We start from the raw sequence: 121,896 nt of genomic DNA, 5'->3' as shown, positions 1-121,896 counted from the left end.
TTCCCCAGATGCAAAATAGACGCTCACCAGTTGCTCTCTTAGGAGGATGGAAAAAGCTAATCCCTCTAAATTATGTAAACCAAACAGAGAGTGAAGGCTTAAAGCCTCAGCATTTATTTTTAAGAAGCAAAGCATAAACCACACTACTGCTTTCACGTCTGCCTTCTAATTTTTTTTTTGCCTTTGAATGATATGCATTACAACTATTTTAAGATCTGCTCCTGAGTGCCTGCAGCTGGCACAGCTGGGAGGGAATAGTAGGTGCTGATTTCTCCTCAGGACTGTCACCCTGCCCCCTGAACACTTATCGTGCTCTCGTAGAGAGACTTGGATCATGGAAGATCTTTTCCAATCCAACTTTTATTTAATTTTGCATCAAGAAAGACAGTGAGGGGAGAGCTTTTTATGTTACTCGTCTCTCATTCAGATCTGGGCTGGAACAGAAACAGAGGAGGAACATCCACTGAACTGTAAGTGTTTTCCAGCTCTGGTTCACAGCTGTTACTAATGTATCTTTACATTACTGGATAGTTTAATAAACAAGGAAGTAAGAGTTGTCTGGTGAATTTGGTCCTATCAATTCAGAACATGATCCCTGGCTCTGACACTGGCCTCTTAGAGGGACAGATGTAATTACACGGTTCGTTTTCCCCATTTGCAAATTGAAATAACAGTGCTTTCCTTTGCCACAAGCCATGTTGGGATGCAGGGAGGAAGAGCGTCCTGTAAAAAGTTGGTGCTACTGGAAAGCAGGCTGGTGAGGCAGCAACGTTACGGTCGCTTTGCTGTTATATTTGTCAGGACAGGGAGAGACTGTCTGGCTCTGTACAGAGTTACACAGGGCGGTACTGGTGAGCAGCACTAAGTAAAGAAGAGGGAGGGAAAGAGAGTACTTGAGATGTTAAATTAAACTGTGGAGCAGACTTGGCCGGGCCCGGTAGCAAGTCGAAAGTTATGCATGTGAACAACTGCCATTGTCCCGCATAATTAAAGGCTGCGTTACCGTCAAACACGCCGAATTACAGGGCTGCGCTCGTTCCTCTCGGAGGCCACGCCGGGCGCCCGGTAACGCTCGCAGGAATCCGCAGCGAGCGGCCGGCGCCACCTCGCCCTCCCACCCGCCGGCCCCAGCGGAGCCGCGCCGGGCACCCTCCGCGCCGGGGCGGGCGTGCTGCGCCCGGCGGCCCGCAGGGGGCGCCGCAGTGCCGTGCCGGGCGGCGGCGGCGGCGGCGGGCGCTGCGGGAGCCGCCGCCGGGCGGGCGGAGGGGCGGGCGGCCTCTCCGCATTGTGCGGCCGCTGCCGCCGGCGGGAGCGCGGGCGCGCCCGGGGCCGGGCCGCGCCTCCCTCGCTGAGCGCCGCGGCGCAGCCCGGGCACGGCCGTGCGCGGTCCCTCGGCGCCGCTCGCAAGGAGGTGAGCGCCGGGCGGGCGGCGCGGAGCTGTGCGCGCCCGCGGGGCTTCTCCGCGGGTGCGGGGAGAAGTGAGGAGCAGGGGGCGGGAGGGCGTGGGGAGGAGCGCGAGTGGGGAGATGCGGCGCGGGGGACGCGGTGCCCGCTGCGTGCGGAGCCGCGGGCGCGGAGCCGGGCGTGCCGGGCAGCGGAGGTGCCTGCAGCCGCGGGAGCCGCCCTGCGCCGGGCGGGCGGCACTCGCCGGCACCCGGCCGGGGAGCAGAGCCCACCCGAAGTTACGGGGCAGGCGGTGATGAATCAGTATCTACCTAGAAACGTAAAACAGACCTGCCGGCGGGGCTCGGAGCGCCCGGCGGCGGGGAGCGGCGCCGGCGGAGCGGCGGGTCGCACCGCAGGGGCTCGCCGGCGGCCGGTCGCGCAGCCCGAGGGCGCTGGGTTAGGTACCGGCAGGCGAGCGGGAGCCGTCGTGGGAGGGAAATACCGGCGTCCCCCTCCCACCCACCCCGCTGGGTGATACAGCTCCTGAAATCTCTGCGTTTCTAACTGTTCATGCAAAGTGAGCGTGGTCTGGTATTTACTCTTAGGCAAAATGAATCAGAAGCATAAAGACGTCAGAGATGAATTGGGACCCTTCTCTGTGTAAGGTGTCTGCTCTTTCTTTGTACAAGCTTTTCTTTTATAGGCAAAAGCCTCAGGCTTTTATTTCAAGAAACATGGTTGAAAGGCATTTTGCTGTAGAGTGGGTAATATTAACATAGAGCTTCCTACATCACTGTTAGAATTTGTGGCTAAAGCGGACGCTTCAGCCCAACAGCAAACCTTCATAACAGGTTGCATTCGCAAGTAAAGTTCTACCCTGTTTTAAAGGGAGGCTGAATTTTTGATGTTTTAGTCAGGGCTGAGGATCATCATCATCATCGTCACAGTTGCCATTTTTTCACCCAAGATCTTAAAGGATTCTACAATGACAGGTACTGTTACATTTTTTTTACTGTCCAGGTTAGAGAAATCAAGGAGATGAAGTGTCAGGTGACTTGCTCAAGGTCATGCAGCAAAGCTGTGAATATAGATAATTCCCATGTGGCCTGTTAAAAGTGTATTACCAGAAACTCTGGCATCCTTTTTCTAACCCCATGTGTTGCCGAATGTTTATGTATGAGCTGAGGCAGCTTAAACAAGGAGCACTAAAGAACTTCTGGGTACTGATTTGTTTAGCAGAGTGGGCAAGGTACAAGTGCTTAGAGATTTTTAAGCAACTGCAGCTGAGTAACTGAAACCTTTCTGGAACCGGAGGGCTTGAGGGAAGATCAGCTATCTGCAGGCCCTATTAGTGAGTGCTTGTGGCTTTTAAATACATTCTACAAAAACTGATTCATTGGAGTTGAGGCAAATACAGTAAATATAAGCGATTGCAGCTGAAAGAGAAAGAAAGAATAAGGAACCTTGTGAGGCAGGTACTTTGGGTTGCTAAGTACCTTTTGTGATATTACAGTGCCAGTGTGAAACAAACAGCGAGAGCTAGAAAGCTGAAGGTAGGTTTTGTACAAACAGTGCCAAATGTGTCAGTGGTATTACTGCAATGTTTAAAGCGGGAGCGTAGTGTCAATTGTCATGCCTGTTTAAAAAAGAAAAAAGGGGGAGGTTGAGGAAGAGCCTGGCTCCTTGCAGCTCCATCCTCGTGGTGTTCTTCCCCAGGCTCTGCATTGACGTCACAATGACACGGTGAAGCCGAAGACAGGAGCTGGGAACGGTTCTTCTGCTTCACTTTTGATAATCGAGTGAATTTGTCGCCACTCTGTTCCTTCCAGCATGGCTAAGAGCGCAGAAGTGAAGCTGGCGATCTTTGGTCGAGCTGGCGTGGGCAAGTCAGGTATGTTTGCTGTCTGATTTTTTTCTTCTGCTTGTCATCAGGTAACTTTCTGCTCCCTTTGCAGACAAACTCTTTGTACAAAAAGACAGCTGTGACCTTATTCTTGTCAGGGAGGTCAGGATCAGGCCAGGAGTTCTCTCTCTCTCTTACTTTCCACACTATTTTCTCCAGAATAAAAGTACTTTTATCGCTTTAAAAAACACAACAACAACAAAAAAAACAAACTTCCCACCCCAACTCAATCCCACTTCTCACGAAGTGAGTGGCAAGATTGCTCTTTTCCATTGGAACAGAATTAGTATTTAATTTGTCTCTTCATAGCTTGTGCTAGATGAAGGTATTTATATTATGTTCCCTATCTCCTAAGATCAGATCCTCTGTTAAATATTGGATGACTTCTGTAATAGCTGTAATTCTGGTTGATTTCAGTGGGAAATTTTCGACTCAGCAACTCAAAGAATTTTTATTCTCAGTGCTCTCTTGGATTTACATATTTACCAGGAAACCAAGAAAATATGATGTGTAAAGTTTGCATTTGGAAAGATCTTTTGAGAAATAAACATAGTCTGGTGAGTTCATATAGTAGAAACACAAGGGGGAGGCATAAATGTTAAAAATCCATTTCTACAGACAGCCTTTGCTTTGGTGAGACAAGGAGCATAACGCAAGGGTCGCAAGCTCTCTCGGGTAGTTTGCTGGTGTTGCATTAACTTGACAGCTCCAGGACCACTCTAACATGTCCTTGGCACCACAGGGATGAGGAAATAAGGAGACTGAGTCTAATCATGCTCCTGTGCCAGTCTGGGAATTGTAAAATACTGTTTATTTTGGAGAAATCTGCACAAGAGAAGCCACGAGGTAGGACGTACCTGTAAGAGCATTAGGCAAGACTCTCAGCTGCTGTCAACCAGCTCCGGTTCCCCAAAGTAACTTTTATATTAGAAGTGCCAAGGTATTGGCCCATAAACTGCTATTATAGTTTCGTTAACTTTGGAACAGGTTGTTTACAAAAGCGTGTTTAGCCAGAAGGTATTCTACCAGAACGCTATCAGTGAAGTACCTCTGTCAGCCTTCAGGAGAAAAGGCGTACGTGAGGCAGAGGTTGTTAGAGATTATACCACTTATACAAAGACAATGCAGATTAAATTCTACCTTTTTGAATAAAATACCTGAGGGGATGCGGATAATATAGTGGGATAAGTTTAAACTGTTCCTTCTCTCCTGCTGCGCTCACCCCCGCCCCTCTTTTGTATTTGTATTTCACTGGACCCTCCAAGTTTTGCGAGTACCTTCAGTGGTTCTCCTTTTGGTATATGTCTTACATTTGGTCAAGGGTTTCTGTGGTTGTTCAGTCTTTCGGCTGGATTAAAAATAATGCAAGAGGATGTTGAAGTATTTGCAGGAGACTCCCCTCGCTCCGATATTCTGAGCCATTTGAGAGCATATATTTTTATAAAAATAGAAAAACGACCAGTTGAATGCTCAGTTAAAATGCCTCACCAGTATAGGATCAACAAGAGCCTTTTTAACCTGTTGTATCCTTTTTGTAGACTTCACTGTACTAGGATTTTATGGTAAAAATGTTGTCCTGTAGTCCTGGAAGTGGGTGGGAGATCACTTTTAATGAAAAGCCAATAAAAACATCCTAGTCTTTCAGAGTCCTCCTCCTCTCCTTTTCTTTATTTCCCTTTGAAATGCAAGGAAATATTACATAAAATATGACTAAGGTCCCCTCTTTTTGGTTGTGACCACGCCTGTGAATCTGTGTGGAAATGAAGGCGCAAATAAGTGGCAGCACAACAGGGTGAATTTAAGTGGGTGGAGAGACTACAGAGCGCTATCAGCCACCTCGACAGAGCAGCAGCTGTGCCTCCCAGAATCTCCAGCTTGGTTATGAAAACCCCTCTTGTACGTTCCCATAAAAGGATCCAGTTGCAACAGCTCAGCCAACTCCAGAGAAATAAGCGTGTGTGCCTGCGGGGGGTGTCTGAAAATACCTATTTGCCTGTATCCAACAGTAGGAGCTGTGGAAGTGCTGTTGCACCTTCGCTAAAAGCAGAGCGGGGCACAACGTAGTCTTCAGATAGCTGGGTTTGGCGGATAAGCACCCTGCTAAATTAGTGTTGATAGTGTCTCTTTTTAGTAATGTAATTCCCTATCCCTGTGACCAGCTTGTAATAAGTTGTTGAGACAGGATCCTGTGGCCATAGGTTACTAGCGTAGGCTTGGCCAGACAGCTGAAAGATAAGACTCTAGAAGCAAGAATGCAAGGCAGAATGCTGGAGTACACTAGATATGTCTGATGAAAAGGAGACATTGGGTGATAAATAAGGCCACTGTAATTGCCAGGAAGTCATGCCAAAATATGGTCACTGGCTTGCTTTCTTGGCTCATCTTCATTTGCTGAGGAAGAGCCAGGCATTAGGTTCTTAATCTGTAAGTGGCTTCACCACCTGACAGCATCTGTGGAGTTACAGACACATATTGTAATATCCTGGAGAAGCTCCTCTTCCAGTTCCTGACCGGGACTTTGGATCAGTGAGTCAAAGCAGCTATGAAGAAAGAAGTGTTGTTCTTCGGGACATGTGGAGAATTAAAGCTGTCCCTCATGCACCATGAAAGTCAATAAAATTGTTACCGTTACTGAGAGCTGAGGAAGATCCTAATCTCATCGTTAATACTAGACATCTGTTTAATGGGGTGCAAGATTACTTGTTCTACTAAGTAGTCCCTTCCAATTAATCCAAGCCTCTACCAAACATGAGGTGGGAAACCAGAACACTGTTCACAAGTCAGAATAGCGATAGCATCTCAAAAGAGAGTTAAAGCCAGGGAAGACAAAACTTTTCTCCACTTTCTTGCTGCTTATCGAGTTTCTGTGGCTCAAAGGTTTAAAAACCAAACAAGGGGTAATAGCAAGTCTGAGTGTCAGCTTTTTACTGTTCTCCTTCCTTGCCTTGTCTCCTCCCACCTGCTGGAGAAGGCCAGCAGAATTGCTAATCAACTCACCTGTCCTGTTTTGGTTTTTTACTTAATGTAGACCTAAACCTTTCAAATAGAAAAGGAGGAGCAAACCAACTCAGAAAGGGGCACGTAAGAGTGCTCTAGTAAGGCACTTAGTTCAGAATTACCCTGAGTAGTAAATGACTGGTCAGCTCATCCGGGCAAGCTCATCAGGTATGAGCATCCCAACCTGCTCTCGTACAGTGGACTGGGTGCTCCTCTCTTCACCCAGTTCTTATTGTATAAAAGTTGCATAAACATTGCTTTAAACTAGCTGAAAAAAACCAGCTGAGGAGCTCTGCCTGAGCCAAGGAGCACTTTGCTACTGCTTCACTTGGGAAGAAGAGGAGACGCTCTGTGGGTGGGAAGGGACGTTGCTAAGCCCTGCTATAGATAACAGGGCTGCACCTCCTAACTTGGGCTAGAGTCAAGTGGCACTGAGGAGGAGAGAGAGCTTTTAAAGTCTTTTTCTTTATGTCCAAGGGGAGCTTGGAGGGAGCGGAGAATTAAAGTTAGAGTGAATTGCTGAAACATTGCTGTTTAAATTGTTCTTCTGCTGAATCCTACAGCTTCATTCCTATGGTAACAAAAGTTAGAATTTCCTAAATAGCTCCTTTTAAAAATACAGTAGTAACAATTAGTAAAGACTTAAAGGCCTTGTTCTTCCATGTCATCACAAGGTACAGTACGTGCCCAGAAAGCTAAAGAGGAGTGAAAATGTATGAACCAGGAGGAAAAAAGAAGGGCGTGTATTGGATAGCACTGCATGGCTGATGCTTTTCCAACTCATAATTCAGTTGACTATGAATGCTCAAAATACCTCTGCTTAGGAGCCTTTGTATTTTGGCCAAAAAAGAGAAAATGTCCAGCTGCGGCATGTGCTATCCAACTTGCCTTTTAGCTGTGTGTGTGCCAGGCTGCATACTCCAAGTTTCTGCATTAGCATGTATGGTGCGCCCAGCCATGGGCAGATGCAGTTCTCATCTGTCTGGACGGGCCATGCAGCTGCAGCTGTGGTACGTGACACGGAAGTGTATGTGGTTTCTGCTGGTGCTTAAGTGACAGGGAAAATGCTAAAGCTCCCACAGGCTCCCCCCAGTAAATACGTGTCTGCTTCTAGGCAGCTATGCAAATCATTTTCTTAGGCAATCAGGTACATGAGACACAGGGCTGTTGTCACCTTTTGATCCAGCGATAGCTCAGATGCTTGCTTTTGGGCAAGAGGGTGATTGATAAAGTGGCATCAGTAAATATCATCCTGCAAGGAGCCTGTCCCATCTCAGAAATGAAGATCTCATCAACTTAAGTCATTTTAGTGTCAGTTGGGAAAGTCCTGTGTAGACATAGATTTGTATCTATTGGCTTACACCATTTTCCCCGTCTAACCCAGGATGGGGAACATACTTGGGAGAAAGATATCTGGATTGGAAAGTTCCTACAGAACAAATTCAAGCAACAGCCAAGCCAGAGAGGCCTACAATCAATCTGTGTTTTGTTTTCATTATTTGGGGATATATCTGAAATACACTACCAAGGATCACTGCCCAACTGCAGGGTCTGGGCATGTGGGGAATAGAACTGAATTCAGCACCCCCCCATCCCCAGCCCCCTTCAAAAAAAAACCCCGCACGGCTTACTGGGAAAGAAGCCCATTTCAAAGTGATTTTCTACTTCACAAATCCCTGCTCATATGTTTTCCCCCACTAGTTTCATTTCAGGGACTTTTGGGGAGGAAACATGAGTTATTAAGGAGTGATTAGTCATCAAGCTCACAGCTCTGCTAGTAAGGCAGGGAAAGCTACCACAAAAGCTTCAAAGTCCATGCTATACCAACTGATGTATCTACAGAGGATTACTGTAATAAGGTGCCTCTGAAATCCAGAAATGTGGGTGGAAGGAGACTCTGTGGATTTTCTGTTGTGTTGTGGGTTGTTTTTTTTGTTTTGTTTTACACTGGTGGAGTAGATCAGTTTTGGTTTTTTTTTTTTCTTTGTTCTTAAGAATGGCAATGACAACCAGATGCTTAAGCAATTATTCAGTGATCAAGTTTAACACCCACTGTATTAATTGTCCCCTAATATTTTGCTGTTACTCATTAAACAATCCCACTTTTTTGCATCCTCTGGTTTTATACTTTTCAACCATGGCAGCAGGGCTGGAACCAGATGATCTTTAAGGTCCCTTCCAACCCAAACCATTCTATGATTCTATGTATGTGCATACATACTAGTAGAAATGTAACAATAATTAGGTCACTCTGGGTGAGGTGTTGTGGCCATTTCTCCCCCAGCAAGCATGCAAATATGTCCCTCTGGAGCAGGTAATATTGCAAGCAAGCAGTTGTATTAACATGACCTTTCCATACTTCTGTCCAGTGGATGGCACTGATGCATACAAGGATGGTGAGCCATGGGTTAATGGATCAGTGAAATAAGTTGCTGTCACCCATGAATGTGTGGCCCTGAGAGTCCTTGCCATGCTCACAAGAAGAGGGGCTGCTGTTGTAGTGGCCCCAACACAGGCAGTTTTGGGGCCAGGCAGGGTGTACATTAACCAAGCGCAGGGCCCTGCTGGGATCAGCAGTAACCTGTGGGCACCCCCAGCATGCTGCTTGAAAAAGCCCTGCTGGCGTTACCACTCAGATACAAGCTTTTAGTCAGCAGCTGTGCGACAACTAGTCTTTCTTGGACTTTCTCAAAACTACAGTTGTTGATTCTTGTTATGGTAAAACTGAAGAGAGGGAACACCAAGAACTTGGGCTAGACACAGAAGCATTTCCCCTGAGTGCCACGATGGTCTGCTTGTATCTGTTACCTCCTCCCTTCCCGCTGCTTATTTGCCTGTCCATGGTTCACTATAGTCTTGCCTTTGGTATATGCCTTGGGCATTCGTGCTCTGCTTGACATTCGATCTTCCTTCTGGCTAACCATGGAATAATAAAACACAGAATTTCTCTAACCAAATGCCAACATTGTTCATTCAAGCATAGCTGCCTTCCCTGTTCCATCTCATTTAACTACATCTGACACTGGCTCTACCTGCGTCCCCTCTGAGCAGCTGGTGGCAGCTGTTAGAGTTAAGACTAGTCCTGCTGTTCTTTGTTTCTGTTTAGGTTGGGCTAAATATAGCCTGCTGTTTGATTACAGGGGAAGGAATGCCAGGATTCAAGATTTATGTGTGCAGCACAGCTTTTTCTCTAGACCTGTGCTCAGCCACCCCCTGCAACGCTTGCTTTGATAAGATAGCCATCCTGTCCACTTCTGTCTCCTGTAGTCATTGCGAAAGACAACTGCAAAGCTTCCTGGTGGAGTCCCAGGAATCCTTTGCCTGCTTACCATGAAGCCTTGCACTTACTGCTTCCTCCCATCTCCATTTCTCATCTCCAACTCCTTCGTTACTCTTTGCCCACACTGTCAGTGCATCATTAAGGGCTCAGTGCACAAGATCCAGATGAGTTGACCTGGCAGCAGTGATGTGGCAAAGAACAGCCACTCTGAAGTGATGCCTGCTGTCCTGGAAACCATTCCCTGGCTTGGACTTTGAGGATGCTCCAAGCTTTGAGTGCTGCAGACAGTCGTTGTGTGAAGCCAGCTTCATGCAGGTTAAAAAAGGAAGCAGTGTATATCTTTACATAGCTAGCTTTGGTCATAGAAGTGGGTAAATTCACCTATTTTGACTTCATAGCAGAGCAGGAGAAACAAGTTATGTCTGTACTTCCCAGGCAAACTTTCTTTTTCTGCATTTATCTTTGCACCACCATTGCGCCTTTTACATTTACAGCACCCAAAAATAAATATGTAAGTATATGAAAAACTAACACCGCCTTAAAGTAGGAGGATGAACAAAACGCTTTAGGCTTCAGCTGAGCTGTGGTTACAGGGCTGTCATTAGCTGCTGTTGACTGAAGGTGTTTGTACCCTCTCACTGCACGCCTGGCAGGCACTCCCAACACTGTGGTTGAGCAGGAGAGTGGAAGAATTGCTGTAAGATAGCAGTGGGCAAGGAAACTACAACATCCTCATCCATATGCTGCTTTTATTCCAAGTCCATATTTGCTCAGCATTACTGACAGTCTTTTATTATACACGCTGCTGCAGAGGTAGAGTTGCAACTTTGGGAGAAGGCACCCCTCGGCTTTCCTTCCCTTTCCACAAGCAGTTTGCAGGGCTCTGCTGTGAACGGTCCCCTGTTGCCGCTCTACTGGTTATGGGACTCCCACCTCACCAGCTCTGAACCTTGCCTGCTGTTTGAACTAGCATTTCTTTCCATTCACCTCAGATTAAACCAGCTCCCCTGATTTCATTGACTCCTACCTCTTCCCGGAGTCAGAAAAATGACTGAGAAGGGCGGTGCATCCGTTTCTATTGCCTTTTCATAATTCTGGATGGGAAAAGTACTTTTTATGGTTGTTTCCCACCAGGTAGAGCATTCACACTGCTGGAGTTAGTCTGCAGCTGTTACAGTTTCTAATGGATTTGCCATGTAGGTGTTGGGAAATGCCATATATTATGGTAGTGACGCTGTAGATAACTCATATTCTATGCATACGGTATGAAAAGATGAATGGCAAGAGAAGCATGAAGCCCTGGGGAAGGAAGTAGTAGATATATTAAACATATGTGTGGCTTTAAAATGCCATAGAAATTGGCTGGAGTCTCCAGCTGCCTTTCCAGAAATGTTAGACAGTAGTCTGCGCACAGGAAAATGAGAGAGTATGTTGAAAACATCAAGCCTGGTTTTGAAAGCATGTGAAGCTCCTGACATTCACAGGTTGTTTTGATGCTGCTGCTCAGGGGTCAGCAGAGAGGAAGCTGCAGACAAGCAAGAGCAGAGGCCTGGGGCAACGATGCGGGAACTGTTTAGATAAGTGGCTTGAAAAGTTTTCAAGCTGGAAGGATGCAACTGGAGAGTGCACAGGATATACTCTCCCAGGGAGGGAATTTCTTTAGCACTTGAACAGCACTCTAGCTTTCCAAAGGGCTGTGGGAACAAGGGCCACCACCATGACCCTCCTCCAAGGCACACCACTATGACTATCCTCAAGTGACCAATATGCAAACTGAGGCAAAGGAAGGAGGAGACGGATAGTCTCAAATCACCAAAGGAACTGTGACTCAGGCATCGCCAAAGCTTCTTTCCATGATTTCTCCTCTGGGCCAGAGCTGCAAGGTTCAGCCTGTAGATGACTCCCAGGCAGGTAATAGTCACGCAGCATCTGAGCCTCAAGCCCTACAGGCCCTGTGGGATCCTTATGACCCTTTGTGGCTCATCCACTGCCATTAATTATTGACAGCAAAATAAAGCTTTGAAATAGCATTTATTTTCATTAAAAACATATTTGGAAATCCTATCTTTCACTACTTACCCAGGAGGACTTAATTTCATTTTGACCCACAGGACCACAAGCATAAAAGGAGCTTGTCTTTACCTGCTTTCTCCCTTTCATGCAGCTATATTTGCCATCCAACTCTGAGTATAACTATAATATAATCTGTCACAGATTTGCACAACCCTAGAGGGCTGCTTTTGTCAGTGGCTTATCTCTGTGCCTGCCATGGGAAACAAAAATCCTACTCCCCACAACAGCAGAAGCCAGTTACACAAAGCTGTTGACCATGATCTTTTCCTGACCCACCCAGCAATTGACCTGTGCCCTTGAGGAGCTTTACAAGTGAGAACTTCAAGTCTGACATTCAGACCAGGGAAGTGCAAGAAAGAATGTAGAAGCCAAAAAATCAAGAGTGGACTATTTATTTCTTCACTGAAATAGGGCTGCAGAATAAATAGAAATATATTGGAGAGTCACCACAGAAGAATGCAGTATTAGACCCATGGGGAGCAGGAAAAAAAACAAACAAACAAAAATCCCCAAACCCCACACTCTGCAAAACAGGGGGCATGGGATTATGAGTGCCAAAACAAACACCTTGTGTTAACCAGCCTCAGTGGCAGAATCTGTGACGCCAAGCACTACTGCTTAACCCAACTGCATGCTTGTGGTTACATATGCTGGAGCTGGTTCTGCTCCAGGCCAAATTTCAACATGAAATAATTTAATAGTGATCCACAGCAGGAGTTTGTCCCATAAGTCCATGTCTGCCAGACCTATTACCAGGCAAAGTTTCAGGAAATTTATCTCCAATTAAGAAAAGGTGGCCTTTATCTACAGGGGAGCATGGCAGGTCACAGGAGATTATAGAAGAGAAGTGGAGAGGAATATCAGCATCCTTACTTATGTATTTATTTAGCAAGATGTCCTTCAGTGATGTGTGGTCTTTTACCCATTCTGGCAGTGGGTGCCTGCTTACCCCAGCTGAGCATCTGGTCAAACAAGCCTCTTTACAAAGCCAGGAGCGTGAAGAGGGCTGCCCACCTCCTGCTGCCGTGCTGTGCCCACACAACCACCTTTCCCCTTGCTGCAAGAAAGAGCTGAGGAAATTGCTTTGTTCCTGACCACAGCCGATAAATTCACTAAAGCAGGATTGAGAGCTCTTGTAATTCATATCCTAGCAAGTGCAACTGCAGCTTGTATCCACTCCTCCTATTTATTTATGCTTACCTTGCTGATCAAATGACAAAAACTGGGAGCACAGCAATTTTGCCATAAAGATGCACAACCCTGAAAGCCAAACACCTGCTGCTGAAGAGCTGCAGGCAGAAAGGTTGAAGGCAACAAGAGACAACTTCATCCAGCGCCCAGCTACTGTATTCTAATCATCAAATATTCACATACTGTGTCCTATTGATGACTTTGTGACTAAAGAGACATGCTTGGTCATAGAGCTGTGAATAATCTAGCTAGAGGCTAGCAAACATAGGTTGGCCATGGGTGGAAAACAATTGAGCAGAAGGAAACCACTATTGAGATTTGATAAGTGAAAAATGTAAACCAAAATTCTCCCTGTTAAGTGTTAATGGATGAAAGATTTATTAATGAGCTGTACTGGTAAGATATGAAAAGTAAATGATGCAAAAGCAATCCAAGCTCATTTTTTTTGCTTGAAGGGAAGTGACTAACCCAACTGGATGGTTCAGATGCATTTGGAGTGAGAGGCAGACCTCTCCTGGAAGCACCAGCTGACCACCCTTCTTGTATAACTGATATTGTCTCACTAAAATAAAAGCAAGCACTGTCTGAGGCAAGCAATCAAGATCTTGCCTTTAATTAATCTTCAGTGCCCCATGGTAATCTCAAATAAGTATATCTCACACAAGAATATTCTTTAGTTAGCGTTTAGTGTAATTAAACCAGTCTTTCTCACCACCACCCACCATGCATCCTAATATCACTTTGGTAATTTCTTGGGGATTTTCATTTGCAGTTTCTGACCTGGCATCTAAAACTATCAAGCCCCTCTCATGAAAACAAACTACCTCTATTTTAAACATACTCAGTATGACTGTTTTCTTCATTAATTTTCTATTTAGGATCTAGCATGAAAGAGGCACCTGAGCTTTGACTGAGCACCACTATGGTGGAAACTAGTAGAAATTCACATAGTGCTCAGTGTATGTTGGAAGATGTTTGGGAGCCTGTACTACAAGAAATACTAGTTTGGACAAGTCTTATGTATAGCTCTGCAGACTTCTAGGGCTCCAAGGAAGAGATCATGCACCGTTTCCACTCTTTCCTGCTTGAAAAGGCAGGCACATTGGATTCTGAGCTAAGAAAGGAGCTTTGCCTGTTCTGTTTTCCTAGTCCACCTCTGCAGAATAAGCCACCAAATTATATAGGAATTTCATTCTCCTATTTTATATTCATGCCACAACCTCAGTAAAGTTACCTGTTTCCTGAGCAGTTATAGCACCTATTATGTATATGGATTGGTAAAATCATGGGCAGTTACTGATGTGCATGGTACAATAAGCATCAGCTCTGCAGCAGACTAGCTTGGCATCTCTTTGAAGATGAGACAAGAGACAGACCATAGAAAATACCATAGAAAAAGACCACAGAAAAGACCATAGGAAAAAACCATAGAGCAATTTAAGTTTTTGCACCTTACAGGTATGAAAAGTATCATAATTTGCCTGCAGGAGGCCTCTAGACCCAACTGAACAAAGCATTAGTATCATTAGGACTAATCTCATGTTCAATATCATACATCATCTTGCCTCACATTAGGTCTGTATCTAAAAGACTTTTTAATCACCTAAAGTAATTTTGCCTGGATCATTTTATAGCATTTCTTCAATTGCCAAATGTTTACTGAATGGTACTTTCTAGTAAGCTGTGAAAATTTTAATACCATCAAGTTTGAGGAACTTTGTTACACATGCGATTGCTGCAAGTAGTACTTTTTGTTCCCAGTGCTGCAGCACAAGACAGGGACTGGCTGCAAATAGAAGCAGAGGACTCAACAGAAAAGAATGACCTTCACAGCCAAGTTAAAACAGTACATTGCCACCTTAGATCCTACGTCTAGTTTCTGCACAGGAGGTAGCCAACGTTCATGTTGTTCAAAAAGGCAGGGAAAATACAATGACCAACAGCAGGAGTTTGAACAGGGCTTAGAGGAAACATGTTCGTGATTAAAACACCTTGCAGCTTGATTGTGTGCTGTCATTTTCCATTTTCTGTTCATTCCCATTAATACCATTGCTCTTGGTGAAGGTTAAAATGCTTTTGTGTTTTGTGGATAGCAAGACATAGCGGATGGAAAAAAAGTCCTTAGTTTCAAGTGTGGGCAGACCGACATCATCATGTGTTAAAAGTACTAAATCATTGTGCAATTCCAGGACTTCTGTTTGCTTTAATAGGTGACTCTTAAGAAGTCGGGCCTCTACACTCCTGTGACATTCTAAAGGCATATTTCATATGACATTTCAGAACACTTTAAACCTGCTGATTGCAAAAGTGCTCTCAGATCCCAAACTGTGCTGCTCAGAAAAAAAGTTTCCATGGCAGTCACAAACACAGGATGCTCGGTGTGCCTCCCAGAGTACTAACCCAGTGGGAGCAGTTTTGCACATGGGTGTCTTTTGTAAGGCATAATCCGGTTGCACCTCTACAGTTTCCAAAGAGTCTTAGGGATGGTCTTAATGATGTCACTCTTGTATTTGGAGAACAAGATGAACATGGTGTGGGTTTTTTTTAGTCTTAATATTGACCTCTAGAAAAATTTATCTGCCTGAAGCTTAGAGTACAGAATGACATTGTCTAGCTCCCTGTTGGACTGCAAGCCTTCTGAGGAGCAAAGCCAGTGTCCAAGTAAAAGCAGTGGTACATGACCCAAGAGATCCAAGTTTGATTCCTATAAGCAAAATGCCTCAGCTGCTGGCTTTCAGCTATTAAAAAAAAACCAACAAAAACTAAAACCAACCAAAAAACCCCAAACCAAAAACCTAAACCCCACACTCAAAAAACCCGTCAAACAGGCTGGGAGAAGTTCATGAATTCATGGAGCTGCTAGGTCACTGTGAGAGTGAGGACTGTCTCTTGAATAATGCCTAATGATTGTTCTGCCTTCAGTTTGTCCCTGTACCTCTCACATGAGGGCTAGCCAGTACTGAAAAAGCCTTATGGGTTGCGACATCTTTTAGCACAGCACAGGCGTGTGCAGCGAAGGCAGTGATGCTAATGTGGTAACTCCTCATATCACTCAAGGACTTTAGTGAAGTACTGGAACATGATCAAGGAATTTTGTTACCTCAGCACAACATCATAGCTACTGCTTCTAAAAAAAAAATCATACCATTCTGAAGCTTTCTGGCACACAAATGAAGTAAAATAAGTGGTATTTAACTGCCTTACTGTAGGAGGACTTATGCCATCTGCATCTCCAGAAGCCAAGTCACAGCAGCTCCTTCAACTCGTACATTTGAAAGAGAATATTGTTCCCTAAATATTGTCATGCAGGTAGCGCACTTGCTACCATACTTCAATATTAAATGATCCTGGGGAAATTTTGAATGGCAGCAACATGAGAGGCATGTATGGACTCTCTGCTCTTAGGGAGTCAGTGCAGGGTTCTCTAGCAGTAGTCACAGCAGTGCAGAACTTGTCCAATTGTAGGGGTAACTCATGAACCTCCTAGGATTTTATTCCCCAGTAAATAATTTCCCCAGTGACAAGCATTTTCTGTCCTTCATTGCAAGGGAGTCAGTGTAGATGACTGCATTGACCCTTTCTTACTTGAAAAAATACAGTCTTGTTGACCATGATTATATTAAATTACAAATTTTTCCCTGGTGCTTAGTTGCCTTCCCCACCTCCTAAACTAAGTCACTTCTATAGTCACAATCCTCTCCTCTAGGCCTCTTGAACTTCCCTTTTTCTTAGTAGAGTTTGTATTCTATATATCTGATTATTCCTACATACCATCTAACCGCATGGAGCCCCATCTTCATTTTATAAGACAAATGATTTTCATAATACAGTTATGGAATCTCTTAATAGTATTTAAGAAAAAAATATGCAACTTTCTGTTAAATAAAACAAGTACATGTAACTTTATAGCACAAAATTGAAAGCATTAGCTGAGTCAATGTTTGGACTATGCTATGGGGGTGTTGAGAAGTAACTTGCAAATTTTATGCATTTGAACTCATTAAAATGAACAGCACAATTTATGCAGCTGTGACTTATTTGCAAGAATAGGGATTAACAGGAGCATGTGGAATAGCAGAATACAGATGCAATTTCTTCTGTAAATTCACATTGAGATCAGAACAAAGATGCAGAGCTTTCTGCTGACTCTTCTAACATTAATATTTTTACCTCTGACCAGGGTGTAAGATTTGAAAACACACTGGCAAAGAAACTAAGAGCTTGTATAGAGGAGATCCTGCACATATGGGGCAGTGGGGCGGAATCTAGACACAGACAGTTTTAGAAAGAAAATCCAAGTTAACACTCTCGGATGATGAAGAGGCAAAGTCACAGAAAGGTGACCTTTAGTTACAACTCTTCAAAACTAGATTGAAATTTCACTGGATTATTTGCAAAGCTGAAGAACATTAGTTATGGGAAATTAAAGATTATTAGTTAAATTAATTCAAGATTCCACAAAACACTAGACTAAATAACCTTGTACAGTGCCCTGAACAAATGCTGTGTCCCTCACAGACAGAAGGAGGTTGATATATAGGTAAGATTTGATTTCAGTCTGAATTGCAGCTTGTTGGTGCCACTACTTCTGCACTGTTTTCTCATCCTTAGAGGTGATAATCTGCTAGGGAGGTCCCAGTTTAAAGGAGGTCCTCCTGATTCAGAGACAGCTCTAGGAGATGTGAAAAGCAAAAAGCAGAGGTTTCAAAACACTCACTGGGGAAAGGGTGAGAAGGTAGATGTTTTGGTTTGTTTTTTTTTTTTAAATCTCTTGATTAGGAGCAGGTTTCCTCAGCCTTAACCACTACAGGGACTTGAACAGAACTGATCCAGGAGAATCTGCAGTGATTTACAGCAAGACTCCCCCTCCCCCGCCCCCGAAAAAATACTGATTTGGGTCTCTTCTGAATTGCCATTATTACTTAGCTTCCATAGCAATATCTCCACAATTAAAGAGTATTGACAGACATCTGGAGATCAATCCAAAGTCTGTGGAAATCAATGATAAAGCATGCATTTACTTCTGTGGGCTTTGGAGCAGATCCATGGAGGGCAGGGTCAGTTGTTCCATGAATTGTGTCCCACTATGGCACTTCCCAGGGAGGAAAGCAGGAGTTTGGGGCATCCCCACACCCAGTACTAGCACACCGTCTCAGAAAGTAGTATAATGAATTCGAAGACAAAAATACCATTTAAAAGCAAGCATTGTAAAGGGCAAAAGACCCCAGGAGAAGCACGGCATGCTATTTCCTCAATCATAGGTGCTGCGTTGTTTTGCATTCGGAATTTGGAGCACTTCCTACAAATTGTCTAAAAGCTCATCATCTGAAAAATTAACAGTTCAAACTTCTTTTCCATCCCTGCCTTGTAACAGACTGCAAATAGTGCAGCACTAACAGACCCTTGCAGTAGCACATAGTTCATGTACTGGGGACAGGCACTGAGCAAAGGACGTGAATTAACTGACACCAAGCTGGTAGCTGTGCCAGGAGTCCAACCCAGACCTCTCCAGTTCAATCTAAACCCTGATTCATTGGACCAAGGACTCTTCCTGGTGTTTGCATGGTTTGAACTGCCGCTATCAGCATGTTAGATTTTTTTTCAGTCACACAAATGCAGACTTAGTGCAACCTACTAGCTTCATCTCCTAGATACAGGCATCTAGTGGAGTGCTTATTGTCACAGGACAACAAGGACATGTCCACAGTTACAGCGTTTTTCTGTTCAACAGCGATGTGATACTTCTAGATGAACCTGGCTCGGACAGTGGTGAGAAAAAAAAAAAAAGGTGGTTTGAGAGCATTGGCAATTAAAATATTGAGGAGACAATGCTAGTTATTAGCATACAAAGCATCAGTCTCACAATTTCAGTAAGAGGAACTATTTAGCTGTGCTGCCTCAAAATGCCAAGTTCTGTAAGCGAAATCAATGTGGCTCCTGCATTTCTTGCTCTGACAAGGATGGGACTCATCAGTTTTCAGACTGACAGGTGGAGCTGGAAGCAACACTATTTAGGGTAGCCTTAAATAGTAATAGGGTAGTACCAGATCCCCTCTAAGTTTCTCAGGACATTGCTTAGATTTAGCTATTCCAGCTGGATATTTCCGTGCTGGGTGTCTGCTTTGGGTTGCTTTCTCCCCTGAAGATATCTGCAGAAGTAATACAGTCATTTCTAAGAACAAGGTTAGGAAAAAAAAAAATGTGTTGTGTCTGTGTTAAAAAAAATATTCTCACAGCCACTTTATATAGGTATTCCACTATCATCATTGCCCAGAGCAGGAACTCAAAATATGACAGAGTGGGGTTAGCATGTCAGCAATGCATGCTTTTTGCTATGCTCATGAAAGTATACTTATGTTTGGTAGCAAGCCAATGCCTCTGGAAGTCCTAAGTTGTGTTTGAGCTGTGAGTTAAGTTTTCCTTGCAAGTTTATCCTTATGGAAAAATATTCCGGCTCTGGATACAGCGCCATCTTTCTTTTCAAGGATCCATTTAAGGAAAAAAGTGGGCATGCTGGCATTATGGCCTTTTCCTTTTTCCTGGCACAGAGGCACTATGAAGAAGTAGTGAAGTGCATGAGAGACAAATCCAAAGAAAGGAAAAGCAAACAGTAATTTAGGATTAAGATTGCCTTTCTATTAGTTTATCTGAAACATATTTGTCTCAGGAAAGCAGTTCTGGAAGCTAAAAATGTAGCTCCCAGCCTCAGAGATCAGCGGCAAAATTTCGGTCGCTTTACCTCATCTGGCATTTAAGTCTCTGCATGTCAGCACAAGCATTTGTCTCTTCTGTGCTTGGGCTTCGATGGAGCTTTTTACACTATCTTTTTTACACCCAGTGCAACTAGAAATAAAGAATGAATCAGTCTCACCCACTTAAAGATGCTTCCCTACTGGGCAGGGTCACAAGACGTCAGCAAAGGGAGATCTCTCTCCCGCTACTGCCTGTGTGCTAGTTAGACTAAGGCTAAGCAGAGGTCACCCATCTCAAGGGCCATTAGGCCAGCCAGCACCTCTCACCAGCACAAATAAGAAACCAAAGCACAGGGCTGAGGTTGACCTCACTGGTTCAGGAGAAAATGTTAGTTAACTACCATAGATATAAACAAACACATAGGGGGATGGATATACATGCATACGCACAAATACATATCTCTCCGAGTATCTTTTAGCAGCTGGGGTTTGTGGCCTCATATTCACTGTCTTGAATAGCCCAGGCAGAGCCTGCAATCCTGCAAAACAAGTTCCAGTTTTCAAACTGCACAAGGGTTATATGGGCTATTTATGAATCTAAGAAACTGAAGCACTGCTAAAAGAGAAAAGCCTACCTTCATAAGACCTCTTCTCAAACATAGGCCTCTAAGGGAACATCAGGGTATCTTTTATTTTTTTATTTTGTCTCATGTCCTAGATAGAAGCCATTCCAGAGTAGTTATTTTTCCACCCATTTCAATTGAGAGGTCAGTTTCTTGTAGCCTCTGAGTGATTTCCCCACCCCCCACCCCGCCAGTGGCTTTTTTAGTGCAGGGCTGGAATGCAATGTTCAAGTGAGAGCAGCAAGCAGCTTGAGAGGCAGTTTTAATACCCTGAGTATAGACCATGCAGCAGCACCAGCAGGCCCAGACACCATTGTCAGTGCATTAAATTAATTCTAGGTCTTCATCTTAATTCTAGGTCTTCATTTTAGCTAGATGCCCCTAAGACTCTAAAAAGTGACAGATAATCCAAATAATGCCTTCCTCAAAATTTAGCACTCACACAGCAGCAAGAAGTTTTTGTTTAGCCTAAGATTCCAGTTTAGGCTACCTCAAGTGATGACTGCATGGCACTTTGTGCACTGGCATTTACATCAGCTGAGCAGCACACTGTTATTTAGCTTTGATGGAATTTTATAGCCTGCTTTACTGCAGCAAGAGCAGCAATGCGATGGATCTTTTAAATAAATCTCATGTGATGGATTTGCTGGCGCCTTATTTAGACTAGGGGTGAAAACTATCCCACCCTCAAAGCTCAACACGTTTACCACCAACACAGGCACCATTTGACACCATTAGTGCAATTTTGACTAGGAAATTTATATAGAAAAAATACATATACTGCGTGGGGACACATCACAGATGAGCATTAAGTGCATGCAGTGAACAACTCAATACTGAATATAAGCTCATTTTGGTATTAACTAGCTTAAGTCAAAGCCCTACTACACAACTAGATGGGTCGTCTCTTCTGCTGTGTGTGGTTTCACTGAAATGCAACAGTTGAAATGAGTGTTCTGGGGTTCATCCACTGCTGAAACAAGCTGTGGGGAAAATAATTCATTTAAGGGTAACTTCAATTTCATGTTCACTCAGAAGATGAGTTTAACCCATTTTCTTTTTAAAGCAGCTTCCTCTCCCCTTCCGCCAGTTCCCTCCACTCTCTGCTTTCTGCTTCTGTGCTGCAATACCAAAGGAAGCCGTTTGAATGGTATTTTTTCACCTTGTCCGAAATTGCCATGAGGAAAATCTGTTGTCCCAGTGAGAATTTTGCAGACCTGTGGAAAATCAAATAATTTTTGGACAAACCCCTGAACTTCTGGGAGTTTATCCAGATTTGGACTTTGTTTGTGCATTACTCAGGGAAAACCAGAAAAAAGGCATGGGTTGGGTCTGCAGTTCTTGATCCAATATGCCATGATATCTTAATTAAACTGTACCTTTGTTTGCTTAAGCCCTTAAGTATGTGGAACCGAAAACTTAGCTAAGACCTATTTATAGGGTAGCGTCACTGGTCTATGCAAGTGTTAAGTTAATCATTCTGACTGTTGCCTAGTCTATCTGCTATGCAACGCAAAACTCCTCGCCAGCACTTGTCTCTGTATGTGGGAGTTTAAGGGTCTGAAATACCCTGTCTCTTGCCTAGGCTTTGTACACATTGATACAAAGGAGGTTTTTCGCTGGATTTCCACTGCCTCCCCCTTACCACCTCTTTTTTTTTTCCACTCCCTCCAAGATATCCCTTGCTGAAGGGCAGTAGAAAGGGGGTCTTACAGCTCTGCTGCCTTTCTTGGGGACATGTGCTTCCACACTGGATGCCTTTGTGTCAGCCTTTTTCTGCTCAAAGCTTTGCTCAAAGCTTTCTGAAACTTGTATTGATTCAGTGTTTCCACTGTGACTTGCAGGGGCATGAAACCAGTATTTATATTAACCTGAGGCATATTAATTTTGCATCTATAATGAGCGATAAAAATCTGATCTTTAGCAAAGATACAGGAGCTGTCTGCAGATCCAGAATGTCACATTATCTTTTGATATTTGGAGAATCAGTTGCACAGGCCCAGGAACTAAGCACGTGAGAGCCTGAATCCTGAATTGTATTATATCCTTCACTAATAGTCAGGGTGCCTTCATATCCATGTGAGAATTTCCAAATCCTGGGCTTTTTAAACATGTTATGACATGCCATCACCAAAAGAGTTACAAAAATACCTTGAAAAAAATATTTTTTATGGAAGTTTTCCCTCAACATATTCCTGTATTTTTATATAAGAAAAGATACAGGTGATTTGACAAGAGCTTGAACCTTTTTGAGCAGTGGGCTTAAAATCTATTTAGAAAGGAAAAGAGTTAATTGTTTTATTAGTTTGATGTAGACTATTTAGCAATTTCCTTCCTATGATATAGGAAGAGAGCATCTCCCTGCATTTTTGCACCTCCCAGAGTATCACAGTCTGACTTGCAGTGTCATTCCTACCAGTTTGCATGAATGTTCAAGGGTACTTTCAGTGAATTTTAACTGCTAAAGAGAACAGTTTAAATATGACTACAAGTACAAGGATTGTGTTTACATGCACATAGCAAATGAATGACAGTTCTAAAGTCCAAGTGTGTCTACACCAGTAGTTAATTAGCAGCCAGAAAAAATACATACATTTCAATATTTAACCTTGAAGTCAAGTTGGTGTAAAGCTCTGAAGTAACGTCACATTAAAATATTATCCACAAATTCTGTCTTGAAATGAACCACAGTGAGCTGTAGTTGACAGCAGGAGACTTTGGTCCTAATTTTCTAGCATCTGTTCTTAATTCTGCTGCAATTTTAATATAACCTTGAGAAAACTTCTGTTGTTCTGGGATTCCTTGCTCACCATCGTATGCTGAGATACAAGTAGGAGGCTTTATTAATCTTGGAGAAATGCTTAAAGTCCTTGAATAGAAGAAGCTATGCAAGTGCAGGATGACAAAGAGAAAATTCCCTGGGGAGAGAGTAAGAGAAGGGGCAGGTGGAGGGGAGTTCCTGCACTCCTGTAATGCGTAGTTCTGCAAGTGCTTCTGCAGCATAGGTAGCTCTCAGAAGGCTGGCTAGAGTCAAAAAGATGCTCATTTGTGGCTGAATTAAGCTTTGCAGTCAAGGTGGATAGGAGAGGATGAGAAATTAAGGGGATGTAACAGCAGCTTTACAATGAGATGCTGGAAAAAATGGGACTCCAGTTAGAATGCAAAAGGTAGAGGGAAGATATGATCAAGGTTTACACATCATTAAAATGGCAGGTAAAATGAACACAGAGTTCATTGAATACTACAGTATGAGGCCACTTGATGAAACTAGTATAAGACTGGCTTAAAACAGATACAAGCAAGTATTTCTTTAGAGAATGGGTAGTGAAATCCTGAAACTAGCTGCTAGAGTTTTAAAACACAGGCAGCATCAGCAAGTTCAAAAAGGATTTATACAAGTTCATGGATAACAGATCTACAAACAGATTTTGAAAGCAGAAGGCAGGGATGTGCCCTGTAACATCCTTAATACAGCAATTCTCAAGGAGAGGAGTGGACCACAGAAAGCAACCAGGCTTGCATGCTCTCCCAAAACAGTATCTCCTGTTGCCACTGTCAGAGACTAAGCACTTGGCTAAGATAGACTGCTGGCCTGACCCAGGAGGGCATTTCCTATGCTCCTGTGCTACAGGGAACAAATCACAAAGTCAGCACAGTAACTTTACGTGCTGGTGTTTTTCTTGTACGATGATGCCCTTTCCTTATTAACTCCAGACTTCCAAATAACATCAGATCAGGACTAACCACTTTCCTGAACATATGCTACTACTGCCTCCCCAAGAAAGAAGGTGTCATTTTTTTTAAAATTCACATTTTCAATTAACTGCTATTAAGATTCTTTTTATTTGCTTTCTGGTGTGAGGTTTCAGAACACACCTGCTTAACATTTTCAAGCTTTTCTGCATAACCAGGGTGGCTGAACACACATCTCCATGGGCTTTCAAACAAAGCTGAGATTCTCAGAGTGTCTGCTGCCATCCATGAGGACTGCAGTAAAGGTAGTAAATGTCAAAAAAATTGTGGTAAAGTCATAAAAGATGGCAATACTTTTGTGACTAAACAAGACTGCAGCTGGCTGCCAGCCATCTAGATGATTTTATATGCGTTCAGCTTCCACAAATCAAAAAGACTTCTGGAATTAATCTATTTCAAAGGTCTGCATCAAAGAAAAACAACCATTACAAGTGGCACTTGACGTCCCAGCACAGGTATTAAAAAAAAAAAAAAAAGGGCACTAAAAGTCTGTTTTCCTGGCAGAGGACCCCTTTCACCACAGTCATAGCAGTATGGGGTGGTTTTTCTTGAGGCTGAACAGATGAATTGTGTCTTAAAGTCTATCAGCTGGAAACTTCTGCAGCAAAGGTTGACCACAAACTGATGCTGGTGAACCAGAGAGCAAAATCTGTCCAGGTACATTTCAGCTTAATGTGATTCTTAAGTTGTTGGCTTATGTTTTATTCTGCTTCTGCCTGGCTCCTTTCTTTTGCAAGAGCACTTTATCTGGAAGGCACTGTTCTGGCTTTCTGGGCCATATGATAGGTAGCCATCCATAGAGTGTCCTTTTCACTTGGCAGCAGGAATAGACAGCCCTCATAAGAGAAGTGATAATAAACACACACATGCTTATTCAGAAGTCTAACAAAATTTCGAGCTAGAGCTATCCAAAGTGTTGGGTTTTTTTTTTGTTGGTTGGGTTTTTTTGTGGTTTGTTATTGTTTTTTTAAACAGTCACCCAGATTCCTAGGAGTAATTTCTAAAGCATAAAAAAAAACACCCCTAATCTGACTGTAGCCAAGCAGAGGAAGAGTTAGACCTGTCTCACTGTAAACAAATACTTTACCTGTACCGCTGCACTTTAAAATGTCCTTATCAAAACCCCTGTAGGACCAGAGTATTCTTCAGAAGAGATCTACCAACCTGAACATGCAGCCTTGATATCATAACTCCGTCAGTTAAGAGGACTACACGTTAAGTCATTAAAGCAAGAAGGTGCGCAGCCTACTTGTACCCAAGCACAGGGTGGCTTATTTTGAGGAGTGGAGCTGTAAGATATGTTCTTTCCCTATGTCCCCGGGTGCCATAAGGAGCACAGGTAGCCAGGGAGTTATCTGGACATCCAGTGTGCGCACTGATGCAGTTTCTGAGTTATGATGCTTTATGTAGAGCAATCCTAATTTTAATGTGAGAAGTCCCGTATCTACTAATGAGAGCTGCAGACTAGGAAATAGAAGCCTGAGGGCTATTGATAATAGTTTGCTCCTTGTGTGGTCTTGACAAGTCACTTAATTGTTTGCTACCTCAACTTCTCCCAGCCCCTGAAGAATATAGTACCTTTTTATTTCCTCCTGCTTCTTTCATTATGGTAAGAACCAGCAAGCCCCAGCAGAGATTAGAGGACTCTCTCTACTATTTGCTATAAGGCAAACAAAAAAGATGTGCAAAAATCAACTGATGTTTGTATACTGATGAGTGCCTTGTTTGCAGTGCACCATATGGATGCAAAGTTTTCGTCTGGCATATTTCTACAAGCAGATGCCTGAAGGAGCAACTGCTCATCTGAAGTTTTTACTAGAGGAACCTCCCATTTCGTTTACGCCACAACCTCCTCCTCCTCCTCTTTCTCCTCCTTCTCTAACATATGGAAGTTAAATGTAGTTATGACTCAAGGGAGTGTTTGTCCTTAAAATTAAAGAGCTTTCCCTGAATGCACTTTCTGTGAGGAGTTTTCTTTGTCGCCTTTCTTACAAACCATTTCCCTAGCTTGTGTGCTTCTATAGATTTTATTTTATATGTCAGCAGAAAGCCATTGGCTTGTACTAATGTTATGGGCCACTGATTTTGGAGACAGGTTTGCCATCTCACGTGGCTTCAAAACCAAATCAAGGCTCAGATATCAGCCCAATAGAATGGTTTGGTTCTCCCACTTTGTATCTGCAAGGAACTTTGCTTTTTCAAGTGCAACACAATGTTCGGTGAGGGTTACATGAATAATTGTGGGGCAGGCATTAATTTCACACCATGGTTTATTAGCTGCTGTGTGACAGCAGCCATATGTTTGCATGTTCTTACCCAGAGGAAGATGCAAGGTAGCCTTAAAGGGGGGTGAACTTCCTTCTTTATTTGGGAAAGACAATGTACACAGCAGTTAGTGCAAGGAAAGTGGGATGATGTATTGCCTATCCAAATTTGCCTGGCCCTAATTTGTTTGGGTTCCTCATGTCTTAGGATGTAGTTGTCATTAACGCATAGATGTCTTACTCTGAAAGCTAGTGACTTGAATTCAAGTCTCCCATCTGTCACAGATTTCTTGTAGAACCTTAGGTCAGTCACTTCGCCTCTAACATGATTATTAGAATATATCTTTATTTCAACAAAGTTTGGGGAGGATAAATACTTTCAGACCTTTAAGTAGTTGAATATCACTGCAGTGGGAGGCTCCACATGTAAGCATGTCAGCTTGGGTTATAATTGTGTGAAAATGGTTTGAAGGAAATAAAAGATATATCAGCATATACCATATAGAACAGAGTGTATTTAGGGTTGCTGAGAAAATTAATGTACTGGGAGAAAAGGTAGATGAGATTTCTTCTACTGCTGTCTGCCTCCTTGGCCTCCAAATTAGTTTTTCCTCAATGTATTTTAATGTCAAAATAATTATCTTGTATTAAAAAAAAGAATCTTTCTGCAGTGCTCCCTAAAGAGTTAGGCTTAGCTTTAAATGCCCTGTCCCCTCCCTAATTCTATTTGCCATGCACACAGGGCACCTTTGTTTTTACTTAAATTTTTTTTCCCCCAGTTGTTTTGTTGACCACTTCCAGATATCACACAAGCCACCAGCAATTCAGAAACCACAGGCTGAGAAACATTATTGTAGAGGCTACTGCAATATCAGAAAAATGTCTGTAGGGCAGAATATAGGGAAAGCTCCTGATTCCTAGGGGAGACAAAGCCAACGATCAGAATATTTTTAGCTAAGGAAGTTGTTTCTTCACCTGTACCTTCACCATCTTGTCCAAACATCTCTGGTGGTATCCTCAAAGTCAAGTTTCCTGTCCATTCACCAGACACCTTATGGGCACCCAGCAGAGCATGTTCTCCACAATGAATCTTGAAGACACTAGGATTCAAGGAGCCTTCAACTTTGGGTGCTCTTGCTTGGGGCAACCAGAGTCCACTACTCAGATGCCTTCACGATGTCCTACAAAACATACCCCAGTGCTGCTGCATTTCTTCCCACCTCACTGTTGAGGCATTTTTTTCCCCCCCAAAAAAAGCTTCCTAGGCACACAAGCCCATACATGGCTAGGGCATACTGGCCTGAGGTACCTTTCACTGCAGCACATTCAAAGAACAATCTAGTGAAACACCACAAGCACAACCAGAAAAAACTACTGGGACTTATGCTGCTAGGAAGTCCATGCAGTTCAGAGGATGGGACCTTGGTGCTTTCAAAGACAACTGTTTCTAGAAGAGAAAGTGCTGTTACTGGGGCTCTGGATGAATAATTCCCACACAGAATATTTCTGTAGCCTCAGCTGTATATGGCATATCTGTGTTCCCAACTTAAGCATGTTGGTGTTGAAGAGCAGATCAGCATCCCTGGATCCCTGTGCAAACAGTCTGGATACTATACAGCCTACTATAGCGACAAAAATTTGTACTGCTAAAGCAGTAATTTGCACTACAGTTTTAGCAAGACAAAATGCCAGTAATGGCAGTAGCGCCAATTGGTACTGCCTTGGAGCAGAGGGTTGGCACATTCGGTACCTGACCCAGGAATACGCCAGGACCTTTCGAAAAGTGCAAGCACGTTGGCTTCTGATAGAAGTAGAACATTCTGCTCTTTATGTGGTGAGGGACAGGCTCACACGCTTGCTTTAAAAAGACTGGAGGTTAGAAAATGTTTCATATTGGAATGTAGGAGACTCAGCAAGTTGGTTTAAAGAAAATGTTTTTCCTCTCAGTCCATTTTAAACTCTCTTCCTATGTTTTTCCCATTGGCACTGAAGCACTCATCTGAAATAGCTCTCCCCTGTAGAAGCTTCTGTCCCAGAGAATGATGTGGTCGAGAGAACATTTTCATGCAATATCCCAGTGGTACTTATTAGCCCTTAGATGTATACCTGGTGCCTTTTTTCCTATGGCAACAAAGTGGGTTGAAACATTAAGCCTGCCTGTGACCATCAGGGTGCACTGACAATTAAGAATGCCTCCTTTCAAGAACCAAAGTTATAGACAGAAAACTAGTCAGAAGCCACTACAAAGCAAGGAGCTAAGCAAAAAGCATCCCTACTTTTACTGTAAGCGTGAAGATTTACTAGTAACAAATACTATATATACACACCCTGCTCCACATAATTATTTAGTCAGGACAGCTTAAGCCAGATGACATAATTAAATCTCCTGTGCAGGTCAAAGGACCTTCCCCCAGTATAACTGCCTGCATGCATAATGGCTTTGCCGCTATAGGTATGTCAGGGAAGATGTGCAGAATTTGTTCTCCTAATGGACAAAGATGAGCAAGCACAACCTTAGAAGTACATTAAAGCTAATTCATATTCAGCACATTGCAATGACAGCCAGCTCCGAGATGAGCACATCCTGCAAAGAACTGTGCAGGCATTCCCAGAAGACGAAGAAATTACTCTGGAATAAGAAGGGACAGTGTTAACTTGGAGTTATTTTAGAATATTTTTCTGTACAACTGTCCTGATTTTAAACCTAGTCTTTTACGATTTAGTCAAATTCCTTTCCAGGTATTTGCCCTTGCTCAAAGTACAGCTCCAAGAGCTCGAGCTGTATATCTTTCATTTCCTACATCAGGGATCCAGAAATAAAACATAAGCTTACAATACTGCTTGCGTGGTATCAAATGACTTGTCTATATGTGGAACTGTCAAAGTGAAGTTTTGCATCCTGGTTTATAAGCCACCATGATCATATTCCCTGTTTGGAGGGGCTTTGATGCCTTATGCAATTTTTCTTACAGGTTTTGCATCAAGATTTGCAGGGGTGGTTCAAGGTAATGAGACAAAGTTTTCTTTAGCTAGAGCTCAGGACTATGGAATTACACTTCATTATCACTTCAGATAACGTCACCAAGACTGTCAAGATTGGCACTGAGTTGTTTAGAGACTGAACGCAGTAAAAGAGACAGTTTCTTAGCTGAACCTGGTGACAGATAGTACTGTATCAGAAGCAAGGCAAAGTGACATTAATCGTTCAGACTTTCTGACACCAACTTGCATCTTGTACTATTCTTCAGGTCTTCCCTTATCTAGCATAGGTCTGATTGAACCTATATACAGCACACCAAGTGCCTTTCTGGGACAGGCTTTGTGTCTTTAGGGAATTCATGTGCTGCTAAACTCAAAAGGTTGTCCATATTTTCTAGACAGCATATGATGTTTACATGCATGGGGTTTTGCTGGCTGCCGGATCAAAATCCAGTACCAGCAGCTAACAGCTAGTTACTAGATCACATAGTAGGATACACTGGTATGCAAGGGAAGTAGGATTATCAGATCCTGAAAAAAAACTTTCTGATTTGTTGTGTATCCCATAGAAACAGCATAACATTTTTCTTGGAGAAGGGCCACTCACAAATGAGTCAAGCCAAAAGTCTAGAAAAACAACAAAAAACCCTACTGACTAGTTCAGGCCCAAATACTAAACCTTCAGCACAGAACATTTTCTACCTAGGAAGGTTTCTCAGTGCTTTCCATTGACTGCAGCCAGGCAGCACCGCTGTTTTCATGGCATCAAATCATTCACGTCCCTTTAAAAAGCACTTTTTCCTAGGATCTGCATGTTCCTTGGTCAGAAAAGCAGAAGAGGCCTATCTGTGGTAAGGGCGGGCTGCATCTCTTCACCTGAGAACCCCCTCGCATGCTTTCCCTCACTGTCATTGCTCTCCTCAGCCTCCTCTTCAGTTCCTATCTTCAGCCCTTTTCCCAGCTCCCCTACTATTGGGGTTACCACTGACACTAATGAAAGTCACATCAAGCTAGGCACAAGCAATGCAAAGACAGGTAGGATGCAACTGGTTACCCACTCCTGCATATTTCACTTTCCGCTCATCATTTTCCTGTCTCCCTTTTCTCTGCTCTGGTTGGAAATCCCTGTTCTCCCACCCTCACCCTCTCACTTTCTAAGTCTGCATTGCTCTGCTGGCCACTTCCCAGCGCTGGGTCTGGCACACAGAGGATCAGATGGCCCAGCCTGGTTAGCCCCAGAGAGGGGGACAAAAGCATTGCCTTGGTATGTTAGCGTTGCATCCCAGATGCCAGGGTGAAGCGTAGGCCAAAAATCTAGTTCTTTGCATTGTGGGTCCCAGGATGAATCTGCTTATTTAAGTGTGTTTTGCCACACAGCTTTGGCCACATGATGATTTCTGGACAAGTCCTTTCTCAAAGCAAAGAGCCCTATAGGGGAAACACTGTCACAGAGCACTTTGAGTCTGCAGCAGATCCATAGCACATGGAGGCACACCTGATCTCTAGGCTAGGAAATAACGTGGACTCAAGTACTCTGTCCACTGTGCTCTGGAGATATCTAGAGTTTGCACCCAAAAGCAGACTGGCATCTAAACAGCATGGGCAGGCAGCAAGCCTGCCAGGCCAATGCTCCATGGATAGTGCAGACACAGCATGGGATGGAACAGCAGAGCACCTGAAATCACCAGCAATGATCCTTACTCATGAGGCAGGAGCTTAGCTGAACTCCAGTCTTTTCAGGGCTGGGGACTGGATGAAAGTTGTGAGAACTTTTTCAAGCTGGGGTGTTGAGCAAAGAAGTGTTCAAACTTTCCTGCTCTGGAGGTGCCTGTTTGACAGGCTCGATGGCATTCAGTGTTCATTTTTGTTCCTGCATTCATCATCCAATGCTGCCCGTGGCAGCAGCTTGAGACCCAAATGGCTCACATGCTGCCAAGGGTAGGACTGAGAAAGGGAAGGAGGATGCTGCAGGGCAAAAGACAACCCCTCCCTGAGCTTCCTACCACCATAGCTCCTATCATGGCAGTGTGCTGTGCTACCCCTGCAAGCAGGGGGTGGTCCTGCACTCAGCCCTTGATGGACCTTATAGGACCCACCTGTAGGCAGGGTCAGGCCTATTTCCCATCAGCTGGGACAAACTAAGTTTAAAAAAAAACCCAAAATAATCAAGGCAATGCAAAAAAAGAGAAGCTGCTGAGGGCACATGTGCTCATAAAGACACACCACAATGAATTAGGATCATATGGGAAAGTCTCCTCAATCATCCCAAGGGTTATTTGACTGCCATATGGAGAGATCAGCTCTTATTTGCATTAACCTAAGTTGTATGGCTGGAGCTGAATATAACTAGTAAGTTAGATCACATCTGAGTTTTCCCATTAAGTGATGAGGGTGCACCTTGATGTAGATTGGATTCTCAGCTTCTGCTCCAAAGCATGTAGGAAAGGCATTAGGAAACAACTGATAAAAGGAGGCTATTTGGAGCCTTGGGTATGGTTAAAATAAAGTAGGAGCAAAGCTAGATAAATAAGAGAAAATGCCTGGCTTACATGGTGGGAGGAGCCTTTGAAGTGGGGTTGCAAAAAGTCTCTAAAGGTCTGACCCCATGCTGTTCAAACAGGCATTCACATCAGGCTTGTCTACCTTAATATAGAAGGATGGGTACAAGTGCTTCCCATCAGGGATCAGACAGGGAGGTCTGGCTGCCAGCCTCCATACATGGCCTTACAGGGCACTTGCGCCTCCGAGTTGCTCTTCCATCACCAGACAAGAGGCATCTGCTGAATCTAACATTTCTGGCCTGAATATAGGTATGGTTTGCACATGGGGAAGTAGTCCATGTATAGTCCTATTACAAAAGTGACACTTTCTTTGTAAAAGCCATTTTTCAAGAGCAGGTTTTCATTAAGTTGAGTTGAAATGGATTCCTTTGCTTCAGTTAGACTAACTCCATAAGAAGAAACACTTTTAGCCCAGGAGTTGATCATGAGTGTCTAAATTAACAAAGAGCATTTTATTCTCTGGAAGTGTTTCACATTCACATATATTTTGTTCTCAAGGACAAGCAAATCTTAACATTTACTGCAAGTTTAAAGCCCAAAACATTCAACCCCTGCAACACCACCCACTCCAGCTCCACACCAAAAAAAACAAACAAACAACCCCTCCAGGTAATCAAAATCATTGTACTAAGAAAAGGAGAACCACAGCAGCTAAAGCACCTGAACTTCCTTAGTCACATTCTTGAGCAGAGACTGCTAATTAAAAAACAAAGTTGATGATAACAGTACTTTTATATCTTATCACATCAGAAGGATAGATGCATACACAACTGTTCACAGATATGGGCTTGGAGCCTCACCAGTCACAGTTTGGGATTTAAAGTCACAGTCCACAAGATAAAATGGGGGACGCAAGTAATCCAATGTTAGTATTTGAAAGGGATAGGATTGAATTAAAGCTTTAGACTAGATTTTCCATACTTAAAGCATCTTATCCCAAGGCTTGTACACCACAGCTTTCTGCAAGTCATTAGCAAGAAACTACAGTTCCAGGCTTAGAAATACACAAATGATCCAAAGTCCTCTTTTAAACTCAACAATAACAGCAGTATCTTAGTTCCTCAAGTGGGCAACCAGTGGGCATTCACAGTCCTGCCCACTCCCATTTCAAGCTCCTGCACCCAGGAAACAACTCCCTAGCAGAAAGCAACAGCAGTAGATTTTAGAGCTCCACAAAAGATCTGGTATTTTCAGTGCACCCTGTTTCCAACTCCACACAATTACAGAATTTGACCATAAAGTGATTTTCTTATTTAAATAAGTCATGGTTCATTTTTGCCTCTGTTTAAAATCTTATGCAAGATGAAATGTTAAAACTGACAAGCTTGAAATGAAATATCAGAACATTCCTTGACCTTGTCAACACCATTTGCTCCTTACTTTTGTGCAATGAAAATATTTTTTTTTAAAAAAAAATCAGCATATTCCCATGGAACTTGTTGATTTCCATGAATTGGTATTTTCCAGGAGGAGAAAAAAAAAAATGTTAGCTGGAAATTTTTTAAGCAGCTCTCTACACAAGAAATGCAAAGCAGAAAGATTGCCCCAGCCAATTTGAAATCCCCAAAGGCTTCTTTGTTGCTCCTTTAACTCTGGCCAGAAGATAGAGCCTTCCCTGAATTCCCTCCTGCAGGTTTATATAATGGAAAATAGTTCTCGCTGCTTCTTTGGTTGCTTTTCGCTATCATAACTGTATATATGTATTACATTAATGGAACTGATGTAAATGAGGGGAAGACATAAAAATGCCTATTGCATATCCAGGCATGAAATCATTATTTGCTGCAGGAAAAACACTAAAATAGTTTTTGTTGCTACAGCAACAAGCACTGCACATAGCAAGATTATTTTTTTATATGCAGGTACACAGATAAGTAAACGTATATACATAAAGGTCATACTAACACATTTAAAAAGGAAGTTGCAAATAAAGCAGGTGGTTAGAGCAAGCACAGTATCTGAGAGTATGACAGATGAATACCCAGACAGCAACAAGTTTGAATTCCCACAAAACATTGTTATATTTACTAGCCACATCCTTCTAGTGTAAAAACTCAGACTCTCGGATTTGGCATTTTTCATAGAATCACACCCCCAGACAGTTACTGATTTCTTACCTGTGTAGCATGACTTCTTCCCAGATTTCTGACCCTGCATCCCCATGGTGGTAGCTGTAATGTACCTCCATTTCCAGCCAAAGCAGAAGTCCACCCTTTTAGGGGTGAATCAGGCCCCAGACAAGGGCTACATGGCAGGTCTCCTGCTAGCAGAGCTCCACAGTCCTTACCCTGCCCTGGGCAGGTAGCTGCTTCTACTTCAGGCACCTGACCAGATGCTTCATTCCTTGTCCTTACAAACCAAAAGTTTTGTCCCTTGTTGAGGAAGCAAAGTGGCAGTAGGATTTATTTAGCTCTCCCAGAAGTTTAGAGAAATGGAAGCACTAGACAGGGGCCACAGCTCCTCAGCAATCGTATAGTCCTCTAGGTTCTTTCGTCATACTTCGTACTTCATCTCCAGATACTGAATTACTTTAAGTTTCTTCCTAGGACCTGCACCACACTAATTTCTGAGCAGTTTTTCCACTTGCTAAAGAAGATACCCTCCAAGCTTAGACTAACCTAAGGAACCCAGGGCTTGCAATTTAAAGGGAGTGCTGCAATCAGCTGATCTCCATCACCTGGTCCCCTGTTTTCCCTCAGCCACAGACTGCATTTTCCATCAGGGCTTTGTCCCAAGCTGCTCCCAACCATCTCTGGTGGAGAGGGTAATGGAGAAACAGCTGCCCTGGGGCCAGCTAGTGCAAGTGACAGGGCAGATACAGTGACAGAGTTTTCAGCACGGGCTCTGCAAGCTCCTTGGCAACTCTCTTCACTTGACAGGTTACTCTGAAGTGAAGCTGATGGAGAGAGAAGACACTGTGCTAATAAGCATGCATCACACTTCTCGATCCAAGCCTGTTGAAACAGATAGGAAGTAAATACCAGCATATCTGAGTATGGAACAATTTGGGAGAGACCATTAGCAGTACAGATAATTTTGACATATGCAACAGTGGACTGTTTGGTTCCAGCTACTGAAATTGAGAATAATATACCTGAGTGGTCAGCCAGAGCCTGGAGTACATTCCTACATCCTGTGAAAAACAGCATGCCAAGTAGTTGCTATGGTGCTGAAATACAGTTTTACAGCTGGGATTTAATTTCTCACTCTTCATGAGGAAAATTATTTATCTAAACATATATTTTCAAAATTACAAGCAATGATCTATGAGTAAAAGCTGAGTTTTGATGATTTACAGCTACATTTGATACTGGCCTTGCTAATGACGTGATGTTTTTGTTTGTGTAATCTATGAGTTATCCAGCAAAACCACAATCTTTCAGCTGCTAGTAGCTGAAGGAGAGTTTATCAGGGAGAGTTTATCAAGTGGTGCCCTTCAACAGAGTAAAGAGGAATCCTTTCTGCTTGTGCAGAAACTCTGTGCAAGTTATCTCAGGACATGGGCACTATCAGCCTATTACGCAGTATTTCCAATGGGCTGCAGATTGGAGAAGTAGGTTATATATTGAAAACTTGCCAGTATTCTGCTTCAGTTTTTCATAGATCTTCATGGTTTCATCTGTCCTGTTTTTCATTTTTGCAGATAGACTTAATTGGCTTGCAGCGTATAGGTTAGATACTACTGCAGCACACATGAAAACAGGTCTGCTTGAGAGAATCTATGCAGAGATGTCACATACCATATGGGCCATGGATTTAAAAAAAAAAAAAGAGAGAAAGGAAGGAGAAGGAAAAAGAGAAATGGTAGAACATTTCCAAGATGAAGATGAAGTAGTCTTCCCATCTCTACTTTGCCTTTGTTTTACTGGATTTGATATTTGGGAATACAGCCTTGTACAAAGGGTCAGCAAATAGCCCCTGTTATGTTTATATCCTATATGATTATACTAGGAATTGTGGTGAACTGAGGCCTTAAAATGCTTCACTGCATATAAGCAAATTTCACCTTTTGAAATGCCAAGGAAGGAGATGGCTTATAAACCTCAGAGAGAGACTGTTTCTTCAAAAGTAAAGAAATAAAAGGGAACCGTTTTGTAACTAATCTTATTATAAAACTATTCTCGTGTAAGAGATTTTGCTGTTAAAAAAGTATCTCAAACTGTTTCATATAACTTGGTCAGAAAGGAATACAAAAAATCTATTTAAATTGTATTTATTTATCAAAAGTTTCAGAACATCCTAAAAAATAGTTTGGAAGTATTGCAAGAATACACTTTCTAATGAGATTTGTGGGGCTCTTTGCTTCTGCTTAAACTGGAGCATAAAGGGGGAAAAAAAAAAAAAGCACAACAAAGTTTAAGCAGGGTTTACTGAGCCTGAAATAGGTTTGGCTTGAGATGGGAATGTAGTTTTGTTTCATCTGTATAGTCGTGTTAATTTACACATTTTTATGAGCAACATTTGTCCCTGCTATATGTCCATTGTGCAGAATACCAATTAGGTGTATCATGGGTACATTTCCCTGTGTATTTTGTTACTGTATTTTATTGGAGGGTATTTTGTAAATGTTAGCACATTTGACATAGCTTTACATGATTCCTTTATTACTGAGGAAGTAATAAACAATGTTTAGCAAAGCAGATGGTGCAGTCAGGTGTATATTCCTTTAAGAATAAATCACAGTGTACCACAATGCGTTTGCTGCTACTGGTATTCAGAAGTGAGCTAGGAAAAGAGCCTAGAAACTTGTCACCTTTAGCCACTTGGAATAACTTAGAGATGTTTTTTACATAAATGTCACATCTTAGTATAAAGAGGTCATTGCTTCTGCATTATCTAGTGAATATCTGTTTAAACAAACACTGTTATCCTTTAAAGCTTGTTTCAGTAGGGCTGGGGACTGAAACCACCAAGCTAACTTGTAAGTGTAAATCTGATTTAAAGCTCTGGAAATGTCAAAGCAAAATACATTGTGTTTGAGAAGAGTTCAGATCTCTCTTTCTAATTGCCATCTGAAGTTGGAAAGTAAATAATGACTGAGACTGGTATTGAAGCTTTGATTCATATAAATCTAAACTGAACGTACAAACCCCATTTCAGCAGTTCCACACCTGTAATTGAGTAAAAACAAATCCAGCTGAAGCTGCAGGAATAATAGTAAATAATAGTAAAACTAAATTTGAACATGGCTAACAACTCTTTTCTTGTGCAAAACAAGTAGTATTATGTGACCTTGTTAAAAGAGCGATCAAGAACTTTTATTATTTCCCAGCTTTAAAAAAAAAAAAAAGTGGGTTTTGGACAGCTGATGGATTTGGCTCAGAAAATGTGTGCTAAAGAGATGAGAAGATTCTGGATGTTAAAAATTGTAAGTTTAGTGAAGGAATGAAACCTCAGTTACATGCTCAGATTCCTTTACTAGCAGCAGGAGACTGTATTAAAGAATGATATTTGAAAGTAACTAGCAAGTCTTAAGAGAACCTGTGCATGGAGTAGTCCTGGGCAAAAAGCATAGTCCTTTGGGAACAAAGATACAGTAGAAGTCCCTGATCCTAGCCAACTTGCTGTATTTTGTGAGTAGGAAGGGATCAGAGAAATGCATAATTTTAGGTAGTGATTTGAATTCCACAGGTTGTTGAATGAATCTTTCCTAAGCAGGGTTGCGTTAATACTAGAGATGGTGCTATACGACTGGACTTGGGTTGCTTAGAATGGTAATTTGTGGATTTATGTGGAATTTGGAATTGCTATTGCTCAAAAAAAAGTGAAAGAGCATGGTACAAAATTAAAAAAACATAGAAGTTATAGTAGAATCATAGTGTAGCAGGTTTTTCTGGATGTGCAAGGGCATTGCAATGTAATGATTATTATCGAGACAGTATCTTAAATGTGCTTTGTGTTTACTGTTCTAATCTCAACGTAACTTACTGTCGTCCATTATTTTATACACTGTAATTCCATCTCTAAGAATTTGGGAGGTATGACTTTAATTGCATAAGAAACACAAGTCCAATAGCGATGGGAAAAACAATAAGGGGAGGTACTTCTGAAAATGTGTGAACTGTCAGAAGAAAAGATGTGGAATGAGAAAATATCATGTGAATCCAAATGTCCCATTTTACTGTTGTCTTCATCATCCTGGTTTCCTAAGGAAACGGCATTTTTTTTTCCCTCATGCTGTCTTGCTCTGTCTTGCCATCTGTCTCTTATTTTAATCATTTGCTGACCAAACTCCACCCAAATTTGACAAATAGTTATCTGAAGCATATTATGTTCCAATAATGCACGTAAAGCCCCAGTTGAGGAAATGGTTGCATTGTAAACTCACCTCTTTAGATATCTGAGCTTAATCTTGGGACCCACATCTGAAAAAAACCCTGGACTCCATTCGTGTCCTTCCTCCCAGACTTAGTCGCTTCCATAGTTGTAGTGGTTCTGTTCTCAGCACACCGGAATGGATTGTGTTAGGTGCTATACAAACACCTAACCCTAACCGTAAGTGCAAGAAGAGCACAAGAGCAAAGTTGATCATGAAAGGACTCACATAGCAGAAGAATGCCTAGAAAATAGTTCCAGAGTAAAACACATGTATCTAGACATACAAACATGCAAAACAAAGCACTGGCCTGGATAAAAGATAGCTCTGATAGCATCCTGGACTGCACACCAACGAGCCTTTTGTATTTGGGTCCCATGACATTCATTGGGCCCATTTGTGGTTAATCTGCTGTTAATCTGAGTTGTCTTGTTCTTCTTCCACACAGCTCAGTCTGTTGACTGTAGGAGAAATGGCACATTGAAGATCTTTACCCATGGCCTCATGGAGTGATTGTGTCCCATCACTGTCAGATCCCTCACTGTTTCAGCATACGCCTTCCTGGCGCTCCAACCTGGCTCTGCCCTCACTCACCATTTTAATTTGGGGTTCGTGATGATCACATATACTCTAGGGTTTTGATGTCACGTTACTGTGGATTCACATGGCATAGCTGTTCTACTGTCTTTATGCAGCATAGCTGCAGATGGACAGGCAGAGGGTTTCACTTTTCCCTAGCGTACAACCAAACAGCTCAAAACCAGCCAGTTTCTCCTTAACTGTCATGCCATTCAGTGGCCATTACAGACCACATCAAAGAGAACTAGAAAGCCATAAATGGGAAGTCAGAAGGAAATACTTATAAATAAGAATGTTTCTGAGGTAAGCAAGCTTATTACAAACTTATTACTTATTATCACAAGATTTAATAAGGCAAGAGGAGGTGTTGCTTGCTATTCCCACATTGATTCATTTTGGTAATAGAAGCAGTGACAAAGAGCACTCTAAGTGCGCTTAGAGTCCTGGTGTAAAGGAGAAGTCTAAGTGCAGTTCTTTGTCACTTCTTATATTCCCAAAATGAATCAAAGCGAGAATTAGAAGACTTCATTTGAAATTATTTTCAAGTGCTGAATTCAGCTGCAGCTCAAATACTGAATTCATGTGCCAAAGCAGATGCCTCTGTTGCAGATACTGTAGTTAATTATTCATAGTCCACAAACTGCAATGAAAACAGACCTGGAGATGCAAAAGTCATATTATGCTTCTAAGTCAAATTCACCAGCACTGAGTAAGCAGGTGCAGCCCCACTAATTTGAGAAAGAAGTTCTGCCAGGCCACCAGCAAAATTAGATTTTTGTTTAGCGTGCAGATGGCTGGAGGTTTTGGAAGAAATGGATGTGGTTGATTTGCTTTTCATAGCAGTTCTAATGTAGTGTGCAGCTATATGCCATGTATTTACTACAACTTTTACTTTACTACAGCTGTTCTTCTATCTGGAAGTGAATGTTTCCAAGCCATGGTAACAGATGATATACAGACAGCATGTTTCACTCATTCCCAAAATGCTATAAATGGCAAGAGCCTAGGATGCTGAAGTTCTCCGTACCCTGCAAGATGAATGCCATTGCGCAATATCAAGCTCCTGAGAAAGCACTATAGTCCTTTCTGCAGGATAAATGAACTATTTAGTCTCTAAATCCCTGTGGGGCACAGCTGGAGCACAACAGGGATGTGGAGCTCTGCTTTCAGCATGGTTCTGCATTTTCTCCTAGCGTTGGTGCTGCTCATATCCCCAAGGGCTAACTGACCAGGCAGAAACTACTTTTTGTGGCTCACACTAGCCAGACTAGCTACTGTTTTTTAACATGCCCCCTCCATTAAAGACATTGAAGCTGGGGGGAGAGAGATAGGAGATTGTTTGCCAACTGTTAGCATAGTTAGGGATGTTAGTATTTTGCCAGGAAAATGTTTCCCTTTTGGCACGTTTGCCACTCAGAGCAAGTCGTTTTGCTTACTCCTGAAATGCAGCCTTCTTAGGGGAAAAGAGCAGATTCTGTTTCATAGCACAAAGTAGCATTACATGACTTTTCTGGACAGAAAATGAAGGGCTCCTACAGCCATCCCAGCTTCCAGAGTGGAGGCTGGCAGAATGGAGGTGCCTGAGTGTGCCAGAAATAACACGGCTCCTCTCTCCTGCGAGGGTGGCCATCTGTCCTGCTCTCCCCACACTGCCTTGGAACCGCACTGTGATCTTTGGCAACCTCCCGCTTTCAGCCTTCTCATTTGCAAAATGGGGGCTTACAATGTTTCCTCCACCTCCAAGGCCTGCTACAAAGCTCTAAGATGGAAGATGCTAGAGAGGTCTAAAAATACCATGGCTGTTAAAATTTGGAGAGTATTTGGATCGGAAAAGCCAGTGAGAGGCATTTGGGATATATCCAAAATCTAACAAGGCGCATTCATTTCCAGTTAGACTTTGTCATGTGAGTGGCAATGAATCAATGAGAGGAGACCTTCTATTTCACATGTGCTCTAGAAAGACACTCGATTATTGTTTGTAATACAACTAAGTGTTGGATAATACTCCAAATAGGACTTCTTTGTACTTTGGTGCCTCTGGCAATGGTGTTAAGCGCATAAATATTGCAGTTCTGCATTGAAAAGTAATTCTGCTTAATAGAGAATTTAGATGGTTCAATATTTGGTATTATTCTGACAAGAGATGTATTTTAAAATTCTCTATAAAAAGAAAAAGCCATGGGACTAGGACTCTGGAGCAGACATCTTGGCTCTCTTCCCCACAGGCAGTGCAATGCCAAGAGTCCTAAGAAACCCAGCCTTTGTGCTGACTGATCCCAAAGCTTCCTGGGTTGTGAAGGAAAACTGTCAAAAGCAAACCATCTCTTCAAAATGTTTCAATTTTGACAAATAAGCAAATGCTAGTGGAAAAAGAGAAAAAAAAAAAAAACAACAAACCAACCCTGCTGGAATTTTTCTCAGCAGTGCTAGTAAACATTAAAGTGCAATGACTCCAGCTAAGCAAACAGGAAAGCATACCCCGCTGTCTAACTGTGCAATCTGGCTGTGGCAAAATAAAGACTAGATTAAAGGTATGTTGGACCACTGCAACCAAGAGAGTTCTGGATCTCTGAATAACATCAGGTAATGAAACACAGAAAGATAGTGCCTCTTTATGAACTTAACTCTATTTTGGCATGCAGGTAGTCAAGGCTGATTTTGTGATGAAGCCGTCCAGAAGCATACTGGAACCTGCTCTTGGCCAAAATAAATAAGTAATGACTTCAGGAAAATACACATCTGTTCCCTCTGTTTGATTGGCAAAAACATCACTGGCATTCCAGTGCCTCCCGAATTTACAAAATTAGCCGTTAGGGTAATTATGGTTGTCGTCTTTGTAAAGGGCTTTGAGTTTTGCGCAGGTACTGCTCTATACATAAAGTACAAAATAGTATTATTTCAGCACAGTTGCTGGGATACCATTATATTGCGCATTATGGGAGTACTCATGTTAGTGATATTGCTAAGAGGGGGTGTGAGGAAAACCAGAAATATCTTCCCCACCCACCCTTCTTATTCAGTGCAATGGTAATTACTGTTCCCGCTTTCTAAACTTTGTAAACATCCCAGCTGGCTGTGAAGAGGGCAGCTTTCCTGCAATAGCCACACACCCTCCCTCCCTGAAGGACCATGAACACAAGCCGCGGTCCCTTGGCTGTTCTGGAGCCCGGCAGTACAGCTCCTCACATGCTCAGTATTCAGCACGTCCCAAGTCACTTGCTGAATTAGGCCCCAGTAATGATGTTAAGCAATGATTTACCTCTCTCTGTGGCTAAAACACCCATGTGTGGCATGTGTGTGGCATCCCATCCCATTCCCTGGGCATTTTGCAAACAAGTCGCCATCTAAGTCCACAGTGATTAAAAGCATTAAGTTTGCTGTAGCTGCCTAATCTATATTTCTCTGCTTTCCATTTTGTTCTTTCTTTTGGGATTCGTGTTTGAAGAGCTATGACTCACTCTACTTGGGCTCCTGCTGCTTGAAATTAAAATAGGAGAGCTCCTCCCTCTACCCCGTTCCCCCCTTTCCTAATATGTTGCTTTCTGAAGCCATACAGCACCTTATAAATGTTTCACCAGAAGGGAGCTGCCAGAGCATTCCCATCTGTCACATTAACACAGCCAGATTGGAAGTATTTTTAAAAATGTAAGATATCATATGGAGGGAGGGAATGAATAAGGAACTGCATACATGACCAGGAGAAGCAGAGTTAATGGGAGACTGTGATGTACCGCCACTTCGGGCTTGAGAATCTGGACCCACCTTGAAACATCCTTCAACACCCTTTACACATGACAAGCAACCACCACGCTCTGCCTGCACCGTTGGTGCTTAGCACAACTGCAAATTTGGCCCTTGCCATCTTGCTCCAGTCTCTTATAAATTGAGCTGCCTTTACTAGAAGCGAAAAATAGGGTGCCTTACAATCGCCAGAGCTTGAGTAGGAATGCTTGAAAATTATCTCTGCCTACGTTTTCAAAGAGGGGAAGATTATAAGGTAACATAACAATAAGTATTGCCTCCTATGTCTTACCAGGTATTCATAACAGTTAACCAATTATACAGGCTTTCATTTGAGCTGAACTCCTACCTCACCAAAATCACTGTGTTTTGCCATTGCTTTGGGCATGGCTGTGCTGGGATCTCAACCTTGGGCATGGCTACTCCATGCAAAACAGTAAGTTCAGATCTCACCAAGTGAGCACTGAATGGGATTGCTCAGGAAAGAGAAGTGAAACAGCCAGCTGGGATGTATGCATGCTTGGAGTAAGTAACCTTGCCTGCTAGCAAGGCTGGTTGTTTTGGGCTCTGTGGCTATGCCTGTACTGCTATACAATGTAGACCTAAAGAGCGGTTCTTGGCCCTGAGACTTGGTGGCACTGAAGACCTCGGAGCTAACTCCATTTGAAGCAGATTCGTCTTGGAGGGAGCTAGCTAGTGCAGTCCAAGACAAAGCCAGGGCAACCTGATGGGTGAACAATGTGAATGACCAAGAGATATTGCCCAGTCTTGCTTTCTGCCCCATGCCATTCAGCATTATATACTTGTGCTGTGTGGACTTAGCAGTTCATTCAGTCCTGTGGGCTTCTTCCACACTGGGGCTGTCCTGAGCAGGAGCCCTTGGTGGCCGGCGTGCACCTTACTGGCTTGTGGAATTGAAGTGAATGAATCTACATCACAGTGCGTGATATTAAAGCTGTAAACCAGAGTCAGTAAAAGGTTGTAATCAGTGCAGAAAACCCCCATTTTTTTCCTAGGATTGCTTTGGTTCTGAGATGGAAGCACAGATAGTCAGTACGTCTTTGTTTTTCTCAGCTCCCTTGAGTAGGAGGAGGGCAGAAAAAGTGTTATATTGCAGCTTTCCAGGAACTTGCTTAATTCTGTCTCATTCCATGTCCCATCCAGCAGCTCTGTCATCACGCAATATGCTTTTCAGCTTGCATTTTAGCCAGTGCCCACCTCGCACACTGCTGACATGCAGTTCTCACTGGAGCTGAACACATATGTTATTATGAGCCAACCGTACTTCAGGCCAATTTGCAAGAACACACCTGGACAGAAATGGATGGCTTGAAAGCCTGAATCCTGATTTGGTTTCCACCTGTTATGCAAATGCTCTGTTGCACTGGGGTCTATCTGTCAGTTTGTCCTCTGCAAAGTAGTGATAACCTTACAATAGCAATCCAGATTTTCAAAAGAGCTCAGCCTCCCACTCTGACAGCCAGACTTTACAAGGAAATCACCTCCCATTTAGACACCAAAACGTAATATTCATATGTAGAAAAAAGTTTAGCATACTGGATGCTCAGCTTCTTACACAATCTGGGCAGCAGGCACTCCTGTGAGGGTTGTTGGGAACTTTGGAAAACTTGTTGCTTATTTAAGAACCTAAACGAGAACTCAGCTTTTCTGAAAATCTGGCTCCAATTTAGGTGTTGAGCACTCAAAAATTTGAGTCTGAGCTCTCTGGAAAATATGGCATCTAACAAAGGAGTGCTGTGAGGATGAATTAATTAACGTAAGATCCTGGGGTAACAGTGATGACAGTACTAGTAAACTTTGTAAAGAAGTGAGGAATAGCTTCATGTGTTGCAATTTCTGGGAAAATACCTAGTAGGCAAGACATGATGACCTGCTGTGGGTCTGCCACAACACAAGGAGAACCACAGTAGGTTCTCCCATAGCTGAATTCTGCCACTGGTAGAATGGGTACTGTTGCCAGTGACAGATGTGATACTATTGGCACACAACTTTAGAAGTTTTAAAATATTAAAGTATTGGCTTTTAGTGAAGTGGAGAAACACCTAGTAAATCCTTAATACTGACTTCTTAACCAAGAAGCGCAAAGAGTATTTGAAAGCTGTTGCTCTGTTGCTACTAGTTTCACCAGAATATTTGTTGTCAGGTGGACTTGGATTTTCCAGATGACACTAATATCCCTGCAGGAAACGGGAGGGAGATCTTGAGATGAAGCAATGTCTTTGAAACTGCTGAGAGACAAGTTTTGTAAAAGATTTATGTAAATACGATAATTGTGTGTTTTTCTTTTGAACAGTTACTCTATATATAAGGAAGAGAAGTGCATCTAGAAGATGCCTGTTGCTTGTTCTGCATGTCCACTGGTGTAATGCTTGCTTAGTGAAAAGTGCCTATGGCTGTCAAGGGTCTTCACTCATCCCCTCAGAGACAGGCATATAACCCTATTTTGGGGGAGGTTTTTCTAATGAGAAATTGTAAGCATCTTACTTCTAATGTAGTTCTTTCATTTCCTGATAGTTTCTCAAACACAGCTGAAGAATAAGGCTAGATCTGGCACATTCTCACTATAGTAGTCACATCTTCAGCAGAAGCTGAGAGTGCTGTAGCTGGGGGCTAGCAATATTTCACTCATAGCTTCATGTTCCAAGGACCATCTATCTCTTTGTTTTGTAGTGAGCTAAGCAGCAATGATCTAACAAATACATAATTCTAATGAGTTCGGCAGAGCTGCTCCATTTCATATCAGCAGAGAGACTGGTCAAGTAAATAATCTTTTTGCAGATACACTAGTTATTTGTACACACGTATATACAGGCACAGCATAGCACTCCAAGGGCAGTGGAAACCCGCAGGTTTGGTATTTTTGCCTTTTCTTAACTATCTTGCCTCTTTTCTCAACATTTCTTTTACAAGCTAAAGCTTTCTCTTTTGCCCTTGTGATACTTAACTTTCACCCTTGCTTCTGCTGATTTAAAAAAAAAAAGAAAAAAAGAAGTACTGGGAAAATGAAATTATTTCTGGAATGTGTCAGCAACAAGTAGAATCTCTTGGGATCGCCTTTGACATACAGGAACAATAAGTTTTAGAGAGGAAATTGGTTTCCCCACGGCTGATGGTTTTCCTGGATTGGCTTACCCCACTCCCACAGTGTTGAAGCTATTGAACGCTCAATTAGTATTCCCCAACGTGTCAAAACGAATTGAACCAACTCCAGAAATTCTTCACTGCAGTTCATGTATCATTTCTCAGGCTTTGAGAGAAGGACCTACTGTTTCATTGTGTGCAGCAAACAAATTCTCCCCTTCTCAACCCTGTGCTACTTTGCTTTTTTTACTTGGTTCAAGGGCACCTGCAAAAATAAACAGGAATGGCAAGTTATTGCTTCCAGAATATGTGGAACACCTCAGCTAACTAGCTTATAAATAGCCAGACAGATGGATATAATGACTGTAGTATCTTGAAGTATTTGGAGTTGGTTTTGTTTTGCTTTGGGCAGCTGCTATATTACACTGTGTGATTCTGACAACGCTAATGGATTCCCAAAGTGCAGATGGCAGGCTACATTTTGAGCTACAGGCCAAAATCATACTGCCAAGCCCAAAGACTCAAAAATCATAACCTAGATTTCACCCTAAAAAATCAGGAATTTCTTCAGAAGCCAGTGGAACTGGGTTTGTAAATTAAAAAAAAAAAAAAGGTTGCTTGTATTTCATATTTATATTTTTGAGTCTTTGTAGTGTGTTTGGCTATATTTTTATCTCATCTTCATAACCAAGAGTCATAAATTTCTTGCTTAGTAATAAAAATGGAGACCATAGTGTGACTCCAATAGCCAAAGCTCCAAGAAAAATGCTGATTTTCACTGGAAATGACAAAATGGCAGAAGTTAGAAATTAACTCCTCAGACACAAGAGATTTCCAAGGACGACCCATTGTGGTTCATCCCAGTGCAAATTCTGAGAAAGCTGCATCTCAGCTTGAATCACTCACTAAGGTACACAAGTGTAATAGGCTTTCCAAATCTTGTTTGCATTAACTTCCTTAGATTTGCTTACTATAATCATTCCTGACCCAGTCTTTGTTAGTGGTGATGGCTTCCTTTGTGTTGGCCAGGCTTATGTTTGTGGGCAGAAGAAGCAGATGGAAATAAAAATAAGACATAGCTAAGCTGGGTGCTAGACAAGACTGAATGCATCACTCACCAAGGTGCTCCGAAGAATGAAAAAGCAGAAGTTATTTGAACTTGAAACCTCAAATCACAGTTGGATTTTAATCTGAGTAGCAAAGAAATTTCTGAGAGCTTGCTATTTTGTTCTGAAACAAGTGAGCTTTAGTACTTTGGTGCTTTGCAGTGAGATCAAGGCCTGTTTTTCAATGACTGAGACACTTAGCCCTGAGTAAGTCATAAAGAGCAGCTGTTCCCAGTTCAGTCAGAAACTCGTTATAAGAAAACTGCATGCACAGGGAAGTGTCAAAGAGGACCTGCCTGGAAAATGATTCAGGAAAAGAACTGAACAGAGAAGAGAGGCAGTGGCAGAGAGACAATGGGTCAATTTGCAAGTATTCTTTATTAGCCCCTGACCTCTGACAGGCACACTGCAGTTTATTAATTGGTAATTTTGATGATGGGATGGAGAATATGCTTATGATACTAAGTTGGGATGGACAAGAAGTGTGTCAGAGAACAGAATAAGAATTCAAAATGATCATGGTGAGTTGGGAGAAGTGGTGTAAGATGACCATTCTTTTAAGAAAAAGACGATTTCTATTTAGAAAAAGGTGGTGGTACAACCAAGAGAAGTGGAAAGCATGGCACAGAGGTTGAAGGAATTAATGATGTGAACACAGCCTGGGGGATGTCTGGCTGGGTATCACTTTATCCAGCAAGGATTTGAAGGTTATAATGAATCAGAAGCTATGACCATGAGTCAATCAATCAGCCTGAGGCAAACAGGGAAAATATTATACCAGTATGTTTAAACTAGCGTATCATCTGTAAGAATGGTGAAATAATCACTCCACTCTACTTGGAGCTGCTTAAGACCAAGAGAGCAACGAGTAGCATTCTCCAGTATTTAAAATGTAGTTGTGGGTACAACAAAAGCAATGGCCTTAAATTTGCAGTGAGGAAGGTTCAGTTAGACTTTAAGGACAAACATCTAACAGCAAGGATGACGGACCCCTGGAACAGATTGCTGTGGGAAGGTTGAAGAATCACAGAAGGCTTTTACCCACAAGATAAACATCCGTTAAGAATAGATATAGTTGAACTTTCACAGGGTGGATTTGGTGACCTCAGGGTCCTTATTTTCAATGATTTGTTAATAAAGCCTATATAAAACAGGAAGAGCTCCATACAATACCATCACCATTTCTTCAATGCTCTGGGCAAAAATGAGCAACCAGAGACAGTGCCTCCTTTTTGGTACTTACTAATTCTGATGCTGGCAACAGCAGCTGTTCAGCGCGTAAGGCAGTTTGCAGCAGAAGCAGTACAAGGGCGAGTGGAGAAGCGAGATGAGGCTGTTGAGCCAGGCTGCACGATGCGTTGCAGCTTCAGAGCCACTTGCTGTCACAGGATGCTCGGCAACAAGGTAATGGTCATGTCACTGCCCACCACTCCCTTCCTTCCAGCATGGATGACAGTGCAGCTTGGGCCATAAAAGGTCACATAAACAAAAGCATTCAGAGCTCAGCTCCTTCGAGCTTTGCAGCACACACAAGGATGCAGCTGTCAGGCCCAGAGAATTTATGAAAGCCCCTTCGTGCCTCACCTTCCCTTTATTTATCCCTGAATGGCATAAAGGACTGCTACAGGAAAGTACCTTGTCCATGTTTGGGCTTCTAGCAGGATTCTTATTTGACATCTGTGAGAGAAATCTAATGTCCTACCTGCCTCACTTCCTCCTGGAGCCTGTTGTAGAAGCTAAAATGGCTACCTAGAGCTTCAGTACTTACATACTGCAGACCTTATTCTCACTTGGCTCCTTATAAAATATTATGCATGAAGAAAATACTTCGAAAATACAGTGGAGCAAGCCAAGAGAAAGAGATAATGAGGGTCAAAAATAGATCCCTTTCAGGCAGGGAGGGTGTACAACCCCGAAACTATTTTCATTTTAGTTTTCAGCTTTCCGTCTAAGAGTGAGAGAAAGTTCTGGGAGAGTGGGAGAGTGAGTGCTTTGACAGGCACACAAAGACTTGTTCGCTGGCAGAAAAAATATTACTGGGTTTGCTACTATATCAAGAGCTTTACTACATTGACTTCAGCACATACACAGTGTTTCCCAAAGTCATGTCTGTCTTCTGAAATTTCCCCATCTCTTATTTCCATTTTGAAACTATGTAGTCAATAAATAAAACATTAGATAGGCTGCTAAACAGAACTAGGCATCAAATCAAAGAAGAGGAATGGGTGAAGAAAGTAGTGTCAAATAAGGGAAGATTGTGACTAAGGAGGCTTAGAAACTTCTATTTGAAATAATGTTCAAAGCATTTTCTCAGCATCAAGCTAAGAAACCCAGGACAGACAGATTGTTCAGTTGCATGTACTGCCTTTTCTGTTTTTATTGCCATCCTATGGGCTTATTTTCATAGGATAAAATCTGTTCATTCAGCTAGCAGAGACACAGGTCTAGCAAACAGAAGACAAAAGAAGCACAAAGCATTTGCACAAGGCACGGAGGAAGAGAGTGTTTCTCTGTACCTGTACTGAGGATGCTATTTCGAAGGAGCCCTCCATAGAGCTTTGCCCTGGAGAGAGGTTGGTTCTTCCTGGCATTGCAGCCTCAGTCCAGCTGTGGGCTGAGCTTGCTAGTCCAGGCCAGGGTCACGTTTCAGTACATACCAAACTGTGCATACATGAACAGTGTCTCTGAAGTCATGTTAATGTAAGCAGTAAGGCTGCTTTCTGGAGAGCCAAGTGGCAAGTCTGGGAAGAGATGCTCAGTGAAGGGCTGCTCTGTTGGATGGGGAGGTGAAACTCGGCTGTGAAGACAGGCCAGAGCCAGTTTTCATTTACCCAAAGCTGGTATCAGGATACCACAACCTAGACTCCCAACCAGCTACATTGTGGGTACTCAAGTTTGTCACCATGTACAATAATTACGTTTCCAACGTATATCCCCTCTATCGCAGCTCCCCGCAGATAGGCTCCATTCAGTTTAGCTAAGCAACTAGAAAAAAGAAGGTCATGTAAACCAGAGCATCTGAAATAATCGAGTATGCAACAGATTATTTGTAATCTCACAGCAATGAAATTAACTTTCCACAAATAAGTCCGTAACAAGCCTGTATTATTTTATTAAGGCATGGCAACAATCTAACTAAATATAAATTAAGTGCAAATTTGGGGAGTTTAATTGAAGGGATTACCCAAAATCTTTAGCTGAATCATCATCAACTACCATCTCTGTTTTCTCCTAACAGCTGCACTATCATCTGTGCAGAGTTTAAACAATATGCCATTAAGGGTACTTGAACACATGCTTCCCTTCAAACCTCTTAGTAGATCCACCACATCAACCTTAGTGTTGTATATGTGCTCAAAGATGTTGCTGACTTGCAGCCACAATCCTGACTAGGCACCCAACACGTTCAGTTGCTGTCAACAGCATGAGCTTTCATGTATGCGTCAGAAGAGAAAACAGCACCAGATTTTTCTCTCCAAGATGCGTTTAGCACTGGGGACAGCTGCTCAGCCTGTGATGTCCTACCCAGAGTGTACATCCAGTGCAAGAGCTTTTGCAGCCAGCGGCCATGTGCAGCCACAGCTAACACGTGTCAGTGACGGGAGGTCCTTCTCCACATCTTATTCCCTGCCCTGGAAACCCTGGCCTCCCTCCCATGTCTGGTGTTTTAGGCTCACCACAGGGGGTTTTGTCAGGGGCCTGGGTGGAAGCAGTGTGCTGGAGAGGCGGCAAGGGTGGCAGGCTGAGTCAGAGCTCAGGGCTGCTAGAGATTGCTACAGATGACGGCAGCTAAACTCATCTCAAGGGGGAGGGTTGGAGTGGGATTTCAGCTTGCACATTGATTGCTGTTGGTTTTGCGGCCAGCTCATGCTGATGAAGTGTAAAAGTTGCCAAGGGTCCCTGTGGGCTGTTTTGGCAGCTACAAACCCATGGTGCATAGAGGTGCGTTGCCCATGCCCTTTTCCTTCTACATTGTAGACCATTTGCTGGGGAACTTTCTGGAGCTGTTTAGGTTGAACTTGGGTCTGAGTAGGCAAGACTATAACTAGTCTAAAAGGGGGAAAAACTTGAAATGCAGATACAAGGAGATTCCAGCCTCTTTCTAATGTCTCCCTGGAACTTGCTCTGCACAAGCCACCAAGAAGCAGCCAGACAGTGGAGACTCATATTTTCCACACACTGTGGAGCTACAGAGATTTAACCTTCTGGTGAAAAGTTTTGTGTCCCATTACCAGTGTCTCAGCTTTTGTACGCTGTTGACAGAAGGACTACCTGGTGTCAAGGAATTGCATTCCCAACTTACACAAAATTTTAAACCTGAAATCTTAATTTAATTGTATTTTTCCTTTAGGACTTCTTTATTGTTTCAGGACTTTTGGGGTAATTTATGCCCTGTTATTTGTCTTTATTACCCAAGATGCCAAGATTTATGTTAATAGAGGAAAATGCATTTAAAATGTCTCCTGATATATTTCCCTTGAAATACATGAAGATTACAGCCGCTGCAATAAACTTATAATCTCTGAATGCTAGAATGGAAATGTTTGACATTAACAGGCTGCTTTTAGAAATGAAATATCTGTAGCGAGGACATTGAGAACTTACAACCAATATCTAATTGTGTTTGCATTTGAACTTTGCATGCTATTTGAGATTGGGGGGGAGGGGGGCAGTTAACTTTTTACACATACCTCAACACTTCTTGATGTCAACCAGAAACAGAGGCAGCAGAATACAACAGGAGAGACTGCTCCCTTGGCAATTCGGAGCTGAGAGGAACCAAGGAGCATGTGAAAACTTGTGAGAAAGTTTGATCCCCCCTGTTTTCCAGTCTCAATGATTTCCATGGAAATTGAATGCTAGGGAATGCATACAGAGATTTATATCTCAACTGCTGCACAAACTTTAAAAATCTGGAATGCTGTGGGACAACTTCGGGAATAGTTGGGTTTGAATTAGCACTGCGTTCCTGATGTGCCCTGGTTAAATATGTGACTGGGAGACCTTGAAAGTGGACAACCGTCCTGCAGCCCTTCCTGCATATAATTTCATTCCTTTCAGAGCACAGAGGCAGTCTTTACATGCTACTGTGAAGTAGCAAATGATGAAGAGACAAAAAGAGGTGGTCTCTGACCAGATTCCCGACTCTGCCACAGCAGTTTTATGCTACCAGGATTTTACTAGCTTATCTCACTTTAAATCTGATGTAGTAGAGCAAAGTCTAGGTTTAGAAAAACTGGGAAGGTTTGAAATGAAAGTATTACAGTACAGCTGTAGTTCATACTACCGTTAGCAATCCTTAGTGCTTAAATAAGATGAAGACCATTTTTGTACACATGAAACTCCCACTGAACTCTGCTGGCATTGACAGAGTAGTGCCTAATTGCTCAAAATATGATTGCCTGTTCTGAATTCCTTTTTCTGAGAATCTAGATCCTTTTGATATATATAAGGTTACTTAAGTCTTCCTTTGAAAAATAAACATAGGAGTGTGGGTCTAAGCATGACAAAGACCCTAGACCTCCACCTTTGAGTTGGGGAAGCCTTGTTATAACAGTCATTCATCTGCTGGGAAAGTTTTTGTTTCCATTCTAGGCATTAATTGCACAATGTATTGCAGAATAAAATGGTACCTTTGCCTTGTCCTGGAATACCCCACCAGAAGGAAATCAAGCTCAAAGTGGTTATACAACTTGAAGGAGGACAACTATTTTCCTACTTTTCAACAGATCATGCACAAATACGATGCTGCCTGTGTCATCAGAAATGAACAAAGAAAAACAACCCAAAACCTAATCTGCTTTGATAATATCAATAATTTGCTATTTTTTTATAAAGGAGTCAGTTTAGTGTTTAGTTTCTGAATACATTCCATCCCTGCTACACAGATATCAAAACTGAAACATGCCACAGACCAACCCAGTTAAAAGAAAATCATACATTTTTATTGCCTCTTCACTTTTCCATGTATTTAGAAGAATGACAATAGGCCAACTTCTATTTCAGGCAAGGTCAAAGTTATTTCAAATAAATCACTAAAATTCATCTGCAGTTATCTATGCAACTGAAAGCAGAATTTGATCCAATAAGTGTTAAATGAGCACTCTTAAAATAGGAAGTAACAAATTCTAGGCACATATATCATCAATTCAAATTATATCTTACCTCTTGAAGTATCCCAGCACAATAGAAAAATAGGTGTGGAAAGGAATTGCTCAGTCAGTGAGGAGTACAGTATCTCTTCTACTGTTTATATTGTCTTTCCTATATGTTTTCTTTTGTTCATTAGTAATAAATTAGGTTTTTAATGCAAATTCCTTTTTCTGTTTGCTTCAGGCATTTTCTGTGCCTTATTCTTGAAATCTAGAATGATTGTTTCTATTAAATCTCCCTTTCTAGTCATTATGAATTGTTACCGTTATTTTGTTTATGTTATAAAAGACTCAGAACTGGTTCTTTGCTATATAAAAATATGAAAGAAACCACAGTCCCATCCCTAAAAACCTTGTGAGGAAAATACTAATGTGTTTAGGTTCATCCTATTTTAGGAAACTAAATTTAGCCTTTAATATCTGTTAAAGACAAATCACAGTGTTATGGGAAAAAAATTATTTATTGGAGGCAAAAAAAGTATTCAATAGAATCTTACTTGGGGGCTTTATCTGACTTGGTAGGACTTCTGAAAACATCATCTTTTGCATTTTGAAGGGGTAAACTGAAAGACATTTTGCTATTCCAGTAATGCTGGGAATTATAATTCTCTGCTCATGAGCCTAAAAAAGCCCCCAGAGTAAAGCATCTATTAGCACAATTTAGCCAGTACAGCTTGAAAGCACAGATCATAATGTTAATCAGCTCAACAAAGCTGCTACGTTATTAACAGTCACCAAAGGCCTTTGTAACAATAGTAATAATAAACAATGAAGATGCCAATAACGGGATACTTGGATGAGTTTTATAATTATATTCTCTTCTTGGGGGCTGTGTTTTATTTGGTTTTTCCTAAAGAAACATAGGATCTGTATATTGAAGTGTGTCATTTGGAAGGACATTAGATTAAGTGGAATAGAGTCAAAATTAAAAAACCATATGTTCGTACTTGTTCATGTCCTTGTCTTGACTGCAGTGGGAGTTGAGAGCTAATTCTCTTAGGTGAAACACAGTATGCTGAAAACCCAAAGTTTTACTATATAATTTTCTTTCATTACATGAACTTGGTTATATAGAGGAATATTTCATAAAAATTACAGTTAATCAAAAGTCAATTTATAGGTGAAGAATGGTTTTGATGACAAATTTATGACCAGCTGTAGTCCATAACCATAAGGAATTCTTAGGTGGGAAGTAAAGACCTTTCTTTTACTAAACATATTCACTACTGTAGCATCAAATGTGTTAAGGCCATTTTTCTCAGGTGGAGCTTTACAGAAACAGATCCAAAACTTAACTGCACAGTTTCCACCTTCTCCAATCAATGAGGCACATGTCCAATATACAGAAACTTAATTCATTACCAAGGCTCTGCCTTCCACCCTCCATCCAGTACATCAAATGTGCCAGAGGTCTTGAAAAAATAATACATGATCATGTACCTAAAGGTTTTATAATAGACACAAAGTAATTAAATTTAGATATTGAGGAAAACCTGAATGCTATATACTTAAAGCTTGATTTTACAAACTTAACAAGCATATTAATAACATTTTAAAAAATTAGGTGTCTATGACAGCTAGTATTAAAAAATTGGCATCGCATTAAATATAAACACATAAGCACATAAAATACTTAAAAATGTAGATATATTTTATGCAAATAAAGCTGTTATTTGTAAATGGTGAAGTGGAGATATAGGCACATAGAACAGGAAGAGAGTTCGGTTGGTCACTGAGTCTAATCCTTCATGTCATGAGTCCCCTATCGGGTATTTGCTTTCTACATGAACAGTGTATTAAAAAAAAATTGCCTCGCTCATAAGTTGTTTTCTATTTTATAGATTAACAAATAAGTACAGTATTTGAAGAAGACATTACAGTGTAAAAATCAATAGCAGACTGCTTTGATAGAGTGATGATAAAAGAGATTAGGAACGTGAAAAACATCAGGAAGTGCCAGAGATGCTTCTTCAGCCAAAGATTGTTCCCTGGTTTAAGTTAAAAAGAGGAAGAAGATTGCCTCAGCTGTTCCCATGTGTTTGTCATAATGCTTTTAGGGTATAATAGTGTTAATTAAATCAAGCCTAAGGTTTTTGAGGAGTACTGTCATACCTTGGATACCCGTGTGTTGTCTGAGGAACACTGAATCAAGCTGCCTTTGCATTCCTTGGTAAATATCCTCTCTGACTCAGTCTTATTGAATACGCAGCAATGTGCTTGTGGGGTGCTTTGCTTGGAAAAGAATTGAGGAAAGCATGTGAGGATATGGCCATCATGCATAAGTCAGATATTCACAAAGTGAAGTCGACATAACACATTTATCTTCACGAGTTTGACAAGTAGATCATCTAAATGTGCTGTGACATATTCATCCGAAACTGAATGACTAAAATGCCCACTCTAACCTCAATTTACTCTAATTGATTAGCTCTTCTATCTATAATTCAAGAAAATGGCACTGCTTTCAGAAATGACAACTGAAAACCAGGAGAATGATACCCGTGCACCTGATTTTTAGATTGTCTAAGCTGCTCTTCTGATGACCTGTGAGGCAAAGTCATGAACCTGCTGTTTCAGGGTGGTGCTAGATGATGTGAACGGCAATTAATGCTGTCAGAGGAAGCAGACAGTTCTGCTCATAGACTGCCACTTAGTCATGTAGCTTTTGCAGCTGCACAGTAAATAGCTCTAAAGCACACTTTTGGAGGTTAATTGTCCACCACAATAATTATTCGGACATCACATTATGTACGCAGTCCTTGATGCACCTAAGTATCTGCTTCATGCATACTATCAGCTCTGCATATGTATATTTGCACAGAGCACCCACAGCCCAGATTCAGGTAGGCCAATTTAGTTATAGCTGCAAAACACTCTCGATCCAAAATGCAATAGTTTGGGGGGGGGGGTGTCGCAATTTCACCTTTTTTTTTTTCGCCCCAGATAAAATAGCCGTCCCTCACCTTGACATATCAAACTTCTAGATTCCGGTTTCCAGTTCAGTATGCTAAATCCTAGTAGAAAGCACAGGTTTAAAAAGAAAAACATATGTAAAAATGAGGTGTTCTTGGCAGTTAATGACAAACTGCACTGAGCAAAAGTGTTTTAGGTAATGTGATAACAATGTTCCCATTCCTTTACCAAGCTAATACTACGTAATGGGCTATATGTTTCATTTCATGCAAGTAACAATATAAATATAGGTATGCAGTTCAGTAAGATGGTTATGAACATGCAGCGCTTTGCCCTGGTCGTTGCTGTTGTCTCATGTTTCATTGCTGTGTACTTTTATTTGTAACAGAAGCGCTTCAGGAGATGGCCATGGCACTTTGCAGATGCCTTCAGTTAGGAGTAACAGGAGGGCATGCCGATGCAGTGGGAACAGGACGTAGCAGTCTGAATGCCTTTAGGGGCTCGAGAGCTCAGACGTGGGTCACAGTACCCTCCTGCCGCCAGAAATGGAGGTTGGGTGGCCAAGTTGAAAGAAAGTGCAGCTGGGACGTTTTGTTGAATTAAAAATGAAATATTGTATTTCTTCAGGTTAGTAAAGCCTTACGTTTACACTTTTTACAGAATGACATTAAATCAGCAACGGAAAAGCTGTTTCCAAAGCAAAATCACTTTGGTTTTTCTGAAACAATTTTCTCCTTTCTTTTGGACCAGACTGCTTGCTGATTTGACAAATGGTTTCGGTCTCCCTAAAGCTGCATTTTCCTTTTCTTATTATTTTGTTTACCAACCTCCTTTCTTTTCTTTCTCCTCTCCTGTAGCATACTGCTTCCATCCCCTTCATCCCCATCCAGCTGTAGAAAGCTGCTGAGCTCCATTTACTCCCCATATTCTGCTGAAAACAAAAACTAGCAGAGTTGTTACCAGAGGTGAAAAGAGGCTTCCTAGCCTTCCCCGTCCAACCTGTATGCATGAAAATCCTAAGCAGGAATATTTATTTCCCCTTTGATTAAGGGAGGTTTTTTTCCAATACTTGCTAGTTCCCAGGATGACAGGCAGTCAGATAGCACATCGATACAGCCCATAGTAATGGCCTCTCTGCTAGAAGCTGCTTCCCCTCAGCAGCGCTGCAAAAGGCTCAGCACATGATGCTCCCAGTACATTGCAAATGCAGCTGGCTTACGGCACCAAAGGCAGCAGCTAACCAGCTTGTCTTCACATTTTCAGTGGTCTGGAGACACACACACAGTTGATTACTGTGTCCTGATTGAGGGAAAAATACACTAGCGCAATGGTTTTCAACTGTAGGCCTGTACAGAGCCTGGAGATGCATGCTGACTTCTCATGTTCCTCTGAGCCAGGTAGTCAGATGATTTGAAAGGAATGTCGGGTTGGATCTCCAGATACTTCTGGCTGTGCTGAGGGCACATCCATCACGGTCTCATCCCTGTGGGGCCTGGCTGCTTACCTCTTAGGAAGAGAAGACGCGGGTGAAGGGAGCGATAAAGGCAAACAGCCCTGCCGCGAAGGGCAGCAGCCACGTCCCAAGACATTCCTCACCCCAGGCCCCTCTGTAAGGCAAAACTTGAGCACTGTGAAAGGGTAACAGCGACGTATTAGAAAACTCGATTTTCTGAATCTGTGGGTTCCAACTAAACTGATGATGGGAGAAAAGAAAAAGAGTGAAACAAAATATTTGCAGCTGTTTGAATGGGAAATTTCTGTTTGACTCAGATCTCAAAATCAGATTTTGTTCGTGCAGCGGCACACATTGCTGCACTGGTTTTTACAAGACAGCAGATGCTGATTTGAATTGCTTCACAGAAGGCATTAGCAATTCAGGAGATTTAGGAGGCTGCTGATAGGAGAAGATACAGCAACTCTGTAAATTGTCTCATTACACATCGAAAAGGTTGAAGTGGGAGCTTTCATCTACATTTGATCTCTTCCCAAATATGTAGAGTGGTTGAACGTGCCCATTTTTCTGAATAACGAAATTACTGCATTAAACCTTGCAGAAATTAGTAGGTTAATTCACCGTCCTTCACTGAAGAGGCAGTTGTGGAGATTTTTTAAAAAACTGCATTTTTTTTTCACGTCAAAGCTTTGGAGGCTACTGATGACATTTGCTTATTGTGGTTTTAAATAAATTTATAGTGCACCTGAAGCTGTTATCAAAAGGTGGTTTTTTTGTGTATGCTGTATCAGCAAACCTAAGTAACCATCTGAAGTTGATAAGGTATAAATGTTAAAGGTATAAATGTAAGTTTAGAGAGTAGTTATAGTTAAGCATAAATATTTTCCATTTGACTTTTTAATTGCTCCGTCCTGTTTAACAGATCCTTTCTAAGTGATGCTGGAGCCTCTCCTGAGAAGCAATCCCTTTGATGGAACTGCTCTTGGCTCCCTTTGAATGGAAGCAGCATCATGACAAAATACTTACAATAAGTTAGAACAGAAAGTGATCAGCACATTTACATGCCAGGATCTCCCCTTTTACAGTCTGAAGCCATTTGAAGGCACTCACTTGCGTAAGGAGCAGAGCTGGAGAACACTGCCATAATCCTGGTATTGTAATGGGGTGGACTGCATGGAGCAGCTACAGCTATAGCACTGCGCCAACCCCAGCTTAGAGCAGTGGCCGGAGGGGAAGAAGGAAAAGAAGGGAAGAAGAAAGCATAGGCAGGGATCGCACAGTGCAGCTGGGGTGCCTGCTTCAGGATTCCCACTGTGTTCCCAGGGTTCCTATTCAGAGTCGAGTCCTCTGCAGTGAGCTTGCCATCACTTAGTGAGAACAACAGAATTCGGATCAGAGATATTTTCAAAAGGAGGCTAAAGTGTTAAAATTAAGAACAGCCTTGTTCAAGGATGAGTGGACTTACATTTCCTGCCCCTGTGGTCAAAGTTCGTAGTTTGCTGAAGTTTTGGGGGTGGGGAGGTGGTGGTGTTTTGGGTTGGTGTTTTTTTTAAATTGTGGTGGGTTTAGATATTTGCCAACAGGCTTTTCTAAGTACCTTTGTTAGCTTGATGGCAGAGGCTAACATTTGCAGCTTGTAATAGCTGAAATGTTCCAGTATGCTCAAGTGATTTAAGTGCTTCAGGGATTTCTACCCTAATTCCTTGAGAGCAAAACTTTAAATGTCAATTATAACAAGAAATTACAGCAAATACGCATATGAATAACATCATTTACAGTTAAGGGATAACTAAACATCGCTAGAGATGGATATAAACCAGAACAATTGGATCCAAACATAAGCAGCCTTTTGGACAGACTGAGATCTGGTTACAATCTTTATAGCTGAAGCATCTCTCTAAATATCCCTGAAAGGAATGTGTAACAACTTGCACTGTAATATCTGAGTCACCTTTCAGCTGAGGGGGTAGAGGCAGTGAAGACAGCACTGAAAATTTGGATATTAGAGGCGCCTTAGGAGCTGTAAAATAAATAGCCAGTGTTGGGATAAGTGAGGGAAAAAGTCAATAAAAAGCTCTCTTAAACTTCATGTGTTTGGTTCTGAAGCTACAAAGCTGTTGAATTGTGGACAAATAAAATGAAGTATTTACCTAACGTAAATGGAAAAAGAAAAGGAGCCAGACAGATGAGAATACACGCTTATATTTGTATACATAAGGTCAGACTCAGGTTGCAAAGAAATCTGTTCAGAGTACATCCACGCTGTCAAATAAGTTATCTGCATGTTTTGCTCCCAGATCTGGTCCTTTGGTCATCTGCACAGGATGGAGTAAAATACTTGTATTCCTCCACACCCTCCAAGTGTGATTCTGGGAGTAGTTTGCCCTGTGGACCATTCCTATAGCAGTCGGGATGAAGAGCAAAGCATGTTCTCCAGCACCTCCCCATCAGCCCTGCACTCTCAAAGACCCCTAAGCACTCTCCCATTACTCTCTCATGGCATGCAATAACCACCCATGACCTTGGGCTATAGAAACACCACTCTCTTTCAAGCTGTTGTATATCCTACACGAGATCTCAGGTACCTGTAAGTGAAAAACTTCAAGAAAGAAAACAACTGTCTCTTAGAGACATGGGGGACATAGGGGAGCAGGGCCAAGTGATGGGTGGTGTGAAGGCAGCCAGTTGATTCTAAGGGGGGTTAAGCCTGTGTGGTGGGAGTGTGACCCACTTAAAAACACTGGTCTGGGCAGATGCCATTAGCAGGGTACATGGTACCCTCTCTCTCTGAGAGATGCACCCAAGCTGGGTTATATAAAACTACTGTTAAAAATAAGCAACTCTTTATATAGGACTAATTGATACCGTGGACTGAGAAGTCCAGAAAGTATCAGCCAGAGTGCTCAAACAAGGAGGTCACAACATAATTTTATTGAATCAATTATTTCTACTGATAAACTGCAAGAAGTATGTGGACTTGGTTTCTACGTACTAAAAGGCTTGTTGGGCAGACTGGAAAAAGCTTATGATTACAAATACCAAAGAAGAGGTGACATGCTGGCTTTTGGATGTGGACAGTCAGACCTGTCTAGATAAGAGATTAGATAATTATGTTTAGCTATTTTAATAAGCCGTTTCTCATCATGCATAAATGTATGCTGATCAGTAATTAAAATGGCTGTAGTATGAATCTCTGCAGTTTTTCTTTAAACAGGCTTAACTATGTTTTGCTGCCCATTCATTTCGGTCTCTCTTCACAACACTGTGCCAAATATAATAAAATGAACTTTTTGGGAGACCAAGTGTGAATATATTCACGTCCAGTGATAAACCATTGATTTGGTGGTTACAGCTCACTAGGTGTCACCTCAGAAGCCTTCTGTCTCTGTCACTGGTACAGACGTTGGAGAGACAAGCTGCACCTTGTGGCTGCGCGTAGAACAAAGACCACACAGGGGTCTCAAAGATAAGACAATTAATCTGTAATGACAGTGTTTATTAACAACAATAAAATGTGCAATGATCTCACATCAGGGGAAGAAAAGACTCTTAACTGCAATTTTATCCTCATTTGGCTGAAATTAAGAGAATAAATCAATGGGATTTTAGAACAGGCTGATATGCTTTATGTGAGTGCTAGTATGAAAAGAATTGTGAATAACATGTTGCCAAAAGCAGTAGTTTATCCTGTTGAAATTAGGAAGCTTCAAAGACATCTTAGAGGGTATTATTAACTGAGCGCATTTAAGAAAATAATAATTGGGTCTTGGGAGAAGTCTCAGAAAATAAAATGACTTTTCATATTTTCATGTTCATATTTTTAATTCTTTTGCTGGTTTGTTTTTATTTTATGGCAGTTAGTATTGGAAAATGAAAATATTTTACTTCATAATGGAAAATGAATATGCTCCTATTAGATAAAAGTTTGGACTATTCTGCAAAGTAATTAAAATTGTCAGTGAAAGAAAAGCAACTGAAAACCAACAGGCCTGCATTTTTCATCTCTTCTGGTGCAGAAACAAAACAAAACTGTTCCCTAACATTTTGCAAAAAAAGCAAAACAATTCTGTGGAAAATGAAGTTTTATTTAAAAAAAAAAACCCTTTTTAAACTGAAAAGTTATTCTAAAGATCATGCATAGTTGTATGGCATGTCTGATTTATAGCCCATGCAGGACACCATAAGAAAGCAGGGCCAAATCCAGAGCAAGCATAAATCAGTTGTTAGCTTAAGTAGAGCATTGGACTGGCTGAGAAACTCATTCTCATTCCACTATGTTGGTAGTAAAAGCAGCACATCTCATTTCTTTCTGAACTAGCTCTCTTGTAAAGGTTCCACACAACTTCCAAGTCCATTACTATTCTTAGATGAAAGGCTTGTAATAATATATGGCATTCAATTCTGCAGGTCAGAGTCTGTCGTTGCTTAAAAAAAGCGCAAAGTCCATCTTTCCTGAATTTGGATTATTTTCCTTAAGAAATGAAGCCAGGGAAGACAGATGGTTGAAAGGAAGAGTTATTGTATAATAATAAATATTGTAGGAGACAGAGAATCACCTCTTCACTGAACATTTTAGAAGTTTCAAGATATATCACCCCTGCCATGACATTTAGCTGGGGCAGAAGAACCCACTCCCACTCAGTTATCTGGGAAACCTCATTAAGCCAAATTCTGCTCCTTGATACATTCCTAGCAGCTGTTTAAAGACCATATGGAGCCCTGCATGCATCTCAGAAGGCCTAAAGCTCTGCAAGCGCTTTACCACTAAGTAATAAAGATCTTGCAACACCTTGCACTTTGCAAACGGGAAAACGGAGACACAGGCAGAGACGCTTGTGGGTACCCTCCCACGGCGTGGCAGAGGCAAAGAGAAAACATGCCTTAGGTCAGAGGCCCCTCTTCCATCTTTAGACTGTGCTATTGCTATTCATAAATGTTTATTCATTTCATATTCCAAATATGGGTGATAGTGAAGGTAGTAGTAACATTATTAAAAATACGTTTTACATTTGCATTTTACTACATACTAGTGATGGCAAAACAGGGAAACTAGGCAAATGCTCTGTCTTCAATTTGATGGATGACCTCTCCTATCTGATACGGAGTCCAAGCAAGTTAACAGAAAAATTTGGTACTACACATGCTTTTGCACTGTGGAAGCATCTTCAACAGTAATGATCACCCTAACACGGAGAAACCATCTAAGACCTGTGTATCACTGTGAGAGCAGAGTATGTTTTAACTTGCACATGCTGTTTGAGTGCTCCCTTCTACACTGGGATTAATTCCTCTGTACAGAAAACATTCCTCAGGTACAAATTATATCATAATCTCACACAAAATAGAGCTGAAAAATGAATTTACTTGGCTGAAATGAATTAAAAATTGTGATGGATGTTTGCTGAACATTAGTGAACACTGTAGGCCAGATTCTGTCCTCATTCTGTAGAAAAAAAATTTGGTAATGGAGCAAAATAAAAGTGAAACGTATCTTCATGCTTGCAGGATTGTAAGAAAGAAGGAGGTCCACTGGAAAAAAAAAAAAAAAAGTACTGTAACAGGAAACCAGGATGAGGGAAAACACATTATCAAAGTGGGGATATACTAATGTAAAATCAGAGGAACCTAATGATAAAACAGCTCCATGAAATCTGAAAATACAGAAAATACTTTTTCATAGAAATGCATCTCCACTGTATATGTCGTTATGCCCTTGGGAGTTGCTTATGTATATCATCTGCATAGAACAGAGTGAAATTCATCCATGGAGTATTTTGCTGCTAGCTGGGAAATCAACAAAATGTTCATAAAGAGGAGCTACTAAATGCATTTCTGATTCCTGGGGGCAACATTTCTAGTGGCAGCAGGCATGACTAGCTCTATTTTATACCTTGTCAGACTTTCAGCTAAAAGCAAACTGAAAAGTTTGTGCTAAGAGCTAATGACTGGTATGTGGGAAAGCAGCAAGAAGCTTATGTTCCTTTTCATCCTTGGTTCAGATCTATTCCACATGGCTGTTGGTCAAAACTCTTTTCCCATCCGAATGCATCTGGAGATAAGCCAGGATACTGCAGACTCATTACAGCTTGTAGAGATGGGTTGCTGCCTACACCACATCCTAACTTGATCTAACTGGAATTTCTGCTGTTGATTAGAGCATAGAGAGTGATATGTCCTCTCCAGTTTGCTTGATGCAATCAGGACATTTAAGCAAATGTACCTCAAGTGAGAGGAGCCGTACAGAGCAATGGGACTAGCAGTGGGACCATGCCCAGTAGAGCTCTCTCTGCATCCCAGCTCCATTCCTAAGTCCATCATCAGCAGGATAAAGCTTTAGCCCAGTGGCAAGCCGTTTCTTTCCAGCTTGAAGCCTCGCTTGAGTTCTTGAAAAGTATATGTGGATGGCGATCAGGCCACCACTCTGATCATGCTTAAGCCTGTTGTGAAGATAAGATCACGGTCGTGGCTCCGCAGGGTAGCAGCAGCATTCCGCAAGTTGGGTTGTGTGTAGCACTGCTGTCCCTGGCACGCCCGGTCTGTGGGAAAGCAGATCTACCAGTACCTTCAAGTAGGAAAAAGTCCCTTGCTGGTCTGTGAGAGTCAGAAGCGGATGCAGTACACAGTGGTTTTAAATTGTTTGTGTTCACTGTATTATAACAAACTCTGAGGCAATAATTACTTCCCTGAGGTAATATCAACCACAGTAACAGCATGAGAAATTTGATCTGCCCGTTTCCTGGTTTTGGCCACAGCTCATGAAATCACAACTATCAAACGCAGAGCCTGGATGAAAGACCCATTCTCCTCTATCTATACAGCTATTTTTGGTTCTTCATAGCTTATAAATAAAATAATCTTTGAGACTGGAAGGAGATTTGCTTAGGAGATTTTTTTCAACCAAATGGCAAGTGCCTTTAGATCATTTGGGGAGATGGAGGAAGTCAAAATCATTTTTGAGTCGCACTTGGGTTTTTTGAAACATTTAAAACTGAAAATTTGTTCTTAAAAAAACAGATATACATATACTCTGGTTTGATCCTCTCCCTGAAGAAGCATTTATAGCTTCAGTGATTTCCATGGAGTTATGTCAAATTACAAGAGCTGGATATTTGCTCCAAGCCATTTTGCAATCACAGACAGCAGCAGCATGATAAAGATCTCAGCATATTTCTGAAAGGAAGGCAAATGTCACTGATAGACTCGTTGTAAAAATGTCATTCATTAATAAAAAGGTCACGAGTGACTGAAAGGGATACAAATGAAATATTTCACCTGTTCAGAGCTTCATTTTGCAGTCCCTTTAATTGTATTTATCAACCACATTTTCCCAATCTTTTCAAAGGTCTGTCTTCTTGCGATTTAAGGTCTGCGTTTGGGAACCTCAGGTTAAAAAGAGACTTCCCTTCAGTCTCTAAGCCTGGATACACACTGGAAAGGCGAGGACTACTGTTGCAAGATAAGAGGAAAGCTGAGATGTGAAAGATGGCTCAAACCAAAGACACTGACCCAAACAGCACGCTATATAAAATGCAGTTATAAGTACAGGCAGCAGCACTGGCGTTACATGAAGTAGCAAGCACTGGTTCAGTGGCATAATTACAGGTGGCATTTTGAAGCCTCACACACTTGCTGTGTGACCATGTAGAGACTAAAAGCATGAAGTGTGACCTAATCCAGAACATAGTAGCATCCTTGGAAAGAAGCTCCAAAGAAAATTAAGGCAAAAGAGATATAATCTTATAGCATCAAGCATGAAATGCCTCAATACTTGACTTCCTCAATGACTCCTACCTTGGGCAATGAAAACAAGTTTATACTCCAGGGTGAGAAGGAAAATTTATGAGAATTATGGAAATCAATCACAGTGTTTTATATGTCCACAGTGTGCAGGAATTTCTCAGAATCCAGAGTAGTAGTCTTTTTTTTTTTTTAATTTATTTTTTTTCCAAACATGAACAAGGAAAATGTACTGAATTAGAGTAGAAACTTTTAAGTCTGGTTTTCCAAGACAAAGAGCTGTAGTGTAAGCAAGAACACAGTCCTACTTAGGGGTCACAATAACTGTCTAATCCCCTGATTTGTGTAGCAGTAGAGGTGAAGATCTCCAATTCTTGCACAACACATAATCCAAAATGGAATTCAATTCTAAATCAATTACAAAACACCAAAGCTTTTATACTATGTAGCTTTTTCCCCTCTTCCAGCCAAACTGATGTTAGTGAGCAAGTATGAATGGATAGCACTAGAATCAACTAATGGTAGGGATAACCCCAAAGCATTTGTACAGTTGTTCCTGTTCTCTGTCTGACCTGCTCTGCTTTATGTCAGTGTCTAAGGGGTAGGAATTGTCTTTCTCTACTGTGGTTTATGTGGTGTCACAAACATTGATACTGATCTCTTGCAGCAAAGGTTTCTGTTTGATCTCACCAGTGTAAGAGCATGTGTGTTATTTTCATCAGGGCCTTTTCAGTCACTTGATTCATTAGTTTTGCACAAAGCAGGATTGTAACTGGGCAGTGAGGAGGGGGAAGCTGTATGTGCAGAATAAGATTTAGCAGTTCCTGTAGGACAGAGGCTATTTTGAGTTTGGCTTGTTATGCTTGGTCTTCCTTTAAAAAAAAAGTATCTCCCCAAAGCAGAGAGCAATGGCATGTAATTTTCCCATCCACTGTTTGTAAAATCTTTATTAAATAAACTTATCTTTTACCTTCTCCCTCTTAACTTCACTAATTCTGTGACATGGTAACCTTGTTTTGAGTGTAAATGTCCTTCCTCTCCCAGTCAGAGATAACAAATGTCCTTGACAAAATAGTACATCTTCATTTTTCACAAGAGTTGCTATCCCACTGGTTACTTAAAAAGCAAAATTAATGTTTTGTCTGTGGGAGCAATTTAAGCTAAGATAAACTGCGGCTATTAGCCTCTCAGAGATCGTCCCAAGCTGACGTTATAACCTTGTTCAGTTGATACATCTGGTAGGTATGTGAGCTCTTCCAAAGCAGTATCCACAGAAATGGTTTAGTTTTGGATCCTGCAGTAGGATTATGAATCTGTAACACTACCACTGTCACAGGTGGGTATTCTCCTAAGTGGGCTCTGACTCACTTGTCATTTGCATTCTTGTAAGCAGGAAAATCCTCAGAGATGTAAATCAAAGGTGCTAGTAGGAAGCAACTCATATTCATCTGCAGGAAGCAGGAAAAAAAGTAAAAATCCCCATGGTCTTGCATTACATCATCTCCCTCATAGGAGCAGTTGAGCGCTATTATTGGGCCATAGTTACTCCCAAGCTGTTCAGCATCCTGTGGATGTGAATTTAGGTGTGAAGTCCCATAGGAAGTCTCCTGTGGAGGAGATACTGAGAGAGACTAAGGGTAGGGTTCAGTTTCAGAAACCGAAGTTCAACATGCCTGCGTGTTCATGTTTATGTGGGAATGAAGGGTCTACACTCCTCATGTCCAGCCAGGGCTCTATGAAGTTGCTTAAACAGAGTCCCCTAGTGCCACCTGAGAGGGCCACAGGAGGCTGGCTGGTGTGAGACAGGGCCCGTCAAAGACCCATGCTTTTCTAAATGGCTGCTAGAGCCACATAAGGTACTACAGGGAATTTCTAATGCCACTTCATACCTGCATTCAGCCAACTGAATTGAGCCCTAAGTGTCTCTACTATTCCTTATGCAGACAGCCAAGCAGCAAGCAGAGCCCAGAAGGTCAATGGCACTGGTCACCAAAGAACTGAGTGAACAGCACTGGTTCTCTTAATCAAAACATTTTCCAAGGCAGAAATTTCTCTGACAGAAATTAATTGCCTCCCTGCAATTGCCCCAAAGTAGAGCAGAAACAGTGCATCTCTGTGCCCTTCTCTTTTCTTGTCTTCTTACACTTTTAGATCTTCTCTGACACAGACAAGTGACATTTGAAATTCTCTGTGGGGAGAGTGAGTCCAGCTCAGGGTCTAGAAAACAATTCGATATCCCGGGATGTTGAACTGTGACAATTAGCCAACTTATTTATGTCTTGATTCCTGTCCTTGGTTCTCTTTGCCTTTCTCAGATATTCTTTTAGCTATCATCAGAGGCTATATTTAAGTAGCAAAGATATTTTTGACATTACTCAGGAGGAACAGCATCATTATTCTAGTGCTTTATAGCCCACAAGTGCTTTAGAACCTACAGACATGGTTGTTTGCTGTGCAACAGGTCCCGGGTGTCTAATCTCCCAAGTAAATATGTGACTCATTCATCCTACAACAGTGTGGGACCATAAATATCACATGTTTAATTGCTCGACAGAAGGCCATGTTCATATGTGGTTGATGAATGCAAGTCTCTAGATAGTAGACAGTCAGGCCCAAAACAACGCAAGCCTGCAACCAATGATAAACAGCTTTGCTGTTTTGTAGAATTCCATGTTACAAGGTAGACCTTGTAGTCAGTAGATCAAGAGTAGTCTCTGCTGAGAATTATGCTATCTAACTTTAATAACAAAAATATATCATAAGCATTAACTAAGTTTTGTTGTTCTTTCTGTCTTAGTATCCTTTTGAGGCCAAAAATATGTTCATTGTGTCATGAACATGTTTCCAGTCAAAATATGCTTGACAGATTCTAATTAATACATTCAAAGGGACAGTTTTAGTACAGTTTCCCACAGACACTTCTATAGCAATTGTGTTTCAAGGGAGCAATAAAACCACAGGGAGGTTTTGCACTATAATAACACTTGGCTGTTTATCTGGGCTCAAGGTTACTTGGGTGTTACATGTTCTTTCCTGGTGGAGGAGAATGAATTTAGGAAGAAAAATACCAAGCATCTTTCAGGTAGGGGACTGCGTCATCCTAGACATTTTTTAGCAAAACAAATTGAGTGGTCTTAGCCCTAGCAGAGCTAGAAACAGCTCAAGGACACATACATACTCCTTTGCATTCATGTAATCTCCACTTAAACTATTTGTTGCTGTGGTGCAAGTCAAATACAGCATAGAGATACCATTACAAAAATACCACTAGGGACTCCAGCATTACAGGTATGTTGACAACTGCACTTAGAGCAGCATTAAAATCCTGCTAGTTCACGAATTAACGGTAACTTTGGAAAGCAAATTCTAACACAATAGCTCTTCAGGGGACAATCTGGAGGAGGAAAAGCATTTTCATTTGGCTTTGACAATCTCACTTGTTTTCTTGGTCCCTTTTTTGCTAACAGCCACTTCAAACCTAGCAGTTGCAGAGTACACTCACACTCTAGTACAAGTCTTGGGATACATGGCACATTTCAAACTTTTAATCACAGCCACTGATCATTGTTCTTCATAACTTAATTTAGTTCTGCAAACAAGACAATTAAAATGTCGAGCTTCATCAGATGCATTGATTTTCCAGAGCAGCCTCACACTCGGCTACAGCCTTGACTAGGATGTCTCCCTACAGGCTCTGCTCTTTCCTTGTCCTATTCAGGTTCCAAGACCAATCTTCAGAAGCAGAAACTCAGACTGAAAGACTTCATTAGTTGCATGTGATCCCTGGTGACATCCAGAGGGTGCAACAGAAATAGGAGTAGCTTTCCAGCAAACTCTCAAGCTCCACTGCTCAAGAAAATACAGTTCTCTACTGTAGGAGCTGCCCGTCCTCCACTCCCACTAGTAGCAGCAAGGCAGCTTCTCCCTGTGATGAATTTCCTGCAGTGCAGCAACTTTTCAAGCTTCAGTTTCTAACTAGAGTGTATAGTTTAATGAGACTTGAAGCCCATAGCAGGAGAAGCAACAACAAGCAAGATGATCACAGGGTTCATCCTCTTCAGACCTTCCTACATTTGAAAAGAAATAGCCATTCATGCCTTAGTACTTTGGTTCCAGAGTAAATGTTGTTCAATGGGTACATTAGACAGGTCTAGGGTCTCACATAAAAACTACCATAATAAAATTATACTGCACAATAACTTGTTCTCATGATAATTCCTAACTACTGAATTCTAGACTGCTTCAGCTGTACCTTAACCAAAAATTGAGCTTTAAAAAATTCACAGGAGGACACTACAGAAACAGCAGCTGTTTAATCTGTGCATTGCACATCCAGAGAAGATCATCACATCGTTTTCATTGTCAAAATGTTGAAACAGTTTATAGTCTTCAACAAATATCTCTAATTATAGGTAGTAGGATATTGGAGGGCTTTGTGAGAGAGTCATGATTTAGACCTTTAGAAGAGCATTGCCAGGCCTGAGGTCTGTTTTATCGTGGATATAAATGCTGGGCTCGCACTACCAAGAATGCCTAATCCATGACTAACTAGAAGGATCTGAGTCCACAGCATAAACAAATAACCCCGAGGTCTACATTGATGGGTAGTCAGGAATGTTAAGCACTACAAGGCAGTAACCAAGCATGCCAGAATTTACAAGATCAAGTAAGATTTACAAGATCCAGACAAGATTTACTCTTAACCTGACTCCTAAAATGACTGGATAGTATATGCATCCTAATCTGGAAAGGTCTTTGAACAAATTTCATCTAGAAATAAAAGTGGGCATCTTATGGCAGCACACTTGCATAGAATAGTAACTGTCTTTCTCAGAGTTGAGATGACAGTCACCTTGAACCTCACCAGTTCTTATACCTCCACTCCCCACTCCCCCAAATTCTTGTTCAGTTAAAAAATATTAACAGTATATCATCTTCATTTTTGGCAACACTTTCTTTTTACATTCAAGTCAAGCCAGTGCTACTGGACCAAATCTTCAGCTGGTATAAATCAGCAGGATTCCGTTGGTTTCACTGAACCTCAAATGAAGCTCAAACTTATCTCTTGGCTTCCGTCACACTGTTCTGGTCTGCACAGAGGATTTGCCCTACTGCTCATTGTAGTTCACGCAGGTCATGGTTCACTGACCAGTGACTGACTTTACTTAGGGCCAGTGAGACCTCTCACTTGCTCTCCTTAGGGCTTTCATAAGCCAGGAGGGAAGCAGCCAGAATGGTCACTCCCTCTTTGTCACCTCTTTGTAGACAACTAGAGCATGGAGCGGCCGCCCAGAGCACTCTTGAATTGTGTCACTGCGCTTCTGGGACTTATAACTGAGAGAGAGTTTGGAAGAAAATTACTCCAGTTACCTTTGAATATCTAGTTGATTCTACACTTGAGTTTTTCAGATCCTACACGTTATTAAGATGCTTGTGAGACTAGCATTGTCAGCAATGAGGAATGAACCAGGGAACCCAGATTCTCAACATGTGAACCCTCTTGTCTGAGCTCTTTCAGCTCTGTTGCATAAAGCTCTAGCAAGATCTTCAGCTTTCCTGTGTAGTCCAGCCACCTGGACCACAATCATATTAAATGCGTATTTTCTCTGGCATCTTAGTGCAGTGTCCTTTGCAACTGATAACTTAAAGAACTAAGAGTCAGTTTGGGACTTAGTGACCATTTAATTGTATGTGCTCCCTATTCTGTGTTACCCATATGCACAAATATGAACAGTGCATGTGACTCAAATTTTGCTAAAAAAATATATATAACTAAAAGTATATCAGAAAGATAGATAGATAGATAGATAGATAGATAGATATAAGTAAATTTTAAGGTAAGGTAAAAATATAGAAAAAGATACTTGCAACTTCTAGGTAGATCATTGCGGGCACAGAATTATGAACCCACTATTTTTCCCCTGCCTGCCCTCTAAATTTTTGGCGTACCTTTGCTGTCATACACCTTGCATTGTTTGTTCCTTTAAGTGAATGCTAATGCTAAAAGAGAGTAATTTGATGGCAAACTGAAGGAATATTTAATCTAATCAATGCTTGCTTTGAACTTCTGCAATGCTATGAAAGCTTGTCAAATTACTGTGTTTACATAGTGCAGCTGCTATTCATGAGCCTGCACACTGTACTTTATTTAGTGCTGCACGTAAGTGCTGGCAGAGCTCAGGACTGTGGTTGCATGGGCAGAAGCGTCTTGATGCTTTGTTGCGACCTATCTCTGGTTTGTACAAGTAATATCAGAATCTTAAGAGAATCTTCTGTTAGGAAAGTTCAGTATTTTTCTCCTGGTCTCATTCAAAACCAACAAGAACAGAAGCACATGAAAAAAGTAATGGAAAAAGTAAGTTAACTGAACTATTTCAAACTTCAAAAGAAGTGCTGAGCACTTTCAGTTTACAGAGAAGCTTCAAGTAACAGAAACAAACAAACAGATTAATTTGGATGAAATCAGGATGGTGTTCAAAGTAAATCTGAGCACTGTTTTTCCTCATAGAATTATACTCAATGAATATAATATACTTTATATTTTATGAAAAAAATATAGGCAATAAAGTCTTAAGTTTACAAAAATTTTCACCCTGCACAGAAAAACGTCACATAGGAGCGTTACCTGATGGAATCCAGAACTAGAGATTTCTTTCTACATCAACACTGCAGGATGGCTCTCAGCAAGTAATGCCATATCCATGTACCTTGTGTTTATCATAAAGCGGTAAAATACATTCTTCTAGTGAATAAGTCATCTTGCAGAACTGTGGGTGAAAACAGAATTATATAAGAGCTAATACCAAATAGTTGTATTAACTTGCTTATATAGCTGAAAACATCGCATGGATAGAAGCTACATGCAAGTGTGTAATTGTGAAGCATTAACTGGAAAACAGGAAACATCAATTGCTTATCAGCAATAAATTAGCAGGACTGGCAAAATATTTTGAAGGCTGTTAGATACATATGCAGGATTTAGGAACGCAAAATTTAGCTCATATAAAGTCAAGGTAATAGTTGAAGGAAGGTAATACAGGCACTAGGTGAGAAATTTGGAAGAGAGTAATGCCAAAAGCAATCTGGAAGCTGCACTGAATTACAAACAAATCCAAAGTTGTAACATTACATAATTGCAAAGAACAGCAGTACGTGCTTGGGTTTTGTATAAAAGCTGTTTCAGTACCTGAAGCATAAATACGTCTATGCTAGGCTTTCTTTTATTAATTTTATGGCATGCTTTAGGCAAAATGGGTATGGTGGAGGAAACGGGAGAATAAGCAACGAAAAAGGACAGGGGCTCAGTGGGTGAATATGTAACCAAAAAAATTAAGGGATATGAATAATCAGGAAGGCAGCAATACTGTGAAAACCTAAAGCTGATCCCTAAGTCTTATTCTTGCGAAAATGTATTTTTATGAAGAAAACACATGAAGAATTTTTTTTTTTTTAGTGTATTCTAAACGCTATTAATTATAGAACAAACACCGCTATGTTGTTTGTGGAAACCAAGTAAAAGAATGAAAAGCAAATATGCAAGTAAACTAATAACTAGTGTTTATTCAATTACTGTTTTGTACAAACAAGCAGAGTGTTTTAATATCAGTTTGTAAACATCTCCTTACCCAAACTGCACGTTCAGTTGAACATCATCTATATGCAAGTCAGCTGAAAATAAGCACATGCAAAAACCAAACTAAAATTCAAAGGAAAAAGCCCTTAAAAGCACAATAAGGAGGAGTGAAAAAGGGTGAAGAAAGGCAAGGAAAAAATAAAAGTAATTGTTCAAACTTTGTACTTGATAAACAACATTAGAAAACTGTCAACCACAGAAAGACAAAAGAATATCTACTCATCTTGTATAAATTCAGCTGTGGATTGGAAAATGGAAGATTTTAAACAAGGCTGTCTGCCAAGAAGAGGAGAAGTGGAAGTCCCGGCTGTAATTAAACAGATTGACTCCTCTTCCTCTGGAAGCAGCAGAGCAAGAGCTCCTCTTTGATGTCTCTCAAAACTTCCCCCTTTCTGTGGCTATTGCAGTGAACACCACCTGGCTCAAGGCAGGCTGAATTAGGAACAATGGGGGGACTGGAGATCTTTAGGACTTACAGCCTTTTCATTCAGGTGTTTGCATGAGGAAGAAAAGGATCTGTTTGGGGAAAGAAGGAGTGCCCCAGCTGAGGAGCTCCTTTCCTTCCTGCCAGGGGAGCTTCCAGCCTGCCAGGGAGCTCAGGGAGGGGAAAAGGGCAGCAATTGCCCTCAGCTGCCTCCCTTCCTCTACCAAGAGAGGGATGCTTACAATGCAGATTGCTGGGCTCTCTCCTATGAAGGAGGTTAAAACAGAAGAGAATTTGCTTTTCAAATACAAAGGTTATTAGCTTTGATGAATGAACCATACAAACTGTAGATCCTACTTAGGTGTCCCCCTCAGCAGATCCACTCCCTTTCTCGCTGGGACAGTTAGATCATGCATGAAACTGAGGACATGCATCTTTTACGGAAACATATTAATCTTCTCAGGCCAGTTTTCAGGTTGCTGAGTTTTTCTACCTCAACTGATATTGCTTGAGCAACCATTCAGCTTTCCTATTAGGATAAGCCAAGGATGAAGAATTTCTACGATACGATGCAGTCCCTTACATAAGGGCAAATCAGCTGAGTAGCGACTTGTTTTTACAGCTTCCTTTTGGACATACTTTTCCCTTACTCTCTCCTGTCTCCTGAAGTGCACACCCCCAGAAGCTAGTGCAACCCTGCGCCATGCCAGTTGCTCAAAACCCAAGGGGAAGCTGCTCTTGAAGGTGCCCTTGACCATCTGGCTGTGGCCTTGCTGGCTGGGCCAGCCAGCTGCTCCGCTGTGGGATGCTGCAGGAGTGGTTGATTTGTCCCACAGCTCAATAGGCAGCATCTCATGGGAGGAATCCAGGCTCGTCTTTCCAATCTACCTTGTTTTGGAAATCTTCTGAATGTTATTAGATTCTGTAAGACCTGACCTTTAAAAGTCAGGGGTGCAATTAACCAATCTGGCCAGCTCCACATCAGCAGCTCACGCTAGCCTAGGAGAGGCAGGAACCAGACAGTTCACTTCTGACTAATGTTATTACAGAGGAACAGGAGGTGGACCCAGACACTCTAATTAAACTGCAGCAGGTCTGCTCAGTGGGCTGTTCTGATTGAGTGCAAAGCAGAGGTACCGTGCAAGGCATGCTAGAATCCCTGGGCTTCATCTAATTATGTGGCATAGCCGTTTTTGTGTTGATTTGCTGGCAGTAGCCTGTCATCCAGCTGGCAAAAGAAAGGGAAGGTATCCCGAGAAATAGGGATCCTCCACTGCCAATGCTCTGGCCGGGAGGCCTCTATACTAACTCACTTTATCAAAACTAGTGCATAAAAGCATGGCTAGAATGGAAGGAAAGGTAGTGTAGCCAGGAGATTGCCTTCATTATCTGTGCAAGTGACTCTCTGCTCTGCTTTCATTTGTGTCAGAAATAACCTTGCATGTAAGAGTGCCCCTGAATATCAGGGAAATCATTTGCTCAAGTCTGACTCTGTGTTTCTTTGATGTAGGTGAAGACCCAGGCACTAGAGCCTCTGGCCAGTGCTAAACGGTCACTCCTCTCTCTCCCTGTCCCATCTGCTTTAGATGCGGACTTAAATGGCAAAATAGAAACTCTGCAGAAAGGTGAATCTTGTGGCTGTTGGGCTTTTTTGCTTTTTCTGGTATGTTAGATGGCTTGAATCATGGACTGCATTTGTCTGTGTCAGTGTTTGCTGTCCTTTCCACTGGGGATCTACTGACATTTCTTGCTTCTTTCTCTCCCTTCAACCTGCTCACAGTGAATTGCCTCTGGTTCCATGCAGACCTTTTCTGTTAACACACAGAAAACATCAGACAAGATAAACTACTTTTTACTTGGATCAAATGGGTCAAGCCTGAATTTGGCTTTTCTTTAGGCTGGTAACCTACCCACTCTGCAGTACAAACACAAGTCAAACCTGGTTGGTTGGTGTTGATTGTTTTGGCCCCTCGTTTCTCTCATCTCTGACTCAGAAAAGTAGACAAGTTTTCTTAACAGTTCACTGTTTACGCACAGAGAGCCTTGGGCTGTCCCTAACCTTCCTACAGTATGCCAAAATGACCCTGCACGCTCAAGGAACCCAAATATCTTTAACATTATTGAAAGCTGAACATATGTGACGGGAAAAAGCAGCGAGGATGTTCTTAAATATAGGCATTAGCTCCCTGCAACTCCTTACCCAAGGGACAGAGATGGGCTCCTCCAGATTGTAATCCAATGCAGGACCCTAATCTATCAACTAGAAAAGAATCTTAGAGAAATTAGTTTTATAAGGCTAAAGCCAGCTGTTGCAAATAGATCCCTAACATATCTTAGATCTTAGCCTAAGCCTCCAAGTTTTCTTGTGTTTAGCTGGTTGTGCAAGCGAGCAACTATACATTTCATGTCTGTTAAGTAAGATGGGTGCACGAGCTTGGGCACTGATTTGTTTAGGCTTAAGAACCTAATCCAAAATTATTGAAGCTTCCTAATGATTTCTCAGCTAAGCCTCTGCATTGCTCCTCTTACTTGTCTTTATCTATTTGAGTACTGCTGGTAGAATTTGCAGCTGAAAAATATACTTCTTTGACTTGCAGAAAAACATTGTTAGAATTATTATCTCTGATGAAACAAAAAACGACAACACTTTTGTACTTGCTCCTGATTTATGTCTGTGGGTTTTCACCTCTACCTTGCTCTGTTGTTTATACCATAGTATTGTTCATCCAGTTCCATATTAATGCACAAAACTTCCAATTATTTTAAAATAGAAGCTATAGGAATAATTAGATATATTGCTGATATAATCTATAACTAAAGTCTAAACTGACATAGGTGCATTAGTACTTGCAAAGCTAGTAGGGGTTGTACCTCTTCTTGGAAGTAATGACAGAAATTGCAAATTATAAACAGGGACCAAAGGCCAACATTTTTAACACAAGTATGTCTCTAGAACTGCAAATAGGTGCCAGGAAACTTGGTGCTTCTGGAAAATCTGATTAGGTCCCTATTTGCATCTTAAGCATAAGTATATTTAAGCCCTTATGGTAAATGAGAACTTTCAACAGAGGCTGGTGTTGGATCTGGGCCTTCAAAAAAAAAATCTAACCTCACTGAAGTGATTGGGAAATCTTTCAAATGCCTTTTAAAGATTTCCCAATCTTTTAAGTTGGGGTCATCCAAAATTTTGACAACCATAGAACAAATGATATTATAGGAATTTGCTCAGATTGGGCTTTTGGAGACAAATATACTTTATGATCTTATAGAGCAGTGGAAAAATCATTTTGACGGGACTCGGTGGAAAAGACCCATAGGCCATCAGCTGTGCAGCCACGCACCAAGCTTATGGAGTGACTAGTTACTCATTAACCCCCTTTTTATGATACTTGCTGTTTTCCTGAACAAAGGAGGAAAAAATGCATACTTGCTGCAATTCAAGTCCTATTAGAGAGAAGCATAAGAAAGTTTATCTACTACATAATCTTTTCAAATGGAATTAAAGTTAATTTAATTAGGCTTAAATCATAAATTTATCCTCTGTGAGCGTGGACCACAACTTACTTGCCTATGTTTGAGAATCAAGACTCACACAGATACTGAAATCTAAAGACTGGTGGGAAATGTGGCCAATGCTATTTGGATGGGAGGGGAAAGACAGGGTATGGGAATGTTATTACTAAGAACTAGTGCAAACCACAGTTAACAGAAAAGTATCACATTTTTTTGTCTTAAGATCCTTCTAGTGAAAAAAAAAAATCCTTCCTTAAAAGGGCAGGAAAAGAAAGATAGTGATCAAGCAGAAGGATGGGGAAACCTGCCATGAAATTTTACCTAGATTTGAAGTATTTCAGGTTTTCTTTCAGAAAATGGGAGGGAGGCATTGGAGGTGCAATAGCCTAAAATGGCAACATTTTCATCAAAAAAGTTCCAGTCAAATCTCTACCGAGAAGGGCAATGATAGTTGTAACGATACTCATTTTTCTCTACATACTTCCTCTACTGCCCTTATATAAATTTAACTACCCTGTTCCTCCCCCACCCCCAGGCCTATGATTGTACTAAACCACCATTTTTACCATGGCCCCTTTGCCACACAACCCTGTGATACCTTTTTGGATTCATTAGTCACCTGTTGCGGTTTACAGCACATCCATCTGCCATTCGTTAGGCACTCTGGTCGTGGCTAGCGGGAAGCCAGCTCAAATCTGGTGGAGCAAGACCATAATGAAGCAACAGCTGAGTCTAATCCTAGCTAGCAGTTATCATCCATGTTTCATTAGCTGTGTGTTTATGGACGTTTGTGGGATGTTGTTTTCCTCCTCTGTTAGGCTACGTGCTTTCCTTAGTAATTAGTGTAGCTTGAAGAAAGATCTGCTAGAATAAATAGATGAGGCCTTTGGCTTAGCGAGAATGGCATGAAGAGACAGGTAAGCACTTGGAGTGATGCCTTCAACCAAAATTGGACACTTGTGAAGTACACACTTCCAAGGGACTAACCCTGCCAACACACTCCATAGCATGTGCCTAACCCCCCTGGCAGTAACTGGTGAGTGGCTGCGGTGCTCCCCACCAGCACCATCTAGACAGTTGTGGAAGCCCCAGGCAAGCAGGTAAGAAATTAAAGAATAGGGAGAAAAAGTAGCCAGCCAGTTTTCAAGGAGTTCCCTGCCCAAACAGTCACAATTTAGCCTAACAATCCTTCTCTCAATGATTTTTGAAGTTGATTTAGTTTAACCAAGTTTCATAAGAGAAAGACCAGGATTAAGCCTATCCAGATAAGAGCTGTTGAGACATAGCAGTTATACTTTAATTTACATGCAGGATGATTTTCCAGGCACAAGCAAGCTTTTCAGAGCCATGAATAACAAAGGAAACACTTGAAAAACTAGTGAAATGTTTGCAAGAACCCTCACACAAAAGACATTGGAGAGATGAGAAGCCTTCTCTTTAGGAGACCTCTCTACGATGCAGGAATTTAGCCTAAGCCTCCTTGTTTCCAGCTATTGCAGGCAGAGGGATTTCAGTCTTAACTTCTTTCTTGTAGGGGTGGGGCTGCTGCTGGTATCAATTTGAGAACATTACTTATCTCATTGCACCTAAACAACTCCCCAGGGGCATGAGCTTCAACCTACAGAAAGAAAGGCAAAGCTGATGACTTCAGTGGGTTGTGCCTCAGGCTCCATTCAAGGAGGGAAGAATCCAGTACAAAAGTCATCCCAGAAATATATAGCTACGTTGAGCAATGGCAGGGCACTTCCCAGCTGTTGAATAATTTAACAGCCCAATCGAAAATAGCCTCCTGATGCATGTTCCTCTAGGAATAATTTCAGCGGCATGCGAGTTTTCTGCCCTTTCATTGTCAGCTTTATTTCCAGGAATATTTTCCTTTTTTCCAGCTGATGCTTTCTGTCACAGTGGCTTATCTGACACTAAGTTGCAATGAGCCTGCCACTTCTCTGCTTTCCCAAACACATGGTCCTGGCCCTCTTATCTCCTGTATCAATGAATGACATACCTTTAAATGTTGTATGTTATCTAATTAAAATGAGATTATAACATATGCCCCTTTTCTAACCAGACCATGCTCATTCCTTTAGAGTAGTGAATGATTCATCTCTTCTTGACACTTCTTGTGCTTTTTTTTTTGTTGTTTTTGCTAAACCCTGAAGAATGGAAGGGGAGGGAATTCAGAGAATGGGGAGGAATAACAAAATTCCTCCTCCAGCTCTGACCTCGATAACAGTGGGGAGAGCAGGAATCACTGCCTTGACTGCTTATCCTCCAGGACAACAGGTAGAGCAGATAGAGTGGCTAAGCCTGCCTGGAGCAGGAGCATGACAGAGCAATGCTGCTGGGGGACAGGAGCAGGATCACTGTGGCTTTTATTGCCCCTCCCCACCCCCCCGGGCCCCATGTTACTGGGGCTCCATCACATCTGCCCCAGGTGGATGAGCAGGAGGTGCCACAGCCCTCCCAGGTGCTCTGCCCTCTAAACAGCAAGCCCACAGGGCAGGACAATACCTGTAAGTGGAGCTTAAGGACCATATCCTTTCTTCTATATGAAACCAAAACAATAAAGAGGGGATCAGACTACTTTAAAAATAACCCTTGCTCCTGTAAGAAAGGTGAACACAGATCTCAGCTGGAGCTGAAGAGTTCATCCCAACTTGCAGTAGAGTAATGTGTGAGACCACAAGACTCGTCTTTATTTCCTGGGGAGGCTATGTCAGCGTGCATCAGGAAAGTTAAAAATGCCAGGTAAATTTACTTCCTTTTCAAAAGCAGTAAGGAACCAATGGTTATAGAATATTCTTGTCTGTACACAGCTCATTGAAAATCCAGCTTCTAAAAAGCAATAAAATGAAATGAATGCTTTCCTTAAAGGTACATCTGTGAAAGCATTGTTTCAGCATCCAAGTAAAAAGTACTATTTATATTTCCGAAACACTTCTGCTTTGTCAGCATCAGCCTGTCTGCGGTGATAATCCATTTATCCAGCAGCAGTACCATTACACCCAGGTTCCAGATGAAACTGAGGAATGTGCAGAGAAACTAAAGACCAAATTTTTCAAAAGCTGCTTGGGGGCTGAAAGAGTAAGATATGTCACAAAGTACATTTCTAGAAATGCCCTAGTGTAAGTGAAATCACCAGGTGTAGAGTGTGTTTTCTCCAGCAGCAAAGCATTCCCTACCTTTCCCACAAGACCACTTTCTGCTCTCAGTTTGGCCACTTTGGTTGTTGGAGGCACCGTGCCTTTCTCAGGGTCGGTTAAATGATCAGTGTTAACAAAAAAAAAAAAAAAAAAAAAAAAAAAAAGAGTCTTGGGGAAAGAGCATCTTTTGAATCAGGGTAATTTCATTAATTCCACATAGAGCTCATCCCCACAAACATGTGAATCAGCATGCCTGGGTGGGTGGACTTGGAGAGCTACAGAATAGGGAGTGACAACAAGAGACTTGGTGGGGATAGATGGATGGGAGAACACTGGGGAAGGGCATCCTTAGAGACCAACACCATTTAAATGCTATCAGGCATCATGCTGGCTACCTCTCTGCCCTGGAGGCACACTAATAGCTTTGAAAATGTAATCAGCTATTACTCTGGGCAAAGCCAAACAAAAAGCATGGCGAAGCAAGGAATGTAATCAACCTCTCGGACTGGCTCCCTAGCCACCGCATCAGCCTTCATTATGAGCAATTGGAGGTTTTCTTACTTGTCAAATTGTAGATTCCCAGGGCTGTGTTTTCTCACGGCTCATATGATGTCATCGTGAACGGCTAAGCAAACGCAGATTGCTGCAGTCAGTATACGGCACTCTGCAGGGCAGTAACAGGAAAAATAAATGTGTATTGCTTTATTCAAGTGCTGGCAGAGAAAGTGGAATTGTTTGTATTCTCTCTGCTCACTCTAAAAAGATCATGGGGTGAAACTGAGGAAGTGTTCTTTAAAAAAAAGCATTAAAAGAAAAACTCAGTGATGAGAGGTTTATCACACTGGCCTGAGAAAATAATAGAAGTTAATATCATCATAATTGCAAACTTCCTTAGTCCTGAAGGATCTCTGAGCACCTGACATTTTATCCACTGCAGTAGCATGTACCTACCGAACCCCACGATGGAAGAGAGGATCCTAGCAGGGAAAGATGACACAATACGCTTGCAAAACTTCTGTGGGATCTTTACCGTCCCCCGAGAACAAACAGGAACTTGGTGTTTGCAGCATCATGTAAAAGGAATGAAGAAAATCTCATCACTGGATAAACCACTGAATGAGATAATGACTGGAAGAGTCCTGAATATATGACTTGTTATCTTTGCTATCTGTGTAATTTCTATGGACAAGACAATCTCACACAGATAGCACCTCAGATTTTTGGAGTACAACTCATTATTCAGCATGAATAAATGTAGCAGAGATTCCTCTTAATACAGACTTTTAACTAAGTATAGCTAATTAGCTAGCTGAGAGCAGAAGAACACTCCCTGTAGCTACTGCACTCTGGGGAAGCAGGGCCAGGTCTCCTGGCAGCTGTGATGAACATCATAAACTAAGTTATGTTAATCCTCCAAGTTTCAGACTTGAGATAAGTCAGAGGTTTTACAGCATCCATTATCTACTACTGTGTTTTTTATTTTGTTTGAAGACATATGATGTTTATTAGCTGAATGCCCTTAAGAATTAAAAATGAAAGGAGAAATTTACCATTTAAATTTAGATCATGCTTTCCCCCTGCCACACACACACACACACATAATTTTAGTTTACTCTGAACAGTTCCCAGGATTGTGTGTCCAGATTCCAAGCAGAAGGCTAATAATAACAACCCCTACATTATTATAGGCACCAGATGAGTGCTCATAAAACTGTAGTTGCAGCCAGAGATAGGAGATGATAGCAGTTTATCAAAACAATGAATTAGTTTAAATTCATTTAATGCTGTCAGTAGTACTGGGAACCAAACACACCACACTGTAGTATACTGCCTGGACCACTTGGCAGTGTTTATCTTCGCCCATTCTCACATGTCATAGCTCTGATAGGAAATCATTACTTCCAGGTTCTGGGATGAATTAATCTTCCTACAGATAGCAGTGGTATGGGATGAGCACTGGTGTGAGATCAGGCAGATGACCAGTTTGGCTTCAGATTGAAACAGGCTTTGGTCACTAGTGATTTATGAAAAGTGGCTCTCCACCCACACCTGCTCTTCCAGCCTGCTCCACAAAAGAAAGGAGGTGATGCTGGTAGGTACCATTAGGTGGCTACCAGTCCCATCTCTTAGGGTCATTTTTTTGCCTCTAGAAATGAGCATCTCTCCAGCATGTTAGGAAACCTTTATTCAGACTGAGCTTTCTTCAGCTAATCATTTCTCCACTTTGCAACATATTTTGTATGGTGGGAAAGAAGCATGTGGTCCATAGCATTTAACATATGTTTTACTTCAATTGCTGGTCATAGCCTTTCTATCATTCAGTTTTCTTGTTCTTCAGTATCGCAAAACCTACTGTGGAAATGATAACCTTCATCTCTTTCTTAAAGAGCTTCTCTGCTCCTGTCTCTCTTAATTCTCCATGTGTAATGGCAAAGCTGTTTGCTGTAAAAAAAATTGCTGGCACAAACAGAAGTTCAAGATTCCAGGTAGCAAGCAAGTAACAGGAGCAGATGTCTTAACAACACAGAGAAAAGGAGGAAGGGTAAAAAACAAACAAACAAAACCACAACACATAGATAAAACATGAGAACAGCCATCAGGACATTTGCCACCACTTTCCATGAGATGCTAGAAGCAGCTGGAAGATCATACACTATGTTGCTAGTAACTAGTCACACAAGCCTGAAAACCACTGTGGTGTACATCACTGTCCGATACATCTGTTCTCACATGCCTTTCTCCATTTATTCTTCTGGGAACTTCTCCAGGTGTCTGGTTCAGGTACTTGGCAATGAGCCTGTCAGAAAGAAAACAATTCCTTATCTTCTGCCTTTAAAATTCCAAGTAGCAGAGGAGCTGCAATGCAAAATCAGCTAATAGCAGTTTGAAAAGAATGGGTTCCCATAAATATTGTATTCTGCACTGTATTAAAAAGATGTAACATTTATCAATGCTTATGTCATCAGGCTTCTAAAAAAAGAGAAATTCATGGAAAATCCATGAGAAATTCATGAAAAATCCATGAGTCAGTTTTCAATGTATTTTGTTGCCTAATTCTTCATTTCCCTGTGACACAAGCACCTTACAGGCATACATCTATTGATCGAACAGCCACAAGTCAGTCAATGGGACTGATACGAACTTCTAGTGTTCACCTAAGCTCCTTTGTCAAAGAAAGCTGGAAATTGCACAGGACATATGGTCATTCAAGATTTTCCCGTATATCGTACTCCAGCTGGATTGTGATTGCAATGTAAAGTTTTTCCAGGTTACCTGACATTTCCATGGAGCCAAACCCAGAAAACCAGGGTGTGCATGTAAAAGAAATGAAGTATATCACAGAAAAAGCCAGGGAACAGCTTGTTTTTCATTTGATGTGAGCTGTAGTCTCATCTGATAAAGTATACACTGACTTAAAATAATATGAGAAAATTATTACAGTCAGGCTGAGGAGAAGAGAATGATAGATAGCCTGTTCAGACTCTGACCACACAGAAACATCTAGTGCTGTCTACCAAAGTGAAATAGGGAGCTCTGCATCCATTTACATCACTGGGTTTCTGAGGCAAATGAGAGAAGGTACACTTTATGCCATTTCTAGTTACCATTTGTGCTGATCTATACAGACTTAGTGAAACAGTAGCATAGCAAGGCACTATCACAAAGGTACTTTTTGCCATCATGAAGGTTACAAATACAGGCAATGATCCAGCATTGATGCCAGTGGCCTTGCTCACAGTATGCTAACTAACTGCCCTGTCATTCAGGCTGACTCGCCAGGGCCTGATAAAACCCTGTTTTTAAGCATTTAGAGTTGCTGCTAGGCTGAACACTTAGTGTAAGAGAATACATTGCACCTTTCCAGAATGGGTTTGTCAGACCAGAACATACTGCGTGGGGGAGGGAAAAAAAAAAAAAAAAAAAAAAGCATTTTGCTCCTGGCCAGAACAGTGGTCAGTAGGATGGTGAAACACCAGCCACCCCTGAAAAAACTATCAAGCACTAACCCCAGCAGTGGGCAAATTAGTTCGCTGAGCTCCTTACCAGCATCCTCCCCCTTAAGCAAGGGTAAGAATTTATGGCCAGGTTGCTGCTGGCAGCCAGGGTGCTCTTGCAGAACAGCTGAGCCTTGTAGACCAGTCCCTGCCCCAACCAAGGACTCACACAGAACTGGCTTTTCACTTTGTTGGAAAAATTTCTTCATCTCTGGGCATGAGACCATGCTCCCTCCCCTACTCCCTGGGAAAGGGGTCCACAGCTCTCCCAGGACATGCAGACCTTCTCTAATAAGGCAACTTCACTTCTCTCCCCTTTCTTCCAGTTCCTCTTATTCATCTCTTGCCTTCTGACCATGGGAAGGGAGAGAGAGCAGGGATCAGAGCAAGAGCTGAAGGGTAGCCTTAAAAAATAGCCAAAACAACCAAAATAAAACAAAAAACCACAACAAAACAAATTAAAAAAAAAAAAACAAAAACACCAGAAGAGCAACAAAAATCGCTACTCCTGCACTGCACTGGCCACTGCTTCTTTCTGTGCTCATGCATGTTCCTCCCTCTGCACTGGCAGGGCATGAGGCAGCAGCTCCACACCATCCTAGGAGCAGCTCAAGGCATCTCCAAAATAGCCCTTACTTTCAGGACTGCCGCTCAAATAACTCATGTTGCCTGCACCTTTAGCCAGGCTCAACATGAGCAGAGAAAAGTCAACTTTGAACCCTTTCAGTACACACAGATCAGCTGAAGCTGAGTAGCTGGTGGATGATACACCCAAGAAAGTGCATCTTTGGCATCTCCCTGTAACAGTGGCATCTGGTTAAAAAAACCCACAATTTAGTCCCACACATTTCTCCAGTGCAATAGAAAATAACACTGCAGTGAATAAAAAATGGAGGCTAGTGAGGTTGTGTGTGTGTGTGTTTGTTTTAAATCTGCATCTCCTAAATTACAGGTTCTTTGAAAAGAAATGGTGAGGTATTGAGGCATTTCCTTTGAAAGAGAAATCTAAAAAACTGGCTTCCTTCCAAAAAAATGGCCTTTCTGTTCAACATGCCTTTTCCAACAAAAATTCATTCATACAAAAATGCTTTGACAATTACTAGAAGATCATCCTGCCATCTAAAGTCAACACTGGGAGAAACGTAAGGAAAAAAATTACAAAAAAGTGACAGCCCCCTGATAATTCTCTCATCTTGCCATTTTCTTAATGAAGTACTGTATTTTTAAGAAAAAAAAAACACTTTCCATCCCTTCTTTTTTCTGCAAATATTTTCTTTCTTTTTTCAATTCTTTCTCAAATAAATGAAACATTTTTCACCTTGAGATGGGGGGGGTGGAGTTTATGTCAAAGTTTTATACCTATTCTACTTTACTTTACCCAGTGTCTTTTAAAACAGCATGCAAATTCAAACCTTACCTGTGTCAGTCATCTAGAAAAGCAAGTTATTTGTGTGATTTCATATGTAAGACTTGCTCTACAGCCTGATCACAAATATACTCTGTCTCAGACACACAAACATCAGGAGGTGTTACCATTAACTATGTTTTGGAAAACCATATGTGTTAGTAATAGCACACCAGAAAGTTTAGTCTTCACAAAGGGGCGACAAAACAAGTTATACAATGGAGTCAAGAGAGGGGAAATGGTAGAAGTATGGGTATTACACACTGCATTCCTAAAATGATCAAAACCATTAGACACACCAGTCTGATCATTTATCTTTTAGATGAGAGGAGATCTGTGAAATAAACAACGTTATATTGGAACAATATATTATGGAATGGGATAACATAATATAAATTAAGCCTCCTGCTTGTATTCCATATGCAGCAACCGTTGTAAAAAAATGCCTCCAGTACTGAAGGCAACAGGCAGAACATTACTACAAAAATCCTCCCTTTCAGTGGCAATGGGATGAATGACTACTATACTGTGTATTTTGTGAAATTCACAGTAGACTATTCCAGATGAATATGAAGTGTTTCTTTTATTGTGAAATTACCACACCAGAAGCAAGACAAGAAACACTTTCTGCTATTAACATTAGGATGTGGTTATCAAAGATTTTGACAAACAACTCCTGTATTTTCCGTATTCAGTACTGAATAAGGAAAGCAGCCTTTGTTCTAACACACCTGTGCCAAGATTGCTTTCTCCCTAGTCTGCGAGTAGTGGCAAATCTTGCCTCTAACCTGGGGGCCAGACATCTCTCTCAGCGAAGGAACATACTGACAATTCCCTAACATCAGACTCAATTTGTGCAAAAGCTGCAAGCCTACAAAAGCAGGACCGGGCATAGCTAGATGTTGCAGAAGAGCTGGAGCATCCACAAGACCCCATGCCTGGGCATACGCAGGCAGAGCACTGGGTAAACTGTCACCCTGGAGATAGGTGTGAACATCGGCAATTACCCTTGTGCAAGTCGGGAAATGGATGGCTCACCTTTCCATTTCATGAGCACCTGCAAGCATTAGTTTCATTGCACTGAAGCCAATGATTTTTACATTCATTTTCAGTGGCGGCAGAAGTAAACTAATGTGCATGCTCTGATAAAAGCACAAGTTATTGTTTACTTCGTTCCTTGCAATTAAAAAGTGCTTGCAAAATAATCTGATGCAGTGCTTCCTTCCAGTCTGCTATGAAGACAGTTAAGATGAAATTAGTAAATATACCATGCTATGGACTGCCAGAGTTTCAGATGAGCTCCTTGAAACAAGTTAATCTTCTCCAGACCCTTCCCACTCAAAAGTTCCTAAAATCAGGTACTTCCCAGAGGAGTAAAATGCAGTTACAGCTGAGATAAACTGAAATTGCCACTAACAAAAGAAATGCTCCCCAAAACTTTGCAGTAGAAACTGAAAAGTGACAGCCATTTTAAAAATGACACTAATTACACTGACATTTGGTCAGGCCAAAGGATAAATATCCTGATGAAGACTGCTAAAAACCACAGATGAGTAGGACTATGGTCTCTGTCTCTTCCACAGTAGCACAGCCCTTCCAAACAACTTGTCAGAAGGCAGTTATTGACATCTAATTGAACAACCTACTGAATTAGCATCTGAAGCAGCCTCTGGAGTCCTGCTATGTGCATATTCAGCATGTAAAATATTATTTACTGTAAAGATAAATCCAATAAACAGTGCTTAAGTTTTACATTTGAAAGTATGTTAGTGTTTTTGAAACACTTGAACATAGGATGTTGGTTTGGTCCATGATCCCGCTGTTGGGATTAAGATAGAGATTTGAGACAGGTATTCCAGTCCCTATACACCCTACCAGAACAAAAAGACTTTTGAACCATTTTTAATGTTCAGATTTGGGTCCACAGAACTGGAGCCCACATCATTACCACTGAAGAAAAAAGGCTTGCATTACACTGAGCAACATACATAAACTCTTGAAAGGCAAGAGTAACATGTTTCATCACATAGCCATTCAATCCTAGTCTGTATTTACTATTACACAGTATATATACACACTGTTATAAATATACTGTTATATATATTCTGCTATACAGTATATATATTAAAAAGTATGTATACTTTTGATATTTATATTTGATATTCATATATAAAAAGTATATATTATACTTTTTATATTTATATTGTCAGTCAGTGGAGGACCTCACTGTGCTGTTACAGAAAAAACATAGAAGCATACACAGTAATTTCTCTGAACAGTTCACTGCTTAGAGTGATTAAAATATGCATAAAATAGGCAGGGTTTGAGACAGCAAGGCAGAGTAAAACAGACCATTTTTATACTTGGCACAGTTCTTCCTTTACCCACACTGATCTCATTTTGCTGCATTAAATTTACCTTGTAGTTTACTACAAGCTCATTAGGTCTCAACATCAGAAGTGACCACAGTGAACAAACCAAGAGAGAAGGGAAGGCAGAGAGATCCTTCTGTTGATGTCTCACTACCACTTGTATCCCCACGTCACTGAATTGCCAGAGATACTGCCAAAACTGAGTCAAACCCAGGCCCACAGAGGCAGAGCCAGAAGTAATGACAGCATGTTTACATCCGTGACGTACCAGGATCAGAAATGACTGCATTACAAGTTCATACTTGCCCCCCCCACACACACACATCCCACCCCCAAACAACCTGCACTTTCAGGAGCAAATTAAATTCTCATGACAGTGCCTTTAAAACAAACCATTACTTCCCAAAGCTGGACACAGAGCTGTTTAAGGAGGCAGCACATCACATGCCAGAATCCTGTGGCACCGCCATTCTGCAGGCTGGAGCTCGCCATGTGCTCCAAGGGGAATGAAATTCCAATACATGAAGGGCCTCTGAGAGGGTGAGTGGGGGATGAACTCTCTAACAAAAATACATGTTTTTAAAAAAATGAAATACTTCATTTGTGAAAGTGCCTTTTGATCATTATAACCTCTGGTTTTAACCACTCTGGTGTCTCCTGCCAAGTATGGTTTACTGATGACACATCATCATGGCACCAGGAATGGACTTGTTGATAAGTTGAATAATAGGACTACTTTCAGACCATTTTTATAGCTTAAAATTCTTATGGCATAAAAGAGTCATCATACAGTTATTTCACTGCAGAGAACTGTTGTTTTTCTTAGAATAACTTTGAACTGTGTAGCTTTTGGGGAAGGGGGATGTTTTTCAAATAAAACCCTGCTTCCATTCTTCCCCCAAAAGCTCAGCTTGTATTAGCTGTAACGATAACAAATTCATGAAGATATGTATTCAGGCAGATTGTAAATTTAGCCAGAGCATTTACGTGTTACTAAACCAAACAAAGATCTAAAGCAAGACGCAAAACACTAGAAAAACACATGTTCCAAAAGATATGGACTGAGATTTTTAAAGCTGAGTAAGGGACTCAGCCACACAAGTCCCAAAGAAATTGATTAATTATGTGGTTGATAATCTCAGTTTATATGCCAAGTTAAGTCCTGATATAAATTCATTGTCTTCAGTGGAGTTACACTGCAAATGTATTTGACAGATAGTCATGTTTCTTCTCCAAGAATAACTTCTAAGGCAGAAGGTTTAAACATGAGTGAATGAAAGTCCTGGGCCAAGTTCTACCCTAATTTAAACCCTGGACAAAACAGCTGACTTGGAAGTGAGGGTGTAAGGAAAGGCAGAAAGAGACATGAGTCTATTCTTCCTTTGCTGGGACATTACATCAATTCCCTTAGGTAATGATCATGTCTCCAAAAAACACAGCGGGAATCCAGATTTCACTTTGTTGGAGATTCTTTCCTTCTAAGCCTGCAAGTTCTTGTATTTCACAAGCAGTAAGTGTTCAGGGAAGAGCCTGGACTAGTCTCAGTGGAGAACCATGAAACTCACTCCTATTAGGTACTTCATCGATCCAAATCTTGCCTGCTTCAAAATGCATTTCATCTTTGAGGATAAGCACTGGAAATGGTCATTTTAAAGATGAACATTGGAATTAGTCACCTAATTTAATCAGAAAATGTGTTTCAGACATTCTCAACCTCAATGTTATTTTGAATCAAAACGCAGCATTTGGATTTTTTTTTTTTCAGTGTGTTGGGTTATTTTCGGCTCAGTATTAAATATGTCTAAATAAGGCTGACAGGTCAAGCAGGGTGCACACACCTTTGCTAAGGTGAGAAAGAAGTAATACCCATCTCAACTCTTCCTATGCAGCATTGCTAAGGACACAGAGAAGTTTTATTGCTTTGCCCGAAGCATCATTTATGCCAACGGCAGAAGTCCGAGTGCTACATCTCTAAGTGTCCTCACTTGTGATTATTCTGCTGGCCGAAGTTATTTTACTAAAAAGTGATGTAATCTGGCAGTAAATGAGCAAAACAAACAAAATGGCTCCACAGTAATACCCCTGCTCTAGGGGGATCATTGCTAGGGCAGGCAGTGTGAGGCAGCAAGCTGGTCTCCACACTGACAGCCCAAGCTCTTGGATGCCCTTCCTAGCTCTCCTCGCATTGACTATTTTCAGTCAAATCAGATAGCAAAGCCACATACATTGTTTTAATACTCAACTGGATGTCAGGGGCCCATCTGCTAAGCACCCCTTATGAGGCAAAAGTGAAGATATTTCCCATCCAACATAGTTTGCAATAGTTATAAACAGGACAGACACTGGATCAAGAGCATCTCATGCATTCTTCCCTTTACCGGGCCCAAGCAAGCCTTATGCAAGTACTTTATTACCGGCAGCACCTAGCAAGCAACTCGCTGGGCTTGCTGTGCTCCCCGCTGAGACCTGCCAGCAAGGGAGACTAATTGCCATCTGGCCTTATGCATGGCAGCTGACTCCCACCCTTCCTTTCTTTTCTTCAGCTCCATCCTGCATATGTGCTTATTTGTTATTTGTGCATACAGGCCTCCCTGCTGGAGATGAATACAACCTACTTTCTGCCTCCTCACCAGAGCTTACATCTGTGATCTCTGATTCTTCACCTCTTTAGCACTCAATGCCTGTACAATTTCATCCCATGTACATAAATGTACCTCTTTTCTCCCAGGCTCATCTCGGCAGCTGCGGTCCAGTTGTACCTTTCCTTCTTATCACTTGTCACCTCCTTCATTTGGGCCACCTCCAAAACCAGCTCTTCTCCCTCTTTGCCTTCAGAGCTGCAGCTCTCTATCACCTGTCTCAGACATTAGTGCTTGACAGACTTTCTTCCAGTCCCCTTCGCCACTTTGACCCTTCACTCCAGCAATTTCCATCTACAAGTACAAGGTTATCGTAACTATAAGTGGACTGTGTTTAAATAGGAAAATAGTCAGACAAGTTCCCCCACTCTCTTCTGCCTTTTCTCTGTCTCCATTAGCGATGATCTGGATGAGGGAATCGAGTGCACCCTCACTAAGTTTGCAGACAACACCAAGCTGGGTGGAAGTGTTGATCTGCTGGAGGGTAGGAAGGCCCTACAGAGGGACCCGGACAGGCAGGATCATTGGGCTGGGGCCAACTGCATGAGATTCAACAAGGCTAAGTGCCAGGTCCTGCACTTTGGTCACAACAACCCCATGCAATGCTACAGGCTTGGGGAGGAGTGGCTGGAGAGCTGCCTGGCAGAGAAGGACCTGGGGGTGTTGGTTGACAGCCACCTGAACATGAGTCAGCAGTGTGCTCAGGTGGCCAAGAAGGCCAATGGCATCCTGGCTTGTATCAGGAATAGTGTGGCCAGCAGGACCAGGGAGGTGATAGTGCCCCTGTACTTGGCACTGGTGAGGCTGCACCTCAAATACTGTGTTCAGTTTTGGGCCCCTCACTACAAGAAGGATATTGAGGTGCTGGAGCGTGTCCAAAGAAGGGCAACAAAGCTGGTGAAGGGTCTAGAGCACAAGTCATATGAGGAGCGGCTGAGGGAGCTGGGGTTGTTTAGCCTGGAGAAGAGGAGGCTGAGGGGAGACCTTATTGCTCTCTACAACTACCTGAAAGGAGGCTGTAGCAAGGTGGGGGTCGGTCTCTTCTCCCAAGTAACAAGCAATAGGACGAGAGGAAATGGCCTCAAGCTGCGCCAGGGGAGGTTTAGGTTGGATATTAGGAAAAACTTCTTCACCAAAAGGTTAGTCAGGCACTGGAACAGGCTGCCCAGGGAAGTGGTTGAGTCTCCATCCCTGGAGGTATTTCAAAGACGGGTAGACACGATGCTTGAGGACATAGTTTAGTGGTGGACTTGTCAGTGTTAGGTTAACAGTTGGACTTGATGATCTTAAGGGTCTCTTCCAACCTTAACAATTCTATGATTCTATGACTCTAGGTCCAGGTACAGGCTCACGGTAAGGCACTGCAACACAGGTAGCACATCACTGCTTCTCCTTCGGAGTACAGCTGTGGAGGAAGAAAGCATTTTTAAAATCTGTTCTTCAAAAGGAAGGTGGTAAGGAGTCTTCTGAAAGCATGTTGGGAAAACTTTTACCCTGCATCACTTCCCCAGTCAGAATAGAAAAAGAAAAAAAAGAAAAAAGAAAAGAACATGCTGTGTATTTTACCAGCAATTAGAGAACCAATTACTAGCAATTAGAGAAGAGCCGTGACCAAACTTTTGAAACATAGAGATGTTTAAACTATTCCAGCTGAGGTAAAACATGGGGAAAAAAGTCCTGGTAGACATCATCATGAATGGAAAATAAGCTACACAGAGATCTTCTTGCAATATGACATCCACATTAGGACCAGGACTTGAAAAGTTACTTTGGTTAAGAATTGCCACATTGACTCCGAGGGCCAAGGACAGCATTTCTGCAAAGGCTAATAAGATTAAAAAAATAGGATTTCCTAAGGAAAATAGAAACTTAAAATAACACCAATTTAAAATTCCTTCTTATATAAGGATCTCATTTCCTTAGGGTCAGCTTCTTATTACCCCTCCCAAGTGTGAGGCATAGTTAAATCTTCCTGAAAACTAATGTTCTGATTGTATTTAAAAAAGTAAGTTTCAATTAAGCAAAGCTTAATTAATTATATTCATTCTACAGAGTGTTGCCTTGTCCTACTCTTGGGCACAAAAATCTGGGCTGTGGGGCATTCTCATGACTAATTTTGAAAAGGATCAGAACTGGGTTTAGCTGTCACCTTTTCCTGTCCACCTATAACTGAAAGAAGATCAGAACAATCCTGTAGGCTGACAAGGAAAGCTTTTCCTATAGCTGAAATCACTGCAATCATAGCTAATGCAGTGATATCTCTTGCTCCATTTTAGAAATGCAGAAAGGATTTTGAATAGTTGGCAGTGGTGAACACTGTTTACAGCACTAGAAATTCAAGGCACTGCTTAGTTTTAAGTTAGAACATAATCAATATCCTGTCAAAGCCTTTATAGGTTGTTTTTAAGAGGGGGTGGAGGGATAGAAAAAATTAAATATAAGAACATAAGTAGCAAGATCTTAGCCCATAAACTGATACTGAGAACTAGTTATCCAGTGCTCCAAAACCTAAAGCTTTATTTCTACTCCTGCAAATTCATTAATAGCATTTGTTGACCATTGGTTTAAAACATGGTAGCCGATTGCTTCAAGTGACAAGTAGAAAAAACATGCAAGATAAATTGTTGCAAGGAAGGCATGCCAAAATACAGAAGGAAGCTATTTAGCCAATTATATGTTTACCTTACAAAGTTTAAAATCTGAAGGCAAAGTTTTCAAGAATTAAATTATTTTGAACACCCCTAGTTTTGAAGCTTCAAAGCATCGTGGTTCAAAAACTGGCAATCCTTTTTCCACTGGTTATGGGAAATCTAAAGCATCCAAAATAGTGTTGGTTTTTGTTTGGTTTTTTTTTTTTTTTTTTTTTTTTCCAAAGGTCATCTGCTCATAGCACTGTAGATGGGGTTGTTTTGGCTTTTTAATGGTAGAAGCTATTGTGACAGAAAAAAGTAGAAAAATATTACAGACTACCTCCTGGTATTCTTTATCCTGCATTGTTACATGGGTAAATGATTAATGCTGTAAAGAGTTTTGGTTTTTTCCCCCTCCAAAAGTGTAAAGTGAGCCACAAACAGAGAAAAGGTCTCAACTGCCGGACTAAGCAATGCTGAATTCTTCTCACAGTTCAGGGGAGCTGCTACATGCTCATTCACACAGAAAAGTTTGCTGGGAAAGCTTTAAAAAAACAGATGAGTTGATGGCTTGTGCATCTCACCTGGAATCTTTTTGTTCCTGCAGCTCTCGTTGTACGCTTCCTGACCAAACGGTTCATCTGGGAATATGACCCGACACTAGGTAGGTTGCATTTTATTCTGTACACAGGGTATGCTGTATATAATAGCATGGCTGAAGTAATGGAAAGTCGTAGAGTTAAAATTCCAAGCCTCAGTCAACCTTTAAATTTGCTGTAAAAACCTTCTCTATGGTCATTTAAAGCTGGAACAAATTATTACCTAAGATGTCAGAATAGAGAAGCAGTAACGCACTCAAACGAAAGCAGAATTAGTATATGAGGCATGTTTCTGCCCACGCAGAAGTCAGTGGGAATATTGCCATTGAAAGCAGTTGCATTAGTATTTCACTCTGAAAATTACTTAGTGTGCAATGAGTTTTCTGCTTTTGGATAACCCAAACATCAGCTGCTAGAGAATAAGATGGCTGCGATACAGATCTCAAAAATTAAAGGGAAAAAAATTCTAGGTACTTACAGTCAGTCTGCCTACCCTTAGGTAAGTTTTTTGTCCTCACTTTCAAACATACATTGTGTCTCACTTTTTGGGTGACCAGATAGGGACACCAGTCATCAAAAGGGACACGTATCCTCCATTGCTCCCACTTAGCTGTTTTAGGTCTGGCACTTTTGAGAAGCTGTCACAGATATCTCAAAAAAATCGTGTCAAATGGTTGCTTTGAATTAGAGGCCTCACTTGAAAATTTGGGCCAAGGTCCGATTTCTTAGTATTTCCTAAGTTAGCATATATTTGAATGCTCTGGACTAGAGAAAATCCAGGCCAAGAAGTCTGAGATGAGGCATTAACATCCTAGAAGGTACCTTCAATACCTCAGGACTAAGCGATTCACACATGAAGTAAGGGGCTGGAAATTTCCTTTTCTCCTACAATCTGTTGCCATCTTCTTCCTAACCTTCCTTTGGAGGCTTCAAATACAGATTGTATAGTTAAATATCTATTTCTTTGTTAAGGTTCTTTCTCTAAGAAGTCTCACTAAAGAAACAGAGAACACCATAAAACTTGCACAGCAGAAACAAAGACAAAAGTTTAATACACTTTGTTGCAAAACCCAGGCAGCCCTTTCAATAAAGCAAAGCGTCCAGTATTGTACTAAGTATTTTTGTCTGCTAAGATGAAGAAATGACAGATATCAGAAATCTCATATTGGGAAAATAATTCTCAGAACAACCTGAACTTGAATACATTCTTTTATCTGCCAATATCAATATATTATCAGTGAATTGTATGTCACTTGCCTTGTACTGCACAGTGGGATGTTCAGCATAATATTCTATTAGTATTATTAGTACTTCACATCTCTATCGCTAATACATCATTTTAAGAACTTGACAATAAATGTATATAAAATGTTTTGTATCAGTATAGTCCAAGTTCATCAATTTCTTACGGGGCACTGCATGCAAGAGTATCCTTGTTGCCTTGTTTAAGCACACTAACTTATTAGCAAGCTGCAAGTTTTATTATTTTTTTGCCCCATTATGAAGGGCCCATGCCCTTTTTGATGTACAAGACTTGACATTTGTTTTTGTTTTGCAAATGAATACAACTGCCAATTAACCATGCCCCTCAGGAATCTAATCGTCTTCTGTTTGCAACATGGAAACCTTTCATGCAGACAACAGTCCTATCTCGACAAAACAAAAAATAAATCTCTTCTGACTTACTAAATTCTATGTTCTCATTCAGTTTAGAGGATAACAGCTTAAATTATATGTTACAGTTATTGCAAAGCTAAGTGCTTTAAGTTGCTCAGAGGAAAAGGTTTGAGACATTCAAAAACTAATAAACTATTGCCAATAAGTTATTTCTTAATTACAGTAATCTCTGGTGGAAGCTGCCCACCAGAGATTGCTTTTTAAAGTATTCTTTTTTCAAACTATGGATCACAATGGGATTCAAAGGAGGCTCTGAAGTGTTGGGGGGGGGGGGGAAGTCTCCTGAAATTCTAACCACTATTCAGGCCTTCAGAGATCAATCAGAAAGGGACTATACCTCTAAAAGCTTTGAGAAACAGTACTTGAAAGAATGCATTTTGGTCTTTATCATGATCATCCTGCAGTGGTTTAGTGTCCAGTTATCTGTAAACATCACTGAGCTGAATTTACTCAGAAATTTCAGCAGAATGGATTCATTTCTTCTTAGCAGTCATGGACTGGCAGTTGGGTGGAAAGAGCAATATCTACATATTCCACCAATATAAAAAGTTTAAGTTCTGTTAGTGAAACCCATTTGCCCTACAGGGAGAATAAGCAGCTTTGTCCAGTAAGTTCGAAAAGGCAGGAGTAAAACAGATGCAAACTATCTAGCTACTAAGCAACAGGAGGTTTTGCCAATAATCACTGGGGCTGTGACAAAAATGTCATATTTATAGTTTATTTCTTATGTCAAGTTTTCAACCACTCATTAGCCCTCTGATGCAAGGAATCCCCAGATAATTCCTATTTTTAGGAGAGCTTCCACCAAGGCCTGATGAAAATTCAACATTATCCTAAATTAAGCATCAGGGTAAAAAACATTGTCCTCTTAATTCAAGGGTGGCACATTTTAACTGGAAAGGAAAAAACACACCTTATAAATATTCTTCACTACTCTAACCTGCCAGCAGAAAATGAAGGATCATATTTTTAGCAGCATCTGGATATACTGGTGTACCTCCCGGAGCCAAATTACAAACCACAAAAATAATGTTTTCTGGTGGGAGGAGCATCACTGAATCTTGCAAGCTTTGGCACATGGGGCTGCTGCTGAAGTCAGGGCTTTGCAGCTCTGCCACTTTTGTGCATGAAGTTGGATCTGTGCAAGCATTGGTAGGACAACTGCATCTTCACAAAAAAGTACATATCACTCTGCTTTTTATTTTACTATTCTCAGCCAAGGGGTAACAACTGCAGCAGAGGTCATTTTTCAGGCGAGTATTAACCATCAGCCTTGACTTCTCCATCATTTCAGCTTAACTGGCAAGTCACTGTCATCATCTTGGCATGTTTTTATTTTTCCGATTGTTTTCTTAAAAAGGTGCCTAATCACTCAGGCTGAGCAGTTACCTAGCATTATCAAGGCAAATGAGTTTCAACTTTCAATCTGTATTTATTATAAATCTCACAACTATCCCACATGTGCAACAGGATTAGAAGGTCCAATGGAAGAACTCTATGTAGAAATAGGCTGGAACTGCACATTTAAAAAATAGAGTTGTTTTCTAAAATATTAAATATATGAATTCAGCGTTAAACTTAGCCTTCTTTAGCTTGTTAAATATGTACTGCGAAAGGGGATTGCGTTACCACGTGGATTTCACCAAAATTCCTTAATGTTTATATATTTTTAAATAGGACACAACTCACAAATTAATAAGCAAATTCAGTGTGGTGTTAGAGGGCCTAAAACCACTTGGCCTGGTTAGGGCACCACTTAAACCACAGCCTAAAAGCGCTTCTCAAACATAAGCAACACATCTGCGGTGGATTTAATACAGAACTGGAAATTTGTGCTCTATTTCAGTTTGGCTCTATTAAGAGATTCATAGAAGCAGCACGAAAACAAGCCATTCCTATGTATCATTTCAGCAGCGCTTGCCAGGAACAGGGTGGCAGCAGGCTGACAGTTTGCCTGCCACTGAGGTGGCTTGGCTCGGGGAGATTTTGCAGCCTGCAAGCAGCTGCCCTTGCAGCAGCGCCGCTGCAGCTGGTCCTCTCGGGGCCTGACCACCTCACTGCTGCCACGAAACCAGAAGTGTATAAATGCATAATGCCTGCCAGCCAGCATTGTCTCATGCATGGACATACTCTGTGGGGATGAGTTTCAAGGTGGAGGTGCAAAGACCTTTATTTGGCCACCTACCCCCTGTGGGTAAACTTTTGGCCTGAATGCAGGACTCCCATAGACCTCAATGACCCAAGAGTTCACACCATGATTTTCAAGGCTGCTCTCAAGGTGACTAGCTGCTCTCCTCAGTGCCAGTAAATAGGAGTAACAGTCTGGATCTCAGAAATTTCCCCCATGAGCTAGTGGCAGTGCCTAGAATTTAGGGTGCCTTCACCTGACCTCAAAGATGGAGAGATATTGTGGTTTGCCATCAAACAAGTGATATTTAATCGATTTTAAAATTGGAGATACTGAATCAGAATAAGTCATCAAGGGAACTGGTAAATTTATTTTTTTCCGGGGTGGGGTGGGCAGGCAAAAAAGGAGGAGAAAGTCCAAAGAGTTGTCATAGCAGTAGACAGACAGCACTGATGGCCTGCAGAATACTTCATGGGCAACAGCAAATTACCTGCCTCCATAAGCCATGACATGCAGAGATAATCTCCTGGATCAGATGATTAAAAAAGAAAATTCATCATAGCTATGGCTAAGTGGGTGCTTTTTAAAATAACTTTTGCAGTATTTCTCTGAGAACACATTCATTGTTCTACCATAATTGGGACAATTTGCTTAACTAGAAACAGAGCCGATTTAAAAGATTTAAAAAAAGAGGGGGTTCTGAACTGGCTTGTGTAATTTGTTCTGAACTAGCATTTTTATGTACAGTTGGGAGAATCAGGTGCTTTGAGGCACAGGGACTTAAAACATCCATTTTTGCCATGTAGGAAAAAAACCAAACAAATAAAACCCCAAGGAAGTGCAGGAGATAGGTTCCTCAGTTATTTTCTTGATTCTGTCACTGATTTGTTGCCCGCAGTCTCTCTGCCTCTGCTTCTCACCTATAAAATCCTTCATCTCAAAAGGGTTGTAAATCCTTTAAGTAACTGGTACTCATAGAGTTAAGACTTACATTCAAAGGTGCTTTAAACAAAAGTCTACTTATAAAATAACAGCAACCAAGGAGTTAATAATTTGTCGACCTTTCTAAGTCATTTGGCTTTCTCACACTATCCCTAGATGTCTTTCTCTAGCTGTTCACATATTTCATACAACCTTGCTAATCCTCTGAAAGGGAAACTGTCTCTGAGCAGATAATCAGCAGAATAGCGCATGACAGACTGGCCCACCTATGAAGGCAAAGAGAGACAGAAAGCATGGGAGTTTATTTAATTTGAATGGGACAGAGAAAAGACTATTCATTACTTTGAAGGAGCAGAGGTAACCATAAAGAAACATGAGTCTTAAAAATTATAAGTTTGCTAGAAATACTAGATAATAGTGACATTTTTAAAGAGTGTTTCTTCTAACTATGGCACAATTTCTTTAAGTCACTCAGGTTTTTGTTCACTCTTTTTCAACTGGGAGGGGAAAAAAAACTGAGCTGGTGTTTCTATAAAGTCCTATCTAATGCACCATACAGACAGCCCATAAGACACCACCAAACATGGGTAAAATGTGTAGGTACCAGTAAAGCAGCAACAATAGGAAATAAGGTGATACAAATTGCTGTCCCACTAGCTTGATTATGAAAGACCCATGATAGCACTGTTCTACAGCACAACATGAAACAGCCAAAGGACTGCAGAAAGGTACACTAAGTAAACAAGTGCTTGAGGCAGGGAGACCGACATCTCTGTTAGTGCCCTGAATTATCTCACAGCAGAGAACTTCATCTTCTATAGACCGGCTGAAGACTTATAAATTTCACCGCTGTGGCAAGAACAGCAGGAATCACTTTGTGAAGATAATGTTTACATTGGCAAGAGGCTTTTCCCATTGGAAAGCTTGTTGCGAGGAAGATTATTTTTACATTAGAAGCGTAGTTTTGCCTGTATAACCACGTCTGTAGCTGGGGGTTCTGTTAGCAAAATGGTATCATTCAGGGACCACAAGGAAAGTTTGTGGATACCATACATAATGTAATTAACATTGCAACCCCAGCAAATATTGCTAGCCTGAGTTTCTTTTCTGCACCTGATACGTACAAACCTGTACAAATGACATAAAGAGAGTAGGTTGGGAATACATATCCAAACTAGCATCCATCAAAATGGTTGATAACCAGAAACAGCTTAGCAGTGGGAGCCAAGACCTCACTAAGAATAATTTACTGTAGCAAGAGAAGATGCAAGAACTATCTCTCTGGCCTAATTTTGTGCCAATGCAGCCATGAAAAAGAGTTCAGGTCCAAATACAGTTCTCAAGGACTGTCTTTGCTCTCTGGTTTACTCAGCTAACACATTGTCTGGACAGCTGTAACTCTGTCTGAATACAAACTCTTCATCCCCAAGATTGCTTTCACTGCTGATCACAAGTTGAAGAAACACATGTCTTCATATATTGTAGATTTCTAGTTTTCTTGATTTGCGGCTCACTCAGCAAGTTTGTCTTAACACTCCTGAAGGTTTACTGCCTGCCTCTGCCATAAACGTACTAACTCCCAGCAGCACAGCTGAGAGAGAAACTGCCCAGACAGCACACAGAATTTTTAATAAAGGGGAGCATACTAAAATAAGTGTTAATAAATCATTAACTGATGGTCCCTTCAGTCCTAGGGTGTAAAGGTTGACAGACCAGCAGCCCCAGGAGGAACGCAGCCTGGGGAAGCCTCCCCTCCCAGTACTCTCTTCCTCCTGCTGCACAACAGGGTACTGCAGTCTACACAGTGCTATAGACCAGATGATCAGCATCCACATGATTAGAAATAACCATTTTCCATAGTGAGAAAAGGAGGAGGGATTTCTGCCATCATCTTGCAAACTTTGCCTTCTGCATATTTCATCTGAACACCCATGTTGACAACTACAACTTATCCAAGCACAAACTAGAAATAACATATGTGGTCCAGTATGGGCTGTCAGCCAAAGTGAGATGTAATGGTAACCAACCATTTGGGGCTAGGAGGAATGGCTGCCAACCTGTGTTTCAGGGAGTACCATGACAAATGTGTAGACACTTAATAAATCACTGGAAAACAGCCTTACTTTCAAGCCAGACTCTAGCTATTAGCATCTTTAATTTTTATTAACAAAATTACTCATTCCTTCTGCCTCAGTTCTTAACAGATTCAGTCCTCAATAGTCAAAATTGTGCCTTACTAGATATCTTCCTGGGCTTTTATTTTTCCCCCACTTCATAACAGTAGAAACATTACTTAACTTGATATACATTTAATATAATATATCATTTTTACTATACTCCTCAGCAGTAGAAATTTATACTGCATGTATTATGGCAACGAACCGTGAAAGTATTCCTGATTTCCGAGGTGTTTGTAAGGAAATGGACTGGTATGGCCTAGAGCACCTTAAACCCCTGACACTGGCTTCTAAAATGCTCGAGAAAGACTTGATGAAATTGTAACTGAGATCAGCAGAGAAAGATGCTTAAAATAACATGGGAAGCAGTTACCTGAAAACATGGTTTGTTTTCTTTCATATGAGTCTCAAGATGAAGATATTCCTGATGCCAGTAATAAAAATATTGCCTTTTTACAGTAGCTCAACAGACAGCAAAAATCAGAAATGGCAGCAGCTCCTCTTGCTGTAGCTACAGCTGCAAAATATTTTGCCCCTACTTTTCTTGCTCATCATATTCTGAAATGTTCTCCAGATGAGCAGAAGTTTCCAGTGCTTGCTTTTGCACCTTCAGGAGCGCAGGCTTTTTTGTTTTGCTTGTTTTAGGTGTGAGAAAAGTCTCACTGGTTAGTTTTCATTTATATTGGCAGAAATAAGGTGAAACTCACAGCTTTGCTATCAAAGACTTCTTGCCACAATCAAACAGAAAAGTATAGCAAAATATGGTTTATTTAGACTTAAACTTGTCATGGGTGTAATTCCCACCAGGAACTAATGCCTCTGCTTAGTGTTGGTAGGAAGTTAAATCAGAAAATTAAAAAAAAAAAAAAAAAACAAAACCAAACCAAAACACAGTTAAAGCCTTGAAGTTTATTCCCTACTAGTTAGCACTGCTCTGGCTTTGTTGGTTTTGTTTTAGCATGCCTTAATGAATGCAGTTCCCAAGTATCTGTACACATTTTCTCTGCCTATCTCAGCAAAAGCTGGATAAGGACAGAACCTATAGGAAAGGAAATGTAACACCACTCCCCTCCTCCTCAAAAGAAACCCAGTCTTCGCACGCAGGAGAAAAATCATGGGCAGCAGAGGCCAACAAATAGACATACTTCCCACTAACTTTAGAGTTCTCTTGAAGAGAACTGTATTCTGGGATTTCTGTTTGGAGGCCAAAATGTTATTTATTGAAAATCTCAACAAGCAAAAATGTTTTTCTGTAGACTAGTTTTGTATCTCCCACCTGTTCTACCTAAACAGCAAATTTGGGGCATGCAACAAATCCTTTCATACCAAGATGAGAACTTCATAGTCTAGTGGGGCTATGCATGCAATAGCTGTTTATTTTCCTTCCCACTTTTTTATAAAGAGGAAAGTATGATACTGAAAATATGATGATTACTGAGCAGCAGACCTAATGAAGCCTCATTTCTTCTGAATTTATTCTCCATATTTCCTACTGCAGTAGCTTTTTTGTTTTGCACATGTCCCTGTGCTCCACAGAGCATCCTTTGTCCTCTATGAGTCCTCCACAGCACCTGGAGCTTCTTCTAAGGTCACCTGCTAATAGTCTTTGCCCATCTGCATGGGCCAGGGATATCCCTGCAGCCTGGCTTGTGCAGAGGCACATGCCTGCTGACTGCCCAGAGCAGACACTGGGCCTTCCTACTGTGCCTCTGCAGGGGCATTAATAGAGTCTCTACCTTCCACCCAACCCTGATTTTAGCAAAACTTTCAGGATGGAAATATTTGAGAGCTTTGCCTTGGACTGAAAACAACAACTAAAAGCAGCTCAGCAAGCTAGGGCACACTTGCTGCCTGCAGTGACCACATAATTTTTTTGTGCTCAGCTTTAATCTAGCTAGTTTGGGAATACCTGCTGCACTGCAGTCACAACTCTGACTACAGCAAATGTAGCCTTGTAGAAGGCAGCCAAAAAAGCCAAAAATGAAGTTAGAAAAGAAATTCCTTTGCACATCACCTTATCAATTCTGAAAGCAGCATTCATAATGGTAGAATCCCTGTGAAGCAGGCTAGAATCCCTAGAGTTGAGTATAAATATCACTGCAAACAAATACCACCTTCTTTCATACACATTTTGGTTTGACTTTGTGGCTTGACATGAATGTTTGTGCAATATGAGAGTTGTACATATAAAGCACATCACAGGTACTGTACAACCTCCTAGAACTTTTCCTTCTGTATTTCCTGACCCTTGGAAACACTTTAACACTGAAGAGTCCAAGTCCAATTATCAGAGCTGTCAGAGTTTTCTTTCAGTAACTTTTTTTTAATACTTTTTGTTCTTTTACACATGATAATAATGATAGCAATAATAATGTATGGCATATCATTTGATGGTATTATTGATAAATAATAAATAACCCAACCATGCTTATTTTGGTGTTTGTAGTATCAGTTAATAGAGACACATGTGGGGATACACTGCATTAGTATTAGAAAGATGTTCTAAATACACAAGGGCAGAGCTGTGGTTCCTGCAAAACCACTGATTGCTGCAGAATAAAAACCCTCCTGTAAGGTAAATAATGGACGGAGTAAGTAACAGCCAGATGCAAGCAAGAAAAACTACATTCAGCTGAGTTTTGAGAAGAGCTGGGGCAGGGGAAGAAAGGAAGTGGGAGAGACTTTCTGAGTCAGGAGGGTACATTCGACTTACAGGGGCTTTCTAAAACATGAACAGTTCCTGAAGCAGCAAGGAAATGCAGAGGGGACAGATTTCACAAAGGCAGGCTGAAGGAAGACTCTGGAGAACATACCAAACAGCATCAGGGTTAGTAATGCAGGTAAATTGTTTTCCCAATGAGTTGTCAAAGTCACTGTTCTCAAAAGTGATAGAGACAGGTGCCATCCTGATGGATGTCAAAGATTGCAGGAGTCTAAATGAGCAGGGAGTTTATTTAAAAAAAATAATTCAAAACAACAACAAAAAAACACAAAAAAACCCAGGAACCTTTATTATGTAATCAGAAATAATTATGGGAAATTTTAATCTTTTAAACATACTGCTGCATTGCCATCAAACAAGACTTTAACCATAACTTAGAAGTTCGTGCCTATTAGCTGTAGCTTTTTGGTCTGGAAACTCAGCTATAATTGTTACACAAAAACTTTCTCTAGGTCTCTTGCAGTTCTCAGATCCAACTGGCTGAAAGCCACCACGAGACCAAAGTTTTAAAGAATTTTTGAAATATCCTTGTTTTATTAACCTCTCTTGACAAAAATGAACTGAAATTCTGAATGGAAACGGAGTTTGTGTCCCTCTGTACTTAAAAGCAAAAAAAAAAAGAGACCAGGCTGTTCCTTAAATTTACATGTAAAACAGTATGTCATTGCTCCATTTCACCTGATTTACCTACTCCTACTACAACAAGTGTTTTCCTAAAAGCAATAAACCCTTTCGATGCAAATATTTCCTTCCAGAGCTGTGACATACCCCAATATATTGGCTGTTCAAAATAAACAAGTACTGAAAACAGCTTTTTACATCACTACAGCTTTTTACATCACTTCAAATATAAACCAAGATCTAGCAATTACTTCTCAGATATTAGTTTTTCTCTTGGAAATATAATCTTCTGGAACAGATATATGCAATAGATCAGGATAGTCCTGGACAAATAGGTTAGATAAGTGACCAGCTAAGTCTTACAGGCCAAAACTCTATTAAATATGTCACAATAAGCATAGCACAAGGATGGGATGTGATCAAGCTGTGACTGAACATCATATCCATGGACAGTCTGTGGATCATGGGCATTAAAGTTTTCTCTATATAAGTTTAGCAGGTTTTTTTTTTTTCCTGCATTTTTTAAAAATCATATTGTTCAGAAGAACAGGGAGATTTGTAACATGCTTATTAACACAGAGAGCCCTAGGAGAGTTTTTTTTACACACACACCCCCCCAATAAAAAAAAAAAAAAATCATTGTTTCCATAACTATTCAGCAGCTACAGTAATTTGAAAATTTTAACCTGTTCCTATTAATGAATTATTGTGGCAATATATTATAGACTTAAAAAACACACCGACTGCTACCATTTTCCAACATGTTTCTCAGGCCTTTTGGCAGCTCTAAATGTTTCTGGAATAAACTTAAATTTTTCAAACGATAAGACTGTGAGAACCAAGACTGCTTTGCACAGCAAGAGTGCTGGGGGACTGCAGCTTTATAGCCAAATGGGACCTTGAAATCCGACATCAGCTTCCAAAGCCACACTCATCAGCACCTTTGATCTTGTTATTGGGAATACGAATAGAAGCATAGAACACCCCCAAGCCTACAAGAACAGGTCAGATTTACTTACTTACAGTGAAACAGAGCAAACCACCAAACATGACTACTCTGTTTCCACAGCACTAACAGCATCAGGCACTCCACAGCTTGGTCAGGAGCAGCACCTCCCTAGCTCTGCTTTGAAGCTAGCAGTTTTGACACTGAGTTTATGAAGACTAAAACACAGCTCTGAGGTTTCTTTTCTGTCTATGATATTTTAGCCATATAGCTATAGATTTAATATATAGGCATCACCTGGTACAAATGATATTCTGAAGCTCAGGAAGTTGCCTGTAAGTCATCTTGGGAACCTGTATCAGGAAGGCTGCTGGCACACAGTGTTACACTTTGGTCTTTCTACTTGACCATGACGATGCAAGGATAAGACATTTACAGCCTGGATTCATCTGACCAATTTTAGACTTCTAAGTGATTTTGAGGTGATTCCAGAAGAGATATCCCCATCAGACAAGCTATATCCAGCACCTGTTTTACTTCATCGACCCTAATAGGAGTCAAGGGTGCTTAGCTAAGACAAAGACACCTGCACTGTTGATGGCTTCAGTCAGGGATCCAGAAGGTATCTCAAGTCATCTAATTTCTTCCTATCTGCATGTCTCAAAAAACAAAGTGGCACAGGGAAAATGATGATATTAATAAATCCAAAAGCCAGGCAATGCATTTGTGAAGTACCACAGGTTTGATGTGAACAGACTGGAAATCACAACTTCAGGGCTTGTAACTTACAAGATGACCAGATTCTTCAGATATTTCTGTTCCCTTGAAGGAGAAGCCATGTCTGGTATTACACCAAATACTGCTTTAAGCATCCAGCTGTTTTACACTCCTCATTAAAATTCACCCAGCTACTGCACATTCCAAAGCACGGGAACAGAGACACATTTACTAAGACATATTTACACTAATCTGAGCCAAATCAGTACTACTCATCCAGGATCAGATTCCATCCCAACATGAGCAGTCAAGGTGAGTTAAACTTGCAACATAAAGTGCAACCAGAGTCCTATTTTGAGAACCTGAGTATCATTTAAGAATCATGCTGCTTTTTCACACCAAGAAAAAGTCTAGTCCTTGAGGTTTATTTTCCCATTTCACGGGAAGAACCGTATGGCCTACCACACTCTGCCTCCTAAGAAGAACATTTCACAAATATGCTGCAAGCATGGTTGGATGGGCATTTTCTGAAGTTGTGTGGACCAGTTCTCAATAGCTACTTGTCAAGCAGGGCCAGATGGTTGAAGGCATTTAAGCATTGCAAGGCCTAAACAAGTAAGGAGTTAATATCACATAATTCACTCAGAGAGCCACCTCTTGTTCACAGCACTCTCCCCCAGAGAAATAAAGCATAAGTTCCTAAATGACCTTGGACGTGGAGAGCTGCACAGGCAGTCCCAACCTAGCACCAAACATTTTAGCCACTGAAATAACTTGCTGAAGGTGCATCATTGCAGCTTCCACACCAAGCTAGAGGTCCTGCTTTCCTGCATTCCCCTGGGGGAACTGCAGCAGCTAGGAGGGTGTACAGAAGGGACAGATAAGACATACCACCAAGAGACTTAGCTGTATCTTACTCTGCTGTGTAGGTATAGCCTCAGGATCACAAAGGTGGAACTCCAACTCCTTCAACAGCCTTGCAACACAGAACAGAAGAGGTATTTACAGCCTTTAAAAACAACTAGTCTTCATTGCTTGAAACCCTACAGCAAGATTGCTTGCCATCTGCCTAATTAAATTGACCATTTGTCCCTATTAGAGACAGCTGTGCTACTTAAAGCAATTAAGATGGCACAGGAGGGAAGTGACATTTTTGGTTTGGGAAGAGAGTGTTTGCGGCAGTGACAGGATTGAAACATTCATCACTATGAAGAGGCGACATTCTTAAGTATGTAACGAAAAAAGGCATTCACCAAACATGAGCCCTTTCAGAAGTTCAAATTCATGAAATGTGTTTCCTTAAAGATATCCTTTGTTCCTATTGAGGAGATTTGCACCAAATTACAGTATTGTGTCTCTGACAATGCAAAGCATTCATAGTCACTGGCCAGAGTTTTACAGCATACACATTTGCCTTTTGATATAGGACATCTGCGAGCTAGCAACAATAATAAATCTGAATGTTAGCACAGATCATTTTCCAAGTTTTAGGTCAAATGCTATCAAAATTAGCTTATCAGCTCATTAAGATAAAACAAGCCGTTTTGTCATTAGCTTTCTGATTAGTTGCCTGGTTCCAGAACCTGGGACACAGTAAATAGATTCCTTTTTTTCCTGTAGCATAGTGTGAATGCTTAATGCCCACTGGTTTTCCTTATAAATCATACACAGGGAAATCACTGCTTGAGCCCTTGCTAGAAGAGGGGAATGTGATGATTCCAGCATGTTTCAAAGAGACATTCCTAAAATAGCTAACTGTTCTGTAATTTTATCACAGTATAAGGCCTGAGCTTAGTGGTTAGGTTCCCTGTTTTGCAACCATAGTGGTTTTGATCTTGTCAGACTTCAAGCTACACAATGATAGGCTTTTGAGCTGGATACTTTGAGAGTAGTGGTGTTTGTGTTTCCTAGGTGGCAGGCTTCCCTATAAGCAAACATGAAAAATGAGCTGCAGCCTTGCAGAGCTCTTTGCTGCAGGAAACTCTGTCCTTTTCTTGGGCACAGAGTGTAGCATCCACAGGCACGACCCTTTGCAGGTATAAGACATGGGAAAGAAAGAGTTGTGCCTTATGGGGAGAGGTAAAATAGTCACCGTTGTAGAAAGTAGGACTTGAGTGTGCTCCAGAATGCCTGGAAGAGCTCCAACAAATAAAATTTAGTGAAGCTGTATGTCACATCTGAGGTCTTGTGCTGGGGTAGCTGTAAGGAAGATACAAAAAAAAAACCCACCACCCTTTTAATATGTTTCACAAAATGTGTTCTTATTTTAGAGTCTACATATCGTCACCAGGCTACCATTGATGATGAAGTCGTTTCCATGGAGATACTAGATACAGCTGGTCAGGTGCGTGGGTACATGTACTATTATCCAATACCTTGGCTCAGATAGACAGCAGAGAAGGGGAGTGCGGTGGTGGCAGCAGTGCGGTGGGTGGCAGATGTGCTCCACTTCTGGGGACAGAGATTTGCTTCTGAGCAGACCTCCCCCTCCTCCACCACCATCAGCTTGCTGCTGGACCCAGTGTGCTGCATCCAGACCCTTCTGAAAAGGACCCTGCTTTAGGGTTTTCAAACACTGGAAGAACAAAGTCAGGGTTTACTCTAGGATTAAAATGATTTTGTTCTCATTCCTTGATTCAGGGCCAACCCAACCACACATTATTACTATGCACAAAGTCACAGTCTGTTTCTGCAGTCAAGTGATGAGGCTTGACAACGTCAGTCAATGATTCCCACCAAAGTGAAGGGGGCTTTTGACGTAGCCAGGTCCCCCTTCTTTTCAAAACATGGCAGATGCTCATGCTGCACAGCTCTATGCAGTTCATGTGCTGGGTATCATTCCACAGAGACCTTGTTCCAGTTGCCTGCTACCAGCCTGCCCACAGGCAACCCATGACACCTTGGTAGAGTAGATCTCCTGTACTACATGATAAAAAAGGCGACGTGCATAAAGTAAAGCAGAGATACACGGCTTTGCAGGCTTTGGAGGACCAATGTCTATCTGAAGGCCTGGTGTCTTCTTCATAAGTCAATTTCCTAAGGCTGGTGTCTGTCTTTTCAAAACAGGAGGACGCTATTCAGAAAGAAGGACATGTGCGATGGGGTGAAGGCTTCGTGCTGGTTTATGACATCACGGACAGAGGCAGCTTTGAGGAAGTGCTGCCACTTAAGAACTTGTTGGATGAAGTTAAAAAACCCAAAAATGTCACCCTGATCCTGGTGGGGAACAAAGCAGACTTGGATCACTCCAGGCAGGTCAGCACAGAGGAAGGTGAAAAGCTGGCCACAGAACTAGCCTGTGCTTTTTATGAGTGCTCTGCTTGCACAGGAGAGGGCAACATTATGGAGGCCTTCTATGAGCTCTGTCGTGAGGTACGGCGTCGAAAGATGGTCCAGGGCAAGACTCGGAGACGAAGCTCCACCACCCACGTCAAGCAGGCAATTAATAAGATGCTTACCAAAATCAGCAGCTAAAAAGAGCTGTACTAAGCCAGAGAAGCATTTTAGAGCATATTAGCTTGGAGTAGGGACAAGGCCGGCAGAGCACATTTAATTAAAAATGGTCAAAGCTTTGCAATTAAAAAAATAGAAAAGAAACCACACTACTTTTTTGAGTAACACAGGGTCAGACTTTTTTTTCCTGTTTCGAGATCTATTTAGCCACACTGCTTTTGGCTAACGTGGAAAAAAAAAGCAAACTCCAAAGGACTAGATGATTGTGGGGATTGGTACTGACAGAGCGTCTTCTGCTTCTACAAGGCTGGCTCCAATCCCCTGCAAATCAGTAGTGCCTAAACATCTTTTCCAGCCAGCCAGCTGCTCAGTAGCCATTGGAGAGTAAGATTCAGTCCTCAGTCCATCAACAACCATCACAACCAGTGTTCTCAAGGACTGAATACACATAGAGGCTGCTGTGTTTTACCAGAAAGTTCATCTGACACCTTTCACCAGCTCTAAATTGGCGCATTGTGTGCTTTTACTCCAAACTGTCCTTCCTTGTTATTTTTGTCAAATCTATGAGTGCTGATGTTTTTAGTGAGGTATACAAAAAATATAGGAAAGGTCTTTTTCATAGACCGTTTAGCCAGCAAGACACACATTTCAACAGAGCTGAAGTTCAGCTGCTTTTCCAGATCCTCTGAAACTGCAGAATTCATCAAGAAATAATCAGCTAGTCCAGTGGCATTTCAGTATTTGCCCCTCAAAGTGCAGTACTGTACTTGGGGAAATGGCAATGTATGTGTTGGGAAATTAAACTAAAAAAATAACCATATTACTGTTGATTTAGTTATGGGTAGTTTTTAGCTTTTGTGTACTTTTTTGTTTTGGTCTTATTTCAATGCAAGTAGTTCCTCTTATTCTATGTTATACTGAAGAAGAACTGAATCCATGGGAAGGCAAATATTTAAAGTCTAAGCCCAAAGGTAAATCAGATGTGAATGGCCTCTACCATATCAAAAGACCATAATTTCCAACTGTTTAAACTTCCAGATGTTGCTTGAAACACTCTGTCGTTTAAACCAGCACAGTGACTTTATCTGGCACATTCAATTGAAAGTGCATTTTATCAGATTTTTGTGCCTGGGATAAAAGATGTCCAGTTTTTTCTCCTCCCTTTTCCTCCCTCATGTGTGTCATTTAAGCCAGTTTTGCCTTGTTACTTGACTTGTTAACTGTATGCTAAGAGATGCAAGAACCAAGACTGACAGGCTTTCATTCAGATTGTGCTCGGCTCCCACAAGTTGTGTTGCATCCCTTTAGGCAGCATGGTGTCCAGCTCAGACTGGCATCATGAAGAACCACAGCCAAAGGCTGGGATGACAAATGGGAATATTAGCAGTATTCTCCTTTGAGGAGCAGCCCTCTTGTAGCAACTACTTGCAACTTGATTCTCCACTGCTTGGTACTTCATGTGGGTGGTTGACTCTGTGAGGAAGTAACACCAAAAGGCTATCAAATGCAAATTGCCACAGATGTAGGAGAGTGAGGATATCTGGTTGGATACCACTTTATACAGTTATAGGTAGCCATATAAGAGGTGGAACTGGCTGGAGAATCAAGCCCGTATATCCCTATGGACAGAGAAGAGTCCCAAGTCAGGACTTTTCAAAAGGATTCACTTAAAGACACTTTACCAAAGTAAATTTTTTTAAACATTTTCTCACCCATATCTTTTACCCAACTAGCATCAAAGAACATCACATTTGGGTGTATATTTTATTTGTACTGTTGTTTATTTTCTCTGTTTCCCCCATTCTAGATGATAATGAAAATTCATTCCACTCTTCTGGAATCAATATCTATATTTTGGTCCTCATATTAATGTTGCTGTACACCAGCTACACACACTGCAATGGAAACTTCACTGTGTGCTTCTGGGCAGGGGGGTTCTTGCAACAGGTGATGTCACTATTTCCATGACACACCTGTGCCCAAACTATTGGTCACATCTCTAACTTTTGTTAAAAAAAAAGAGAAGTTTTGCCATTTTTAGTCCTATTAGTACTGCAGAATCAATACAAGTGTAAACAAAAGAGCTAGTGCCTGTTCAGGCACCAGTAGTTATTAGCTGAAGGTCTGAACTTGCACATGTGTACGTTACATTAGGAGCCAGAGTGAGCATGTCACTAAGTCATTCTGTTATCTTTCAAGTCAGTCCTGTTGCACAAACCTGAAGTAAACAAAATCCTTACCCGCAATCCCATGGCAACATAGCTGAGAGGAAAGTCTTTATGTATGTCGGTATGCTAAGCAATTGATTTATCCCTCTCTAAGACAACTTCAACAGTTCTTTTCTCTGAAAACCTTTCTTGGGGTTCAGAGTTCTTTCATGTTAGGAGAGTTGAAAGGAAGGAGGGGCTAAGTTATGGCCCTAATACTTTCCAAAAGAATCCCAGCAAATTATATCTTCTTTTATAATGTCTGTATGGAGAAATTATAAAATCTTGGTGAAAGAAAATGTTCCACTGTGCAAACATGGCTTGTTACATAAAGAACCTCTCATAAAAATAGTAACATTCCTTTGCAAAGACTGAATTTGGAAACTGCCAAACATGATAAACACTCAGTCAAAAAGGAGACTGCTATTTTGTGACCTTTCCTCCCACAGAGACACAAATTTCTTTACTTAATTGCTCATTAATTTTTTTTCTTGGTGTAATGAGCTGCTTGTCAAGCTGGTTATAATGTTATATTATAATCTGTTGATACATATTGCATCGTATTAAATGCAATCTGATTTACTGTTGCTCACAATGTTGCAACATATTATTGGCTATGCTATAAATGTGTCATATTTCTACAATGTGCAAATTGAGCCAAAAAGTGCCCAAGCATTGAAAAGGCCAAATGCAACATGAACCCACATTCGGTAGCCTTTCCGCAGCAGATATCAACAGTTTAAATTCTGTTTCTGCTGCTGCTGTTTAAATATACATATGTGACACTAACATTAAATTCCTCTCCTCTGCCCATTATCATTTCTGTGGAGAGAGGATGGGAAGGATGATGAACAAAAAGGGGGAGGAAAGGTGAAATGGATACTTGTTACCTACAACAAGTTGATTGTCGTTTATGAAGTTTTTAAATATTTATCTTCAATTGATGAAGAGTTAGTCATGCCCATGCTGCAAGACCTGGATCAGGAACCAAGACTTCCCTAGAACTTTGAGAATCTTCCTATCTGGGGGTTCAGTGCAACCATGGATGGAAGTGAGGGTCAGCCACTGGGTTTGCACCTGGATCCAGACAAGTTGTCCCCAAACCTGGGGATAGTTGCATCTGGCAGTTTGCTACAAGGCTAGTTGATTTTTATATATATAATGATCTGTATGCATTTTTACATTAAAAATATGAAAGCTTGTGCTTGTAGATAATATATAAGAAAAAAATAAAAAATTAAAAAATAGTGCTCTCTCTGCTGAACTCTTACACACTGATCTTCCGTTAGTTGTCTCCAAAGTGTTGTCTTCCAGCTTTTAAGTGGCCAGTTCCAGAAGTCCTGATTCAGTTTTTATTTAATCTTTATCTAAGGAAAACAAACAATGAATTTTGCCTGAATAAGCACTTCAGCATTTGGATCAGTTTATTTTAATTTATTTGGCTGCTGGGCCTGGAATCGAGAAGTTGGGCAGCATCTACAGTGAAGCACAGAACCTCGCTAACTATTTCAAGGCTGATCAAAAAAAGCTACAGGGCCAGCATTATTAAAAGACTTCAGTGAAACCCACCATCTAAACTCTGTCCTGCCAGCTAAATAACATGGATCTCGATCCCAAGCTTCTCAGGTAAAATTTTGGGCTAAGAGGTCTGGGAGATTTATGCCAGCGATTTGGACAGAGACAACTTTTCACCTGCTGCCAGGTATGCCCATTTTCCAAGGATAATGGCACTGTTGTTCTGAAGAGAAGGTACATTATATGTACCTTACATAAGATACATTATATCAATGGTATACAATCACACATAGTGTGGGTATTAAGCTATAGCAGAGGCAGCTTCATGGCAGAAGAGGGGAACCAGCTGTAATCCGCTCTTTTGTTTTCCTCCAAACCTGGACCAACCAAGTAATCCAAAGTGTGATCATAAACAGCTGAACGGCAGTGGGGATATAAGAATGCCATCTCTGGCCAAGCACTGGATGAAATCTGGGTGCAGGATCTATGCTGTGAGGTGAAACCCCCCAAAACTAAGTAAGGCATCCTTCCAGCCACTGTCTGCCTCTAGCACTGCAAAGCAGCCTTGAGTTATGTCAAGCTGCACTATAACTTGCTCCAGTCAAAATAATGTTTCCTGCAAAATAAGTAGTTGCAGTCGTAAAAGCTATGTATAAACAGTGTTTAGGTTCCTTTTATCTTTCTCTTTAATGGCTCAATCCATTTGCATATCTTGCGAAGAAAAGAAAAAAGATAGAAGCTTTAATTAAAAAAGGCTCCTTGGCATTTTGATGTATCTGCCTTTATGTTCTTTGAAAAATTAAACATATAATGAAAACAGTGTCATCTTAGAAACTCTGATGCTATGCACTTTATTTCCATTACAGATGCCAGGCACTAATTACTGCAGGGTTATGAAAATACAGAGCAGCAGCTTGTCGTCCTGTTCTTTGCAAGGTTACTAGGAGGCGATAATGATGGCTTGTGTGAGGCCAGTTCAGTCTGGTTTCTGTTAACACCGTTCCACATGAGGAAAGCTATTACTGCAGCTTACAGTAGAGACAGGCTAAGTTCTCGGGGCAGGACTCCGCTGCCTCCATCAGTTATGCACGGGATGGGTCAAGCCTCTGGTTCACAGCCTTGGTAGCCAACATGTGGAGAAAACACTCCAATAGTCAAGCTCTCTCATCCACTTGAAGAATCTCTGCTCCATTTTTGGTCTGAAGTAGACCAGTAGGAAACTGGGAAGTAAGTTTACACTGCTGACTGTCATCTATTAAATCAGAGAATATGATGGGAGTTTGGTCTTCTACCTTTTTGGACTGGTCTCCTTCTAGATTCCCCAAAGCAGCATTTTTCTTTTCCCACTGCTGTTGTCTTAAATTAAGGGGCTTTTTAAATGGCAGGTGTCAATATACTCTAATATCCAGGGATGTTGTATGGGCCAAGAGGCTGTATTGCTTCTCCAAGGCCCCACTCACAGGAATGCAGTATTGACAAATGCCTCCGGATGGAAATGCTTAAAGCTGAACACAGCCGCTCTGACAAGTTGGAAATCAATTATTTTTTTATAAGGGATAATCTCATAATTATAGTACATACCCCTTTGTCAAGTACCACAGTCCTAAACCAGACTGAAACATTCTGTATCGCTAGGAGAAGCTATGTCCTACCATGAAATATTAACATGCAGAATAATAAAAAGATGAAAACTATTTGTAGACAGACCACAAATTATACCTTGCAGACCAAACCTACACATTTGTTTCATTTTTAGTTTTATTTATATAGTATCAGGAATTTACAGAACCTCATTTCAAAATCCAGCAAGTTCTAGTTACTAAGAATACAGTAGTAAAGTAAAAATTAATGGTTTATTATCAAACTACTTTGTCAGTACGTATGGTTTAGCTCCATCCTCCTTCCTCTAGCCTAGTCAAAGTTGTCATTGCTATAAGCAATACCACGGAGACACAGAAGGAAATGTTGACAGGAAAAAATTCAAATAAAAGAAACAATAAATAACCCCTAAGGGACATGACTTAAATAAAGGTGGAATTCCCATTTTCCTGAAAAGCAATTGCAAGATTGAATACATTAACACCAGTACACAGGTGATCTGACCAAAATAAGTAATCGGAGAAAGTTTAATATTTTGAGTTTTTGATTTGGGTTTGTTGGTTTTTGCAAATCTAACTGAAAAGAAATAAAATTATTATTGTGCAACAGACATTAGGGCTGGAATTTGCAATTAATGCCAGGTTTCTGATATCCAGCTTTTAATAAAGTTTCTGAATTTTTCAGTTTCAGGGTTAGTTTTTAAATTATGGAAAACAAATATCTCTCAATAACTTTACTCAGTGTTATCACAGCTGTACTATTCATGATTCATTTTAAAGAGAATTAGCTGCAAATAGAGGAATATGACATTTTTCTCAGGAATTCAAAAGCATAATTTTCCCTTTAACAACTGAAACATGATAAAAGAGTATATCAAGTAATCAAGTATATCAAGTAAGTAGTCACATATTGGAGCAAAAAGCTCCCAGGTTCTGTGCAAGCCTTCACAGGTCAGTGTCACTGAAGTATTTCCCCCAAAACTGAGATCTCAGGGTTGTTACATCCAAAAGCATGTACCTTTAAAAGCTGAACTAAACAAGTAATAATTGCTGATGGCAGTAAGAAATTCATGTCATAGAGAGGGTTCACTGCTGTAGGGAGACATGATCTCTCCCATACACAGAGATCTGGCATGGCTACATCAACATTCACAGGCACATTTCATTTCATTCTCTTGGGTTTGAGCTGCTCATCACATTTGCAAGTGAGAACTGCATAATTTTGAACCAAACCTGAAGTCCAAGAAAATCAGTTGTCTACCTAGAAATCTCTCACAGTAGCCATTCCTCAATTCCAAAGAGAAGCAGTAGAGCAATGAGCAAGGTCTTGTAAGAACCAGAGAAAGCATCAAAATCATCTCCCCCAGCCTCTTTTTTCTATTCAATAAAGGAGGCATAGACTAGGCATAGGAAAGGTAAATCAGTTGTCTAAAGTCATAACAGTGGCTTGTGAAATGCCAGCAACAGAACACATCCTGAGTCACTGATTTCTGCTTTCAAAAATCAAAAAAAATTCATTTGAAGCTTTCAGTTCTATTCTACTTCCACTAAAAAAAAAAAAAAAAAAGAAAGGAAAGAAAAGAAAGAAACAAACAAAAACACTAGTTGAAAAAGAAATTCAAACAAGCTTCTCTGTGCAGAGCTTTCTGTAGTTCTGCAGTTCCACACAAAAGCCTTTGCTAGGGCACTGAACATTGACACTTGGTATCCAAAAATCTTGCATCTCATAAGTACAGATATAACCTCAACCACATTCATGTAAAGGTTCAAACTAAATTCAATGCAAATCTGGGATAGAATCTTGTATCTACTCCAATCCAAATTATTTCATTTTTGCACTCTGAAGGCAGGGCATACTTCCTCTCTTTAGAATAGAATTCAATGCCAAAGCAGTGAGTGTTATCAACAATATTAAATAGACATAGTTTTATTATGCCAAAATGTATTTAACACAAATCTATAAACAAAAGAATATGTCTGTGTGAACTGAAAAGTGGAAAAGAATGTTGGATAAGTTTTATAGATACTCAGTTTCTTTTAATAGATCCATGAGTTGCCTTTTGCTTCTTTTCTCTGTTTTTCAGTATTTGAAATAACCACAATAAATGTGAAAAGCCAGAAACTTCCTTTAGGGACTTTCTCTGAAGGACTGTATTTCTCTGTGGAGTTAAAACATTCAAAGTTTATAACTCAATAGGAAACATACCAGGAATGACATCAGAAATGACAAAAAGTTATTTTAGAAAGAGAGAAAGATAGAGGAGAGATCTTCAGACTTCCTAGAAAAGAAGCTCATTAAACCTCTCTGAAAGACTTCGACATTTATACATAGTGATGAGCTGAGGTTTAATCTCAGATTCTTTTGAAATAATACTGCAGGGAGGAAAGGAGTATGAGATGCTATGTTTTGGTAGCAGGCCATCAGGTCTTCACTTCTGGGCTAGGTTTGTCATCATTCTGAAGCAAAGAGTTAGTTACCACCCTGATTTCAGACAATTTTCCCAATAAAACCTATCACCGCTTCAATTTTCGCAAACGGATGTCAGTAGAAAAAAGAGCCGGAGACTGAAAGATCACGGTGTTTAATTTACTTTCATAGCCCTTGAGCATTTCTTGGGATTTTAGCTGCAGACAGAAAACCAGAAGGTACTGAACACATCGGTAACACGATAGGCAGGGTGTTCTGCCACGCTTGGCCCATGTGTTGGCCCAAAGTTTTCACCACCAAATTCTGGGCTGTTTTAATGTCTTTGTCCTCTTCAAGGAAAAACCTGAAAATTTTTGATGAAAAAAGTTAGTGATTTTGGGGTGGGTTTGGTTTTGGGTTTGTTTTGGGATTTTTTAATTGAAACATTTAGAAAATATTTACAAAAAACAATCCTCACCACACTTTAATTTAGATATTGCTGTGATGAGCTCAGTGAAAATATTTAGATAGCTGTTTAAGACAGCTATTTTCTCAAATATGTTAAAAAGAAAATATATCTGGGAGAGCCATTCCAGCTTTTTTGTGAGCTCATACACAATTTGGTATACTCTGTAGTTCTCTTGTGTTAACTTTTGATCAGTAGGCCTCTTATTCTTAGACATTCTCATGAAGTCCCATAAACCTTTATTAAAACAAGTTGCTTTATTGAGATAGTTGCACAGAGCATGTAATCATCTCACAGATCATGTGGGTAGTCTGAGGTTAGTAACTACTGGTCTAGTCAATTTTCCATATTCAGGGATGAGTAAAGGGAACAATAATTATCATGTCAAGGAAAAAAATTAATTTTAAATATTTTTAAAATTAATTTTCTGCTTCAAGAGACTGAGGATTAAGATATTTGTTGTTGGTTGTTGGTTTGTTTTTTTTTTCTTAATATACTGAAACAACTCCTTTAAAGGAGGCTGTGGAGAGTTGTTGAACAGCATTCAACGTAACTTGTAGGAAGGCTAAATGAAATACAGAAGTCAGAGCCAATATAATGCTCTAACAGCTTATAGTATTCTCGCAGTGACCAGGAGGAAAAAGCAGTGTGTAGTTCAGTACCCACATTCCCAAAGCAGTCAGTATATTCCAAATGGAAATGTGCCATGTGCTTTGGGTTCCATGAGTTGTTCCTTCTGCCAGTCTAGCCCAGGTCTCAAGTGGGAAAATAATGTCTGTATTGCCCAGAGCTCATTTACATCCATTCACAAGTTTGAATGTCTGTTTCCCATTTAGATGGCACAGAGATCCTTAGGATTTTGTCCTGCTCTGTGCTTAGTTGGGGATCCAGCAGAGAAAGTTAGTTGCTGACCTCTCCATTACCCTCCTCAGATTACATGATGCTGCCTTGTGTTAACACGGCTGAGGCTGGGCACCCCATGTCACTAGTCACCAAGGAAGGGGTGGAACAGCACCCTGAGGCTCTCTGAGCCTCCAGAAAGAGATTTCAGACAGCTACTCACTGTATCTCAAAGAAAAGTCTCTAATACAAATGCTTTCTGAGAAACAACACACCACCTTGGTGGGGTTTGCAAGACTCAGATCTGCATCCCCACGGGGCTTTCATGTGGCTTGACAAGACGTGCTCTTGGCCACACCAGTCGGCTGACCAACAACTCCAGCTGCAGATGATGTCTCTTAATCTATCATCTGCGCTTGATTTACAGCCACAGCATGCTTTTCAACTTAGAGGCAGAAAGGCTATGCACTTTTCACACATGGTTCTTCATGGATTTGATCCAGTTGCTTCTGTGACCCAATCTGAACTTTGAACACAAAAAGCAGAAAAAGCATGGCATTTCCAACATGCAATTATTGAGGCTATCAAGTTCCAAGCAGGAAATAAGCTGCTTCTAATTACATGAAGTGAATGTGTACCAATGGCAGACTTCGGCAGTAGCCAGGGAAAGTTTTCAGAAACTCCCAAAGACTGGTGACTGTATCAGTAAGACTGTTGAGAGGCACTTTTTCTGAATTGATTTTTCTTTTCAAATACAAAAATATACAGCAGGACGGGACTAGAATACATAGGAATTCACCGCTTAAAGACCTGCACCAAGACTAAGTTCAGTTTCCAGACTGCCTCAAACTTCCCTCTTTTGATCCTGAAAAAATCAGTTAAGACCTGTTTCATAGTTTACTGAAGTTAATAAAAATCATTCCTGGTATGTTTTCAGGAACTTTGGGATCTGAATCTTTACCCCTACACTTCTCTTCCCTTAACTGGATGGAAGTGTTAACAATTTATTGTCCCCCAATCCCTTTTCATATTTCTATGGTATATAATGTTAAATATATATATATAACTCTTGGCATACTGGGAGCCCAAACTCTACATCTTGGAGACAGTAGGCAGCAAGATTAAAAATGAACATTGATCATCTCATCTAAAAGCCACAATGAATCCATATCAGACCAGACATGACCAAACCTATGTAACTGTCCAACCATCTTAAAAGAATTGCTGACTTTATTCTATTAGTGGATAGGCAGTGATTTATAAAAGCTGTCACTACAGTTCTTGTGTGACCAGCTTCCTATCAGTCCCATGACAGAGGCATTTTCTTGAGGTCTCGTGTCCTGGATCAAAAAAAATACTTAAAGATGAACCTTTCATTGTCACGGGTTTTAACTCTGTGATCACAGAGAGAGAGAGAAAAAGATGACATAAGTATGCAGGAAATCACACAATAAAATTGCCAAGGTGATTATTGAGACCACCTCAAGACTTGTTTAAAGCTTATGTTAGACTACTGTGTGGATATGGCAATGACTAACATTTACAGGACACACTAAAATGTGCAGATTCAGTTCAGGAAGAGATCTTGTTTCACATCTTGAAAATAAATCTTGACTTCTGTATGTCATCACTGCTTACCAAGCAAAGTGATGGTATCGCATAACTTAAACACACAGACGCAAAAAGTACTAGCTTATAAAGCATTTTTTAACTGGTTTCTTTCTTTTACATGGACAACATATTCTTTAAAGAAAGTGTAGCTTGTTGTAGCACAAGAGAGGAAAAGGAACACCCTTTTCTGGAACGTGATGTTAGCTTGCCCTCCTCTGAGTGGGAAGTAGACTAGATAACATCCATAGAGTCCCTTCCAACCTAGGTTATCTTGTAATTCTATGAAGAAGTTTAAATATTTGCCCATATAACCCTTCTCATGCAGAGATCCTGCCATGGAAAAGACGGTGGTAGCCATCTGAAGACCCTCTGATGACACCTGGGACTAAAAAAGAAAATAAACATCAAGAAAAAGCTCCTATCAAAAAAAAAAAACCCAATGTTCCCTTCCTCTGGACTAAATAAATTGAAAGAGATTCGGGTATTGTTCCTACCAAAATGACTAACCTACATCAAGATGCTTATTCAGAAGCAACTACTGTTTTTCTCTAATTTTGTTGATTAAAAATTTCATGATCATTGACAATACTACAGTTAGATATTGCGATTTTTTGACTGGTTTTGGATTCATTAAGTCATCAGAAGCTTTTTGTCACAAATCTTCTCCTAGTTGTTCCTGCCTGTTCAAACATTGGAAGACAGATCCACACTGTAGTCATCTCCATTTTTCAGTCTAAACCTTATAGTGGTGTACTCTTTCTCTCTACTTCCATACTCAGTAAAGCATGAACTAAAAAATCACATGCTCAGTCATTCCTTCAGACCAATCACATCCCTTCTAAAAATTCATTTATAACCTTTCCAATAGGGATAACAACAAAAATTGCCAGTACTGACTTCAAAGGCTTTGGCAACTCATGCTGAGCTGCTTTTCCCCAAAGTTTGCCACCATCTTGGATCCATTAACCCGTCTTGTGCTCTTCTAACTAAATTAATAACACCATTTAAGGCCTGTGTATTTTTTTTCTCTGCCTTTCTGTATAGGCATCTTCTCCCTTCCAATTCAGTCAAAAAATCACCTTTGTGCCAAGTCAACAACCATTCTTTCCAAGATACTTACCAGAAGAGTTCAAAGCATGTTACTTAAATCAAATTCTTTGGCACTGAGAGATTTACTTTCTCTTCCATATATTCCATCCAGTGTTGAGCAAATTTGGAGCATTACTACTTGGCACACCTCAAATTTTGGCATCTATGCAGAAAAAAAGTCTAAAAGAAAATCTCCCTGTTGCTTGTTACTTCCCTTTTCATCTGGAGAATTTTCCTATGATGGCAGCATGCACAAATTTGCATCATTGCATTAGGGAAGGGTATTTCCTTATTCTCACTCACAATAATGAGAATTTATTTTAGAAAGAGCTGCAGAAAAGGATAGCTCCATAATTAGCATCTCCTTAGCACTATATGTTGAAAAGGATTGACTAGACAGAGGAAATATATTCTTACTTCTAATGTCAGCTGTTTCTGGTAAATAGGAAAGCCAAAAGCACTTAAACCCTATGGTCTCCAGTCACTAGCTTTGCTACTTCTCCTCTGACAATTGTTCCTTGTCCATAGGAAGTCAGTTAACCATCCTGAAAAGATCACCTTATGTAATGCTTGACATGCTTTCGTATTCAAACAAAATTCTTTTGTATTTTTGAAAAAAAAGCCTAACTGGTGATGGGAGTAGAGCAAGCCAAGTGAGTTTTTAAATATAGCATATTGAAACTGAGCTTTGTAGCTTTCTTATTGAGATCACAGTTGCTCCAATGTTCTCTTTCTGTCCTCAGTGGATGTTTGCCTAAGAAAAACCTGCTCCCAGACACGATGCTGCACATAGAGAACAGAAAATACACCCAAGAGCTGCTGTCATTTCTCTGTCCTGGTTGGCAGTGCTGGAAGTCATCTTAAATTGGATCCACAGGTTCATCAGCCTGAGAAATCATAATAGCGAGAATAGTGGTGGCTTCCCCCCCTAAGGAATGACAGATGTTACTTTTTTTGATTTACATACCTAAAATGATCTAGTACATGGACTACTCCAGTGATGGTTTACAGGGACTGTTTCTCAGATCAGGGAATGGATCTCTTTTCAAGTTCATTTAATCCCACTAAAAAATATTAAGAAATGTATCTAGGAATTGAAAGATCAGGAGTCTGCTTTGGGCTCTGCTACAAAACTGCTGTCTACATTGGCATCAGGCTCTGATTGCTCATTTGAAGAGAAAAGACCGTAATGCTTATCAACCCCATCAGGATTCCTGAGCCTTAATTTATTAGCGGAGTTGACTTGCTTGGTTCAAGTACACCTCAGTCACATCCTCTGAGATCTTCTACTATTTATTGGAAATGTACTCTCTACATTGTGATAAAATCCAGGGAACTTCACCCTAGAAGGCTGAGACTGCACAGTTATCACACACTGAAAAGAGACTGCTCCCATAGGTCCAGATTATCAGGATGAGGAGACCATAATAGGAGACATTATGATCTGCTGCTGTGCTTCTCAACCAGAGAGCCAGGTCACCAGAGGTGAAGGTAAATGGTAAATGAGCCTGTGTTGTAGTTACCCTGGCAGCTCTTTTTGGTACACAAGGCCTTGAAAATTTTACTAGACAATAAAAGAAAGATAAACAGTCCCCTCCTCTTACTCTTGAAGGTCAACTATTGCTT

General features: G+C 41.1%; 1 protein-coding gene across 4 annotated transcripts; it reads left to right on the top strand.

Annotated features, from left to right (window-relative positions):
* Positions 1-1,302: 1,302 nt before the first annotated feature.
* RERG (RAS like estrogen regulated growth inhibitor) lies at positions 1,303-112,034 on the top strand. 4 transcript variants are annotated; one of them, XM_087767303.1, is made up of 6 exons: positions 1,349-1,411; positions 2,300-2,378; positions 3,103-3,277; positions 93,163-93,219; positions 107,355-107,428; positions 108,151-112,034. In XM_087767303.1, exons 3-6 carry the CDS (start codon positions 3,217-3,219, stop codon positions 108,556-108,558), a joined length of 600 nt encoding a protein of 199 aa, XP_087623429.1. In that variant the 5' UTR covers positions 1,349-1,411; positions 2,300-2,378; positions 3,103-3,216; the 3' UTR covers positions 108,559-112,034. The 4 variants fall into 4 exon arrangements, with proteins under 4 accessions (XP_087623428.1, XP_087623431.1, XP_087623429.1 ...); XM_087767302.1 differs by lacking the exon at positions 2,300-2,378 and having other exon boundaries at positions 1,303-1,411; XM_087767305.1 differs by lacking the exon at positions 2,300-2,378 and having other exon boundaries at positions 1,331-1,411; positions 3,216-3,277.
* Positions 112,035-121,896: the final 9,862 nt, after the last annotated feature.

This window comes from Nipponia nippon, unplaced genomic scaffold (genome assembly GCF_047370975.1).
Source record: "Nipponia nippon isolate SJK-2023a ecotype South Korea unplaced genomic scaffold, ASM4737097v1 scaffold_3, whole genome shotgun sequence".
Classification (NCBI taxonomy): Eukaryota; Metazoa; Chordata; class Aves; order Pelecaniformes; family Threskiornithidae; genus Nipponia; species Nipponia nippon.
This window is presented reverse-complemented; position numbering and strand designations above follow the sequence as displayed.

What these genes read in the sequence shown, in the direction of transcription:
- RERG (XM_087767302.1), top strand. Translation starts at nt 3,217, where the DNA reads ATGGCTAAGAGCGCAGAAGTGAAGCTGGCGATCTTTGGTCGAGCTGGC. An exon ending in AGCTGGCGTGGGCAAGTCAG is followed by an intron (nt 3,278 to 93,162) that starts GTATGTTTGCTG and finishes TTGTTCCTGCAG; the next exon opens with CTCTCGTTGTACGCTTCCTG. An exon ending in GGAATATGACCCGACACTAG is followed by an intron (nt 93,220 to 107,354) that starts GTAGGTTGCATT and finishes TTCTTATTTTAG; the next exon opens with AGTCTACATATCGTCACCAG.